This window comes from Emydura macquarii, unplaced genomic scaffold, assembly GCF_026122565.2.
Source record: "Emydura macquarii macquarii isolate MOO-44397 ecotype Brisbane River unplaced genomic scaffold, CSIRO-AGI_Emac_v2 contig_3295, whole genome shotgun sequence".
Classification (NCBI taxonomy): Eukaryota; Metazoa; Chordata; order Testudines; family Chelidae; genus Emydura; species Emydura macquarii.
In genome coordinates, this window is record NW_027133432.1 from 5,931,843 (window position 1) to 6,076,021 (window position 144,179).

Below are 144,179 nucleotides of genomic sequence, written 5' to 3' on the forward strand. Positions count from 1 at the left end.
TCAAAGAATGGAGAAATATTTTTGGAAAAAAAAAAATTGAAATTGCAAAGTTGGACCCATTTTCTGTTTTTCATGAAATTTTTCAAAGTATGTTTTACCAATATTTTTACCAAAAATTTTTTTTAAATGTTTTGTTTATCAGACCCCTGGTTTTCAGTAAGAAAATTCAGTTTTCATTAAACAAGAAAATTCGATACATGTTGACAAATTGTCATAAAAAGTTTCATATATGAAAAAGGCCATCTTCCAATGAAAAGCCATTTAGTGCCAAAAAATGTTTGATCAGCTCTAGTATGGGTAGATTTAAAGGAATCATGGATGGAGATTTCTTTGCAGTTAGGAAGAGAGGGAACTGTGCTGTGTTAGAGGCATGATTAAGAAAAAGACAAATCCTGATTCCCCATAGAACACAAAGCAGCTTGAAGAGAAAAGCACACCCACCAATTCTACTTCTAGTTTTTGATGCAAGGTTTTTATTAGCTGTTGCAGGGTGCATTCGTATAATGAAGTATTTCTGCAGTGCCTTCTAAAGAAGGTGGTTTCCACTAGGGATGTAAAATATCATTTAACAAAACACCCATTTAAATTGTATCATTTTAATCATTTAAACGGTTAACCGATATAATATTTTACATCCCTAGGGGATTGCGGTTTGTGCCCGGGGGCTGGATGGGGGACATCCCACTATGCCTTTGTGTCTCGGCCCTGCCATGGCATTGGGCCCTGGCCCCTACTCTCAAGTGGGCCCTCCAGAGCGGTGCGCTGCCACCCCTGGGGTCCGCCGCCCCCTAGCCAGCAGGAGGAGGCAATAAGGCACCTCCACACCCTGCCCATCTCCTGAGCTCACCTGCTCCCTGCTGTGCTCCTGGCCCTACCCCAAGACCACGGACACCCCCCATGTCCGCCTGACCTCCCAGACCTTCCCACTGGGCACACCTCAGCCGCTGCTGCCCGGCTCACTGCTGCTTATGTTAGTGCCACTGCTGGGGCCAAACCAAAGCTGCCAGGGTTCTCCCCTGTGCATGCACTCAGCTCCCGCATCATCCTTCCCTGTAACGCCACATCCCCACTCACTGCCCAAGTGCACAGCTTCCCCACCCCCCAATGCAGCAAATGGTTAATGCAATTTGTAAACAGTAAGACTAATACTTACCGGTTAACCGTTTGATATTTTATGTTCCTAGTTTCCACTGCCCACAAGAGGTAGTTTCTGTTCTTGAATGGGATATTCAGAAATCTCCCAACAATGCATCCTTCCACAACACTGGCAGGTTTTATCTTGAAACACCTACATAATTATTTCTGTAAAATATCCAAGGTTTAAATTATTGAAAGATGGAAAAACTTTACAGTGACTTGCAATTGGAAGAATACTTTAAAAAAAAAAAAACTTTTCCCCTTCTTTATAATGTATAAAGACAGATGAAAGGGTTTTTTGTTTTTTTTTTAAATCTGTTTATTTTTTATAATAGAAATTCAGGTGTTGTCTGCCCTGGAAGAATCTGTGCCTTGAGAACTAGTGAAGCTGGGATATCACAAAAGACAAAGGACTGAAACCTGAGAAATAGTGAGCAGAAGGAAGTTTTAGTAGGACTCTTTAAAACTTGATTTAATTTCTAATGCATGCCACTAAGCAACCTAAAGCATGTTCATAAGCAGTTCTGACGACTTAAAACATTACTTATAGACTCGCAGACTTTTAGGTCAGCAGGGACTATCATGTTCATCTAGTCTGACCTCCTGCACATTGCAGGCCACAGAACCACCCACCCTCTCCTGTAATAGATCCATAACCTCTGGCTGAGTTACTGAAGTCCTCAAAGCATGATTTAAAGACTTCAAGTTACAGAGAATCTGCCATTTATACTAGTTTAAACCTGCAAGTGACCCACGTCCCATGCTGCAGAGGAAGGGGAACTATGCCCCTCCCTCCTCCAGGGATTCTGCCAATCTCATGCGGGGGGGAATTACTTCCTAACTCCAAATATTAACCCCAAATAGACCTTGAGTATGTGATAAGACCCACCATCCAGACACCTGGGAAAGAATTCTCTGTAGGAACTCAGAACCCTCCCCAGCTTATGTCCCATGAATGGCGATTGGAGATATTTGCTGCTAGCAGTTGCAGATCGGCTACATGCCATTGCACGCAGTCCCATCAAACCAACCCCTCCATAAACTTATCAAGCTCAGTCTTGAAGCCAGTTAGAGTTTTGCCCCCATTGCTCTCCTTGGAAGGCTCTTGCAAAACTTCACTCCTCTGATAGTTAGAAACCTTTGTCTAATTTCAAGCCTAAACTTGTTGGTTGCTACTTTATATCCATTTGCTCTCTGTCCACATTGGTGCTTAATTAAAATAACTCCTCTCCCTTCCTGATATTTATCCGTCTTATGTATTTATAGAGGGCAATCATATTTTCCCTTAGCCTTCTTTTGGTTAGGCTAAACAAGCCAAGCTCTTTGAATCTCCTTTTGTAAGATAGGTTTTCCATTCCTCTGATCATCCTAGTAACCTTTCTCTGCACTTTTTCCAATTTGAATTAATCTTTCTTAAGCAGAGGAGACACAGTATTCCAGATGAGGTCTCACCAGTGCCTTGTATAATGGTACTAACACTTTCCTATCTCTCCTGGAAATACCATGCTTGATGCACCCTCAGACTGCATTAGCCTTTTTAACAGCCGCATCACATTGCCGGCTTGATCAACCAATACACCTAGGTCTTTCTCCTCCTCTGTCACTTCCAAATCATAAGTCCCCAGCTGATAGCAAAAATTCTTGTTGTTAGTTCCTAAGTGCATGACCTTGCACTTTGCACTATTAAATGTCATCCCATCTCTATTACTCCAGTTTATAAGGTCGTCCAGATCTTCTTGTATGATATCCTGGTCCTCCTCCGTATTGGCAATACTGCCTGATTTTTGTCATCAGTTTTGAGGTCTTAAAACATTATGGTCTGTGACATACCTGTGACTGATAGTCCAAAAGTGGCAAGCCACAGCCAGAGCCAGAAAGCTTTATATATCTGCTGTTGTTTTTAATTCTCCCTCCTCCAAAGTTATGTGTTTTGTATAACTAATTTATACTCATCTTCTCAAATACTTGAAATACAGATAGACATGCGCAGCATCCACAGCACACCCCAACTGTACATTACTGCTTCCTTAGCTCAGCCACATTTCCACCTGGTTAAGTCTTCTCCCACCTGGGGCTTCTTATTTCAGTTAATTCCGCTGAATTCTTACACTGCAGGCCAGGCAGGAAGGGCTTAAATTCAATGCAGCTCTTCATCCTTGCCTGCCATTTCTAAACTTGTGTGGTGTCCTTACCCTCCCATAGTCCATTAGCCAGGGAGAGTAGACATATTTGAGCTTATGATTAAAGGCTTGAAGCCCCTTCATTGCCAAAAAGCAGAAGCTCAGCAACAATTTACTTCTGTAACCCTCTTCAGAACCTAAAAGAGAATGATGCTAATGCAATACTCTGAACACAGTAGCACACAAATGCGCTAGGTGGAGCTTCAGCACCGACTGAGGTATTGAATAAAGTATCTTCTGAAGCTAGCTGCAGCATAACCTAGCATAGCCCTGCATTCTTACCTCCAGCTATGTACAACCACACAAAAGAGCCACTTACAGAGAAGTAGAAATGTAACTAGTTTTGTCTTTCGTACGAGCCATTTTGTTTCTTTTGACCCAATTAACATTTCTTTTGCTAGTTTATTTGTTGGATGTTTCCTTTTCATTTTATTTAATAAGACCAACTTTTTATTTGGGGCTACTTCCCCATAGGGAAGTTTCTCTTTTAAAACTATGTTTATTGCCACCGAACAGTACAGCATTAGAGAACACTTTCCAAAATAAAATTATAGGTTGAAGTTTTCAAAGCAGTGCAGAGATTTAGCCATTTTAATGGAAGAGATATGTCTAAATTCTCTAAGCTGCTTTGAAAATCTCAACTTTATATTTTAAATTATGTCCTAATCTGTATTAGTAAGTAACTCCATAGGCAAGAGTTCTGTACTGAATTCTGTGCCAGCAAATGTACTGTCTGTACTGAGTTCAGTCCAAGACCTGTCCTGCAGAATGGATTATAAGCTTTTTGGGGCAGGGACTCTCTTTATTCTGAGTGTGCAGTGCCTAACACAATGGGATCCACCAGTAGGAATCCTAGGCACTATTGCAATATAAATAAAACAATAAAAATAAATGAAAAATGTAAAGCCTACTTTATTTTCACCACTTCTGCTGCTAGTTTTTTGCTCCTGTACATCTATGGCATTAGCTACAAATATTAAATAACAATTTGCGATTGGACAGCGTGAAGCTAGATGGATTCCGTTTTGCATTCACCCAATGCTGGAGCAGGCTGAACTGTGACCAATAACACCGCAGGGAAACGCTTTAATTAAATATTTTCATTCACTTTTTTTAAAATATGGAAATGTTTCTAATATTAGGTTTTGTGAAACATTTTTAAATACAAAACCTATTTTTTTTACCCTAAAGTCCTTTTAACATTTTACTGATTAGCTCTAATTATTTGTTTATTTATAATATATTCTGTTAGGTTGTAAAGAAGCTTGTTATGATCCACTTACATTAATATTTATCACATATATCTGTCAAGATTAGCCAAAGTTACTCACACAGATGACACCAACTCTTAGCATTTCCTATATTTTATAAAAAGGATATTCTTCCTTCTGACAAAAAGGGAGAAAGTTTAAAGAATCAGTGGACCTGATATTGATCTCACAAAGGTATAGATCAAGAATAGTTCCACTGAAATCAGTGGATTTATATAGTTGTAAGAGAGATTAGGATCAGGCCCATTTAATGAACACCTTTAAAGCTTTCATTTTTTTTATTTCCATCTATAAAATGCATTGCCCTAAGACTTTTTATACAAGGACAAATATTTTACATGGGCAAATATTTTAAAAGGGTTTCATAAACAGCAGGTTTAAAACAAACACAATGAAATATTTCTTCATACAATGTACTGCCAACCTGTGGAACTCCTTGCCAGAGGATATTGTGAAGGCCACGACTATAACAGGGTTAAAAAAGAACTAAATAAATTCATGGAGGATAGGTCCATCAATGGGTATTAGCCAGGATGGGCAGGGACTGCTGTCTCCCAGAAGCTGGGAATGGGCAATGGGATGGATCACTTGATGTTAACTGTTCTGTTCATTCCCTCTGAAGCACCTGGCATGGGCCACTGTCAGAAGACAGATGGGTTAGATGGACCATTGATCTGACCAAGTATGGCCGTTCTTATGTTCTTAGGGTTACATGTACATTTCAGAATGGCTTATGTCCACATGGAATAAAAGATTGTCCCACCATAAAATAACTCTGTCACTCCTCCTTAAAACCAGAACACTGATGGCCTTTCTTCTGCCTTGCAGGTTAATACATTCATACTGTCAGTCCAAGAGGGGGAATAAATTTCATTGTGTCTAAAAATGCCCTGCAACCAGGTCCTTTCTCTTTAAATCTATTAACCACTCATCTGAATAATATATTGTCTAACATATATTGATTAGCAACTTAGTTATCCAATATCATATTAAATATATTTTGTTTTAACCACTAGAGCCCCATTCTGCAAATGTTCCACTGAGACAGAATGTTCCTTATACCCACCTCGAGCCCTACTAAAGTCATTGTAGTTTCTGCACAGGTACAGGGCCCTCCTGTGTGAATCAGAGCCTTGCAGAAAAGAATCTGGTTCTCACCTGCCTGATCCATCCTGTTTTTCTAAATCCTTTTTTCAGCTCCTATTTATCCCCTTAGGAAATAAAACATTCAAGTTAAAACATGTCCTAGAAAACAAAAATAACCCTTTGGTGAATGATCCAGAATTTAGTAGGTGATAATGGAACAACCGTAATAAACTTTTTCAGTGAGTACCAGTTAAAAGAACATTTTAAAAAGAATTCTTGTCAGGTGTTTTTCATATTTTAAAAATATATTTTTACTATGTTTAAAATAGTTTATTGGAAGCTACCAATGAATCTATTTCCTTTATTAATGTTTCCTCCTGTAATTTATATCACCTGTATAAAGTCTGAATAATTGTGTGTGCCACAGCCAGGGTGCAGGAATGGATTGTAACCCCGTGTCCCCGACTCTACCTGCAGCTCCTACTCTATATTTGTAGGCTTAAATAGAAGTCTCAGCTCCTCTTTGACAGCTCGGTGAGGTATCACGGCCACTGACTCTGTGTAATCTTGGAGCCTGTAAACCCTGACCCCTTCCTGGTTTCAACCTCTGTTCGGGCTAGCACGTAGACCACCTTTACAGATAGTCACACAGCCCATTTGTGTGAATGCTTTATCTACAACTCAGCATAGATGTAGATGAATAGGTACTGACTGAATTTCACTCCATATGCATGTATAGGCTTGGTGCTTGGATTGTAGGGTGATGAATGTGGTATGAATACCTCGACAGATAGAGGGGAAAAAGGCACTGATTTTTTTAAACAAGAAAACCCTATTTTTAAAAGTATTTATCTATCTTCTGGAAAAGGTTGGGCTGGGAGAGTTGGAGAGGTCCCTATAAAGCTCAGCATGCATATAACCCTTCTGTCAGTCGGAATCAGCAACAACGGGGGCCGGGTTTAATATCAATGGATTCCTTTCAACAACACAACACAAAACCGGCTCAAGCTCCCACCCAGTTACCTGGGACACTTACACACCATCCCTTTGGACACCTCTAGAGGCAATACTTCTTGCAAGCACAGAGACTGAGTGTAGAAAAGGGACTTTTAATAAAAAGGTGGAAAGTAACCTGGCATTAACTTGGGAAAACGCTGCAAGCAGGATTCATGCGCATAAAACCATGAACAAAACACCCACCCCAGAGTACATTGGGCAGTTTCCTTTTGCTTCAGGTTCTTAAGTCCAGCAACCAGAAGTTCCTTTAATGTGCCTCTCCCTTCACAGCACCCCACTCATAGGTGGTGTCCTTAGTCGGTGCTGACCCAGAGTCTAGAGGTGCAGCTGCAGAGTTCACCTCCCATCCTGGTTGTGGGAAGGGGAAAAGATGATCCCTTGCTCGCTCTGCCGTCCGGCTACCGTGCTGGCTGCTCTTTGCTTCACAGGCCGATCTGCCAGCTGCATACCAGCACCTTCTGTTACCACCTCCTTCTCTATTATGACCTCTGCGGGTTGGTCTCTTGAGAGTCCACCCAGCTTGCTGATTCTCAGCTCTCAGTGATTGTCAGCTCTTAGTGGGTGAACCTAAGGGCTAGTCCACAGTTAAAAAACTTACAGCCACACAGTTGTGCGGCTGTCAGAGTGCTTGTGTAGCTGCATTATGTTGACAGGCAAGAGCACTCCCGCCAACATTATAAAACCACCTAAACAAGAGGTGGTAGCATATCTCCCACCAACTTAGTGTTGTCCACACAAGAGCTTATGCCGACAAAACTTGTGTTGCTCAGGGTGGTGGTTTTTTTCACATCCCTGAGTGACAAAACTTTTGCTGGCAAAACTGTAGACAAGGCCTCACTGCTGAAGCTGGCCAGAAGCGCTGTCCCACCGTAGATGAAGTCAGCTCTAGTGAGCACTTAACAAAACAAGAGACTTCTAATAGAATCTTAATTAGCTCTACCTTTGAACAGTGGGAAGGGAAGGTTAAACCATGCCTGGAGCTATTAGGCAGAGTCCCCACTTCCAGGCAGGAATACCTATCCCCATCCCCTATTCCCTTCACAGGATGCTGCATCGGAACCTCTTGGTTAGTCAGTTCGGTTCAGATGATAATGATCCTTCAATCAGAACAGGCTAAGCACAGTTCTGCTGCCCTTTGCTTGTACAAGGAGGAGAACAAGATTTTGTTTCCCCTGCATTTAACACTGAACTGTGATTAGTAGCCCAACACCAGCCAAAGGGATCATTTGGGCAAATCAGTCCTATTAGGCTGAGCATCTAAGCAGGCTGGGTATGCTCATGCAAATACCAGCTCAGAGGAAAGAGTCCAGTCAGACCCTGCTTACAGGGATATTTAATAGACATTTTAAAATATTATATTGGCCAAAGTGTGCCAGAGGAGAAGAGGAGGGAAAGAATACGTTATTGCTGTAATTCATAACTTTTCTATTCCTTCTGTTTATAAAACATGATCACAGCCCTCAGATCAGCAGCTCTTAATAAAACTGCTCATGTTTCTAAACCATTAGATTTTAAAATTTCATAATATTCTCTTTTTTTGAAAGGAGACGTTTGTTTCCTATTTGAGAAAAGTTAGATCTGACATTATAGTTGGAGATCATGTGACCTGACCCTAAACAAAATGGCTGCCCACATACAGTAAACTGAACAGAGGTGTTCACTTTGTACAGTGTTTAAAATTAGTCTCATTACATAACTGGCTTACATTTCTAATCCAATATATCAGACTCTAAATATACCATTTCAAGCCATTTGCTTTCCACACAAATAATCACTGGAGGCTAAGAATGAGTAAAAATATAAATTAAGAAATATGTTTAATTAAATTACTGAAATGCCAGTTTGCTGGGATATTGTTCTGAAGTTACATAAATAGAAGCTACTTGCACCCAGGGTGAACCCCAAAAAGGAAAAAATAAACTCAGGAAATAAAATATTGGAATATATATTTACATAGAGGATTTTCTGAAAGCTGTCACTGACCCCCTACCTACTTTAGAGGCATTACTGTAAGTTTTCTGTCATTTTTTAGCATTATATTTCACTCATTAAGCACAGATGGAGTCACTGAATAATCCACAGGGTTTCTGAATCATTCCTAAAACTAAAACAAACTTGTGATGCTGGGTGGAATATGAAGGACCAGTCATAATATTATTTATATCAATATTGCAAAATTACAGTAATTCATATGAGATATGCCATGTCAGGTACCAATGGAAAGCTTATAATTTGCTAAGATTGATAAGCACATTTATATGTATGTATCAGTATTGTATTGAGTTCTAAATATGTAATATGTATGATATATCTGTATCTAAACATTTGCGCTATGTTTCTGAATGATAGACAGGATGACACCAGCACTAGGCCTGCTTAATGGCCCACCAAGGGAACTCAAAGATAGTGAGAGAACCTTATGAACCACCAGGGCATGTAAGAACATGTGTAGGGACAAGGGACTCGGAGGCTTTTACATGTCATGTGCTGTGCGGCTATGTTTGGGACAAGCCACATGACAAAGGAACATAAAAGGCAGCTGCACCATCCCCATCTTGTCTTCATTCCTACTTCTTACCTCTGGATCAACTCGTCTACAACTGAAGCTGTGAAAGAAAGGACTGATACCCATCCAGGTACTGGATGTGCACCAGAGGGATTGTACAAGCCTGTAAACTCCACAATTCTACCGAGAATCTGATATATATGGACTTTACAGTCATTTGTATGTATCTGATTGCTTTGACCATTCAACATTCCTCTTCTCATTGTTTCTTTCCTTTTATAATAAGCCTTTAGTTTTAGTTACTAAAGGATTGGCCGGCAGCATGTGTGGTAAAGTCAGGCCAGATGGCTACAAAAGGGTATGACTATTTGTGAGCTGGGAAGTGGGCAGGCGCGAGCTTGCCCACTGCTAAAGGCCCAGGGGGAGGAGTCACTGGACCCAGGACACAACCGATTGCGTGGGACAAAGAATGAAAAAAGGAGAGGGCATGGGGGTCACAGGTCAAACAGAGGGAAGTGGGCTGATGGTAGAGAGGGGCTTCCCCAGGGTGGAGAGAAGAGGCAGAAGGGCGGCATTGGGGAGGAAGGGTGGTACAGAAGTGAGGACCACCTGTATGGCCAGGTCCTCCAGGGGCTCCACGGGACGTGGATGCCCCCCACCATCAGGCCCGTCTCCACCACCTCCTGGGCGGTGGCCCCAGATGCCAGGAAGAAGACCACCTTTCCATACATACATAGGTTTCCACGTGGGGCGAGGCGGGCACCAGGAGGCAACGGACCCCGTGCTTCCTGGTGAGGGTGGGAAAGGGGCCACAGCCCCCAGGGATGGTGCTGCAGTCGGCAGTTGGGGCAGGTGACGAGGCGGTGAGTGGGGAGCCCGCAGCCACCTGAGTGTATGCCCTGGGAGCAGCGCTGTCCATAGAGCTGGTGGAAGGGACAGCGGGGGAGGGCAGATGGGGAGGGAGCCCTGCCGCGGGAGGCGTTGCCTTCCGTGCAGGGCCCTTGCTCTTCTTTTTCCCCCCCGGCCCCTCTTACCAGCTGAGGGCGCGCCCCCCGGAGCATGGGGGGCAGGAGCCATGGCAGCAGTTGAGTCTCTGGAGTCCCTACTCAAGTCGTCCACCGTCACACATCTATTATCATGCCGGGAATTTGGCCTTTGGTAACTGAAAGGTAACTGAAACGGTTCCTACTTATTTCCAGCTCTCTGCAACTTTTGTACTTTCAACATTTCCTTTAGATCTTTATGTATAAGCCTGGCCCATAATTATTGCTATTTTCTAAAGCAAAAGAATCCACTAACTGATTTTCTCATGGTTTATACTTCTCTTGATCAATTAATGGCTGAATAAGGTTATGATTCAATAAAGCTACATTTTGGATGTATTGATCTTATCATTTTAATTTCAGTCTGGATTTTGCATTTATTTCTCTTTTCTACACAACCGCTCATATCAATATTGAGTAACCATGTGATTTTTTTTTTCTTAACAGTAGTCCATCTTCACTCATTTCTCCCCCAAAAATACACATACCATCTTGCTACCCCCATTTGTCACAATATGTGCACATTTATATGATTAAACACTTTGAGAGGGAAATCATTTTCTTCTATCTACACTATATATAAAGCACTTAAGAAACTTTTGTAAAAATAATAAATAATGTAAAAATAATAAATAATGTAAGCTTCTCAGATTCCTTGGCATGAGCATTTTACAAAAGTTGCCAGTATTTATTCAGCTATGTTTCTTTTTCTGTATAAGATGACTCACTCGTTGTCCATATTATACATGTATTATTGCTGACTCACTTCTTATGTGACTCATGGAAGAAATTAGTCTTCTGTAGTGGCTTCACAGCAGAATTTGGACAGCATTCCAGAGACACGGGGAGGCATGGAAAAATGGACAAAGATGGCTGGGGAAGAAGCAGACATATGGATTATCAAGGCCTGCATCATTTGCAGAGTGGAAAGGGCTAGGGGAGATATGATTTAGTAAGAATAAATTTTAGTATGACTTCTGACAGGATGATGTGGTATCTTGAAACAAGATGTTAGTTCATCATTTAGATTTCACTGGGACTGTAAATGGGGGAATGATATTATTGTGATTCTCCACTGTTAACTTTACTCTTCATGCCTTCTCCAGTAACATTGGTTAGGAAGGGCTGCAAAAGTGAGGAGTTTCCACCAAAAAGAACCTGGTTTCTGCAGTTTTGCAGTAATCATCACAAATAACTTCAGTGCCAAAAAAGTGTCAAAGTGACATAAAAGTAGTGGCACTTCATGAGGGTAGAATCTGAATACTGAATTGCAAGGGCTAAATCAGCAGTTGCACTGGCAGCTGGGCATTTTGTGTAGTGTGCATCTGAAAATATAGAACCTACTGAATGCCTTACAAAAAAAGCACAAAAATAAGAGGGTAGGCTTTCAGGAGTAGCCATCTGTGTAAGTGCTGCAGTGAATTTTTAAACACAGGAGTGCAAATTGAACTCCTAAGCTTAAGCAGTATGTACATTTAAGGAATTATGAATAATTAAAAACACAATGTCTGATTCCTGCTATCTCGAGTTTCATTTGTTACAAATCAAATGCTAGGGATTTGTTAGACTGTGAACATATCTGGAAAATGTTTTAATTGTTGCCTCTTTTAAAAGTCTGTTGTATGAAGAGTTTACAGAGTGGGAAAAGAACCACAGACATCCACCACTAACCATGGCTTCAGCTAAAGGGCAGAATTTTTATATCAAGTGGTGGGTCCAGATAGACCAGTTCTCTTCCAGATTCTTTTAATTTCATGGTAAACACTGAATGTTATAATTACAGGAGGACTCTGAAGGGTGATCGCTATTGGGCATAAATAATACCAAGAGGGTTCACAGCAGCGGGCACAGAAACTGATGAAATTATGGACTGATAAAAACATTACATTTGGTACCAAAGTGAAAATTTACCAAAACGGTGTCCTAACAAATGTACTCTATGATCTGAAAGATGAAACAGACATCAGAATACTGGAGTCAGTAGAGATGAGAATTCTTCAAAAAATGGCAGAGGTAAGGTAGAATGATTTTAAGACAAACAAAGTAGTTAGAAGGAGAGTGGGATGTGAAATCAGAATATGGGATTGGCTACAATAAAAAAAGATTACAATGGTGAAGATGCTGCAGAAGACAGAGATGATAGGATGCCAAAGAAAATAATGCAACACAGCCAAGGTCAATCAGATCTGGAGGTTGACCACAGCCACTGGTTAGATGGCAAGACATCATATACAGGGACAAACCAGGCTAGTCTTAATGGAGGAAAAAGCCATGGACAGGAATGAATGGTGATGCTGCACTGCTCCCAGTGCCTGCAAAGATGTTTTGAGATGAAGAGAGAGAGAGAGAGAGAGAGAGAGATTTCTTCATTTCCCCTTGTCTACAGCATTGTCCTGTACAATCTTCTACCACAACTGAAATTGGCTTGTTAGAGGCTACACATCTGCACACACGCTTCTACCATCCTCTGTTTCCCAGCCATTTTTTTTTGTCTTCTTACATTTGTAGCAGCACAGTTTTGTTTTAATCTTCCATAATGTATTGGTATAACGATGAATTATTTTTACTGTGAAACCTTTTTTAAAAAACATCATAGCTTACATTTTCAGCTTGTCTCAGAATGCAAATGTTTCAAACTTCCCTGTAAACATGAAAAACTGCTCAGAAATCATTTGAACAATAATTTCTTTTATAGCAAGTTTCCTACATTTAACCAAATGTTTCTGCCATTTGGTTTCCAAATATCTAATGTTGTACAGTGCAATGAGAATGAGAGTCTGGCTATGGACCAGGATGGCTGCAAAAACTGACTTTAGGGGCTAGTACTGCAAAGTTTCTGCATCTATGATTTCTTAGTATAAAATTTCACATAGTATGGGCTGCTAGCTGGTTCTCTCTAGAGAGTTCATGGTTTGTCTATATTAAATCCATGCAAGCTGATCTACAAGATTATGTGTCTGTAATTTCTCAGTATAAAATTTCTTATATTTAACCATTGGAAGTTGAGTGTTCTTGGTTCCTTGCAGGATTGGATGTTTCGCATCCATGGACTATAAAGACTATAAAGAGAAATTAAAAAGCAATCTGTATTTCCAATAGTTTTCAACCTATGGCTTGTAAAATTTTATATTGAGAAATTACAGACATAAGACCTATGAGTGGGCCCAAGTTAGTAAAAATTGATTGCAAAAACTGAGAATGTGACAATAGAAACATATTGAGATGGGGGCATACTCTTGATCAGAGGAGACCAAAACATGGGAAAGATATTTCAGTGTGTATGTTACAAAACTTTTTGGACTAGCATTGCTGGTGGATAATTAAAGAGAGAATACTGTGGGATGAACTGGCAGGAATTGTTTTACCTCTTGTCAAAAGTATTTGTGGCAGAGCAGACATTTTGCTATCAATGTGCTTAGTAACATTGTAACCATTTTCCCTGTTTATTGCCTGCCTGAAATCAATTCTGATCACATCCCTTGCTTCTTTTCAATAGCTGCATCCGAGCCCCAAGAAAAATGTTATTTTTATTTGAAGTTATATATGAAACAAATTTATTTTTAGCTTTCTCCTATTTCTGTAGGCACACATCTAAGTATTGATTTTAAATGGAAGATAAAGGCAGCATTTGTTTAACATCAGAAGATGGGCCCAGACAACATTTCCATGTCAAACCCCCGTTTGAGCCCAACTCTATTTACAGTAAGACATTAAAAAACAACAAAAACTATGCAATTTGAATCAGCTCACAATACAATACTATGATTTATAATTAATATCCCTAAAAATAGAAAGAAAATGCTGCTTAGTGATTATACAAACTAAAAGAATGTCAGCAATAATCCAGATGCACTTTCAGAATCTCAAAGATACAGCATTTAAAAGGTTTTAAGAGCCTTAAAGTATTCAAGAGTATTTCATGTGGAAAGTCCTCTAACTTCTTAGTAATGTTGCCTGAGGCTACCTAAACAAATAGAACAAGCTCTTCTCTTCCCTTGGCTTTGCTGAGTTTATTGGAGCTCTGTACTGCAATGAAGCAACGTGAAGTCTTTGATTTATTTTAAAAGACAGACATGAAATTGGAGGAAAAAATTAATGGTTATGAGATATGTGGCTTTTGAATTAAGCAAAAAATAGAAGTAACCTTAATATGAGAAGCAATCTTACAGTATTGGTGCTGCCAGACATCAGTAGCATGTTAGCATCTTCAAATGTTCTATTTCCTTACTGTGTTCTTTCCTAATGTACTATAGTTTAATTGGATTCAATTCATAAGAACATAAGAACGGCCATACTGGGTCAGACCAATGGTCCATCTAGCCCCATATCCTGTCTTCCAACAGTGGACAATGTGAGGTACTTCAGAAGGAATGAATAGAACAGTCAATCATCAAGTGATCCATCCCATCAGCCATTTCCAATCTCTGGCACATAGCAATCCCTGCCTATCCTGGCTAATAGCCATGGATGGACCTATCTTCCATGAACTTACCTAGATCTTTTTTGAACCCCATTATAGTCTTGGCCTTCACAATATCATCTGGCAAGGAGTTCCACAGGTTGACTGTATGTTGTGTGTATGTTGTATGTGTTTTGTTTGTTTTAAACCTCCTGCCTATTAATTTCATTTAGTGACCCCTAGTTTTTGTGTAATGAGAAGGAGTAAATAACACTTCTTTATTTACTTTCTCCACACCAGTCATGATTTTATAGACCTCTATCATATCTCCCCTTAGTTGTCTCTTTTTCAAGCTGAAAAGTCTCAGTCTTATAAATCTTTCCCCATATGGAAGCTGTTCCATACCCCTAATTATTTTAGTTGCTCTTTTCTGTACCTTTTCCAATTCCAATGTAAACAGGGTCTGAATGTCTTGCCGAGCTGGCTGTTGGGAGGGGAACAGGCATTAGGGCCAGACTGTATTTGCATAAGCACACCCATCCTGCTTAGGTATTTAGTATGATGGGACTACTTTGCCCAAATGATCCCTTTGGCTGGTGTTGGCTTACAAATCACTTTAGTGTTTAATGCAGGGGTAACAAAATGTTGTTTTCTTTATTGTAAGAGCAAAGGGCAGCAGAACTGTGCTTAGCCTGTTCTGACTGAAGTGTCATTATCATCTGAACCAAACCGGCTAAACAAGGGGCTCAGATTCCAGAGCCCTGTGAAGGGAATAGGGGGTGGGGATAGGTATTCTTGCCTGGAAGTGGGGGCTCAGCCTAAGAGCCCCAGGCATGGTTTAACCTTCTCCTTCCACTGTTCAAAGGTAGAGCTAATTAAGTTTTCATTAGGAGTCTTTTGTTACATGCTCGCTAGAGCTGAAATCATCTACTGTGGGATAGCTTTGAGGGCTGCCCATTAAGAGTTGACAATCAGCGAGCTGGGTGGAATCTCCAGAGACCAACCCACAGAGGTCATGTGGGAGAAGCAGGTGGTAGCAGAAGGTGATGGTGTGCAGCAGAGTGACTAGTGGACTGGCCTGTGGACCAATGAGCAGCTGGCGGACTGGCCTGTGGAGCAATGAGCGGCCAGCAGGGCAGCTGGAACGTAGCAGCCAGATAGTGGAGCGAGCAAGGTGCCTTCTTTCCCACACCTCCTGACCAGGATGGGAGGTGAACTCTGCAGCTGCACCTCTAGATTCTGAGTCTGCCCTGACTAAGGACAACACCTATGAGTGGGCGCATTAAGGGAGGGCACATTAAAGGAACTTCTGGTTGCTGGACTTAAGAACATGAGGCAAAAGGAAACTGCCCAATGTACTCTGGGGTGGGTGTTTTGTTCATGGTTTTATGCGTGTGAATCCTGCTTGCAACTTTTTCCCAAGTTAATGCCAGGTTACTTTTCCCTTTTAATAAAAGTCTCTTTTCTACACTCAGTCTCTGTGTTTCTGAGAGGGCAAGAATTGCCTCTAGAGGCACCCAAAGGGTGGTGTGTAATTGTCCCAAGTTACTGGGTGGGGGCTCAAGCCAGTTTTGGGTTGTATTGTTGATATTGATATTGATATTGAACCCGGCCCTTGTTGCTGCTGACTCCGACAGAGTTACATCAATATATCTTTTTTGAGATGGGGTGACCAGATCTGCATGTGGTGTTCAAGATGTGGCCATACTATGGATTTATAAAGAGGCAATATGATATTTTCTGTCTTATTTTCTATCCCTTCCCTAATGATTCCCAACATTCTGTTAGCTTTTTTGACTGCTGCTGCACATTGAGTGGATGTTTGCAGAGAACCATCCACAATGACTCTAAGAACTCTTTCTTGAGTGCTAATGGTTAATTTAGACCCCATCATTTTATATGTATAGTTGGGATTATGTTTTCCAATGTACATTACTTTGCATTTATCAACAATGAATTTCATCTGCCATTTTGTTGCCTAGTCAACCAGTTTTGTGAGATTCCTTCTTAACTCTTTGCAGTCTACTTTGGACTTAACTATCTTGAGTGGTTTTGTATCATCTGCAAATTTTGCCACTTCACTGTTTACTCCTTTTTCCAGATCATTTATGAATATGTTGAACAGTACTGGTCCCCATACAGACCCCTGGGGGACACCACTATTTACTTCTCTCCATTCTGAAAACTGACCATTTATTCCCGCCCTTTGCTTCCTATCTTTTAACCAGTTACTGATCCAGGAGACGACCTGCCCTCTTACCCCATGACCGCTTACTTTGCTTACCGGCCTGTAATTGCTGGGATTGCCTCTGGAACCTTTATAAAAAATTGGCGTCACATTAGCTATCTTCCAGTCATCTGGTACAGAAGTTGTTTTAAATGATAGGTTACGTACCGTAGTTAGTTATTCTGTAATTTCACATTTGAGTTCCTTCAGAACTCTTGGGTGGATACCATCTGGTCCTGGTGATTTACTACTGTTTAATTTATCAATTTGTTCCAAAACCTCCTCTAATGACACCTCAGTCTGGGACAGTTCCTCAGATTTGTCACCTAAAAAGAATGGCTCAGGTTTGGGAATCTCCCTAACATCCTCAGCTGTGAAGACCAATGCAAAGAATTCATTTAGTTTCTCCGCAATAGCCTTATCTTCCTTGAGTGCTCCTTTAGCATCTCGATTGTCCAGTGGCCCCACTCGTTGTTTAGCTGGCTACCTGCTTCTGATGTACTTACTTTTTTTTTTTGCTTTTACTTTTTGAGTCTTTGGCTAGATGTTCTTCAAATTCCGTTTTTGGCCTTCCTACTTATATTTTTACACTTCACTTGCCAGAGTTTATGCTCCTTTCTATTTTCCTCAATAGGATTTAACTTTTAAAAGGATGCCTTTTTGCCTCTAACTGCTTCTTTTACTTTGTTGTTTAGCCACCATGGCACTTTTTTGGTCCTCTTACTATGTTTTTTAATTTGGGGTATACATTTAAATTGAGCCTCTATTATGGTGTTTTTAAAAAGTTTCCATGCAACTTGCAGGGATTTTACTTTTGGCACTGTACCTTTTAATTTCTGTTTAAAGTAACTTCCTCATTTTTGTGTAGTTCCCCTTTCTGAAATTAAATGCTACTGAGGTGGGCTGCTTTGGTGATTCCTCCTCTTCCCCGACAGGGATGTTACATTTTATTATGTTATGGTCACTATTACCAAGTGGTTCAGCTATAGTCACCTCTTGGACCAGATCCTGTGTTCCACTTAGGACTAAATCAAGAATTGCCTTTCCTTTTGTGGGTTACAAGACTAGCTGCTCCAAAAAGCAGTCATTTAAGGTGTCAAGAAACTTTATCTCTGCATCCCATCCTGGGGTGACATGTACCCAAACAATATGGGGATAGTTGAAATCCTCCATTATTATTGAGTTTTTAATTTTTATAGCTTCTCTAATCTCCCTGAGCATTTCACAGTCACTATCACCATCCTGGTCAAGTGGTTAGCAGTATGTCCCTACTGCTATATTCTTATTATTCAAGCATGGAATTACTATCGATAGAGATTCTATGGCACAGTTTAGTTCATTTAAGATTTTTACTTCATTTGACTCTATCCTTTCTTTCACATCTAGTGCCACTTCCCCACCAGTACGACCTATTCTGTCCTTCCGATATATTTTGTACCCTGGTATTACTGTGTCCCATTGATTATCCTCATTCCACCAAGTTTCTGTGATGCCTATTATATCAATACCATCATTTCATAAGAGGCACTCAAGTTCACCCATCTTAGTATTTAGAATTCTAGCATTTGTACCTAAAAAAAAATGGTCACTTTTTAGCTGTCTGCCATTATGTGATGTAATTGAATGGAACTCTTTTTCATTTGACTGTTTCTCATCAGATCCTACCCATATTTTATCCTTTACCATCCTCCCTCCTTAGTAGGATATAGAGAATCTCCATGAATAGATCCTCCCCTAAGGGATGGTTTCATTTTGGTTTAGGTGGAGCCCATCCTTCATTTATGAGCTCCCCCTTTCCCAAAAGTTTCCCAGTTCCTAGTAAATCTAAATCCCTCCTCCTTACAGCATCGTCTCAACACAGATTGAGACCCTGCAGTTCTGCCTGTCTAACTGGTCCTGCGCATGGAACTGGAAGCATTTCAGAAAATGCTACCATGGAGGTCCTGGACTTCAGTCTCTTACCTAGCAGCTTAAATTTGGCCTCCAGGATCTCTCCTATCCTTCTCTATGTCATAGATACCTACATAGATACCTACATAGATACACCACCGGCTCCTCCCCAGCACTATACATAAGTCTGTCTAGATTCATTGAGAGATCCGCAACCTTCACACCCGGCAGGCAATTCACCATGCAATTCTCCCAGTCATCACAAAGCGAGGTATCTATATTTCTAATGATCAAGTCCCCCATTATTATTACCTGTCTTTTCCTGGTTACTAGAGTTCCCTCCCTCAGAGAAGTATCCTTAGTGTGAGAGGATATCCTCAGTGTGACAGGTATTCCTGGCTATGTCATAAAGTTCCTGCATGATTGTGGGCACATATTAGGACTGTTCCTGAGTGGTGCTGAGTGATCTCAATTTCAGTTTACTCAAATCAGAGTTAAGAGCACTTAGCACCCCACAGAATCAGACTCTTAATCACTCTGTACCTCAGTTTCCCTATCTGTAAACTTAGATTAATAATACTTCTCTCCCCACAGGTGTGTTGGAAGGCTAGTCACTAATATTTGTAAAATGTGAGGAGAACTTCTAATGGAAGATGCTATAGTCAATGGGCCTGATTCAGCCTGGTGTACTTTGCCAATAAGTATTTAGTACAACCAGTCTAGATGTATCGGGATGAAATACTGAATAGAAAACAGTTAGGTGAGATATTAAGCAAAATAATTTCCCAAAATGAAATCTACTATATTGTGGAATGAGGTGGGAAGTCATAGAAACTTCACCCTTAAAACCAGACTGGAAAAGCACTGGGAGATAGAATGTAGGAAACAACCCTGCATTGAAAGGAGAGTGGACCAAGTTATGTAATGGGGAACGTCCATCAAATTCCTATGACCACCACCTGCCATCAAGGAATTTTTAACAATTTGTTCCTGGTTATATAACAACTAGTCATAATTAAAGTCTGTTCTCCTTTGGGCTCTCTGCTGGCTCTTCAGCAGCAGTTAACCAATGAACTGTTGTGAGGTGCTATTTTTTCCAGTGAGAGTAAGGACTGCAGCATTGAGCTCTAATAAAATAAACACAAAAAAATAAAGTGGATATTAAGGCTCTTAAAATACAAAGGAAAATATTTTTGCCAAATAATAAAAAAAGACAAAATTGGCAAGGAAACAAATATTATTTAAAAGATTCTAACATGGTATTAGAAAGAATGCAATAGATTTAGGCCCAGTCCTGCAAGTGTTAAGCTCATGCCTTACTTTACCCACATGAGCAATCCCATCGATTTCAATAAAGTGAGGCATAATTCTTAAATCTTTGCAGGAGATGAGCTGTATTATTAGTTTACTTTTGTAGGATTGTGCTTTAATATGCAGGATATTCAATGAAAGTCTTTCCAATGACTTTAGTGGATCACGCCCTAACTGGGCACTGAGTGTCATGATTTTTTATATCATTTTTATATTGAATCTTGCAGCCAAACAATGTCTCAGGATCTCAATGTGTATTATAAATGATAAAATATAAAGCTAGCTTTAAAAATGTGCTTGACATTCATAGTACTTTGGCTACAGCAAAGGAAAGTCCAAAGGTCACATTCTACCTCTCCTATGCTAGTGCAACTTTACAGAAATCAGTGGCATTACATGAGCGTAATGGAGGACAACACTAACCATTTCAGCAGCAGGGATAGAACATGGAGTGGGGAGAGGTTAATCAGAGGGGTAATTGGCCACTTGGCTGGGTCTGGGGACCTAACAGGATGAGGGTAACAATTACAAAACCATGTGACTAGCTACAGGCACAATCTGTAGCTTTTGAGAGTTATATTTTTAGAAATATAAAGAACATTAAGGATGGAGCAATCCCTATTGGCCACCTACAGTACAACTGGCTGGTAAATTAAGACATCTGTTTACCCTAATGAGCTCACAGGGAAAATCTCCACACACCTGCCAACATTTGGAAGCTATAAATATGGGACCCACTTTAACTCAGCTGAAATATATTGGCTTTGGATGGCTTTCTGAAAGGACAGGGGGTCTGATTCTCTACCACCTCAAAATGTTGTCATTTTCACTTGTGTGAAGCAAGTGCAACCCCCCCCCCCCCCAACCCCAATACCAACAATGCCAGAATGGTGGCATTTGACACCCACTTTGCACAGAGGCAGATGGGTGCACAGGGAGCCAGGCAGTGGAAAACAAAGCTGAGTGAGGGGAATGGTCAATACTTCACTGAAAAATAGGGTTTGTTGCTTCTAAACAGCAACACCTGGCATGCTCTGTGAAAGAACAGCCCTTATTATGAATGTAGTGTAATAACGCTGTGGATGAAAACAAGCTGTGAGTCACTGTGGTCCATATTTTCAAAAGTCCTTATTGTCTCTGTTACACTGTTGATTTGCGAGGGTGCCTAGATCCGTAGCCATAAATATTGGGGGAGGACCATGCTTGCCATGGGGTGGTACTGAGCACCCACCACTCAAACCCAAGTCACTAGGAGCTGCGGGAAATCTCTGGAAATCAGGCCCCTCCGCCCTATATCAGTGTCCCCTATGGGGCCATCAACATTTTTGAGACAACCCAAAGTAGCGGCTACTATTAAGTAGGTTGTTCCCCATAAACCCACTTGACTGTGAACTGATCTGAAGCCCCGGGGCGTGACCTGTCGCCCTTTCCCCAGCACACACAGCTAGGATGCATGTACGTTCAGGACGTGCATTTCTCCCCCCGTCCTCCTGGAAACATCCACCAGCTGGCAGAGCCGCCGCACTACAATTCCCAGCAATCACTGTGCAGGGCTCCCACCTTTCCCCCCCTCCCGCTAAGCTCGGGGACTGAGCTGCGGCTGCAGCTGGCGAGGCGAAGGACGGGGGATGTGCTGAAGCTAACACCGCGTAGCGTCGCTGCTAGTGCTATAGCGGCTGGGCTTCAACGGAGTGTGAGCAAGGCAGGCTCGCTCCTGCAAGCAAGCAACCCCCTAGCTAGCAGCAGCGGCGGCGGCTTTCAGCTGCAGGAGTGGAAGCTCCCTTAAAGCTTCCCCCGCCCACGCCTCCCCCTGGCTGGAGAGACGCGGCGAATGAAGTGAAGATGGTTATCCGGGTGTTCATCGCCTCCTCCTCTGGCTCGGTGGCGGTGAGTGAGCGGGGGCGTGGGAGGTGCACCTGGAGGTGCAGAGGGCGAGGTGCTGGCTCAGGCCACCTGGCTGCTTGGGAGCCCCAGCCACCCACGCTAAAGATGCTTCACCCCGCTGCAAACATTCCTTGCGGGAGAGAAACCGCTCATCAAGTGTTTGGAAATTACAGGGGGCCACTTGGTTTTGGGGGCTGCTAATGCCTTAGGGGACCTTACCTTTCAGCTAGTAGTGAGTGGTGAACGGGGGTTGCTAAGACTTGGCGGAGTGGAGTAATAAAAGAGTTCTCAAATGTGACCATAAATTCCTTGTTTATTTGTGAAACTACAGTATCTGAGCGGAACTGCCTCATCCCCATAATCAGTTTAAAAACAAGCAGAGCAGGAAATGCCTGCTTTTTTAAAATAAAGTATTTCCTAGCTTTATTATAAAAGTATGGCAGTGATATATATATTTATTCTTTCTTAATGTAAGTTCTCCTCATGGTACAGCCTAACATCAATTATTATTCCCTCATTTCCATGTCAAAATGTATTTAGAATAGCATGTATTGTTAGCTTTAACTGTAGCGTTGCTATCAACATTATTATACTTGGTTGTAGTCAGCACTGGCATACAAAACTTTATCCTGAGAGAAAATGTGTTTGTGCTGTCCCACTTGGGGTTTTGTTTTTTTTTTAAATCATCCTGTCTGCTTTAAAATAAAAAGTATTAATGTCTAGTGGGTGTGGGGCTGTGTGTGTGTTTGGAAAAAGACTAAAATGACTGAAGAAAGCATAACCAAATTGGTAAATTGACACATTATTTTTACTCAAGAAATTTCATCAATAACTTAAAGAAGACTTAAGTAGCCTACTTCTATTGCTAGTAGCCCATCTCATGGATAGAGAAGGGGACTCTAAAGCAATGGTGTTGCAAATCTGAAATAGATATTTTTCCTAAGAGCACTGTAACGAACAAAATGCAGTTTACTAGTAATTACAAATTATTGGCGTTTTTAAAAAAAAAACAAATACAAACCAACCTCAGAACAAAGGCATATCTGCAAATTAACAAGTATTTTGAAGAGTGGACAACTCTTTCTTCAAACTCAGTTTTGAAAGGCATCAAATGGTACATCCTTTGATTGATGATAGTTGAAGTCCTTATAGTTGTCTCTTGGTTAATTAATTATGCGTGTGACCTATAAATATCCATATTTCCATTTAAAGTGACAGCTAATATTTCCATGAAGACAATTGGAATGTAAATGCTCATCTGAATGTGTTTTTTAATGAGAAACATCAGAGAGCTTCACAAATAAATCCTATCCTTTATGCTTCAGCAGTGCTGTTATTGGCATTCTTCTTCTTTTTTTTGTAGAGAGACAGTGGACTTTGTTCCCATATGAAGGTTTGTGTATTCACTTCCTTGGGTCTTTCATTGTGCACTGTTTGTGTTCAGGTCAGTGGCATAGTGACAGGTTTGTGATCTGATACAGTTTGGCATAAAGTGTTTGAAATGCTTAGTAGTTGCATACTTCCAGCTAATAAAAACTAATTATCCATTTCTGTAGCCTACTGAGCAAATACAGAATCTCTTCAGAACTTTAATGGTACATGTTCATTGAGCGTTCATAATAGAAACTCTCCCATTAAGTGGCAATCAGTTCATATTGTAGCAGTGCAATATTAATATATTTAGGTTGTTTCATACTTATTTAAACAATAATGACCTGTGAGTTTTTTGGGGATTGGGGTAGGAGGAGTTTGGTCCAATAATCACAGGCTAGAATAGTTAATAATGGATGGGTTAGTCTAGCTAGTTATTACCTGACTGGCAAACCAGTTAATTTTTACACCAAGATCAGCAGCAGAGTAAGCTCCCTCCCATTATGCTGCCATTGGAATGTAGTTTAATTTTCATGTCAATTTATCTGTTGGCTTTTCTGTTGAGACTGCCAGTAGTAGGGCCAGTTGTGAAGGTGATTTATATGATGTAGACCATTAGTACTGGACTGAGACCACCAACTCACTTCATGTAGGCTATTGTACAGCCGTCTGATAGGAAAGACTTTCATTTGTTACTAACTGTGGCCAGAATAGAACAGGTGACCTAGTGGGGAAAGGCAGTGCAACCCATTTGCAGTTCCCTGTGCCTTCCATTCCCTGCATTAGTAATATTTTAAAACAAGGAAGTTTTAAAACTTATTTCTTGATATTTGTGGAAACCAGCACAGAATCAGGTGTTACAGAAGGGAAAGTCCATCCTCTTCCAACTGCATGGAAAGCCAACCTTGAGCACAACCAGTTGAGCTGCTTCTCAAAACTTGAATCTTAATGCTGTGTTGTGAATTGCATAGGATATCTCCCTGTTATGCAGCAGCAATAGACAGCAATGAAACAGCACACTTCCAGAACCCCACATCCACTCCTTACGACAGCTTACATTAAATATGACAAAAATAAAATCTTAGTTTTCATAATGCATATCTGAAACAAGAGAGTCAACAAAAGGAAATATGCAAGCATAAGACGTTACAAAGAAATATCTTTAGACATTGGGACTAAAATAACTGACTGACTTCCTTAGAAGTACCTTAGATTGAAATGTACTCTTTTCCTTGACTGGCACTCGATTTGGAGCAAAGAGGCTATATAAACTAATAAAACAAACATAATGTAATGTGGATGTCTTCATGCCTGTGTGTGTTTTACTGACTAGGGGATGGGCAGTCTGAGATTTAGAATGCAAAACATTATGACTAGTATGGTATTTGCAGATGTACAAATAAAATGTTTTCAGTGTTGCAAAATCCTGTCATTACGGTTACTTATCAGTATTTGGTACTTAAACAAATCACACTATCAGAATTCAGAAAGCTAGCCCTTGTATAAGAGATTTATACCTTTACTATCTGTTCCTTTTACAGTGCACTGCTTTGTACCAGAGGCAAGATTCTGAACTCTGTAAAACTGGAATAACTCCACTGATATCAAATAGATTAACATGACATCAGAATCTGGCCCAGTGTAACTATATTTATAACACTGAGATCAGTGTTCTACAGCAAGGTGTGTGGTGTTTTGTTTTTCATTTTGAAGCTCAGTACAGGTATTTGGTTAAATTATTAGTTATTTTTTGAAATTACGGACATATTTAGCTAGCCTTCAAACTGGGCTTGGTTTCCTTGTTATCTAGCCCACAGTGTGGTGCCAAAACTGTAACGGGAGGATTTAACAAACCCTCCTCTCTTTAGCCTCTGATAACTCTGGAGTGAATGTGCCCGCATGGAAGGCGGGGGTGAAGGACAGGGGAATCAATCTTATTTCCATTTAGACAAAACCACTGCATAATCACCAAGAGGAAAGATGACTGCTTGGCAAGCATAATCGTCCAAGTTTACCCCTGGTATAATTCCTCTGAAATCTCCAGAATTATACCCAAGTTGGTGCAAATGCATTTAGCTGAAAGTGTCCCTGAAAAATATGCTGACTGTTGCTAGCACAGAGTTCCCTTTGTTTAGGTGTGTACTCACTGGAATTTTTTTTCTTTTTAAATCCCTGACAGTGCAATCTAGCCTATGCCAGAAAACAGAGAAATTGTCCATTTGGAAATATATTTAGTAGTTCAAAGGATAAGATCTCTTGGTGAAGGATGGTAAAATGGTATCTAGTGTGAGGTTGAGCTCCAGAAACAGTGGAGAAAATAGGTCAACACTCCATTTTGGTGTTAGACTATCAAGACTTCTCAACACATCACTGTTTCTAGACCTGGATATAGTTGATGGTGAACTGTAATAGCACCATTGTCTTTATTTTGTTACAAAACCTGTACATGCATTAATTTAAAAATATCCAGTAAAACAGCTTTAGTTTGAATGTAAACATTCCTCTCCATGTTTGTAGCACACAGTCTCGTATCAGTGCTTGTGGGCACAATAGGAAAAACAAAGGCCTTACCCAGACTAAAATAAAAGTTTAAAATAATACTCTATTGTAGACAAGTTGTAGTTTAACATGTTAGATGGTGTAGTGGATAACCTCTGTAAAGACAGCCTGGCAGGTTTTTGCTGACCCTATCACCTTCTGCTTCTTCACCCTAAACTTCTGTCCCTTGAGGGGAAGATGTCCTGAACGCCATATGCTAATTTATAAGGCTGAGGCAGCAAGTTTTACCTTTGTGTGTATTTATCAATAGAAGAATAGCAGATCATTCTCTGTATTGAGGAAGCTGATGGTTGCTATTATAAAATAGTTTTTATTTTTCTCTAGCAGTGAGTCAGTGTCTGTATGCCAGGAAAGAAAATACCTGTTCTGACTTTTCGCCAAATAATTCCAGGTGACTAGAATTTTATCTTTGTTTGCTTTACCTTTATGAAGAACCTATATTTTTGTTCACATGTTATTTGTAGTGCAATGGAAATCAGTTGAAGATTTAAAGATGTAAATGGTCTAAGGCTCTTTATAATTTTTAGTTACCTTGGACCATTCAGAGACCTCGTACCATGAGCCCTCTGTCTCTGAGGTGCCAACTAGCGACATGCACAGAGGAGTTGCAAGATTGGGCCTCAGGTTGTGAGAAGGATTTTATTAAATGGATTCCAAAACATTGGAGAAAGCTTTAACAAATTTAGACCAAAGTAATTTTCTTCTGTAGTAAAAATTTATTGTTATGGAGCTATGTTCTCTGTCTACTTTTTAAATTAAGCAGAATATTTAATTGAAATTATTAAAATAATGAAATGGAAAGAGTTACTCTACTTGGTGAGAGATACAACATTTAAAAATAATTTCTCACATTGGAATTTTGTATGCTTTCATGAGTTGTGTAAACCATAGTGCTGAAAATGAATTGCATCTGCTAAAGTACAAGCTCCATTCAGCCACATGGGCAATGAACGCTAGGGAAAAAAAATGGAATGAAGCCAACATGAGAAAAGGATAGGCTTGATAACAGTGACTAGAAGCTAGACTTTGGTTTAAAAAAATCAATGTGTAATTAAGATAATTATGGATTTTATTACTAGGAAACCTGATAACACGATAGTAATTACAGTGTTACCACTGTGATGCTTCTATTGTAAAGAGTGGTTTGGGAAGATTGCTATCTCAGCTGTTAAGTTTCAGCTTGTTGCAGTTTTAAGTGCAGGTGAACTGGAATTTTTCCATTTTTCCTGAGTTGCATTTTTAACAAAGTGTAAAATACTAGAATGTTTAAATAATTAATTTGGAGCAAGTTTCGCCAGATTTCATTGGACAATATTATATATTATGAAGAGATACATAATCTCTCCATAGTTAAGATTGAAGTTAGCTTCTCATGATAAGCCTGGATTTTCATCTCTTCCCTAATTTCTCCAAAACATTGAATTTCTCATCACAGGATAGAGTTTTTCTTGATAGTTTGGGGGAAAAATACATATGATCTGAGAATTTTTGCTGTTTACTTTCCAGAGATATTCTGAATGCTTTTTTTGGCTCTTCATATCCTAGAAACAGAATAATCAAAATAAAAAATAATTTATTTTTTAGTGCTTGGTAAGATTGCATTGGTTACTGTTCAAGATATCTACAATTTATTACATGTTAATTACATAAGTACAATTGATCCTAAAAACAATTGTGATATATATATATATATATCAAGTACTACCTTGGAGAGAGTCCAGCGGAAGGAAACAAAAATGATTAGGGGTCTGGGTCACATGATTTATGAGGGGAGGTTGAGGGAGCTAGGCTTATTTAGTCTGCAGAAGAGAAGAGTGAGGGAGGATTTGATAGCAGCCTTCAACTACCTGAAGGGGCGTTCCAAAGAGGATGGAGCTAGACTGTTCTCAGTGGTGGCAGATGACAGAACAAGGAGCAATGGCCTCAAGTTGCAGTGGGGGAGGTCTAGGTTGGATATTAAGAAAAGCTTTTTCAGTGGGAGGATGGTGAAGCACTGGAACGGGTTACTTAGGGAGGTGGTGGAATCTCCATCCTTAGAGGATTTTAAGGCCCAGCTTGACAAAGTCCTGGCTGGGATGATTTAGTTGGGGTTGGCTCTGGTTTGAGCAGGGGTTTGGACTAGATGATCTCCTGAGGTTCCTTCGAACCCTAATCTTTTATGATTCTATCATCAAAGATAGATTAATTTGCCAAATTTCATAGCATTTGCAGCAATGGTATGGGCACTAACTAAGGCTGATATAAAAATTAGCCCTGGAGTGCCATAGGATTCTGGTGACCTCTGTTACATTGGTTGAAGAGAGAAATATTGTAAAATGTAATCTCTCCATTTAATTATTTTAGACAGTTTATATTTGTGTTATTTATAGAATGAAATGTAGAAGATCTTGGGATTTATGAAGAAATTAGCTAGATAACATACCTTTTGTGTTCTACAAACATATGATCAGTATGTCTTTAGAAATCTGAGTGCAAGTGAAACGTAAAGAGTTGACACTATGACTAGAAACCTATGCTGTCATGTTTTTCAGGCAGATCTAATGGCAACTGTTTCATCAGCTTGACCCAAGGGAGCTACCATCTTCAGGGAATCAGTCTCCACAATGAAATACCGTGCTCTTTAATTTTGCATGCACTATGAAAGTCTTCATGGAAATAGATATGTGAGAACTACTATTTTTGTGTTCCAATGGGTTAGAAAGTCTGTCTTGATAAAGATATTGTATGTTTGTCTCTAAAAGAAGGTGATCAGTTACAAATCCTTTCTTTATATAAGCTTTTTTCATCACTCTTCCAAAGTAAAATATGTCAGCAACATGTTGTGCATGTTGTGGGTATAAAACTGACTATTAAATCAGCATCTTCTGTTACCATGTTAGTGTTTAGACAAAGCGTTTTTATAAAAGATAGATACATGTTTTATAAATCTCTTAAATGTAATCAATTTACCTTTGAAGGAGTAAAAATAGATTTGGTTGCTGTGCGTTATAAACTGTGCTTGTTGTGATGATGGAAATGCTACTAAAATGATAACTTGTAAATTGTATCCAGCTGCTATTCAGTTCCCCTGGACCCATTAGATTCTTTTCTTAACCTTCTCTCCTAAGATTTCCATATTATTTAATCAGAACCAATGAGGTGGGCAGATATTTAAATTCATGAATTTTTGAACTATTCACTTGCATTGCTAAAAACAGACACTAGATTAACTTAAGTGGCACTCATGAGTAAGGTGAGCAGGATTTGGCCTGATACCTAGGGAGGAATCAAAGTGATTTGGTGAACTCTAGCTATTTCTGAACCTGGGGATGTCTAAAGGAGAACAGACAGTATGGACGCTTCATTTCATATAGCATCTGATCTTTGGTAGGGTGCTGTGGTTACAGGGCTCACTGCACCTCTTTTCCCTGGCTGGTCTTTGTGACACCTCCCGCCTCAGGTATTTTGCCCTTACTGGTCTCAGGGTGGAATCTCTCAATTCTTAGACTAGGACCCAGATATACTACCTTGTCATAAGTGGTTGGTATACACATTGTAGGCCTGATTTCAGGGGTGGGGGGGGTGCAACCTAGTTTAGCCAGTAGCCTGATAGTTAGGGCACTTGACTGAGATGCGGGAGACCCAGGATCAAGTCCCTTAAATTAGACAGAGCGGTCACTTGAACCTTGCTTTGTCTAACTCGAGGGACTTTATCCTAGGTCTCTCACATCCCATATGAGGCTAAAGAATTAGTCTCTGTCTGGTTCAATGAATATTTAATTATACAAAATGGAACAGCTCCAATAGGAGGGAGAGGAAGAGAGACTGTATGACCCAATGATTAGGGCACTCAACTAGGATGTGGGAAACCCAGGTTCAAGTCTGCCTTTTCCAAAAAAGGCAGAGCCGGGGTTTGAATCTGGGTGTCCACCATCCCAGGTGAGTGCCCTAACCATCTGGATTATCCCTCTTTCTCTCATATATTTCCCTTTGGAATGAAAACAAGTATCAACACAGAATTTTTTTGTGAAACAGAAATACTGTTTTCCAGCCAGTCCTTCCCTCCCCATGCAAGGGATTAGTTTCTTCCCCAGACAAGTGTAAGCATATTTATACCGATATTACTGAGCTCTCCTTAAGGGAGTTGTACTGCTTTAAACTATACTTGTAGTGTTAAAGTGGTACAATTTGTCTGTAGACTAAACATTTAAAAGTCAAGCATGTAAATCCCATTTTGGATACGCATCTGTATTCATTGCCTATTTAGACATTTATGGTCATTGTCACACAGGGTTGATAAAATTTCATATTAATAGAAATTATCTTGCAGACGTGCTCTACCTCATTCACAAGTGCAAATACTGCCTCCTCACCCATAGACAACTGCATAATGTCCCTAGCCAAGCACTACACTCACTTACATGAAGTAGTACTGTTAGGAAAGGGTTATTACTATCTGTCAGACAAGGTGGGTGAGTTAATATCTCTTATTGGGCCAACGTCTGTTGGGGAAGGAGACATGCTTTCAAACTCCACAGAGCTCCTCTTTGTGCAGCTTGAAAGCTTGTCTCCTTCAACAAAGAAGTTGGCCCAATAAGAGAGATTAACTCACTCACATTGTGTCTCTAATATTCTAGGACCAACACAGCTACAGCAAAACTGCAAACAATTATTACTAGCTGTAAGCCAGCAGTACACACAAGGTCCAATTAAAATTTGGGACTGAATTGTGCTAAGAACTCCCTGTGCCCCACTCTCCCCCAACAAAAAAAGCCTTTCACAGACCCAATGAATTTACAATTTAAGGGCCCAGTCCTGTATCACTGAGATCAATGAGTTTTGCCCTGGACTTTATAGGGAGCAAAATCAAGCTTTAATAGGTAAGACAGATGAAGGTGTGTGTGTGGGGAGAGATGCCAAATAAAGTGAAGGGGTCAGAGTGATGGGAAGTCAACATCATGTTGGTTCTGTGGGTTTTTGAACGATTTATGCACACATGTACGTAGTGCTGTCTTCCAGTGATACTGCACATGTAGCAGCTGAAAACAAAGAAGAGAAACTGCATTGTAGAAGCAGCAAACACTCACCAGACCACAGTTTGAGACCATTCTTCTACAGTGTGTATTTTTATATGCTCATTTCACATGCTGATAAGAAGTATTCCTGTTGGACTTCGGTTTTGTTTACTTTTACAGGAGACAGAATTTTATGACTTCCTTTTTATATGTAGAGTGTATGAATTCATAGATTAATAAAGCCAGAAGGGACCATTGTGCTCATTTAGTCTGACCTCCTGTATAACACAGGACATAGGACTTCCCTGAACTAATTCCTTCTTGAACTAGAGCATCTTTTTTTCAGAAAAACATTGTCTTGCTTTTTAAACATTTCTGGTGATGGAGCATCCACCACAACTCATGCTATTGGTTTCCCTTTGTTTCCCTGAGACTTTGACGTATGGCACTGTATGATAGTGGCTACTGCATACGCTATTAAATGTTTGTTATTATCAGGGACAATTTACTAGTAACATCACAAGTAAATTATAAATCAGGCTATAGATGATGGGAGGAGAAGGGCTCAGAGCCTTGAGGCAGGCATTAATGCTGCTCTGAAAACCCAGCAGCCTGCTAGGGAACAATGCTATATAGAAGGCCATTCAGGCTCCAGTATCCTCCTCAACTAGCCATTGCTTTGAAAATGTATGGAGCACCCGTCAGGCTTGGCTAGATCCTGGGCTGCACCACGTGAGAGACAAAGTACAGACGGGACAGAACTATGGGAAGGGATGGGGTGAAGGTGGTTTTATGCCATTTTGTGCCACCTGGATTCTGAGTTCGGGCTGATACGTGCAGGCAGGACTAACTTAACGTTTCCCAGGGATTGTTATTTATCAATATCTTCCTTCTGTGATAGTAGCTAGTATGTTCCTGCACCACTTGGTTTTGCTGCCTTAAATTACATGAGGGGGAAGACACATGACTTATCTTTTCAGCGCCAAGAAACCTATTCCCATGTCTCATTTGCAGTATATACTTGGGGGGAGGGGCAGAGGTGCTTTATTCAGAGCAAACATTCTGAGCTAAGCCTATGAGCTTTATCAGTCAAATGATTCTGTAGCAATGTTTTGCTGACACGCTTTCTGGCCATGAATTTTGTTAAGCGTGCGATGTCCTTGCAGTTTTACAGTGTAATTGATGAATAAATTCCAGGATTTGCAGCACATTCACTGTTTGTTTTGAGAGCATCAGTAATTGTTTTAATTTTTAAAAAATTGTAAAGACACTAGGAAGTAGCAGCTCTTTGCTTTCTAAAATCTGCTCCAGCTAGCTACAGGTAAGCAAACTCTGAGTAACCGTATTTGTGCAACTGACGCTTGTGCCCACAGCTTGAGAAAATTACAAAACAAAAACATAATTAATGCTGACTGCAAATTTAAACATAGTGGATCTGTATCCAATAGCACCTGGGTCAGCATGATCATCAGGCTGTCTTCAAACAGTTTATTTCTGCAGGGTAGAATTCCTGAGTGACTTCAAACATACCTGTCAATGCTGAATAGGCAGGGCTGTAGAGGGAGAAAAATAGGGATACATTTTAACCCCATTGAAATTCATGGAGACTAGCAGAGCTTTTTGAAGGTAAAGGAGTGGGAAGACTTAAATATCTTGCTATAAAAGAGGGACTGTCCTGTACCAAAAGGAAACATTTTTTCAAGCTATTGCCCTACACAATAAAGAATTTTATTGGATGATGATAAATGGAATTCCTGCCTCAGGAAAAGCTCTTCAGGCCCAATGCTAAGACCTTGACTCAGGCAAAGTTCCCATTGACCAAATGTAGGAGCTTTGTCTGAGTGAGGATTTCAGCAGGGCTGGTAAAGTGCTTGGTTTATTTGATAACGTCACATTGAAGGAAAAAACAAAATACAAATTTGCAAAAGATTCTACTCTTTAAAAACATCTAAATCATTTAACAGTGGTTTTGTCTTGCAGAACTCACGAGAGCAGTCCTATTGGTCTGAGCATAATCCTTCACATTAATGTAATGGCAGCACACCCCCAACTTAAACTGGAGCACAAGTGAGCCCTCACAAGGAGGAAGGGTTGCACCCATGTAATCCTGTAATGTTTTCAAGGAGGGTTCAGGGATCCGTCCTCTCAGTACACTGCAGGAGCAGGGATTTAGTTTTCAGTTCTCTAACTTTTGAAATATTCAGTTATCTTATTAGTCTGAGTCTTTGCTGGAGAAGAACTGTATTCCTTGAAGTGAAAACAACTTGCAAAATCAAAAGGATAATGCACATTAATAACCATTATGCAGCATGTACATCAGAGAACAAGTTACATTAATTAGGAGAAAAACCTTCCTGTCAATTAGGAGTAGCAGAATTAAGGGTAGTGGTTGTACAGCATATATACAAAATACATTTTGATGGGGAAGGTAGACTTTGCTGGATGAAATGAAGTCTGTCAGCCTGCAAAATACCTGTTAAAATATGACACTTTAACAAAGGAGAGTGGTATCCGAGGGAGTTAAATGTAGAGTACTAAATAAAGGACATAGGTTATCCTCTAACAAGCTTGAGAAATCTTGTACTGGAAAAATACAAGAAAATAACGTGCTTTTTAGCCATTTTCTTGAAAATTACTTAACCATCTGCTAGATTACATATCAACCATTAGTCTCCAACATTGCAAGCCTATGGACATGATTTAGCTGTCATCAGGGTTTGGAAACATACACATTTATTAATCCCTGGAGTTGCAAAATAGTATGTACATTTTTCCAGTGCTAGTTTAGCTAGGCAAATGACAGATGCTGAGCACAGAGATGCATTTACTCTCCTCAGCTGCTTTGATTTCTTAAATGAACTGTAGATTTGCCTCCATACTTTTATCTTCTTAGCCAGCTAGCTGTATGTGCAGATTTTGCTTCCAATGTGCTGACCTGGCTCTAATCAAGCGCCGCCTGCTGGATGCTCATCAGACTGCTGTGTTTGGAGCTGGGCACTGAGCCAGTGTGCTTTTAAGCTTCCCTTCATCTGGGTAGGCTCCAGCACTGGCTATGCCTGGGCACGGCATCTCTGTCTGAAGTGGGACTTCCAGCAGTGGGACTCCATAGCCAGCTGCCCTAGGTCCCAAGAACTAGTGGTGACTCCACGCCACACCCCAATAGCTCAAGCACATCCTTTCCCAGAGCTCCCTCCTGGTGTGCACTCTGGTTTATAGTTTAACTTTTCAGGTGATAGTTGAAGCAAATAGATACAGACTTTGCAAAAGTGTTTCTAAAATTCTTTTCTTTAGACAGCTCAAGAGACCTACATATTCAGCTAAAACCAGAAATGCCTATATGCCATTCCCTGCCTCCATCTCCTCACCGGAGTGGTTGCGTCAGTGTCCTTTTGTGATTCCAGGTCCCCTCTGCAGGACCGTGCTCCTCCAGCTCATGGCTTCTCCTCCGAATTGTGGCATCTGTCTCTGACCTCTGCAATCAGCTTCCTTCAGTGCTGGTTGGTCTGCAGTCAGCAGATCCTCCCTCCCTCCTGAAGCCTGACCCTTTTGTTCTTTTCTTGGAGTCCCTCTCTGTTTTTAAGGGCTGTATCAATACCTTAGTCTCTTTTTTCCATTTCTGGGGAAATCCCACTGTTTTTCTCCCTCCCTCAACCCCTCTTATCTGCATGGAGAATTGGTTCTCCTAATCTTTTAGCCACCCCACTGTCCTAAGGTGCTTCCATCTGAAAAGGAGCCAGGTTGGTTAATGAATTCCCATTGTCCCTGTTCTGAGAGAAATATACCTGCTCTGAGAGCAGATAGCAGATTCCACATACACTGAGGCACTCATAAAATCATCAAAATCAACCAGAATTTGTAAGTTGTACATAGATAGGTTCCCCAAACCATCATCTCTTCTTTCCTTATAGTACCTTCTACTGAAAGCAATTCAAACATAACCCAAGATGTTTTTTAACACCCCCCTTAAAACAAACAAACAAACAACAACAAAAAACAACCCTTAAAAAACCCCAAAAAACAAAACAAAAAACGTAGATGCTGGAGTGATAGGCACATTAGAAATCTTTAAGGAAGAGAACTAACTATGTGCACTATGCTATGGCAAACTGCCCGGCTAAGTGCCACCTCAGCAGCTTCCTGGGTGTCAAAAGCCTATTTAGTATGAAACTGGAGATAATGCTGCCCTGTGTTATGTGGGGACTTGTTTGGTTGCACCTCTGTATTAAAGGTGAAATAGGGGAACGTGGACCATCATATTTTTCCTTAAACCCTGAAATGTTCACAGTGTTTCAAACTATTTGGATGTCTGTTTTGAGAAGATTGCATCTCTTCTGTGGCATATGTAGTGCAGCCGTTGCTATGGCAAGTCGCCATTGGTTTAGCTGTGCAGTGAATGGTTATGTAATACTGCATTTTTATTTCTTAGCTTCTCAACTCTCTTTTTTCCCTAAGCTGAGCGTAGATGAGTGGTGTCGTCTAGCTCTTACGACAGGGCACAGGGAGTCAGTGCAACTGGCTTTGGTAAAATTACACCTCTGTCGCAGAAAAATCCCAGTGCGGGTATAGACATTGCCTTGAGTCAGGTATGCTTTTCTTTTTCTAAGAAATGCAGTAGAAGCAAAACTAGGCAGAATGCCTCTGTCACTGTAGGCTCCGGACACAACAAGAGCATCTGGAATTTGCACAGGTTTATGATGGACTCTGTGGTAGTTTATCTTCTGGGCTTATATCAAAACAGCACTACAGCAAAATAGGAGAAGAATGAATGCAAATGCCACTTAGAATGCTGAGTTAGGCACCTCTTGTCACTTTATAAATCTTAATGAAGGGTGAGATGAGTCTGCAGTTAATCACTATTATACTATAGGTATGTTCATCTGATTCTGTTCAGATATCTACCTTCATCATATCCCTGTTATAGCTCAGTATTTTCAAGTAAGAAGTAACCTGGAATGTGATTTAATTATCATCAATATGAGAAACAGAGATAATAATCCCTTGGAGTAATTAGTTGTTATGACTGTCTGTGGTACAACAGATTCCCTTTGCATTATTTTGCAAGACTAATGATGTCTCTGTTGTTTTTGATGTGCAAGGAGGAGGGGTGGGGAAGCATTTCAAAGAGATGCTGTCTACATGACTCAGATTCCAAATAGCTGGAGCTGTTCATTCTTCAGCTTTTTCATGAGCCATTTTCTCTCTGTCTGTCTCCCCCATCCCTCTCTCACACACACACATACCCTTTTTAAATTTCAAATGATCAAAAGCTAGCTTACAGCATGAGAAGTAACATTACAGGCCATCTCAAAACCAGAATGTCTTGTTTGATGCATGTGCACAGGTTGAATGTTTTTCCGTGTTATGAAGAAAACTGATTTGTTCTTGGAACTTTGGCTAAACAGGACGCCAGGTCAGGGTTGAGTGTATTTGAAGAATCGCTTTAAGTTCAAGGATGAGGAGGGTGAGTAAACTTTAGAGTCTTACAGTGCTCCTTCAGGGAAAAATTGCATTATTATTTGTCCCTGAGTCTAGTCACCTATAATATGGGGTTAATAATGCTGATCTACCACCAGAGAGTTGGCATGACACTAAATTAAATAACTTTGTGTGCAGTGTATTGAGGTCCTTGGATCAAAGATGGTGCAGAAGTATGAAGCATTATCACCATCATCCAGCTGTTGTGGGGTCACAAGGTAGGCTCATCAGGTCTGACAGTGGTCAGTACTACTCATTCTAGCACTCTGTACTGAGAGGTGTCCCAGGATGCCCCCACATGTATTCTCTGCTAACCCAGTTAGCTCTAGGGTGTCTCAATACCAGCCCGTATAAGCACCATCATACCAGGACCAGAGGAGACTTTCTGGAACAGGCCACCTGGTCCCCTAAAGGATGCTCAAACAGGATTTTGTGAGAAAGAAAACTCTCCTGAGGTGGGAACAGGCCATCCATTCCACTGAAGAAAATAGGAGCCAAGGCACTAGGCCATCTTTCCCCATACACACTTCAGTAAATGTAGGGTATGGCAAAGTAGAGGATAGACTGCACTTGCTGGAAATGACAAGATCCTTTGAAGAGGGGGTGACCTAGCCTGATTCTTGTTGTTGGGTTTTCCTGAATCCCTGGGTAAATCTGAGCATGTTCTGAGTTAACGAAACTTTCATGCAGACCTAAATGGCTTATCATAGAATATTAGAGTTGGAAGGGACCTCAGGAGGTCATCTAGTCCAACCCCCTGCTCAAAGCAGGACTAACCTCAGCTATATCATCCCTGCCAGGGCTTTGTCAAGCCTCAGCTTAAAAACCTCTAAAGATGGAGATTCCACCACCTCCCTAGGTAATCCATTCCAGTGCTTCACCACCCTCCTAGTGAAAAACTTTTTCCTAATGTCCAACCTAGACCTCCCCAACTACAACTTGAGACCGTTGCTCCTTGTTCTGTCATCTGCCACAACTGAGAACAGCCTAGCCCCATCCTCCCTGGAACCCCCTTTCAGGTAGTTAAAGGCTGCTATCAAATCCCCCCTCATTCTTCTTTTTTGTAGACTAAACAAACCTAGTTCCCTCAGCCTCTCCTCATAAGTCTTGTGGTCCAGCCCCCTAATCATTTTTGTTGTCCTCCGCTGGACTCTCTCCAACTTGTCCACATCCTTTTTGTAGTGGGGGGCCCAAAACTGGACACAATACTCCAAATGCGGCCTCACCAATACCAAATACAGGGGAATAATCACTTCCCTCGATCTGCTGACAATGCTCCTACTAATGCAGCCCAATATGCTATTAGCCTTCTTGGCAACCAGGGCACACTGCTGACTCATATCCAGCTTCTTATCCACTGTAACCCCCAGGTCCTTTTCTGCAGAACTGCTGCCTAGTTCGTCGGTCCCCAGTCTGTAGCTGTGCATGGGATTCTTCCATCCTAAGTGGAGGACTCTGCACTTATCTGATGAGGTTCAACAAGGACTTCTTTTGGCCCAATCCTCCAATTTATCTAGGTTACTCTGTACCCTATCCCTACCTTCCAGGGTATCTGCCACTCTCCCTAGCTTAGTGTCATCAGCAAACTTGCAGAGGGTGCAATCTGCCCCATCCTCCAGATCATTAATGAAGATGTTGAACAAAACTGGCCCCAGGACTGACCCCTGGGGCACTCTGCTTGTGATCGGCTGCCAGCTAGACATGGAGCCACTGATCACTACCCGTTGAGCCTGATGATCTGGCCAGTTTTCTATCCATTTTATAGTCCATTCATCCAACCCATACTTCTTTAACTTGCTGATAAGAATACTGTGGGAGACTGTACCAAAAGCTTTGCTAAAGTCAAGGTATATCATGTCCACCGCTTTCCCCACATCCACAGAGCCAGTCACCTCTTCATAGAAGGCAATCAGGTTGGTCAGGCATGACTTTCCCTTGGTGAATCCATGTTGACTGTTCCTGATCACCTTCCTCTCTTCCAAGTGCCTTAAAATGGATTCCTTGAGGACCTGCTCCATGATTTTTCCAGGGATTGAGGTGAGGCTGACCGATCTGTAGTTCCCTGGAGCCTCTTTCTTCCCTTTCTTGAAGATGGGCACTATGTTTGCCTTTTTCCAATCATCAGAGACCTCCCCTAATTGTCACGAGCTTTCAAAGATAATAGCCAATGGCTCTGAAATCACATCAGCGAACTCCCTCAGCACCCTAGGATTCATTGCATCTGGCCCCATGGACTTGTGCTTGTCCAATCTTTCTAAATAGTCCTGGACCTGTTCCTTCAGCACTGCGGGATGTTCACCTCATTCCCATTCTGTGCCGCCCAGTGCAGTAGTCTGGGAGCTGACCTCATCTGTGAAGACAGAGGCAAAAAAGGCATTGAGTACCTCAGCTTTCTCCACATCCTCTGTCACTAGGTTGCCTGCCCCATTCTGTAAGGGGCCCACACTTTCCCTAATCTTCCTCTTGTTGGTAACATATCTGTAGAAACCCTTCTTGTTCCCTTTCACGTCCCTTGCTAGCTGCAACTCCAATTGCGCTTTGACCTTCCTGATTTCATTCCTGTATGTTCGAGCAGCATTTTTATAATCCTCCTATGTCATCTGACCAAGCTTCCACTTCTTATAAGCTTCTTTTTTGTGTTTAAGCTCACCGAAGACTTCTTTGTTAAGCCAAGCTGGGTGCCTACCATATTTGCTATTCTTTCTGTACATCGGGATGGTTTGTTGCTGTGCCCTCAATAAGGTTTCTTTAAAATACAGCCAGCTGTCTTGGATTCCTTTCCCCCTCATATTAGCCACCCAGGGGATCCTGCCCATCAGCTCCCTGAGGGAGTCAAAGTCTGCTTCTCTGAAGTCCATGGTTCGTATCCTGCTGTTCTCCTTTCTTCCTTTTGTCAGGATCCTGAACTCTACCATCTCATGGTCACTGCTGCCTAGGTTGCCACCCACTTCTACTTCCCCTACCAAATCTTCCCTGTTTGCGAGCAGCAGGTCAAGAGGAGCACAGCCCCTTGTTGGTTGCTCCAGCACTTGCACCAGGAAGTTGTCCGCAACACTCCCCAAAAAATTCCTGGATTGTTTGTGCTCTGCTGTATTGCTCTTCCAGCAGATGTCAGGGTGATTGAAGACCCCCATAAGAACCAGGTCCTGTGAACTGGAAACTTTCCCCAGTTGGCTGAAGAAAGCTTCATCTGCCTTGTCCTCCTGGTCTGGTTGTCTACAACAGACACCCACCACAACATCACCCTTATTGTTCTTGCTTCTAAGCTTAACCCAGAGACTCTCAACTGGCTTATCTCCAGTTTCATACTAGAGCTCAGAGCAATCATAGTGCTCTCTTACATACAGTGCAACTCCTCCACTCTTTCGCCCCTGCGTGTCCTTCCTGAACAGTTCATACCCATCCATGACAGTGATCCAGTCATGTGAGTTACCCCACCAAGTCTCGGTTATTCCAATCATATCATAGTTTTTTGACTGTGCCAGGACTTCCATTTCCTCCAACTTGTTTCCCAGGCTTCTTGCGTTTTGTGTATAGGCACTTGAGATAACTGGCCAATTGCCCTACTTTCTCAGTGCAATTCAAGAGGTCTCCCCTGTTGCATCCTTCTCCTTCTGCTTCCTCTTGGTGTCCCACTTCCCCTCAAGCTTAGGTCCCCATCCCCCATCAAACCTAGTTTAAAGCCCTCCTCACTACATTAGCCAGCCTGTCTGCGAAGACACTCTTCCCTCTCTTCATTAGGTGAATCCGGTCTCTTCCTAGTAATCCTTCTTCCTGGAGCAACATCCCATGATTGAAGAATCCAAAGCTTTCTGTCCGACACCACCTGCATAACCATGCATTTACTTCCGCAATATGACGGTCCCTACCTGGGCCTTTTCCTTCAACAGGGAGGATGGACAAGAATCCCATTTGCGCCTCAAACTCCTTTATCCTTCTTCCCAGAGTCTGCAGTGATCTGCTCAAGGTCATTCTTGGCAGTGTCATTGGTGCTCTTGTGGAGAAGTAAGAAGGGGTAGCAGTCTGAGGGCTTCATGAGTCTCAGCAGTCTCTCCATCACATCCTGAATCCTACCTCCAGGCAAGCAGCACACTTATCTAGTTTCCTGGTCTGGACGGCAGATGGATGACTCCGTCCCCATTAGGATGGAGTCCCTGACCACCACCATCCTTCTCTTCCTCTTGGGAGTGATGGTCGTGGAACCCCCATCCCTAGGAAAATGCATCCCATGCCTTCTGATCAACAGGATCTCCTTCTGATCCATTCCCTCCAATGAGTCTTCCAAATCATTCTCCGCCGTAGTACCTGTGCAGAGAGCCTGAAAACAATTTCTTACCTCTATTTGCATGGTGAGCATATAGGTTCTCTTTCTTCGGAAGGTCACATGCTGCCAATTTTCTTCCCCGTTCTTCAGTCCCCCTTGCACTGTCTTTTCTGATTGTTCCTCATGCTGTGCCTGCAATAACAAATTATGTCTTTGATCGAGAAAGACTTCATTTTCTTTAATGCAATGCAGGGTTGATACTTGGGTCTCTATTCCATTAACCTGCTCTTCCTATATGGAAACCAGCCTGTACTTTGTACAGATTAAGTCGGCTCTATCCTATGGGAGAAAGACAAACTCATAGCACATCCAGTGCAAGTGACAGCAGAAGATTGCTCACTTTCCATATCTTTCCTCTGAGAGCCTCTTCAGATGATGCTGTATTTACTGCTCAGCTAAGTCTGAAAGGCAAAAACCCACTATGGGCTCTCCCTCAAGGTGAACTCCCAGGCAAACGCCTTCTGTTTGCTTGTATATGTCCATTTTGTTAGCCCCTCTTTGAAATATATTTTAGAAACAGTGTAACTGGTTTAGCAGTGAATGCCTTCTCATTTGCTGGAGTAAATAATACAAAATATGAACAAGAAAAAAAACCTGGACATTTTGGTTCCTCGTTGCAAAAACCCCATCTATCAGATAATCAATTTCACCGAGATGAGTGACAGATTACATAATTCCAGCAGTTCTTTGCATATTTTCACAGTCCTCTGTTCGTTGCTGTTTTTTAATCCTGATAGGGAGACCAGCTCCAAACATGATGTCTAGATCGGGTGTTTTCTGTTTTTCAGTTTTATTTTTGTGACTTGCAATGTGGATTAATGACAAAGTACATATGTTCTAAATTATCAGCATGTAGATAGAATACAGGAGTCAAACATGGAACTCTAAAGATTAATACCGAATTCAATTGTGATTACTTTCTTTACTATGTTAAAGACAGATAAGGATCATGCTGTATAAAGAGTAAAGGATTTTCACTTTGTATGATCGATATAGCAGTTGAGGATCTGATTAAATCTCAGTTGCTGTTGTCAGTGGGTGTGTCTTCAGTTTCAAAGACTAGTGGAAATCGATAGGCAGAGTGAACATTGTGGAATGGGAAGGAATTTTTTTTTTAAATATTTCTTTGCACATGCAAAATTTCCAAGGAAACCTCTCCAGCAATATCACCCTAGTCTGCACATCTTTACTTGAACATATATTTAATAAAATGGCACCTATTAAGTAAATCTTAATCTCCATTTCAGGTTGAAGTTGTCTCTCATCTTCTGTTGTAAAATATTGAGGATAAGGACTGTCTCTCTCACTTCTACATTCACAATATGATTCATTTATTATTTTAATGACATAGTACAACAATTTCAGCATTGAACTTTGATTAACAGAAAAATGGCAGTAATTTAGTAACTGAGCTACTACTGGTAATATTGTATTTTCTGCATACAGTTTTAGAAGGTAAATTTGGTATGAAAGTGATTGATCTTTCATAATGTGTATTGTCTGAAAAATCAGTACAGCATACATAAAAGAGGGACCCAACCAGTGAAATAAACACACATTTTTTGAATAAGTGGTTTTTAAGTTACAAGGAATACACATCTAGGAGCCAATCAATTTAATTCTGCAGCAGAGCACATAAATGTTCATACATTTTTGAACTACTTTGTTTTGCAGAAATTGAACCAAGCCCTCTCTGACATATCCATGGTCTTTGTTTCAAGGAGGAGATAATTATTTCACCACTGGATGTCATCTGAAAGGCACAATATGGATTTTCACTGTAATCGATAAGGATTTTCACTGGAGATTATTATTTTTGTGATCTGATGTATTGAATGGATCCAATAGGAAGAGCTGTGTGACAAATACAGCTAGTGCACACACTTTAAAAACCAATGTTTTTTAAATACTGCCCTGGGTCCTATGATACCTGAAGGCAATATTCATCCACACATCATTTAAGCCAGCCAGCAAGGATCTTGCTTCACAGAAATACTGTAAAATTCTTAAATATTAGTTTAAACAATACATCTGGGAAATATGTCTTGAGTAGTCTAACGGTATAGTGAACACAGAATAGCGCACTGCCCCTTTTAGATGGAATGTGCCATAATAGGATGATCTGGGAAGTTCTGTGAATAGAGTGTGAAACTGGTTGTAATGCAGAGCAGATCCTGGCTCAATTAGTAAACCTGATGCTTTCCCTCAATCTCAAAGACTCTATGGCTGTGTCTTCACTGTAAAAAAAGGTGGGTTTTTTTACATAGTTATCCCTTTTATACAAAATACTTATCTCAATGTGAAATCCTAGTGGAGAGAGGGCACAGATAGGTTTTTTACCCCAATGTAGCTAGTCAGAGTAAATCTAGGGGATGGGTATAGTGTTGACTTTGACTGGCTACATCAGGGTAAAAAAATGTGTGCTGTTTCTGCTAGGATTTTACATCAAGATAGCAATCTATATTAAAAGAACCCCAAACCCTCAAATCAAACCCTCATAACACATCTCCAACCCCCTTTATTTAGTGAGGACAAAGCTGGTGTGAGACAAGACCATCTGCACCTCCAAGTACATGTTCTGTATAAACCTTAGAAATGAAGAAACTATGTACAAAAAACCCACAGCCACATTTTAAAAGATATGGAGATGCTTTTTGAAAATCTCACTAGGTGCCTATGTAACACTGACAGACCCGGGTTGGCAGCACTGAACCCGTGAACTCTGGATCTAAATGTCTGAGCCTCTACTACAAGAGCTAAAAACCACATTCATATTAGCTAAGGCTGAAGCAGAGTGTTTCTCAACCTTTTTGATAATAGGGACTGGCTTCCTATACTGTGTCAGGGAGATCTCAGGGACTGGTGCCGGTTCATGGACTGGTCACTGTAGCAGACTCATCAATCTTGAGATGATCTAGGTGCCACTAGAGGGGGACAGAGCACCACACCAAGCAGGCATGGGTTACTCCTACCTGCGTCTTTAGGTGCCTAAATACCTTTAAAAATGTGGCCAGTAGTGAATGCTGAATCTGCAAACCAGTTACCCTTTTAATCTTTGACTTACTTGGAGTACCAGCCAGAGTGATCCTCTATCACAGGAGTCTTTTAAAAACAAACCAGAAATAACCCCCAAAAAACAAATAGCCAACTGCCTAGAAAATGAGGCAGAAATTTGTAGTCTTTTGTAACTTGTAAATAAAGAAACTGCAGTGTTAAGTCACACAAATTTAACTTAGAAATATTTGACTTTCTTATTGAAGTTTTTGAGCTTTGATTAAAAAATGGACGCGCACATTCAGACTTGTAAACATATCTTTAGCAATGATGGACGAGCAGTGATGTATCGCTTTTTCTCTCTCTCAGATAAAGAAGAGGCAGCAAGATGTGGTACGATTTCTGGAAGCGAACAGGATAGATTTTGAAGAGGTGGATATCACTATGTCAGAGGAACAAAGACAATGGATGTATAAAAATATTCCTGAGGAAAGACAGCCTGCCCAGGGCAATCCACTGCCACCCCAGATATTTAGTGATGATCAGTACTGTGGAGTAAGTAGCTTCGTGATCCAAATTGGTTACATTAAGTTACTATTGACCATTGAAAAGTCAGCATTTACTAATGTATACAACACAGTGGTATCTGAGACCTCTTATCATAAGAGACAACTGTATGAAGTTGGCAGATGTTGATGGTTTAATGGTGATCAATGAATATTTAATTCATTTTCCACTAACAGTCTTTCCTTCACAAACATTTCAAGAACTCTTATGTAGAATGATATACGGACACACTGGTGAAGCACAGCTTTGAAGATAGAGCAGTGGGTGAGATTATTAGAATCTAGAGATTCCTTGTTTTGCTGCTGGGTAGTTCAGTGGTTATTTTATTTTATTTATTTATTTAGGGTGCTAACATATGATTTTGAGGAAGGAATGATAAACACCCCAACTGAGAACACTGGAGCTATTGTCTCAACACTCACTCAAAGATACATTTGCCATCACTTTGAGACCCCTTTTTATGACTGTGTAAAGGGATTTAGTATAGATTAGAACTGTATTATTTAAGAATTTAGTTCCTGTCTTTCTTTAAGAGAAAACAAAATTAAGACTTACTTTCCTTCGCTGAAAAAGGGGAAGGTTTTTATTAAGCATGAGAAATGATCACTCCGACAACGGTTTGCAGGCCAGATCCTCTGCTATTGTAAACTGTCGTAGCTCTGTTTATTTCAGTAGAGTCTATGCCAGTGTACAGCAGCTGAGGATAAGGCCCAATCATTTTAATTTGAGGAGAGTGGTCTAATATGATTTTTTTTAACCATCTTTTTAATCAGTATTGCATGTTGCAGGCCTGATTCTCCCCAGACAGTGTTGCAGGTCAGGAGTAACTCTATTGAATATGAAGTCATCAGGGTTAAACTGGCACAAAATGAGGAGAGTTGGGGCTTGTATGCCCATGGCAGCCCTTCATCTCTTGGTTCTTTAACCCCTTGACCAGTGCATCCTTTGTGGGGTGGCGTGTGCATATTGACTGGTTGACAGATTAGTAGGTTTGACTGTTAGGTGACATGTCCCCATGGACATAGTTGGAGGCAGATGAGTAGTGTTTGTGGGTTGATGCAGCTGGAAGGTGAGATGGGTGGATGTGTTTTCATGATTGAAACGTCTAGGAGGTAGGTTATCATCTGGGAGATGATTCAACCTTCATTTAGGAGATAGGGTGGTGGAAAGGTTTGTTGCAGCTGATAGATGGGTGTGGGGGAAAAAGAGTAACAGCAGTTGCTTTTTAGCCATACTGTGTGTGGCACATTTGTTTGCAGTGGGTCGCTCTAATCCCAGGTATATGAGTTGTATCCAAGTAGTGCATTAAGCTAGAGGCCCATTTGAAGGGAAAGAACGTATTGGACATGAGATGCTTGTGGCCCTTTCACCTATGTACAGTGGAAGTTCCACAATTTCACAAATTTTGGTTCATTTGGGGAAGGGATGTGAAATTTTGATTGCCCTTTTTGCATCTTTTTTTTTGGGGGGGGGGGAGGGAGTTCCTTTTATAGTGCATTTAAGCATGTTTTTATAATAACTAGCTAATTCCAAAAACAAGTTATGTTTAACAAGGTGGAAAGTGTCTGGCAGGTGTCATGAAAATCTTGTTACTGTATCTGTACAGTTGATATCTATTTTTGGTTGCTATTTCTGTTACTGTTACTAGACTGCACAGTCTGTATGAACATCTTTAAAGAGTGGCTGTTCTTTGAAAAAAGACTTGGGCTATTTGTTCACTGACAAAAAAGGTCTTTGCACCAAAAGATAACTAAACACACATTAGCCATGCTGCTGTAAAAACATAATGGAGACAAACCACGTGAATTTTCCAGGTGGTAAACTAGGCAAGGTCAACCACAGGTGGGGGAGTGGAGCAGGGGTGGGGGAGGTATAGTGCTGACCTTGCCTAGCAACCTTCCAGTAAACACTGTAAGTGTCTTGTCTCACTTAGGATTTTACAGTGAGCTAACTGTTGTGTGCGCGTTATCTTGCTGTCAAAACACGCACACTTTCATGTCCGTGAAGACCAGACCTTAGTGAAAATGGGAGTGTAGGGGTCAATGCTTTTTGTGTCTCAGGGATTTCTAAATCCAACATGCTCATTTACAAAGGTCTGCTTGTTTTTCTAACTGCCAGTTCCGCAGACTCAACATGGCACCAGGAAGCTAACCTGTGTGTTTGGGTTTTTTTCTGGCTTATGCATTATCAGCAATAAAAACTACATAGGCCAGATCTGCTTGTGGTTACCTATGCAACCCTCTTATCTGATTCCTTGGATTCTCTTTTCTTCATGCATGTGGGTGAGAGGAAAACAGCTAATAAGATGCAGGGTTTTTTTAATTGCTTCACTAGGGTTGCACAGGTGGACATAGCCCTACAGTTGGAACCAATTGCTGATGTACAAGCCACTATAGACTCCAGGTCATTTGCATAGAAGTGTGGGCTCTATAGTGATAATTGGTAAGAAGTAATACAAGCTTTTTTCCCCTGAGTAAAAATCAGCACATATGATTATGAGTATGCACTGGAGCTAGACCTGCTGAGTAGGTAAGTGGCTTTTGAAGCAGTCACTTTTCCGAGTATAATTACTCTGTAAAGGGAATGTTTACTCAGTGTTTACATTAGATATCTGGGATATCAAAGTGGCTGAAACAGACCAATGAATCATCGGTTCTTGGTATCCTGTCTCTAAGAGTACCTCATGCTGAATTGTTTACAAATGCAAAACAAGCATAACACACCTAATTGTGCAGTACTGTACCACCACCTGCTGATCAGCTCCTGCCCTGAAGCGTGAACACTCAAAGCCTTTGTTGTTTTGTCTGAGCTAGCATAACTGTAAATGTCCTCACGGATCTGCCTACAGCTCTTTCAGTCTTTCTGAGCTCTCTGCCTCAAAATTGTTCAGTGGGGAGCTCCATTAATGGGATGTTGCAATAAAAATGGTGCCTGTGCTCTGAAAGTAAAATTCTCAGGCTGAAGGCAGCTATAAACCCACATAAACATGAGTCATTTAATTAACAATCCAATTTTGGTGCCAGTGCAAATTAATGTTGTAGTCGTTTGTATGTCATTGGAATGTGCTATCTCATTCCAGTGACATTATTATAGCATCATAAGTGCATGTGGCACTTCAGACAGAGAAGAGACAGGAGGACCAGCTCCACTCATTTACACTGGTTTAAATGTGTAGTTATTTAAGTGGAGTTACTCCAGTTTATACCATGTAAATGAGTGGAAAAGTTGGCACATGGTCCATGCCCCAAAGAGCTTACAATATGTTTGATCTTGCATAAAAATGGTAAAATAGAGACATCTGGGAGAAGAAAGAGGTGAATAGAGTACCAGGGTTGCAATAATATACAGCAATTTCCCCCAGATGGGATGCTTTGGATCAGTGGGAGAACTTCAGAGCTAGTAAGATAATTTTTAATTTCAGCTTAATGCTTGGGTGCATTAACAGATCCAGTTAACTGGAAATGAGCTACCCATTCTAAAGCCTTTTATGGTCAGGATTGCTAATTTCAGTCTGATGACGTAACACCAGAGTTCATGCTTCAAATGAGACCTTCACTGACCTGATTAGTTTATTTAAAAATGTTTCTTTTCAAAAAGGGAATTCCACCGTGTTCGGTTACAGAAAGAAGAGCAGGCATCTGTGAACTCTTCTCGCTCTCTTCCTCCCGCCCCCCAACCCCATTCAGGGGGTAATGTCAAGTAACCAAAAACATGTTTTAAAGCAATTCTATATACTTTTTAGCATTTCACAAAAATCAGTTACAGTGCCAAGTCTCTGAACTGGTCAATATAGAAGTTTTAGAACGAGGATTATAACACTTAAAATTTCGATGGTGCTTCTTATTTTAATCCCTGATTAAAACAGATCAGCATTGCTTTTATTTGAGCAATCAAACATGCCTGTTAAGTAGGCCATCCCTTAGTTGCCAGTGTTTTGGATCCTGAAATACTGATCTGTATAATTGTGTTATTCTTACCATTGGCTGTCAGCATGCTAGTTGACTGTCCTTGATTTATCAACACACACCTGTGCAACAGAAGATGTCACAACCACTTTTTCTGGCTGTCTGTTTCTGTCTGCTCAAGAAGTAGATGTTCTGATGATTCAAGTGAAGGCAACAGGATTCTGTAAATCTCCCTGTTCAGCATGTCCCACTTTAAGATTATGCCTGTAAAGTTTCCAAACATTACTGAGCTCCAGTGGAGTAAGAAGACACAGTACAGGAAGATGGTAAATCTACTGAAGAAAATACTGTCTTAACAATAAATAAATACATCAGAAAGCTGAATATAGTGATCATGAACTCCAAAACAAAATTAATTGATTATAGAAAATTTTCATGATTCTGTAATTCATTGTGTGTATGACTATTATACACGCACAATAGTGTGGTGTGGTAATATAAAAATGAAACTACTTTGTAGTTATGTAGGCCATCTCAAATGGCTGCTGATAAGCCTTTATGGTACACCACACTAATGCATATATAGCAGAAATATATGGTAGAAATTTAAATTTTATATACATATCCCACTTGCTGTACAATCTTCTGCCCCATTCCTTTGAACTCCATATGGGTGACGGGGTCTACCTAGGCAGAGCTCATTGTAGGATTGGAGCCTTAGTTACCATGAAACCAATTGTTCAGGACTCAGAGGGAGCCATGAAAAGAAATGACCAAAAATGACCTAAAATTACTCTTTTATACCTAAAAATGTCATGACTTTAAAATCAGACACCCTCTCAGGGCTAGGATTCTAGATTGTATAGAGAAGCTGGACATCTCCCCTTTCCAATGAAATAAAACTCCATTTTCTAACTCTGCAGGGCTGCAAATTAAGACTTTGTAGTGGCATTTTAATGTATAGAAAACCTGTCACTGGTGCAGGAATGAATCTTGCTTGTCTGACACCTCGAATGGCAGCATCGTTTTCTTTTTTCTGGGAGGAGTGGGAGTTGAGGAAAAAATATTTCTATGGCAGGTTGTTCCTAAAAAAAAAAAAAAAAAAAAAAAGTTGTTTCTTTGAAGCTGCTCTGGAGTTTTAACATGTTAGAGTAAGTCCTGGGGAAAAGATTACCGGGCAGAGAGCACTGGAGGCAGTCAAAAGTGCATGATAAAGATTTATAGAAATGTAGGGCTGGAAGGGACCTTGAAAGAGTCATCGGGTCCAGCCCCCTGTCTTGAGGCCAAGTAAACCTGGAGTCCTAGACCATCCCTGACCCCATGTTTGTTCAACCTGTTCTTAAAAACCGTCCACAAGATCCCTTGGAAGCCTATTCCAGAGCTTTCCTACCCTTATAGTTTAGTTTTTTCCTAATACCTAACCTAAATCTTTCTTGCTGCAGATTAAACCCATTACTACTTGTCATATCACTTGGCTCTGTAGTTTATCACATGACTATCAGCTAGACCTGGTCAGAAAATTTTACTCAAAATGTTTTTTCAACAAAATGCTGCTTTAATTGAAATTAGAAACATTTTGAAAAGTGTCAATTTTGGCTTATCTGCTGAAAATTTTTTCAGAATGAAAGATATTTCATCTTGGGAAGACTTCATTTTGGGGATTTTCAAAATTTTGTTATGAAATTTTAAATTATATATATATTTACATTATTTTATGATACTACTGAAACTGACATCATAGTTGAAATATTCTATTTTCATTTTAAAAATCATTAGGCCCAAAACCAAATTTCAAAATGGCCTAATTTCCCACAAACCAGAAATTCAGAGTTTTGACCAGCTCTCTAATCAGCTCCATCATGCTGTGTACATTTGTACAAGAGATAGAAATAAAATAGATCGTCTACAATATTTGTCAAAGGAGAAACCAATCAGGACACAGACTAATCTTTCTAGCTCATTATTAACCTGAAAATCTTATTTTGATTTGTTTGAATGAACTTGGAAAGGTTCATACATTTGACAGATTTGACAGATAAACAAAATGCTGACAGACTGAATTTTTCTTCCTTATTTAAAAGTATTTAATAACCAAATCAATAAACCCCCATTGGTGTAATTTGTCAGAGGTAGAAAGAGGACGTTAGAAAACTGCAAGGATCCACCTCAGAGTTTCTGCCCTTTGCTCTCAACAGGGGTTGAGAATAGTGGACTTGTGTAGGAGGCAGGGTGTGTGATCATCAAACCCTACAGAGCTAGAGGATCTGCAAGGAAAGCAAGCTCCATCCTTTAGAGCTCAGGGCATCCATGGAGAAGGGCTGTCTTTGCATGTATGTCTATGCACCTACTCACTTTTGCAGAGCCACTCTGCCTCAGGAGCTGGGGCGGGAGGATGTTCTAGCGGTTAGAGCACTAGCCCGGGACTTGGGAGGTCCAAGTTAACCACTCCACCCCAGACTTCCGATGTGACTTTGGGCTAAATTTACAAAGGAACTTGGGTGTGGTGATGATGAGCGTTGCCATGCCTAACTTTTAGGCGTCTAGAAAAATCACTGGGTTTCACAAAGCCTCTGCATTATCTTGCCTGGGATTTATGTCAGGCTGGCTGACAGGTCTATAATTATCCAGGTCATCCTGTTTACTTTTTTTCAGTATTGGCACAACATTAGCTTTCTGTATGGGATCAAAACCCGTAATGCTTTTCCTATTGTTGACTAAGGCTTTTTTGGGGGGATGGGGTGGGGGGTACTTTATTAGTAAATCTCTTATTGAAAATCTCCCTTATGGAAGTTGTGCCAGCAGCAGGCTGCCTTTCAGGCCAGACAAGGAGAGTTTTAATTATCACTGCGGTCTTTACAGTGTTCTAGAGAAGGAAGAGTTTTATTGTACAGCAGATGACCAGTGACTATCCTTGAACATGGCTTCTTTTAATAGCTTTATACAGTTATTTCAGGCTTTTTTCTTTCATGCTTAACCAGCTCATTTTGTCTGAGAGACCTAACCAGCTGCCATGTCTGTAGTTCTTCTGTTCTGCCACTTTTGAATTAAGGGTAAGCAAAAATGGTCTCCCATAACTCAAAAATAAATTTAGCAATTAGCTTTCAATAAGAACAGGCATAAACTGCTGGCCTGAGATTAAGCATAGGACACTTCGGATTGAAAGAATTAAAAAAAACCCAACCCCCGGGCATTATAATGGAGGTCTGAATTTTAACTAGTTTTTGCTAGTGTGAAAGGCACATGATACCCAATATCCTCAGACAGTATTCTAAATTTGCATTATTATAAAAGTCAGAAAATTTCAGTCCTTCCCTGTTAATGTAAGGAAGCATTGCCTCCAGGTAGCAACCCTTTCTTAAGGTTGCAAAATACCCAGAAAGCACCAGAACCACTTCCCCTCCCACTGTACTCAGCCCTCAAGGCTACAATAAATTTCATCCAAGACAGTAATTCTCTGTAAGTCTGGGAAAGAAAATAACTTGGAATGGCTAGGTAAGGATATAACTTGTTCTATTACCACACCTATTAATTGCCACGTTGAATCTAATGGCAGATGGGTTAACAGTATCCCAACTAGTATCAGGATAGTGCAGCTTCATGATTTGATTAAAGCTATTTAAATGGAAAGATACCAATATTTCAAAGGCAAAGTTCAATATCTTTGCATTACTGATTTTTTTAATTCAGGTCTAGATTCTTTGTATTCCAGACTCTACTGCAGTCAGTAGCATTACTTATGCAGGAAGATGCTACTCAGCACAAGTCAGAGCAGCAGAATCTGGCCCTTAATAAATCCCTTATAGTCACTAACACAATGCAGTGGTGAATCAAAAATCAAGGTTTTAATTCTCAGGCTCTCAGTGGAGAATTAATAAATTAAAGGGTGTCCACCTTTCAGACCAAAAAGAATAACTTAATTTGACTAAATGCTGCTAGTGAGAAAGGACAAACTGATGCCGTCATTACCTTGCAAAGAAAGGAATGGCTTAGTTTAATATAACTAGTAAAGCCAAAAAGAATTAGGCTACCACACATTCACTATTCACACATAGTTGAATAACGTCTATCAGAAATATATATATGCAATATAAAGCCAATACTGCTTCCTTGACAAGGTTGCTTTTCTATTCCTCCATACCCCTGCATCCCTGAATTTCATGGAGAGATGTACTTGACTCCCCTTTGCTCTAGATAGGCTTTTAGTAGTCATAAAACAAATCTAATTATGAAATCACCAGGACCACGTGAGTCTGAGATTTAGAAATAATTTATTACCGTCTATATTATATATATATATTACTGTCTAAATGAATCATTAAGAATCAAACGGCTCAGAAAAATGATTATTACGACAATCTGTAACTTACCACATCCCCTTTTTTGTCCTACGCCTAGAAAGGTGTTAATGGACCACTTCACCTTGAATGGTCTCTGAGAATATGGGAGAGACAAGGTGGGTGAGGTAATATATTTTATTGGACCAAAGACAAATTTTCAAGCTTACACAGAGCTCTTCTTCACGGAGCCCCACTTTAGAATATCCCAGAGCCCAGTGGCTAAGGCACTCACCTGAGAGGTGACTGCTCCCTGTTCAAATCCCTTCTCCCCCTCAGGTGGAGAGAGGTCTTGAACAAGGGTCTCCCACACCTTACACAAGTACCCTAAACAGTGGGCTAAAAGTTATGAGGCAGCTCTTTCTCCTACCTAGTATTTTGTGTAAGCTCATCTATAGGACCTGACCTGGTAGGAAAGCTCTGAGCTCACCCACCTGATTGGGCCCTGCAGGTGAGTTATGTGTGGAAATGCCTATCTTTTCCTGATTTGTGAATCCCTCTGAGGCTTAAGCATCTGGATGCCTGGCATGGGGCTGCATTCACAAATATAAGCACCTAGGGAACTTTTACTGCAAAAACTTAGGTGCCGAGCGAGGTTTAGGTGCCTTCAGAGTGAAGCAGTAGCTGAAGCGGGAGGTTTTGTGGATCCTAGTGGGGCCTGATTCTGGGATTTAGGCACCTAAATTGGCAGTCAGGTGCTTAAACCCTTTTCTGAATCTAGCCCATAGTCTTTCTGTGCCTCAGTTCCCCTTCTGTAAAATGAGGATATTAGCGCTGCCCTAACTCGCAGGGCTGATGCGAGGGTAAGTGCATTGAAGACTGTGAGGTGCAGAGACACTATGGAAATAAGGGCCAGGTAAATATCTTAGATCTGAACCCCTAGCCCTGGCCCATCACACAGTGTAGGGAATAAATGGCAAAGCAGAAATACAACTAGTGTTTGAAAGGCCTACATGTATGCTGCACAAAGCAGCTGCTACCCACCTCTGCCCCTTTTCCAGGCTGGTACAACACCATTGACCCCAAATCACCTGAAGCTTCAAAAATGGGTGTTAGTGCAGAGGGAGCAGGTGTGGACTCCACGGAGCTGTCACATTCCTTCTGTCTGCTGCTCCCTCAGCCCCTGAGTTGTCTTCAGAGACCTTAAGCCCCATGTTACCCCTTTCTGTCTCATGGAGAGAGTATGAGCCCTTAAGAGAACTATTTAACAACCAACATACCTAGTCTTAGAGTAGAGAGAATCTTTGAACAAATCAGTTAAACAGAAAAATGCTACAAATATAATCTGAGGATTTTTCCTTCTCTGGGGCACTTATTATTGACATCAGTGTTGTATTAATGTTGATGTTTACACAGGAAATACGTTCAATTTAATGCCAGTATTTATGAGGGGAGGGAGAAGGAGAGGGTTTTTTTTATAAGCAGTAATGTATCAGGTGGTTTGAAGAAGAAAATAGCATGTGCTTTACTCCATAGATTTCGCTATATTTTTTGCAATCTGGCTAAGTTTGCTATTGCTCATTTCTGTCATTTTCCCTCCTTCAGTAAAAGCACCAAATCAAGGAACGAGTCAGTTTCTCTTGCTTCTTAGCTTCTCATACTTGCTAAACAGGTGTCTTCTGGCAAAGAAATTGAGTCCCTACAGCAGTATGTTTAAATTCTGTTGAATTAAGAAATCAGAAGCAGGAGAAACTCTTGTGTATTAGCGAGAGTCCTGTGGTACCTTAAAGACTAACAAATTTATTTGGGCATAAGCTTTCGTTGGCAGGAAACCCACTTCATCTGCCCACGAAAGCCTATGCCCAAATACATTTGTTAGTCTTTAAGGTGCCACAGGACTCTCGGTGTGTTGCTAAAAACGGACTAACATGACTACCCCTCTGGAACTCATCATTTTGTATATTAGATTCTTAGATATCCTTATATATTTAGATGAGGGCACTGTGCTATGTGAAATAATTTAGGATATTTATATGAAAATATAGTTGCAAAAGATCATTTGAAGTAGTACATTTGAAAATTCATTTTACATAACTTTTTAGATTGTTAATCTATATTTTGTCTTGTCCAGATTCATCTTGATATTGATGTTTTTCTAACTCAAGTACATCATCTTAAGCACAGAAGTCCAGAACTGAAAATGGATATTTAACACCCAATTGCTAGCAGTTTACTTAAATTCTCCTTTCTTAGATGGAAAGTAAATTCTATGCAGTATCCCTAGAGCAGAGGTTCTGAAAGTGGTATGTGTATGTTTGATGTTCCATCAATGCACTTCACAGCAATTTTTTAAGAAGGTGGCACATAAATCAATACAGTTTGGGAATCGCTGCTTAAGAAAGAGCGTAAATCTTTTTAAAAAAATACTTGAAAGGGTATGACTACTTCAGTGGCATGGTATTCTCTTAGGGGAGTATAGCTAGAGGATGAGCCCATTGACTATATGACAATGTTAATTGAGAGCACTCAATACTGCACGAGATTTGGGCCTGATAGTGTACTTGTATAATACCTAGAGGAAATCATGGCAGTCACTGTCAGTTTCCATAAAACGCTGTCAGAATGATGGAATTATTAGAAGATGGAACACTATATGCCCTACATATTTCAATACATAACTCCATTTCTCTTTACTTTAATGTAAAGAAAAGAAGGCGGAAAGTCTTTTCTAAGGGTTATCATAGGCCAAAGAGATCTAATCTGTTTAAAAATTAAGAAGCAGTTAATACAGTTTTCGGTACTATTCCTCCTCCTCATTTCCATAACCAGTTTTTGTGGTTTTATAATCACTTTTTTCTAGTTCTTTAAATATTTTCCCTGTGACTATGTGAAAGACCCACACAAACAGAGGAGACATTATCCAGGGGAAACGGTGAAATTGCCTTTGTCAAAATAAAGTAAACAAACTGGGAGGGGAGGGGGGGTGGAATTTCCTTTTCCTTTTATAGTGATCTGAGTAACTTAGGTAAAATGTTCTAAGAAAAAGGTCTGGATTTTGTTGATGGTGGTGGGTTTTTTTTTAAAAAATTCAGCTGTTTTAAAATTACAGCTAGTCTATTCAAATTATATACTTTTAGGGAAATTGTCATCATTTCAAATGTGTGCAGACATGCTAGTACTATGGGTAACATCTTTAACAGCAGTCTTGGGTAAGAGGAAGGTTACCATAGTTCGTCATTCATCATCTATCTTTAAAACAAGACAACCTCCACCCCTCCAAAAGACACAGGCTTTAAATTTGTGTTGTAGTTTAATTCAGTAATAATCTTATCAAAACAAATTATCCTTAAAGTGGCAGCATGATGGATTGGAGAGCACACTGAGCTCGGAGTCAAGAGACCCACCTTATTCCTGGCACTTCCACTGATGCAGGACCCGATCCTGCAATAGGTTCTGCATCAGTAGACTCCTGTGCCCCACACTGAAGTCACTGGGGGCACTGTGCCAAATCCGTTGCAAGACTGGGGCCTTACTGTTTGATGTTGGGCAGCCTCTTTGTGCTTCAGATCCCCAGGTTACAGATGGGGAATAATGATACTTCCTCACCTGTCATGAAGTGCTGTGATATTTGAAGGCTGCTAGGTAACTTTTTGTTATTGCTGAATGTTATTGTTGGACATCAGTAGAGCCCTGCAAATCCACGGTTATCTGCATCTGGGGATGCGAATATCCGCTGACAATTTCTTGCGGATCGCTGGTCAGATGGTCAGGGAGGTCGGGTCCTTTGTGACTTCTGGGGCAGGCTGAAGCAGTTGCCAGACGGGTGCAGTGGACAGCTGATCAGCTGATAGGCTGCTGGCAGGGCTCAACATCTGTTGGGGATGGCAGGGGCTCAACAGCTGATGGAGGATACGGATGCAGATGCAGTTAAATCTAAAAGAGGGAGGGCATTTGCGGGTTGGGTAAAATTTTAATTTCAGTGGATTGGGATGGGATTCAGATCCACATATTTATATCCACGCAGGGCTTTACACATCAGTAAGGCCTGGTACACTACAGAGTTAGGTTGACAGAAGGCAGCTTATGTTGATCTAGCTCTGTAAGCATCTACACTAAAATGCCGCTCCAGCCAATGAATTTGCCCACTACGCTAACTTAATAACTCCACCTCCACGAGAGGCGTCGTGTCAATGTAGTTTGGTCAACACCGTGTCAGTGTAGACATTGTGTTGCTTACATCGACTGTTGCCTTTCAGAAGCTGTCCCATAATGCCCCACACTGGCAGTTAAATTGGTGCAAGCTCTCCTGTCGAGGACGTCCACCACCGGCACAAGGAGCATAGCATGGATGTGCAAAAGCAATTGAATTAATGTGGTGGCTGTTCGCCGCCGTAATTTAGGTCAACATAGTTTTGTAGTGTAGATATTCGCTAAGGTCTTTTCTATACCAGCACTTATGCCGGCAAAACTTTTGTCGCTCAGGGGTGTGAAAAGAAGTGCCCTGGAGTGACATAAGTTTTGTCAGCATAAGTACTTGTGTGGGCAGTGCTACGTATCTACCGCTGCTCATTTAGGTGATTTATGTTGGTAGGAGAGCTCTCTCCTGTCGACATCACGCGGCTACACAAGTGCTCTTACAGCGGCACAACTGTACACATATAGACTAGCCCTTAGTCTGTGTATATTATCTATTGTCCAAGTAGCAGAGTTATTTCTAATATCTATCCCCAAGCATTTAATAAAGGCTTTGTTTTTGAAAGCTTACCAATTTAGGAAGTTATTGAAAAAATCTAACAATTGTGAGAAAAGTAGACAGATTACTTGTTATATTATCTCTTAAGAATCCTAGCCTACAGGTCTTATCAGAATGTTGTTTTTAGACTGCCCTGCGTTGTACAGACATAATCTTTTTTTATATTAACTCAGTCTACTGAGAGAGCTGTGCTGAGTAAGAGCTTTCCATTGTAATCCTAATCAGATCAGTGTGTGAGTGTCATCTGTCCCACAGAACCAAATTGCTCTTTCAATCAGGATGCTGATGTCTCATTCTCAGTGACATACAGAATTAACTCAGTGAGACACAGACTGCTGATTCAGTTTATTTCAATTAAGAGATTTTTTTCCTCTGTTGCCTTGTCCCTTTCACTAGAGTTCTGATATGACAGTCATATTTAATGCAAATAAATGGTTGCCAGAGTGAAACTGTTTACTGAATAAGGCATGGAAATATGTTTCCCTTTTAAGTGCTCTCTTATAATTATGCTTAGACTTTTTTTTTAAGTCTCCCTATTATAACAAATGGAGGAAGCTAGATTTTTTAATTAACTTTTCTTGCATCCTGGTACATAAAGCTGACCTGATAACTGCTGCAGATTTGTTCATCAAATGGTAAGTGGGCTTCTTTTGTTTACTACAAAGAAAAAACAAACAAAATCCTTTTGGTTTTTAAAGAAACATATTGCAAGAAATTATTTACAGTTACAGTTTACAGCCTTTATAGTGCCCTTTATAATAAATGTATTGTTAATAAGCAGACATATTTAATTGTTATTCATAAATGGAACCTAGTGAAAATTTTTGCTTTGATCTGGTGCCCATGAACTGTGTGAATGGTATTCCATAACTTTTCTTCTGCTGCATAGCATTTATTTTTACACTGAACTGCAGTACTGCTTAGCTTTTATATTGAGAGAGAAATCAATTCTCTCAACAGAAATAGTATCTATTTAAATGCACTTCAGTGTACCCACTTTCAAAGACTTAATACAATGCTGAGCCAAATTAAGTATGGCATGTGTCCATAATCACATCACTTGTGATCCCATCTCTTGGCGCTAGGATCAGAGTTCAGAGCACGCATGCATGCATACCTCTCTTTGGATACTAGCCATGATGGTGTAGAAGGACAGAAAAAACCAGGTAAGTTGGCAGTTGATGTGGAGGGAGGGGGCATGGAACTAGGACTTTACAGAGGAGGCAAAGTCCCCCTTCAGCCTCTCAATTGCCAGCAGCTCTCATGTTGGAGTGGGTAAAGGTAGGATGTACACACACATACTGAAACTGGCATAGGAGGTCTGTGGTGTAGTCAAGAACAGAACCCACATTTCTCAAGTCCTAGTCTGGTACCATAACCACTAGAACACGCTTTCTCTCATTAGAACACTGTAGCAGTACCTTGCTGCTACAATTTCTGGATAATGTAAATATTAAGATAATGATCATGCCTTTGTTGCCTGATTTTTATTTTTATGAGGTGCATAGGAACTACAGCAGCCATTGGCTTCAGTGTGAACCACAAGTCCTCAGACCTCTGAAAATGAGGCTATTAATAGGTGTTAAAATCGTAAGTAAATGGATGGTAGCACTTGTCTGCTTATTACCTTGATACTTAGCTGTCAGTACACAGTGCATTGCATTTTACAAGCCAACAATTATTACAACCATGCAGGTGTATTTGAAGAACCGTGCATATGATGGATCTCTTTGGGTAGGGCCTGATTCTCTATTTTCTACAAGAGTAGACTGGGAAAGAGAGGGGGAAATATGGCTTTATGCTGCCTCTGTACTTCTCCTCTACTGAGGCCAACCAGGGTTCAAGTTGCTGCAGACTGAGAGCTGTTTTCATTCTTTATATTAATCTGTATCTCTCTCACTTTTTTTAAATTCATCTGATCCATTCCCCAACAGTTCCTACAGCATATTCTTCAATGCTCCATCTAGTCTAGTTTTAAATGATTAAGGGGTTGATCCTACACTCACTAAAGTCAGTGGCATAAAATCCAAGCCTAAGAAGGTTTATTCCACATTTAGGAAGTGTTACCCTTGCAACAATGAATTTGCTTTTTCCTTAGCTTACTTTCATCCCATTATTCTTTTATCCCCTTTAAACCATCCTAAACAATCACTCTCTTTCCTCCCTACTGACATCTTCTATTACTTGTAGACCGTTTTCCTAGCCTTCTCTAGATGTGTTCTCACCAATTTACATGCATTTTGTTGGTCTTTCTTTGTAAGTTAGTTTGCCCAATTCATTGATCATTCTTGTTGGTCTTCTGTAACTCACTAACTCAGTTTTATTGACATTTGTCTGCTAATGAAGTCTCCAGAATTTTATGCATTAACCATAAATAATTAATAACTGTGTAAAATTCTAATGAACGTAAATACAATTCACAATACAGTACAATTTAAGGGATGTTATCAATGCAATATTTACACATGCATGCAGTGTTATTCCCTCAGTATTATCTAAACCATCTCTGGTCTATGATGTATACCTGAGTTTTAGGCAGCCCAAAACTGTATTGATCTTCTCCCCTGATATTGATAGTGTCAATATTGTAGGGGGACACTTATAACATACCTTGTAGTATATTTTATTTTTATGTATATATGTGTGTGTGTGACATATTTAGGTAGGCCAAATTTTGTCAACCTTGAGAATATCCTTTTATATGTATTTATCCTCAGCAGTAATTTAGAAAGTTACTAGTTATATACTATTACATAGAAGACCTTTCAAAACTCAAAATTTGACACTTCAAAATGTCACTCATCCTGAATTAGAGTGAAAAATCTGATTTAAAACTTTCCTGCATTTTCCAACAAAGCTTTTCCTTTGGAAATTTTTTAACTAGCTCTATTATTAAGCAATGATGATTTCTTTAACTAAGTATAAAAGTGTCATAGCATCTTAATATGTCTTGTAACATAGTTATACAGTGAAAACCACGTCTCTGGATAATTATTTTTCATGGCTGTAAATGTTCTGCTCTGTGTTAGCTATGTAAGATGATTTTATTCTATTTCAAACATTTGCTAGTTTGATCTTGCCCATTGTTTTTAACCAGGAAAATACTTTTCAGAACCAAAATGGGTAATTCCAGATTCTTCTGCAGGGCAAGGGTTGGCAACATATTAAATCAGCCCTGGGTCATTTTATGATAATTAGCACTTAAAGAATGCTTTGATCTGTAGGTCTCAAAGCACTTTACAGAAGTTAAGTGGCTTTCCCAAGGTTACACAGCAAGTTAGTCAGAGCTGTGAGTAAACCCCTGTTTTGCTGAATTCCATTCCCATGCTCTGTCTCCTGGCCATGCTATGTTTTCCTGCTGAAGTAGGAGCAAAGCAAGACAAGTAATATAACACGATAATGGTCTCAATGGCAATGTTTTCTGCTGAAGTAACATGGTATTGGGAATAAGCCACCTTTTTCAAAAAAACAAACTACAGTTTCTCTTTAATACTGCCAACCTGAACCTATAGCAGATTTAACATTGTTTATGTTGATTTGCCAATCAAGCTCTCAGAACTCAATGGCTTAAATCCTTATGTGAGAATACTGTACAATTTCCTTTCCTTCTGGATGTTTGTCTAAAAATAATTATTAAGTAGAAAGAGGATTATCAGAAGCATTGACATGATTTCCTTAAGCACTCTTCTGCCATGTTCTACAGTGCCACATGTGTCTATTTTAGTTGGATATACCTGTTTGGCTATTGACTGTGAGTTTATACTAGATCCAAAACTAGATCATTTACTGGTTGGTTTGTTTAAAAAATAAGTTAAGTATAAATTGATTTTGATGAACCATTCAGTTGTAATACGTGCTTTCTTTCAAAAATAGGTAAAACTAGTCCTACCCCTAAAATTAATGAAATGAAGAACTGTAAATTGTAATTTTTGACCACACTATCATTTTAAAAACATAATTGTGACTGTGGGTGGTACCATAGATGTTTAAGCACCCCCTTTGCACATAAAAGTCCCTGGCAGTACCTTTATGGCACTATTTGAGGGAGAGCACATCTTCCTCTGCGCCAGAGACCAAGTGGCCAGCTGTTGATCTACTTTGCTGTGTTTTAGTACTTTAACTCCTCCTAAGTGTGAAAGCAAACAACTGTCCTAGATAACTTCACATTAGCCAAATGGAACGGGGTAAATGAAATAATTTATTAGAAATTTTACATCACAAATCAAGAAAAACATTGAATTGAGAGGGGGTAGAAATAAAGACGCATGCTTACATGGATCCTGAATAAATGGAAAGTGTCACTAAACATAAAGCTTAGTTATAGACTATTGAATTACTTCCCCTTACAGCATGGCAGAAAGCATTCTTCACCACAGTCCAACGTTTTCTGCCTATACCAGCTGTGTGTTCTAGTCTTATGTACCATAGAGCATCTGGGGGAAATTCTGCACTCGCACACAGTTGTGCAATGACCATTAACTTCAGTGGTGATGTGTTCTCTATACATAAACAGCAGCTACACATGTTCAGTCAGAATAATTTTTTATTTTAGGTGAAGGGAAAGAACAAATAAAAGATGACAGAAGCAAAGTCTCTGAGACAACACACTACATCTCATCTAAAATGTTTCCTCAAATCTACCTCACAAAATGGCAGCTGTGCTCTGAAGACAGCAGACTTCTAGACACATACAGAGGTGGTAGAAAACAAAATAGAAACAAGTCCTGTAGTGGTAGTAGCTGATCTATAATTCAAGGATGAAGTTAGCTTATTACTATGAACCCGATTTTAACCCCCATCTAAATTCATTGAAAAATAATTGCTCTCCTTGAATTTTGCATGCCCTTATCCCAGGGAAGTACATATGGGAAATTTTATAAAAATCAGAAATAGAGTTTTAATGTAATGGTGTCTCGAAAATTGACATGAAATTCTCTTTTGGAAAAAATGTCAAATACATATTGGCTCATAATGGCTGCAGTTCAGCAAAGTATTCAAGCACACACTTAACTCTAAGCACATGAGTAGGTATTTTGAAATCAGTGGGACTACTAACGTATTTAAAGCTAAGCATGTTTTTGAGTGCTTTGCTGCATCAGGGCCAATATCTCCAGATGACAACCTGATAACTCCAGATTAGTTTTCTTGGCCTTGCTGTGAAATTACTTAGGTTTTTTTTTTTGGGGGGGGAGGAGGGGCTTTGTTTTGTTTTGATACAATTAACAGCTACTATGGTGAAGCAAGGAAGGAGTTAACTGGGTGCTCATAAATACAGGATTATAAGGAGTCAGTGGGAAGAGTTCTGAAGAAGTCATTATTTTCAGCACTTAGCCAAACGGTCAGCTGTAGAAATCAGTTGCCATTTGGTCCATTCCTGTGCCACTGCAAGGGCTTGACGGGCTAAGAGTCCAATGTCAAAACAAACTTGATGCACCCACGTAATGGGGGTCTGCCTGTGGGCCGCCTCCACCCCTTGGTGGAATTTTGTCCCGGATGTTACCATCATTTGCCAGAACATCTAGTGGCATTCTGGTGACGTCCAATGGCCCCAGTAGTCTGTAGGCTGGAGTGACTGTAAACATCTGCGTTATTAATGAAGTCATTCCATTTTATGCCCAATATACGACATTGACATTTTGTGTGGAAAGCCTCTAGTTTTGCCCAATCTGAGTGGCATAATGTCCTTGTTTCACAACTGTACAGCATTACGGAGAGGATACATCTTGAATAGATCCTGAACTTGGTTATTATGCTGAGATTATGTTGATTTCCATATTAGTCATAAATGGCCCATGGCAGATGTTGCGATGCCAGTCCAGTGTGAAGAACTTCTATATGAGAGTTGGAGGAACTGGTGAGTATAGAACCCAAATAGCAAAAGCTGAAAAATGGTTCAACAGTTTCATTGTTCAGAGACTGGAGTCATGGGTGGACCTAATCCTACGTTTTTCAGCTTTGACTTTAACCATGAAACATGGAGGCCAACCTTGTCTGATTCCTCCTCCATTTGCTGGAGCGCCTCACAAAACATTTTGGGGTTCTGTACTAAAAGAAGAGTGTCATCAGCATAACCAAGGTCTGAGAGCGAAAGATCACCAATCTTCATGCGTATGGTCCTGACGGAATACTGCATTATGAAATCCATTGCCTGACAAAAGAGTGTAGGGTCCAAGACACAGCCCTGCCTGACACCAGATACTGATTTAAAAGGTGCCAACATCTGATTTCTGAGACTTACACAGGCAGCAGTTCCATTATGCAGCTCACTGATCAAGTCCAAGAGAGTGGTTGGGACATTATGCCCTGTAAAGCCTTCCATAGCGCAACTCTGTCAACTGAATCAAATGCAGCCTTAAGATCGACATCTGCTCGACATCAGTCTATGTACGGGGGCTTCTTGAACTTGTGGTGTATTTCTGACAACAAACAGAGGGCCAAAATGGAATAAGAAGAGGTTACCCAGATTATCCATGTCACAGAGTCAGGGAGCAAGGAGGAATTGGGAAATCGAAGTTTATAAGTATCTAGAAGGAGAGGTTTGTCACCTGCCATCAGGGGAAAACTTGAGGCCTAACTGCATGGAAGTGTTCTAAGGCCTGACTGGAGAAGGGGCTGAGGCAGCTGTTTTAGTAATGAAGATGTGATACTGAGAAATTATATTTTATGGGTCAGCAAAGAGAAATAATGAGTCTGGGGAGTGTAGGAGAGAGAAAAGTGATTAATTTAATGTTCAAGTGAGAGAATTGGGGCTGACTGTGTTGAGTGTCTGAGACATTTGTGTGGGTGTATGGAGACAGAGATGTGCATGTTAGCATTCAGTCTTAAATGTGGGCTGGTAAATTTTTTTTTTTTTTTTTAACCTGGGCGGATAAGTTTTTGGAGAATCCTTCAAAGCCGAGTTAAGTAAACAATGCAGTGTGTATTTGTGATCATTCAATATCCTAAAGGGATTTATCCCAGTGCCTACTGTATTTATACTTTTTGATTTTTGGAGTAACTGGTAGGTAAGAAATATGAGAATTAATAGTAAATTCTACTTAGCACATGCATTGTGCTTTACTTTTGAAATATGATGTATAGACATTCTTTGTGTCATACTCCTATGTATAGACATTCTATAGCTTTGTGTCATACTCCTAAGTAGTTAAATCTAGAAAATGGGAATACCAATGTTTATCTAAGTGGGAGGGAAGGAAGCAGTACAAGATATGAAGTTGATTACCCATGGACACACTGCAATGCTATAGCAGAGCCATGAATAGAACCTAGAACTTCCTGACTCCCAGTCTTGTGCTGAATCTATAGCTAGACCATCCTCAGCTTTTAAGATGAGGGAAAGAGCAATGTGGTGGCTAGACAAGAGTGGAGAGTTGTACGTTCACCAGGATCGAGAGACGTGCTAGGCCTTTCACATACTAAAGAATTAATTTAACTTAATAGGTTAAAGAGTTACACACTACATGTTGATTTCTCTCACACCACTAACTTGAATTTTCATAAATCTGAAGAACCATTTTAGATCAGCACAGTTTTCTTTGTAAGTCTGCTTTCAACTCTATAGGATTGCCAACATTGTATTTAAAAAATAAGGGACTGTTTTCTTAGCACCCTTGCCCCACTCCTTCTCTTGATATTATTATTATATTTATTATTAATAATAATGAATAAATACTCCTCTACATTCTCTAGGGGTATTTTGTGCTGATTTTTGCAGCACTCAGCAACTCCTGATATTGCTGTTCAGAGATGAAAAATAAAGGATGTCCCTTGTAATAAGGAAATGTTGGCAATCCTACGACTGCTGTTCTTCAGATCTGTCTTTGTTCTATTGCCTCTGTAGATATTTAACCTAACAAGATCAAAGGCGCCACAAGACAGCTTATGAATGGTTCCCCTCTAGAATCTAACTTGTACATAGTCAGGGAAAACCATAATGACCAACCTGCAGAACCTGATCCTAAAGAATAGACCTGTGCTGTAGTAGAAACTTGTTCACTGGTGAAGTTTGAAAGCATGATATCACTTAATCATCACTGGCTGATGATTGCTGGTTTCAAGGAGTAAAGTGTTTAGATATCTGTACCACGACAAAAGGATTGTTCAAGGAGTTGAGCTGATAAATATGAAACTCAGCAGTGGCCAATATTTAAAAGATATTTAGGTGCCTAAAGATGCAGATTGAAAATCCCATTAGAAACCTATATGGGTCTGTAGGTACTTATATATCTTTAAAAATCTGGACCCAAGAACCTTTCAGACATTTCTTGTATATACAAATTAATATTGATTTAAAAAGAAAACAAACAAAAGGAAGTACTTCTTCACACAATGCATCGTCTACCTGTGGAACGTATTGCCAGGGGATGTGAAGGCCAAAAGTATAAATGGGTTCAAAAAAGAATTAGATAAGTTCATGGAAGATAGGTCCATCCCTGGCTATTAGCCAGAATAGTCAGGCACTCAATCCCATGCTCCAAGGGTCCCTAAACCTCCAACTTCCAGAAGCTGGGACTGGACTACAGGGGATGGATCACTCGAAATTGTCCTGTACTGTTCATTCCTTCTGAAGCATCTGGCACTGGCCGCTGTCAGAGATAGGATACTGGGCTAGATGGACCATTCATCTGACCCCCAGTATGGCCATTCAGATGCTAAAGGCTTTACTTGATCTCTGAAGAAAATGGAAAATTACAGAGAACTTGAATGAGAAATTGAACTCTTTCTCTGTGTCTGGAACTCTCATTATGTTGAGAATAATTGTTAGGTTTATACAGCAGAACATGAGCTGGTATTTATGACTGTTTTCTCCGGCATAGTTATGTATCAACCAGAGCTGGGATAGCATACAGTATAAAAACATCAAGTGGAAAAATAGCTTTCAAAATGTTGATTTAATCTTTTGTCCTCTCTTTTCTCTAGGATTATGATTGCTTTTTTGAAGCGAAGGAAAGCAACACTGTCTTCTCCTTTCTAGGCCTGAAACCGAGGTTGGCATCAAAGGTGAATATTGCATTTTCATACCTTTATGACTCCTCTTGCAATCTTCAGCTTGAATTTGCTTTGAGAGAAGTAGTGAGAGCTCAGCATATTCATGCTGATGCTCCTCTCTAGATCTTTCCTTGCCAGTGCTATACTAATGAGCTATGTGAAATTGGAATAATAAGCACAAAAGTAAGTATCTTAGATCAAACAAAATTTTACCTGTTTTAATTTTGGATATAAAATAAAAGCTATAATTATCTTCTGTCATTTGCAAATTAAGAGCAAAACTCTGCTTTGTTACACCAATGAAAATCCAAAATGACTCAGTTGATTTCAGTGGGGCCAGTCAGGATTCATACAGGTGTATCAGCAGAATTTGGCCCTTAATCATTGACGTATGTGCAGCTAATGATGCAGAAACATCTTTGTCTTGCTTTAGAAATAGTAGTCTGGGAAAACAGCTAAAATTGATCAACGTTTGGTCAGTAAGTTTAAAAAAATCTCTAATAACTGATTCAGGATGTTGGTGAAGCCACTTGATTGTAGCAATTCCTTGTGGTGCAATTAAAACTTAGAGGAGGTATAGATGTAGTAGGAAATGCATAGTTTGCACAGCCAGGCACAATTAGTTTCTCTATTGAATAGACAGTATAGATCCTGATACATTACTATCTTATTCTCTCTCTGTATGAGGATCCTTTGTGTAATGGGCCAAAGAGCTGGGGGAAGATTTTTCCCCTGAGATCTTTTGAGTATATTGTTCTCCTGCAACATGTGCTATGTCAGGGTCAAATCCTGGCCCATGACTATCTATGGCTAAATAAATATCCATAAATTAGGATTCCTTTCTTCCAGAGACTTGTTATTCCTGAATTCTGGGCAGGGGATGGGAGAGTGCAGAAGGAGGTTCCTCTGGCAACCACCTCTTCAATTTTCCTTGCTCCCTAGCTTCAAGCCAGAGTTCCAGGAAAAACACTCCATCCTGGCCCCAAAGTCATAAACAGCAGCTGCTCTGTTGCTGTGTTACTGGAAAACATCCTGTTTCAGGCCTGGAGAGGAGGGTGTATGTGAATTCCCTCAGAACGGTATGTGAATGATCTAGTCTTAAAACATGAGACAAGAAGTACAGTTGGCCATCAACTAAATTTTGAAACTGACCATACATGCCGGCAAGCATACGAAACAACTGAACAGACGTGTTGTCTTGTTGCTAGGTTCTTGCAGTTATACAGTGATCTTGGGTGTTGTTTGTAATAAAAGTGGGTAACAATTTCAGTCAGAAGTGTGATCTTCCAGTTGATGGTGTCCCTTAGATCCTGCATGGGAATTCTCAGATACTTTATTTGGTGTGGAAAATTTCAGTTGTAATTGCAAATGTACAGTCCTCTAACTCTACATTTGGAAGGTATATTTGTTCATCCAGACATACTTGTATGAACAAATCTGAGTTCAAGCTGTAATAAGTATATCCATATCTAAAGAAGAATAAAGAACTACACAGTGTTAGTTGATTTTCCCCTCCCCCCCCTCTTTTAAACAGGAATCAGAACCCTAGAAAAATCCTCTGAAGATTCAACAAGCTCATCTCCTGGATGAATATCCTTGTTGTTCAGCACATGACTGCTTCCCTAATGGATCACTGTGATAAAAGCCAATGCGAATCATCAATATTTTGCTTGCCACGGAAGAAGTGCTTTCCAAAGATGTGAAATTAATGTGTACACAAAATGGGGTAAAGGGTGAGGTACTCCTCCTTTTAAAAAATGCCCACTGTTGATGTTTCACATTTGTCTTAGAATACAAGTGCAAGTTAGAATGTAATCCAATCTAGTAATCTATTTAATTCTGCAGGAGGGGTGGATGTTGAGGAATGGAAGTGTAAAATCTATATTGGCATGGAATCACATATTTGCCAGATCCCCTTCCTTTATAAGTCTTCACCTATTGCAGGCTGTACCTGTGGTTATGAAATTATCATGACAGTTACAGTTTTTATGATTAATAGAAAGTGGTGCTAGTTACAATACAGAAAGTGAAAAAAGCATGAAGAACTTGGTCTATGCCAAAAATTACAGATTTCTGCTCAGTATATTTACTGTGCTGTCTATGCTAGAACATGTTTATTGCAATAGATGTGGGCTACTAAGCTCTTTCATAAAAAACACCCTAAATGATTCACATAAAAAACTCACATCATGATTCGCTCTTAAAAAAATAGTAGTTGACAGGGAAAGGAGGGGAGAGAAATCAAACAGATGCTGTTTTCACATCCATGGCTTTTTCCCCCCAGCAGCAATAAAATTCTTCTGTTGATATATTTGAAAACAATTATTTTGTTGACAAGTACACTTTAACATGTGAAGTGTTAAACTTGTGGATATAGCAGTTGAAGAGACATACCAAACTATTACATAATATCTCTCTCTTTTGGGTTTGACTTTTCCTCCTCAAATCTTAGAGCTCTTCATTTGGTTGTTTTAAAAGATTGCCAAAGTTATAGATCCAATTCTGCTTCCCTTAATCGCTTTGAACAGAATTTAGTTCCACCATTAGTGAAATACACTAGAAATCGTCTTAGAAAAGCTCAGCTGCAGGCACCATTGACTACAATTATCTGCCATGAGCTTCCTTTCTGCGTTCAAGACCTTGTCAATTTCTGAGAAGGGTTGAACTTGGTAGCTGCAGCAGATGTCATCGGAATAGTTAAACTTATGCCAGAGTGTAGCTGGCAGGTCATTGATGTAGACATTGAATAGTATTGGTGAAAGAACTGAGCCTTGAGGGAGGCCGTTGAGGGAGGGACCTGATGTAACAGAGCAGAGTATGGCCCTGTATGACTTAACCATTTTTTAAAAATTGAAGTTGAGAGTAGACAGTTTAGCAAATCGATTGTCTGTAATTTAGTCTAATTGCATTTAGCAGTGTGAATCCCTTCACCCTATTCAATTAACAGCTATTGAACTTCGTAGTGTAGTTTCTGCTCAAGCATGGCAGCTTTCTTCCAAAGGAATTTGATGATTTTGCTATGCTGGTCTAGTAAGCATTCTGGCTTTGCTGGGCAAATGGCATATGGCCACTAAGTGTGGGGACAGCTTTTCTGCAGTCACCGGAATGTCCAGGTTATGTTTGGTGGAGGCCAAGATACCTGTGAGATGCCTGTGTGCTGGAAGATTGTTTTGCTTGTAAGCAAGCAAGTGCACACAAAGCTGACCCACTCTGCATATAGTGACCCTCTCTGTGTAACAATTTCCATATGCTACTCTAACAAGTATAGTAGTTTGTGAAGTTGGAAGACAGCTGACTCAGGTCAGGTGTGAATAAAGAGGCACAGGGATAATTCTGTAGGACTGACATCCATAGCTCTGCCAACCGTTACTGCTTTGTAAAGAGAGGTGATTTCCCTTTACTTAATTTGTATTGTCTCAATTTACACATACTCCACGCATAACTCTGCTGGCTGCATTTTTTATTAAAAAGAAATTAAAAATTTACATGAGGAATTCCTCTGTGAACCAAATTCTGCTTTTTATCTTCTCATGTTGCTCCTACTGAAGTAAAAGGAGCTGCACATACACTTAGCAGAATTTGACCCCATAGTTATATTTTCATCAACCCCCACTCTGGATTCTTCTCCTGGGGATGCTGTAGCCAAGGTTTTCAAATAGAAGCTATATTTTTAAAAATGCAATATATTGCCTATGATAAAAGTTGTGTTTATACTTTTATAATTGCATATTTTATGTGGTCTTAACTTCACTGTACAAATGGATTTGGCAAATAGGATCTGAGCCAGGGATCCATTTTGTTAAAGTTAACAATTTCTAGACAAATGTTCTTAATCTGGGTGCCAGAAAGTTTCACCCCTTGCAATGTTTAAGTAAATGTAATTTACATAGTTACATAGTAAACTAGAGAGAAGCCATCCTGGAATCAGCACATACTTGATATGTTGTACATTTAGAGAACTACCTAGGGTTCCAATTCTGAGTAAATTATGCATATGATTAATGTCACTGGGTGAAATCCCAGCCTCATTGAAGTCAATGGCTAAATTTGTATTTATTGCACTGAAGCCAGAATTTCGCCAATTGAGTTTAACTGAACTGCTCATGTGTTTAAATGCTCACAGGGTTTAGGTCTACAATTATAAATGAATAGTAAATTAGCCATTACTGTTAAGCAAAAGGGTTTCTTTTAAAAGATGTGTGTGGACACTATTTATCTGGAAAACAATAGCTCCAAAAACGTCCAGCTTGCTTGCACCGATTGGCATTATAAACCCATTTAGAGAAGTAATTTTCTTTTGAATTTTAAGTTTAATTTTTTTAAACCTGTAAGTTGCTTGAATTTGAGGGGTTTTTTTCATTGGGTTACAGCCTTATTTTTTAAATTATGATGTAGCCTTTTAGTTTGTTACAAAATTGACCTGGATTTCTTTTTAACCTCTTTTATAATTATGAAATTTGTTAAAACTAATTAGTTTTAACTGGAAAGCAAATGCAGTAGTTGAAACAAATGGCAAGTCATTAATTTTTTAAAATAACATAAATAGTTCTATCAAAGAAACAATGGGCTGGAATCTGACCCAATACCAGTAGTTACTCCAGTTTAAACACAGGCAGAAAATCAGGTCTAATGTGAATTAAACCTCATGTAGACAGCTAATGTTGCCATTAAAGAAATGGGAATTTGATTGTGCAAGAAATGTAGGCTCAAGCTTTTAAGTCAAATTCTATCCTCAGATGTTGGTGTGTGACTCCTGTACACTTCAGTGAGAGACCCTGTGTATGCACCAAGGCAAGAATTTGGCCCTTACAATGAACCGTTAGAGTTCCCTTTTGCTTTGGATACCTTGTAAAAACTCAGTGCCATCCACATCACTAGATATCACTTTACTGCAAGAACTGTAATCAAGAGAAAATGTTTGAATTGGGAGTGTGTGCACACATCCCCGTACCACTGATTTTTAAAAGATATGGTTGTTGTACAAAGTACTGGAGAGTGCCTTCGCTGAAGTAGGACTGTTACTACAGAGGCTTCTTAGATATATATTTATATATATAAATACACCATGAACTGAAAAGTATAACTTCTTCCTAAGTTTTTAATAATTTAATCAAAAATTGAGTTTTGATCTCAAGATCAAGAACATGCACACTCTTTTAGTAGGGTTAAATCAGTTTGACAAACTTCTTAACATGCCTTGTACTTTCTTTTAACTTACTCTTGATTTTGATTATTCACCAAGACACTGAAAAATAGCAGCTTTAAATTAAGCTCTTAAATCTACCTTTAATGTACAATAAATTATCTGATTCATTAGTGCCTCTGGGAGTTGCTAAGTATTTAGCAGTTCATAGAATCTGGTCATTTTGTTTAGGAGTCTAATTTACTGACATTATTTTCAAAAGTAGGGGCCTAAGATTTGTTAGTGTTGTTGGCAACAAAACTGCTTTAACTTTCAGCAGGTAGTGACAGAGATGGTTTGACTTAACAATAAAGAACCTTAAAGATTGTTGTTAGATGTTATGTTTCTGGGGTGCTGGTTTTTCTAATTTTATCCTTGATTTACTTAGCCAGGAAGTGCCAAATCCTGCTAGTCTTACTTGCTTGATTAGTCCCACTGGTTTCATTAGAACTATTTGCGTGAGCAATGCAAGGAGAATTTAGCCTTTGATTATTTTCTTGAGTCTCTAGAATAAAAATAGTAGGCATCAGAGAGAGAAAAAAGCCTAATAGATCATCTAGAGCATTCCTTGGCCCTGCCAATGCAAGATTTATCTCTGCTTTCTATTTTCTAGTGCTTTGTCCTGTCTCATGCAATAGGGATTCTATCGTTGCATAAAGTCTCTAGTTCAGACTGTTCTTGTAACATTCCTTGACATCACAAATGCAGAACTGATGTTCCCTTTGATAGCAAAAATGTTCTGCAAGAGTTTGGGGAGGGAGGAGAAAGCACATTCTAGACAGTTTAAAAATATGTTTTTAAAATGATATTAATTAAATTATATACTGCAACATCTCATAAATGATTGAAATCATCAGGACCCTGTCATAGAGTGGCAACGAAAACCGTGAAATAATACAGCTAATTGTCCTACAACCCTTTGACTGCAGCCTGCTAGTCTGTCTGAATCAGCCCATGATGGATAGGAGCATTGCAGTACTGTTATGTCTTCCAGGAGCTGGATGAACCCTGTCCCTAAAGGTAATGAGTGCCCTCTAGTCCCATTGCCTTCAGAAATAATCACAATGTCCTGAATACTGTCAGGATCAAGCCCTAGCCCCAAAGCGTTAAACGGGAGCAATTGATTAGTTTGTAGTGTTCATTTTAAGTACTGGATTAGCTAGTGAGAGTTCCAGGAAGTTTGGGGCAGATCTTCAGTTGGTGTCAATTGTTAGAACTTCATTGAAGACAATAGAACTATGACAGTTGATACCAACTGAAGATCTGCCTCCATGTTCTAAATTTTTGTGTGTGTTTTTTTTTTAACATACCTATATGTAATGTATAAAGCTAGGTTTATCTTAAATAAATGTAACCTGCTGTTTTGCCTGGGACACTTTCTGGAGCTCCTTGTAAGATATTAAGCTAAATGAGTCTAAATTGGTGTAATTTACACTGTAAGGGGCTGACAGAAGGTACAGGTTACATAATTTGCAGCTCCCTTAGAGCCATTTTCTAACATGAAATTTACACCCCCTTCCTCTCCTCCAAAATTGGCCCATAATCTTTGGCATAAATAGTGCCATGAAAATAAACAGTGCCATGAAAACTGGACCAATTTGTAGGTTCCTGTATCCGCTGTAGAGCAGTATTGTCATTGGATAAAATAAGGGAAATAAGACATCGCATGCACGCAGGGAAGTCAAACATGCGAAGGAAATGCTACCCATACAGTCAAATGAGCCAGTTGCTCAAGTGGTGTAAGCCAGAATAACAACTCTGAAGTAAATGGAACTTTATCGACGTATACCAGCTAAGGATTTGAACTGGAATAAGTATTTCTAAATAGTGGGAGGTTATGATTCAGTGAATCAGATTTGCTATATATACCACTGGGCAAAAGCAACCAGATTTTGCTGAAAGGGTGGAAATTAATCTAGGTTTGCAAAATAGCTTGACCAGATGTTCCCTCTTATTTCCATGTGAGGATCCTTGCTTCCATTTAACATATGCATGTTCTCAAATTGTAAACCTATTAAAATATAATTCTCAACACAGAGCTGCCATGCATTGATTTCATTTGACTTAATCACCGCATATGATTCTTCTCTGATTGCTTTCATATCCTCAATATCCTGAACATTGTGTGTGCTCTCCATGGCATGTGCACAGTGGCTGTCTATTATCTTTACATTCTGCCGTTAGAAAGCTTTTCTCAAAGACCGGGCTAACAGTTAGCCTCAGTGTTCTCAAAGTGACGACTCATTTAGTCTGTTTCAGTCATCAAAGATCACCATTGTATAAAAAATATTTTTCTTTTATCAGTTGAAATATATACGTGAAAATCTTTAAATAAAAGTATCAGATAGCAAAATATTCAATTCATCTCGAAGTTGTACTCATTTTTAACTGGCTTCCCCAGTTGCTGTCTTGGTGGTGAGAGATTTCTCCCAAACTGCAACTTTAGCTTTATTTTCTAAGATAAGTCAATGGAAGGACTCCTATTGTTGACTTCATGGACATTGGATTAAAATAGTGGTTAGATTTTCATTTACAGATGTTTGTCATATATGTATATTACAGTAAGAAACATCTGTGACTGATCTGGTATTGTGGCTATTAACTTTATTATAAGCCAGTTACTTTCATAAATTGCTACCAGAGTACATAATTCAAGTTTACAGTGAATTAACACTACACAGTTTAATAGAGCTGAAATCAACAGGGTTCTATAGACATTACTCTAAAGAGAATGTTATCCTTACTAGAATTGTTAAACCATCCTATTCAAAGTTATAGCTCTACTATTGATTCCTATTAAATGTGAGATTGTTCAAAAAACTTCTGTTACAGTCCACAGAACTTGTGTATTGCAGAAATACCATGTATTTGTGTACTTGTTTCACAAACACCTAGACTGCTCGCCAGAGAACTAAACCACTTAGATTCACATATGAAAAAGAGGCAGAAGAGATGTTCAGGAGAAAAACCCTGGGGGTATGCCTTCCGTCCCCTAACTGCTGGATTGTCACACAAGCTAGGCTGGGTGGTCCATCCTTCATATTAGCCTCCAATTACTTGGTGCCTGATAAGCATGAAGTCTCCATCTCCCAGAACGACATCAGTTCCCATTTGAATGTTATTTCTATAATGATAAGCGATAGAACCTTAATTGGGATGTCTTTTTGAAAAGAGAGCTTAAATTCTGCAGCATGACCCTCACAATTGTCATGGAAAGTTTCCTTCTCTCTGCTGCATATAGAAGTATATTTTTCATGCTCTGCTTCAAGGTCCTAAATAATACGCAGTGAAATATATGGCACGCTGACTCTAGAGCATAGGCCCTCGCTGGATCTTCTGCAATTCCAATTCGGACTATTTTAAATATTTATCATAAGTAGGTGAACAGCAGATGCCATCATTATATATCATTATATGTTTCTTAGATGTTCTTGTTACCTTCTCCAGTCTTGAGGAAGAGCTCTTTGAAGCTCTAAATCTTGTCCTTTCTTCCAACGGAAGTTGGTCCCATAAAAGATATTATCTCACGTACCTTGTCTTTATCATTAGACATTAATATACTGAGCCTGACGATCCTCTCGTTCACTGGTGTAGATCAGAAGTAACTCCATTGAAGTCAATAGACTTCCATCAGTATAAACTGGCATGAAAAGCGAATCAGTCAGTGATCTTTGTGTTCAAAGCAGCTTCCATAAACCCAAATGGGTTAACTTTGGGGAAAAAAAGGATTAAAAATTTAATCCAATTGATTGGAAGGTGCAACGGCTTTTATACAAAGGAACATGTTTTAGCAATTTCCTCTGTCACTTTGATGTTTTAGTAATCTGAAAAACAGAACTTGATTTGCTTTTAGACAAGTCATAGGAAACATTTGTGACTGAATGAAAAAGAGACAGAAGTTTTCTAAACCCCATCCTCTAAATACTACTTCATAAAGTAGTGTGGTCTAGCAGTGAGCTCTTTTACAGTAAATTCTCTGGTAGTTTGTTCGAAACAATCCTGATTATAAAAATCATGCTGTCATATATCAATTTAAGTTGTAGGATTCTATTTCAGGACGATGCCTTCTGTCACTTGTAAGAACAGTGCCATCTTACAGTTTCAAAACACTTTCAATTCAAAGGTAAAAATAGTAATTTTCAACATCAATCAAATTAAAGAATGACTTCAATCCTGCAGTGTTCTGTCTCCATTTATTTTATTTAGGATCAAGTTTTCAGAAAGGGCTCAGTTTAGTTTCTGATCTTGAATATAAAATTTTGCATGCAGCATGCCTTGAGTGTAATTCTGGACAAGTGATATTGTGCAAAAGCACATGTTAGGGCTTGAGTAAAATCATGGCCCAGTTGAAACCAATGGAAACTCCCACAATCTCAGTGGAGTCAGGATATAACCCCATGTTTTGAAAATCTGATCACTAGCTGACTCATCAGCTCCCTGTTGCCTGTCCCACTGCAGAGCAGAACAAGGAGAGAAGTCAGCCAACACTACTATTACCAGCGGCTCCATCTTACTAACACATGCAGCTGTAGGAGGTATTCAAGAAGAGACAGGCAGAGAGCCCAAAGCAGAGAAACTTGAGAGGAGAAAAGGTGCAGGCAATAACCCAATAGGCAGTGAGAAATAATCAGAGAGGGAGAATAGTGGGGAGGAAAATCAAGATCAGGATGGGGAGAGGTCAGCAAGAAGAGGGCACCAAATGAAGGTGGAAAATTAAACAAAAACAGGAAAGTGGGAAGGACGATGGGATGGATGGATGGAAAGATATTTGGAAGGTGGAAGAAGAAGTGCAGAAAAGTTCTGGAGGGAAAGCACTGGGAGACTGAAGAGTGAGGCATCGAAGGAAAGCAGAGAGAGAAGAGACCAAAGACTCAGCTAATTTATTCTATAGAAAGCTGGGTGCTAAATGTATTTGATTTTTTGTAGGTGGGGATTTGTTTCAGTGACGTGGGGGACTTAGGGCACCTAGTTGTGGATAACCAGTGGCCATTGAAGCCTGGTGTTTGTTGATGGGGTGCAAGATATAGTCTGGCAAGTGCAGATTAAGCTTCTCACAGCAAGGATACTGCCTTTTTTAACACTTTCATATGTTTGTATGGTATTTGGGGGTATGAGCCATTTATTATTTTTACACAATTATAATTTGCTGCATTGACAATTTATGCTAATCCAGAATTCCAGATATACACCAGAAAACATAGGGTCTGCATGTGCACATGTGCATTTGTTTTGAAGTGTCTTTAGCTTGTCCAATGCAAAAAGTTGTACTAAAGTCTTGAAGCGTTTCTAAGGGAAGCCAGCAATGCCTTCTCCCTTTCTTTGCCACCTGGCTACCAACCAGCAAATACCCTAAGATCAGGAAGACCAATATTCATCACATACCTACATCTTTCTTAAAGGATGCTTTCCTACAGAACTGTGGGCAAAAAGTATTTTGATATTTAGGACTGTCTGTATGACCCTAATCTACTGTTTTTATGGCTCTTTCCCACCTCTTTCCTAGGGCTGAGCTATCCACAGAACTACTTTAGTTATTGCACCTCAAGCCTGATATGTTCAGGTCTTTTATTGACAGCAGTATTAAAATTGAGGTCATAATTTACAGCTTCAGTGATTCAACAGGGGACCAAAGGAAAGAATTTCAAGTTGCACATTTCATAAGAACTGCTATACTGCATCAGACCAATGGCCCATCTAGCCCAGTGTTCTGTCTCATGGAGTGGTCTGTACCAGAGCTTTAGGCAGACCGTACAGAACAGGGCAGTTGGAATGATCCACCCATCTTCCCATCCTAGCACCTGGCAGTCAGAGGTTTAGGGTTGCTCCGAGTACGGGGTTGCATCTTGGCTAATAGCCATTAAGGGACCTATCCTTCATGAACTTACCTAGCTGTTTTTTAAACCCATTTATGCTTTTGGCCATTACAACATCTCATGGCAATGAGTTCCACAGGTTAATTGTGCATTGTGTGAAAAAGTACTTCCTTTTTAATTAAACCTGCTGTCTATTAATTTCACAGGTTTTTGTATTGTTGAAAAGGGTAAATAATACCTTTTTCCCCACACCATTCCTGATTATAGTAGTTCTTCAAGTGCTGGTCCATGTGTGGATTCCATTTATGGGTGCGCATGCACACCAGGTGCCGGAGCTGGAATTGTTTGAAGTAGTCTCTGTCGACCCACTTGTGTGTCGTGTGTCATCTAGGTGGTGCGGCCGAGGTCTTCTGAAACTGCGCAGGTCAACGCCCCCTCAGTTCCCTTTGTTCTGCCACAGGGCCAGAATCGGAACACCTTCCTCTTCGTTTTTTATCTGTGTAGCTAAAAAAAAAAGTGTTATTGTTGTAGATAGTTCATTAATAGTAAGTTATAGTTATTACATCTTAGTATAGTTGGTCTACTGCTGTTCTACCCCCAACTGGGGCATCCTACCCACTGTGGGGGACTATATCCCACCAAGCCGGGTTTAATAACTGCGCTTTGTGCCCATGATCCCTCTTGGTAAACCACAAGCACCAATGCTGTCTTTACTTTCTCGGTGAAACCCACGTTGTTGCCCATTGCTCCATCTGCCAAGCCTTCCCATCACGAACCCGTGAGGCCAGAGAACTTAGACTGCGTAAGCACCTCATGGAGGAGTCAACATGTCCACGTGCACACTCTGAGATGGCACTGATGGATCCACTGGAATGCCCACTGACAGTACCAACTGTATCGGCAAAAACCCATCGTGCTCATAGGAAGCCCAGCCATGGGCACAAGGGTGGATCCCCGAGAGAGACCGCCTCTAAGTGCAACGTTACCTTCTTGAGCCGGGTGAGAAGTCGGGTGCTGATCCAGCAGCACCACCTCTGAAGATATCTAAAGCAGAGCGGAAGACCAAACATCAACATGACCAACCAGAGTAATCTGCCACCTCGGCCACTAGAGTACCACCTGAACTCCCAGCTCTATCCACTCCGCCAGGTCCGTCTGGCCTTACACGCCTGGTACCATGTACACTCCCGGTACCATGCAGACCTGGCCGACTATCTCCCCTCACACCCACAGTAGAACTGCTTCTGCCTCATGAGGGCTCCTCGCTGCAGCACAGATTGCCTGGGTTTGTGCAGCTCCATCTCCGGCGGATGAAGCACTGCTGTTATATCAATCATTTACCCTACTGCCTGGAATGTTATCACAGGCCCTACCCACACTGCTGGCTCTGCCTGCTCTGATGGCGCCACCTTTCCCGGACTAGCCAGCAGGCTCCAAATGGTCCTCAGAACTGGGACCAACTTCTCACTGGCACAATCACATAGTCTGAGGCCACAGCACCTAATATATGCACCAACATATGTACCGCTCATGGAGCCGAGGTTCCAATACCCCTACAGACCACTGGCACAAACAGACCCATATACGTAGTCCTATTGGCACTGTTGGGCCCTGTCGTGGCCTCATAGCACCGCCACCTCCTCAGCACCGATCCTTGCCTAAGTACACTGCCCATCCCTCGGTCTACGAAGAACCATGAGGCACCAGCACATCCGCTGGCATCATTGGAACTGCCAGAACCCCTGATTCCAACTGGAGCATTGTCATCCCCAGATGAAGCGCTCTTCCCTCCCTCCCTTTCCCCACCCGATGATCAAAGTAAGAACCAGGACCTCCTGCGCCATATGGCGACAGCCCTCAAACTTTCAGCTGAGGATGTAAAAGACCCCCAGGACGAGTTCTTAGACATCCTACAACCAGCAGGTTCTACATGTATTGTGCTCGCTATCCACAACACACTCCTTCAACCAGCCCAAGCGATCAGGCATGTCCAAGCATCATGCACCCTGACACCTAAGTGTACTAAGAGATGCTACTTTGTCCCAGCCAGGGGCACTGACTTTCTTTTTATGCACTCACCACCCACTTCTGTCCCCGTGCAAGCAGCAATGCAACATGCCCAACAACAACATTTCAGGACCACTCCTCCAGATCAAGCAGCCAAGAAGCTTGACCTGATTGGGCAGAAAGTTTATTCTTCAGCAGGCCTGCAATTCCACATGGCCAGCTACCAGGGTATACTAGCTAAGTATGACTTTAGATCATACTCTAAACTGGCAGAGTTCCAAGCCGTACTTCCAGAGGAGAAACAAATAGAATTTAAGTCTCATATTGAGAAGGGTAAGTTAGTGGCCATAGTCTCCCTCCAAGCAGCAGTTGATGCTGTGGATATGGCATCATGCTCCTTGCCTCTGGAGTGGTGCTTCGAAGGGACTCATGGCTCCAATTTACTTAAGGAGGCCCAAACCACTATGGAGGAACTCCCTTTTGACAATCAAAAACTTTTTAGCGACAAGATCTATGAAAGCCTGCACTCACTCAAGGACTCTCATGCCACACTCTGGTCCTTGTCCTCTATATTCTGGCTCCTGCTCCCCACCGAAACCGGGCTTCTTTTCAACCTCGATACCCCACCCAGCCCACCTACCAACCCTACCCTCCACGCCAGCAAGACCAGCCCTGCTGCCACCAATGTTGTCAATGACCCAGGTTCTCTGCCACCTCCACCTCTTTCTCCTGCACTTTCCCTCAATGCCTCTCAAAACAACCCTTATGACTCTTCCCTCGAGAACTGTGAATGCTCCCCCACTTCCTCTGGTTTCCCTGATTGTCTTCGGGGGCTGTCTTGCTCTCTTTGCACACAATTGGAGCAAGATTACCACCAATCAATAGGTATTAGACATCATGCACCAGGGATACATTATAGATTGTATTCCCCCCTCGTCACCCTCCCCAGGGCAGTTATGCAGACCCATCACAACAAGATCTTCTACAGAAGAAGGCATACACCCTCATCCAAAAAGGTGCCATAGAATGGGTCCCACAGCACTATTAGAGCCATGGCTTCTATTCCCCCTATTTCCTTATACCAAAAAAAGCAGGGAGCATTCGTCCCACTCTGGATCTATGGGCATTGAACCAGTTTATCTGCAAATTCCATTTTCAAATGGTCATTCTTCCCCAAATCATCTCCTTCCTTCCCCCTGGGGCCTGTTTCGTGACTCTCGATATGAAGGATGTGTACTTCCACATGGTTATCCATCCTGCCCACTGCAAATTCCTTTGCTTTATGGTGGGATGTGCCCATTATCAATTCTGTGTCCTCCCTTATGGGATTGCCACCACCCCGTGCGTGTTCACAAATATCTTGGCAATAGTTGCGGACTTTATGCGAGGCCTGGGCCACTCCCAATTTCCATACCTTAACGACGATCCTAGTGACGTCATCTCGCAAATGCCTCCTCATTACCATCTGGACACTGCGAGACCAGGCTGGGCATCTGTATCAACGAGGAAAAGTCTATCCTCATACGTACCAGGAAATTCATCTTTATAGGAGTGCTCTTGGACTGTCTTGCAGGACAGGCCTTCCTTCCAAGGGACTGCTTTGCCACTCTCACCTCCTTCATTTCAAGGCTACAACATCCCTGCGCATGCCTCCATCACTGCCATTCACTCCTGGGACACATGAGATGTCACCCCATACGCCCGCCTTCACATGAGATGCCTTCAACTGTGGCTTTGCTTTGTGTACGACCCACCGAAGGGCCATCTCAACAAATGGGTCCTCCTTCCACCTTCAGTGGTAATTTCATGGTGGTGCGACCCGTCCAAGGTCATGGCAGGCACCCCCTTTAATCCTCCTACGCCCCACACCATTCTCACCATGGACACTTCACTCGTCGGCTGGAGTGCCCACATACCGGGTCACACGGCTCAAGGCCTCTGGTCCCCAAGAGAAGCAAGGATGCACATCAACATTCTAGAATTATGAGCGGTCCAGCACACCTGTCAAGCACCTCTTCCTCTCGTCTGCTCCAGACATGTGCAACTTCTCTCAGACAACATGACAGCAGTCATATACATAAGCAAACCAGGCAGAGCCAGATCTCCAACCCTTTGTCAAGAAGCAATCTGTCTGTGGAACTGGTACCTATGGCACAACGTCACATTTTATGCAACCCATGTACCGGGTACAGACAACAACCTGGCAGACACCCTCAGCTGCTCTTGCCATTGCAACCACAAGTGGGAACTTTATTACCTCATTCTTCATTCCATGTTCCATCAATGGGGCACACAATGATGGGACCTGTTCGCGACAGCCACAACCACAAGCTTCACCTCTTCAGCTCCAGAGGTGCTCTCGGGAAAGGCTCTCAAGGGGATACTCTTCTCCTCCCCTGGACACCAGAACTATGGTACACATTCCCACCCACACTGCTCCTCCTACAAGTACTCTGCAAACTGAGACACGACCGAGCAGTCATCATCCTCATAGCCCCTTCTGGCCACACCAATATTGGTTCACCAATCTTCACTTTTCAACCTGCCCTCTAATCCGTCTCCCTCCTCTCCCAAATCTCCTCACACAACAACAGGGCTGAATCCGCCACCCCTATCCGGACCCTCTTCACCGTATGGCCTGGTATTTTGATGGGGCTCACAGACAGACAATGCGTCCTCCACGCCGGTGCGGGATGTACTCACATATAGCCGATGCCCGGCTACTAGGACATGCTACCAAGCCAAATGGAGACGCTTCATGAAGTGGGCATCCAACAGCCATCACTCCATAGACACGATGTCCATTCTGACCATCCTCAACTATCTGCTTAACATTTGCCTTTCAGGCCTTGCCCACTCCTCCATTCGAGTTCATCTGGGGGCTCTCAGCACCTTCCTCCCACCTGTAGACGGCTTCTCTACCTTCAGCCACCCAACCACTGTTCGATTCCTCCACAGTCTCCTTAACACCTTCCCTTCAGTCAGGAAATCTACTCCTCCTTGGGACCTTAAACTCGTCCTTTCAGCCCCCACTAGACCACCCTTTGAGCACCTGGCCACTTGTTCCCTCACCCACCTATCCATGAAGGTGAACTTTTTAGTGGCCATCACCTCTGCCCAATAAGTCAGCGAACTGGCAGCATGATGGCAGACCCATCTTTACTGTGTTCCACAGGGACAATCTCCCTACAACTCCACCCCAAGTTTCTCCCCGAAGTGGCCTCACCATTCCACCTCAACCAAGTCATCCATCTCCCAACATTTTACCCTAAACTGCACACCTCCAACAGGAAGCGTACACTACATTCCCTCGACATCCATCGTGCACTGGCCTTTTATCTCCAACGCACCCGTGCTTTCTGAGCCTCAACTTGACTCTTTCTCACTATAGCAGAATGCTGCTGAGGCAGCGCCCTCTCTTCTCAATGCCTCCCTAAATGGATCTCTGGCTGCATCACAGAGTTACTCCCTTTCCTGAGTCTCTCCACCACCTGGCATCACTGCCCCACTCCACAAGAGCACGAGCCCTCATGTCCGCTCTCCTCGCAGACATCCCATGGCAAGACATTTGTAAAGCAGCATCGTGGTCCTCCATTCACACATTCACTGCTCATTACCCGATAGCCCACTCAGCAACAGCAGATGCGGCAGTCGGCTGCGCAGTCCTTTATATGCTTACTTCTGCTGAGCCCTTGCTCTCATCTCCAAACAGAATATTGCTCGCTATGCTACCCACATATGGAATCCACATAGGGACCAGCACTCAAAGAAGAAAGAAAGGTTACTTACTGTAACTGATCGTTTTTCAAGATGTCTGGTCCCTATTTGGATTCCAATCCCACCCCCCGTTCCTTCTGCTATGGGTTTGGTGCCTATTGGTAAGAGGGAACTAGGGGGGCATCGACCCGTGTGGGCTCATAAGACCCCAGATGCACCACATGGCCAACGCACAACTCACACGCGGGTCAATGGAGACTGTCATGCAGTTCCAGCGCATGGTGCACATGCACACCCATATATGGAAACCAGATAGGGACCACACATCTTGAAGAACCATCAGTTACAGTAAGTAACCTTCTTTCTCTATTTTATGCAACTTTAGAAAAGAGCAGACTAAGATGAATAGTCCTAATCTTAATAGTCTCTCCTTCCCTAGAAGCCATTCCATAGCCTTCCTCTTTATTGCCTTTCTCTGAACCTGTTCCAGTTCACTATACCTTTTTTTGAGATGGGGCGGCCAGAACTGGACACAGTATTCAAAATGTAAATGCAACAGGGATTTATATGGATTATGATACGTGGTCTTATTTTTTGTCGCTTTCTTAATAGTTCCTAACATACTGTTAGCCTTTTTGACCACTGCTGTTTATTGAGCTGAAGTTTTCAGAGGACTATCCACGATGACTCCAAGGTCTCTTTTTTCAATGGTAACAGCTAATTTAGAATCCATCATTATATGTGTAGTTGGGATTATTTTTTCCAGTGTTCATTACTTTATACTTATCAATATTAAATTTCATCTGCCATATTTTTGCCCAGTCACCCAGTTTTGTGAGATTCCTTTGTAACTTCTCAGTCAACTTTGAACTTACTATCTTGAATAACTGTGTATCATCTGTAAAATGTTACCACTTCACTGTTCACCCCCTATTCCAGATCATTAATAAATATGATGAATAGCACAGGTCTCAGTACAGATCCTTGGGGGATCCTGCCGTTTTCCCCTCTCCATTGTGAAAATGGACCATTTGTTCCTACCCTGTATTTCTTTGTAGTACCCTACCACATACAGAAATGACACGGCTACAACAACACTGCAAATATTATAGTGGCAATCTTTCTGGATCAGATCCTCAATTGGCGTAAGTCTGCATATCTCTTCTGAACTGAATTTACATCAATTTTTACCAACTAGAATCTAGTCCTCTTTCATTCACAGCTAGGTTTTGCAAACTCATTTCTAAACTGTAAAATGCCAGTGTCATGGATTACTAGGGCATCCAGTTTCAGGCATGTATACAACTGCCCAATAAATAGCAATGAGCTGCCTCCAACTGGATCCATGGAGAAGTGAGTCATTTCCCTGGCAAGCAGTTGTTGAAGGATTAAGCAACACAATAAGCAATATTTGAAATGTAAAGAACGGTTGCATTGTGATTAGATGGATGCAGACTGTCACGCTGATAACAAGTGAAACTGCAATAAATGACATTTGCTGACGGTAACTGTTTGTTCTATTGCCAGACTGATATTTCTTTTCAGCTTGTTTATGCATTAACTGTTTGCCACTTTCTTTGTTAATGGAATATTGATATTTCACATCTTTCTCATAGAAAGTGAGTAGGTAGCAGGTTTGATGACCAACGTGAACACTCCCTAGAAAATGGTGAAGGCTGCCAATTTCTTGTCTTCCTTTTCTAATGACTGTGCCAACTGTCCTCACAAAGTGAAGTTGTAATCATTTCCAGAAGGTATGTTTGTGGTAGATGCACGAACCATCCCACCAGGTGGGGCCCAAAGTCTGACAGCCCATGCAACCCACCCCTTCTCATTCACTGTTTTAAAATCTGTTCTGTGATGTAAACAGCCATGTGTACACTGTGATATTTACAGCTCTTCCTACTGATAGTGTACTGCTTTCATTATATGCCCCATTCCTGGCTGTGAAAGACCATTAGTTCACCCACGGTGCTTGGAGAAGTCCTTTTCCTTTTGGCTAGACTTAACTTCATATTTGTATTGATTAATTTTTAAAATAACCTGTATTCCTTCTGTATAAAAGGACAGTGATGTATTGTGTACCATAACTTTCCATAGTAGTCTCATCTGAAAAGATGATATATAATTGATAATTACACTTAAATGTGATACCAACTGTGTACTGATGTGTTCAAATATAAGTTATAATTAAATTGTGAATTGTCTAATTAAAGCTATGTCTGCAGAGGAGTCCAGTTCTTTTATTTGCCTCAAATTCCTTTGCAAATTTATGCTTTCTTTTATTGCTATTGACAAATGACAATCTCCGCTAAATGCAACTTTGCAAAGAATTCTTCTGGAGCAAGTCTCCTGTTTATTGTGCTGGCACTAACTCCTATCTGTCAGCTCAGGTTGTCTGAGAATGGCTTGCTAATTTAAATTTGTTTTTAGGTCTGATTCTTATATTAATATATGATCTTCTGCAAGGTAGATGCTTTTGAACTGACAAAAATATTCTTAAAAAAAAAAAAAAAAAAAGACACCACCCCTCCCCTCAACATTAAATATAAATTGGCAGAAGCTGACTTGAACAGTTTTCACAAAGCTATTTAAAATGAGTTGTTACAGATGAAGTGATCTTCAGAAGTATCTTCAGTATCCAGATGGTATGTGAAAGCTGCTCTGTGAAGCAAATATAGCCATGTGTGAGGAGAGTTGTTTACTTAGTAGCTATTCTGATGACAGGTCTTTCATTGTCTAATATTATATAACCCATCATTCACCTCCCTTTGCTTCAAAAGCTTTTGAGCTTTCAATATTTGTCTGTTCTGTGAGGTCCTCTCCTCTAATTCTCATTTAAACCCGGGCCCTGCCATGAGCTCCATGTGCCCGTGCAGGGCCTCCCTAACTTCAGTGATGCTTCCATGTAGAGGCAGAAGTCTGCCTGTAAAAAGCTTGTCGTGTGGTCAGGGCCTTGGAAGTCCTGGAATCTGGTCTCCACCCTATCCCATAATAACTCAAATTGCTCTTCCCAAGGACACTGTCAACCTTCAGGTGGAAATTTCTAAAAGCAACGGCATACCAGCAAAGCAAAATTCACAAAGCACATCCAGCAGCATGCAGCTAGGAGAGCAGTACAAGAGGAAGCAGTTGTGCTTTTGGAACAGGAGTATTTCAAATGTAGTTAATTTATGGTGAAGTCACCTACATCTTTCTTTAACAATATGGATAGTTGGGTTTTTTTTCATTACACATTTTGAAATGTTGCAGATTTCTTTTTAGTTAGACCAGGGATCCTCCTGTTTCTTATTCTTTGGATCCAATTCTGACCTCATGATTGATTTTCTGACTACTCTGCCCCAATCCAGGGAAGTTCTTAAGCATGTGCTTAATTTAAAGCATGAGGTCAGTCAATGGAAGTTAAGCACGTGAGCAATCCTGTTAAACTTAAGCCTGTTTTAGTGCCTTGATAGATTGGGCTCAAGTGCTCAGCAACCTGCAAAATCCAGCCCTGAGAGTGAATTCCTGACCCCACTGTAGTCAATGACAAAACTCTCATTTACCTTGGTGGGGTAAGATTCACACTGATCATTCACGCTGATCAGCATCAAACTGGCAATATTTGACACTGACATTACTGCTCTCTTATCTGTTGCAATGTTATTCATGAGGCTAAAACCTCTTTCACACTCAGCGGTGCTGCACGGAAAACTCTGCATGCATAGTATATGACGTTTCAAGTTCTCGGGCTCACTGTTACTGTCTTCTACATAGTCACTCATTCCACTGATATCTTGCTCAGTATTCACACTGAAGCATCAACAGTCTTTGCATTTGTTCTTCACTATGGTGAAAGCTTGGTTTTGATGGCCATTTCCTTGAATCTGAGATCTGTCAAGATGTCATCTCTGGTTGAAAGACGTTTTTCCATATTGTTATTAAGACCCTGAAGAAGCTGCCTAACATTATTACCATTCAGCTTTAGATTGGGCTTCATCATAATTGATCTGAATTCTTCCAAGTCTTTAGCTTTTAAAGCCCGCTCACATTTTTCCGCTGGTGAGTCCTTGAATAATTCACTCTGATACCATTTCATTAAATGTTTATCCCTAGGACTGGACATACAATGAGTCTGAAGCTCTTGAGACAAACTGGTCATCTTGTCAAGCACGTCATCCATCACTGCCAGGTCACAGAGGAATTCAGCACTTTCTATATGGGCTGCAAAGCCCCCATATGTTTGCCTTTCCTTGCCATTTCTTAGGGCATCAGAAAAGACGTTTTTTCAAAATGCTGATCAAGGGCCCCAAATGACACCCAGAGAGCTTATACAGTCCTAACACTATTCGCCAGGTAATGTACATGCACAGAATTTGGGACCTATCTCTGGTGATGCTTCATTGAGCTCTTGTTCATTTTTGTTTGACTGGCTGTAAATATTATTTAGTTTTCCATAAAGCCTTTGAAATGGTTTACAATGGTGATCTATTTCCACACTTCTGTTGCAATGTGATTCATGATACCTGTTGACTGATGGTTCTTGGCAATGTAATAAGCAATTCAAAATACATCCTCACTTACCTCATCTATAACTCCTGAAATTGCTTCCATGATTTTTTCTAATACATTTGCTTCCCTCTGCTCTTGGGCTATATGCATTATACCATGAGCTTTGGAATCCACTGAATTTTAATTCTGATCGATGCCAACTTAATATTTCTATTTCTATTGCCAGAGGCTTCAGCACAGTAGCTGCACCACTCATTATCAAGAGATGCATCTTCTTCTTTAAAAATTCCAGTTGGCTTGGCAGCACTGAAGTCCAGCCAGTCTGTAAGATAAATGGGGTGGGGGGTGTCACTTTAGAAAAGTTTTATATAAAATTTCCCAATACAGCAATAATACCACAGCCATGTAGTGTATTGAACATTACAGCAGTCAAAGAAAAAAGACGGGCACACTACAGGTTGACAGATGCACCAGTTAGGCATCCCTTTGATAATGTACTCCACACACAGAAAGAGTCAAAACTTTTTGCATTAGGAGATAGAAAATGTGAAACCATTCTTTGGATTTATAATAATACCGACACCATATGAAGGCAAGCTACAATGTGTATGGGACACTCATATGCGTACATATGACTTAGTCTGAGAACTATTTGAAGAACACGTTAACTTTAATTCATGTACTCAGTGCTATTTTATGAATTCACAGTATTAATTTGTACTCACCAAATTTTCTGTCCTTGCAGTCCAGACAGGGATACTTCTCCTTAAATTCCTTCCACTGGTTTTGGTTTCCAAATATCAGGCCAAAAGTTTAGGTCATAAGTCAATGACACAGGTGCCTGAAATTTCTGGTAGTTTCCAACAGCATTAGTCGACTCACAATTGCTTTCAGAATTTTCTACAGCTGGGAACTGTTTGGCTTCAGAAACTAAACTCAGACTTGTTGAGGAAACATTTGATTTCATTCCAAAAAATGAAAGAATTTTTGATTGCTGATGTTTGATTTTGTACAAAATAGAAGTAAATTTACATCAGGCTTTAAAAAACACCAATGTTGTATGCCTTTAAACTTCCAGTTTAATATGAATAGAACCTTGGCTGAGTGGCTATTTTTTTCTCCAAAGCAGAGAGGTATGTAATAAAATAGTTTGGGGTTTTTAAATAAAAAAAGGGGTTTGACTTTTTATATAGATACTGTATCTATTTTATAAGCAGGAGTACACTCCAGGGTTTGGGTGTTGTGTTGCAGCAATATATGGCTTTGTTGGTCTGAGTCACCCCCTGCTGCCCTGTCACACCTGCAGGGACCCTCAGGAATATTATTGCCATATTCCTAGCAGGGCATTGAGCTGGGCCTGATCCCCTCAGGTAGTCGTCCCCCCTCACAGGGAGAGCAGGGGACAAGGGGACAGTAGATTGGGCTCAGCTCTGGGGATGCACACATTCACCCCTCAGTCTCTGCTTCTTGTCCAGGACTGGCCTTTGCATCCCTTGCCACTGGCTCAGGTCAGGGTCCTCAGGCAGTGGGGGAGGGGAAGCCATCCCATAGCTGCAGCTGTGAGCTGAGGTGGGAGCAGCACAGCCACGAGTTTGAGGGGAGAGGGGAACTGGATCTGCCACCTGAATGATGGGGACTCATGCTGCATTAGAGCCCAGACATGGGGTGGAGGGAGAGCTCCCACATCCCACTTAGCCAGTGCTCCCAGTCTCCCCTACAGCCAAGGAGTGGGGCATCAGAGAAGGGAGCAGTGGCGCTGACTGCCCCACTGCCCCCTCAGGTTTGACTCCATTGCCTCTCTGTCATGATGGGAGGATGCTGGGGCCAAAACTGAGCAGCGCTGCAGTCCCTGTGCACCAGGTCGCACTGCCACTCACTTTATTTTGACACCACTGCCCCCCCACCCATCGTGACAAGGAGATGCTGGGTCCAAAGCTGAGCAGTGCTTTACCCCTGCCTGCACCATATCACACGGCCCCAGCACCAGCTGTAAGTGAGGAGTTAAACTCCCTGTTCCCCAAGTGGGTAGCCTTTGGGTTACCCTTGACTACATCACCGCTCTGGATTATTATCTTCCATATCACCCAGACTAAGAAAATGGACTTCTGCTCCAGAGACTGCCCCAGGCATAGCCCTGCATCCCCCCGGCAGGACAGGGACCCAGAGGGCATGTAAGGAAAAAAGAATCCGTTTATCAGTCACAGGTCTGGCCTTCGGGAAAATGGTGCTCTAGGCAAACTTGTATTTTGGTCCCCACTGCCTCCCTGGGCTCCTCCCCCCATTGCCCCTGGCTCCCACTGTCTCCCCCAGCTTCCCATCTAGTTCCCCCCGCTGCTCCCTGGGCTCCTCGCCCACCCTGTCCCCTGCTGCCACCCATGGACACTGTAAATACATTGCTGTATGAGACTGAAGTGGCATTGCAGGCCCACCATTAAAGTGGTTCTTAATGTGTCTCCAGTGGCTCTTTGCAGCACATATTAAAACACTGTGTGATATAATTATTAACCAATCTAAGTTATTAACCAATCAGGATGCTTTTCCTACATTATTAACCAATTGTAGTTGATAAAAATAATAACACTTGGTCAGTCATTTTGCTGTGAGACTAATATAAACTAAATATTTCCCTATCATACTGTTTAAATATTAATATGTAATGCTATAGTAAATGAACCAATGAAGTTACACTACTGTGGCTTTTTTGGGTAATGTAGCTAGCTAATTAGGCTCCTGACCCACTGAGGTCTGAGTATCACTGCTATAAAAGAACCTGCCCCAGGTGCCATAGATGGCAGTCTGGTGGAATGAAGCAATGCCTGTGTGAGCGGGTTGAGGTGTAAGACAAGGTGGTCACATAAAATTTTGGTAAGACTATCTCTGAAGAGGAAGCAACCACATCGAAAAACAGACTCATCTGTGCGTGTTCATGGATAACCTAGGAGGAACCCATAAAAATGTACTTGAAAAACAAATATCGTTAACTGATTTTTTTTTTTAAGAACCACCCCTTTACATATTGTTAGAGGACCAATTTTATCCTGGCTGTAATGGAGCCCACTGGAGTTTACACCAGGAATGACTTTGACCCATTAGGTTTAAGGATGTGTATTAAAAGCACTGACTGGATGAACTGTGTAATGTTAACATCTAGAGGGCTAAGCAGAAGATATGCTATAGCATGACCGAATGTTGTCTACCATTGTCTTTGTAATAAATTATGTGACAAATAGAAAGGTGTTCAATTGAAATGGCATAATGTACAAAGGTATGTTCATTTACCTGTTGTTAAACAGTTATTGTTCGTTTTTAAGCACCCAGAGATGCAGTAGGTGCCAGGCAGACCAAGTAAAACCATGGGCCCTGCCCCAAAGAGCAAATATGACACGTGTAAGAATGTGAGTAGAACAGGCATCATGTGTAGCCCTTGCTACATCTTTGAAAAATCTGTGGCCAGAGATGTTCCTAGAGCTACCATCTCAGAGCTTGCCACTGTGGAGCCATTGTCTTACTTACCCAAAAGGCCACCTCTAGGTCACTAGCACTACAGGCAGTACTCTCCTCCTTGCACTCTTCAGCATACGTAGCCAGATTACAGTGCTTCCTGCTGAGATAGGTTTCCAAAATGGAGATGGGGGCGGTGCCATGGCTGTGCCCAGTGTGTTCGTTAGCTTGCCTCTCACCTACAGGCATTTGTTCAGGGGCATGTTAACATTTGCAAATAAAAATCCAATTCGCTTTCCAAAAGGTGTGCTTTGCAGGTTTAAGACACTTCATTCAGCTCAGACATTGAAATCAGGCACTTCCTAGTTCCCCTACAGTAGGATAACAAAGGCGGGACTTGTTTAAAATAAAATAAATCCCATACCCTCTTTCTAGTCACATTGTTTTGTAAATCCCTCTTTTTTAAAAATAACTTGTGAGCCAAACACTGCAGACTTGATAGCATCCTCTCAAAGAGGAGTGTCTGCTTTGCTCCAGTAATTGCGTGACATGGTGGCAAAAGCTGAAGCATGCTGGGTGAAATTCACTGCCATACAGTGGGCCCTCACAAGCCCATGGGCACCACTTCAGCAGCATGGAGCCTACTTAAAACCTTAACATGAAGCCTGAGTAGAAACCCCTGAATGGGCCCCCGGTGAACAGGGGTGAATTTCACCCACGGACACACCCACACTCCAATGGGGAAAATGGGCATTATAAAATAACCACTCTTCAAGCTGGGCTGGCCGCACTTGGCTGTTCGCTTCATGTCTCACTCTGCAGTCAAGGCCTCAACCTCCACATCGTCCATTGTGTTACTACTTCAACTAGAGACTGCATTTTTTTCACCATTAAAAAACAAAACAAAAAAACACAGCCCAGATCAGTTGCACGTGCACAAATGCAAAGTAGGAGTCTGCTGCTTTCAGAGATCTGCAACCCAGCCTGCTACTTCATGTAGTGTTTGCTCACTTCATTTTAGGAACTTGTCCCATTACCTTTGATCTTTGTTATAGAATCAGAAGATGCTTCATTCAAGCCGTGGACATCAACAGCAAATGCCATTCCTTCTGCGTCAGTTACAGTATGGCTGTGACTGCTGAGTGGTAGCACACAAAATCAGTAGTTGATAACATTTAAAAGGTGATCACCAAAGGTTGGGTTAGATGCAGGAGACTGTCACTGTCATTAAAAGTAAAGCAGAGTCTTTCAGAGACTGACTTCAGGATGTAGCGTTGCACGTTTGCAATTTAGAAAATTCCTCCTCTGAAATTAACCCCAGGTTTCCCTGAGTTATTAAAAAAAAAAAAGCTAAGCATAACATCACAAGGTAGAAGGCTTGGCGCATAAGGGAAGGGTGAGCAAGTTGTTTAAAGCAAGGCTAGACAAACTTTTTTAAATGATCAGACAATTAACTTTTCCCATGCTTTTGTTTTAACTCAGGAATTTATAGCAATGAGGTTAACAAATGGAACTACCGGTAACTAGTTCTAACCTGTGTAGTTGTTTCTTTGAAGCTACATGCTTCGGCTAAGTAATAGTCTAATCAGAGAGAACGCTCTTCTGCACACTTCATAGTCTAAAATGAGCTTCATTAACAAGGGAACTTATTTTTAACATGACTAAGCTACAGTATTGTTAAATGAATAAAAATTGAATTTATTTTTACACCAGCTTTGTAAGTTTCTGCTTTTCCAAAGGAGAGACGGGAGCGTAACACCAGTTAAAAGAAAAGTGTCAGCTATCAGAATCAAAAGTAAGACAAGTGTCATTATTCTCTTCAAATATACATTTCTTATTTGTAAAATTAGAGGTACCTAAGGTTATCTGAAAGAACGCCACCAAGTTATTATGGGAGTCAGGTAGTATCACACCACAGTATCTGAGATGCAAAACTTTCACCTGATGTCATCTTAAAGGTATGAGTGATAGTGGCGATAGTACATATGTGAAAAAAAATAACTTGGCATCATTCACCCTGGGTGAAATCCCCACATTTTGAGTGCTTCAGTGATGAAGAGTCATTGTGCTTGCCTCTGAACAGGAATGAATATCATCTGATTGAAAATCTTGTTGCCTATAAGGTGTTGATATAAATATTGTATTCCTGGTACTTGGGAGCAGGCAAAAGAAGAACATCCTTGCAATGTTCTTGGGAAGAGGGCAGCAGCATTGTACAGAATTACTGGACATGAAACTCCTTCAAGCAGTTCCATTTCAATAAACATTAAATTGCATATTTTAATTTGACCTCAGGCATGTACATTTATTTGTCTGTTAAGTAAAAACTGTGGATAAACACTAGTGTATACAAGCATTCTACAAAGTCTGAAACAATTTAGTTGACATAGTCTTAAAGCAGATCTCTGACAGCCTTCAGCTATTCTAGTCTACTCATAATTAAATTCATAAACAGAGAAAGTAAACCTTATAAAGTCTGAGATTAAAAAACTTAAAAAGACAGCCTTAGGTTTCTTTTAAAATGTTTTTTAATTAATCCCTTTGCTTTATATGTAACTATAAATAGTGGCATTTTCCAATTCTTGTAGCTGCAGTAAATTACTAAACTAGAAATGACAAGGAATGACCCTCATTTTGATGGGATTACTACAGATGGAATTGCATTTTCATAGTTTATCTGCAGTAGCATCACAGCAGAGCAGGAAGAAGGGCCTCCTTACAAGAAATGAAACTGACACTATGAATGATCTCCTTTGAAAATATTATTCCATGTAGAAACAGCAACCAGGCAAGAGACAAACCTGATCTTTACTGTTACCAGATCATAAAAGCTCACTAAAGGCAAAGCTTGATAGAGCTTCTTATCTAAACACCATTGTCATTTTATCCAACGTAACCACATTAAAGCACTTTAAAAGAAAGATGGAACAACTAAAGCAAGCCTGAAAGAGATCAGCTACTCTCCTTCCCTGGTGGCCAAATCATAGAGAAAAAACACTTTAAAGTGTGTTGTGATACTCTTTATGAATGATGCTGTATAAAAATAATTTTATCTGGAAGTAAAGGAAATAAAGTAAAGCAAAACATTATTCATCTAGGCTAAGGAAATGGAAAGGTACAGCCATAACAGTAAACAGCACTTGTCCATTTTAAACAAAGCATAGGATTGTAGTATTTCATTTCCAACTTCCCAGCAACATTTTACTACAGCACTGAACACAATAGGCTGAATTCAAATATAGTATAACTATAGTATAGTATAGTATAACTAACTGTTGTGGAACTATAGCCAGGATACATTTCGCCTTGGTTACTTATTACACTGACAAGGATGACTTTACTATACAGGAAGATTAGGAAGTTGCCTAGGGCAGCAGATGTCCCAGAACTGGTCATGGGCATTGACCAGAGCTGGGCTCTAGCTGTGTGACCAGAACTGCCTCTCCCTTGCACTCCTTGAAATAGCACATTCCTACTAAACAGAACAATCTTGGTGAGCGCCAGAGGGGGCGTGTAGCCAGGTTGCCTAAGCAATGCCCCCCTTGTGACCTGTTAGGGCACAACTCCTGAGCTGCAGGTATGCACTGATATGTCTGTCTCTGGGAGGTTGGAGGTAGTGATGCTTTGGCCCTCCAGCCAATGCATACGTCAGTCCTACCCCTTCCAGGGTGTTACGGTTCAAAGGACATCAGGAACAAAACGCCACAATGCGAGACAGGGTTACCACATGAACCTCCAGTGGGACCTGACCCTTCGATTCAGGGCTTGTCTGCAAACAGTCCATGCTCCTGCTGATCCCCCATGGTCTGGTCGTCCCTTTTAGCAGGAGCTTATTCAGCTGGCAAGCCAGTAAATCAGTCTTTGAGCTGCAACCAGACTTCTTTCACATTAGGACAAGTGGAGCTATACTTTTCTTCCTGGTCAGCCCTGAACTGAGCTAATTTGCCTCCTTATAGCTCTCTGCTCCAAGCCTGCAGGTGTCATGGGCCAAATTCAGCCAGCTCCACAGGTTCTCCTTAACCCTCTCATTGCCAGTGGAAAGTCTGCCAGTCACTTTAACCCCTCATTGCCTGTTTGGGGCCTCTCTGGCCCATCACAGGGCGATGGCCATTAAGGTCCTGATCTTGCAAACATTTGTGTCTGTGAGCAAAGTCAAGGATGTGGGTAAGCATTCTCAGACTTGGGGTCCAAAACAGCAATAAATTATTCCCACTAAATTGTAGAAATTAGAACCAAGACGTTAGTTGTGTATTTGACAGCAGCTACAGAGCAAGTGGTTTGATATATTCTGCACAATTTGGAGTTCCCATGTTGCCTTCCTCTAGGTCCCCCAAGTAGAGTGAGTTACAGTATTCTAATCAGGAAATGATTTTTACTTAAAGGCTTTTATATGGCGCTCACTGTAGTATCGAAATACCTCACAATCATTAATGAATTTATCTTCTTATCACCCCTTCCTATCACTACAGTCTTAGCTGTCAAATCCTTCCTCAAGACCTATTTCTCACATGAGACTACAAGAAATCATCTACCTAATGATGCCAGGTTGAGTGGTCAATGGGGTTAGGTTGTACGATTTACTAAAAACCAATTATGTGAAAGGGCTTGAACTGCCAATCTGGGCTTCATACCCATGACTGTCACACTCACTTCAACTGGATTGTAAATTTTTCCAGGCAGGGATTATGTTTCCTGCGTGCTTGTACACCACCCAGCTCCATAGCACTCAAGTCCTGACTGTGCCTTTCACTGGTGCTGCAATACAAACAATAGTAACATCGTCCTCATTGTACAGACAGGAAGCTGAGCCAGAGAGATTAAGTGACTTGTCTAAGGTCACACTGGCAGTGTGTGGCAAAGCTAGAGTTAGAAGAACTCATATCTTTTGAATCATTCCCATCCACTGCCTAAACCACAAGACCAACATTCCCCCTTCAATCCAGTCAATCCATTACCCAACTAAACAGCTGTACTGTAGAAAGGAACTTCCATAAAAACACCTAAGTAAAGACATGCACTGAGAAGGGAAAGTGGTAATTAAAACAAATAGTAAACCTAAAGTTCTAACTACTACTGTACACATAAGTACACATAAGAGTAAACAGATTTAAGCATCCATTTGGAGGAGATGAGTGTGGTTCTGAAATATTGCTTCAGTGGAACACCTGACTCAAAATCCCTGAATTTTGGAGAAGCTCAAGATTCATATTCAAATGTCTCAGCTTTTGCTACTGTGTAGCAGTGATGATACTTAGAGCAACATTTAGAGACATGGACTTTGACGCAGACGTATGAAAAATAAATATTTCTCATAATTGAGATTAATTTACTTAGCCAATTGCAGGGTGGAAATGTAGCTTTCCCAGATGTTTCTAAAACAATGTCTGTAGCCTGAAAAACAAATTTGCATTGGCCCCAGCCGGTCCCAAATAGGGGGCCAAAATTGGATCATTTTTGCCCATTGTGTCAGAATAGATTTTACAGTCTCAGCTTGTTGACATGAAAGGAATGTCCAGCATGATGCTATTCTCTTCCTAGGAGTAACTGATGTAGCCACACATAGATCTGCTCATGTAAAAGCCTCAAAGTAGGAGAGATCTGAGGCCTCAAGATATTATGTATGTATCAGTCAGTAGCATCTTGCCTTCATTTTAGATCTGATGCTTTTCTTTTTATTTGCATCAATCCCGCTATTATCTTTACATGAGTCTGTTACATCAGTAAAGCTAGGCAGAATCCATTCAGAGGTCTAGTCCAATCCCCAGACAAGAAAGTCTTAAGTTTTCAATGTCAGCTGTTAGCAGTCCAGTGACATTTAAATCTTTCAACCCCACGTGTTAGCTGAGGTGTTTCAGGTGCAAGCGCTTATTTCTAGCCATCCCAGTTCAAGCACAGGCCCTCCGTAAGGATAGGTCTTCACTGCAGAGCTAACTTGGGTGATCAGCACCTAGGTCTGAGTATTCAGGTGAGGCCAGCCCAGCTGTGAGCAGCCACACTGCACAGCCATAGCCAAGTTACTGTGTCCTCACTGTGCTGCCCTCACCTGTGTGTCACTAAGCATTCTGGGGGCACATCCCCATGGTTTTCCATGCTGCTGAGCCACTCTGACTCTCTCTTTCCCAGTGAGCTGTGGGAGAGCGTCTGATCTTCTGCGCACGCCCGGTGGGAATTGTGGGAAACACTGAAGGACTATCAGCTCTCAGGTGATTTTAGCATGTGTCCTCATTGCAAAATGGGGGGTTACCAGCACAAGTGCAAGTGGCACCCAGCCTTTAGCCTACATCCCCAGCTGGGCCATCCAGCCTAGTTTTAGAGCTCTAACCTGGGGTGAGAGCGCATTGTGTGTGTGAACAGGAGGGGGTGTGGAGCAACACTTGAGTAACAGTCCAAGTTAATTCTGCAGTGCAGACATACCCTCAGTCCCCTGCCGCATGTCACCTCCATGCCCCTCCACCCCCCATGTTAACACCAAGCAGTTAAACTAAAGTATTTATTGACATGTGTATAGTTAACTCAGATATTTCTCTCTGGAATGAATGGGGATATGAAATACAGATGGTTTTGGAAACCAATGAATATGCAGTGTATAATTTATGAGCTGGCTGGTAACACAATCACATCATACTGTTCCCTATTTACCCTCTGTTCCTGTTGATAGTGATTCAGTGCCTAATACTGTCTTATCAACATGGCAAGGTATTTCTATAGCCCTGCATGTCAACATATTACTGGGAGTGGAAAAAAATGAAAAAGCTCTCATACAGTGAAACAATCAGAAGCACACAAACTTCACCTATAATCCACTTACTACTTAAATTGGCCAGGAATCATGCAACTGAATTCCTGCTGACCTCACCTGGAGTGTTAGTGTAATCAACAAAAATTACATAGGGCTACAGACTGCACACACATAATACACACAGTCATCGCAAAAAAACAAAAATCAATGAGAGACGTTGTACAAATGACGTTGAAAGGATTTACAAGCAATCTGTATGTGATATAACATTACATATCCAGTTATGTTAACTGACTCTGGAGATGTACATAGCGACCAGTGCAGGCCCAAGCTACGGTCTGACCGGGCAACAGCCCGGAGCGCCTGATTGTATGGGGTGCCAAAATGACTGATTAATATATCTATAAACAATAAGTTTTTATTTTCCTCTGTGGTGAGTCGCAGCTGGAGAAGGAGAAGGATCCAGACGGGTGCCATGATGCCCCGAAGACTGGGTCCATCTGTGGGGCCCCACCCCGGGGGCTCTATCTCCACGGCCCGAGGCAGAAGAGACTGAAATACACCCGGCCGTAGCTGTCTCCGGAGTGACTCGGGGCTCGGTGGCCGGCTTATCAGGGACGTGCAGCAGCAGCTGAGCCAGGGGAAAGGGGTGAGAGAGCTAGAGAAACAGGAGGGGGATGATCTACCCCAGAGGTGGTTGCATCTCAGCGCCGGGCGAGGGATCCCCGTATAACCAGCCGCCCTGCCCCAGAGGCGGCTGCACAGCAGGGCGGCAAAACAGCTCTCATGATCCCTCTCCGAAATGGGCGGAACGCAATTATAATGTCTGCCCGGGGCGCAAGAATGACTCAGGCCGGCCCCGATAGCGACTGCTGCTAGAATGAATCGGGGGCCAACATCTGATGCTTGAGAGCAAGGGAAGATCTCCAATAATACACCTTACCAATTATACTGTATATGGGGAGAAGCTGGGAATTTCTTTTCTGAATTGCCTACGCAAATGCCTTGAAGCACAAGACATTTTTATTTTGGTTTAGATAAATACAAGTGTTAATGGTCATAAAATTATCTGGGCCTGTTAGAAGATGGTGAGTGGTCATAGGAGACATAGCAGATTTGTTTTTTTTAACATGCTGTGTGATATTTTATATATACATACTTAAGTACTTCTAGGCACTGTTAACGTACCTGACTATTTTATCTACCCTCGTGTAATTGTTCATTTCCATATTTTAAATGCTTAGTTGCTGTCAAATGTAGTTGCAATAGGGTCAATTTACCTAGTCTAGTGTCAGGTCATTTGTGCCTCAGTTTCCCCTTGCTGTTCTGCTTTCTCTCTCTGCTAGTAGGGTAGTTGGGTGCTTTAGAGTGATCAGATGGCAAATAGCCTGCGACCAAATCAGAGCATCATTGACTTTTGAGATAAGGAAAGCAAGTTTTCAGCTCTCCATCGGGCCACAGCCCTCTACCAAGGTTCTGTCTAATCTTTAAATTCTTCCCTTAGGTTGCAGCACCGTCTTTACCCCCCATATCAGGGTCAAGCTGCCTTTTGTCCTCCTTGGGTCATTACATTAGTCCAAATCCTTCCCCTTGGTTATCTTCCACTTCTAGGTTGCAACCATTAGTCAGCTAAGTTGCTGGTGAGCGGAGACCACTGCCTATTATGCTGCCTGGTACTGTCTTGTTGTTTTCTTATAGTCTCCTGTCTGTGTCCATCTGATGTCTCTGGTTTTAGACTATTAGCTCTTTGGAGTAGGGACCATCTTTTTATTCTATGCCTGGCACAATGGGGTCCTGTTCCATGACTGGCTTCCCAGGCGCTACCTCATTGCAAATAACAGATTGCATCACTGAGCTCCCCTTCTACTCCAGGGTACAGCCTGGGGATCCTTTACTAAGACACAGCTATCCACACAAACTACTGCACTTCACAATTCCCAGGGCCACTTATGACTTGTTCCATCTCTTTCTCCTTCAGGCCTTCCTTCCCCAGGCTTCTTCAATCAAGTCCCCCAGAAACTCCATTCCTAGTTTGCTGTCTACAGCAAACCACTGCTGGTTTTGGGCATGACTCCTAGTCCCTGAAGAACTTCCACAGCCAACAGCAGCAGTGGTGGCAGCTCTTATAGTCTGCTTCTTCCTTACTAGCGGGCTTAACTAACTCTCAGTCATGTGCTTCCTTTGGGGGGAATTCAAGCCTCAGGATTCCCTGGGCCTGGGAGGAAGCTATGCGTAAATCAAAGCTGCGACTTGAAACCTGTGATATTAATGATCCTTGTATACACATAGTGACAATCTTAATTTAAAGTCTTTTGTCTGTTTACGGTAATATCTATTACTATCTCCCAAATTCAAAAACATCTGAAATTTCTCGCAGTCCTCCATTGTTTGCAGTGACCGATATTTGTGTCATTAGACAAACTTCACCAACTCCCTCTCCACTTTCCATTAAACATATCATTGTTATATGACACTGCTTCTAATAGTCTTTCCTGTGAGCCATCCATCCATTCAGCTAAGTTCAATATTATCTTATGTTTTCTCAATACTGGGAAGCAGCCATTTGCGACAACTCTGTTTTCGATCACCTACCCAGATTTCAGTTCACTCCATGATTTTGCCGCTTATTCAGTGGCTATAACAACCTCTGAAGAGAAAATTATTAAAACCTTTTCAACATCTAAGTGAACTAGTCCACCCTGCTGCTTTTGCAGGATTTTATTACCTTATTCAAAAGACGTAGCAAAATTTCCCCTAGGCAAGTGCTGCTTCTAAGACAGTATTGAGCTATACTTATCTCCAAGTGTGGTACTATTTTGTCCTTCATGATGTTCAGTTTCCTGGGCACTGAGGTGAAGCACAATGTCAACAATCCTTAGGTTCTTCTTTTTCAGAAATGCTAGTGACTTTCCACAGCTCAGGAACTTTATTTTAATGACATAAAGTGAAATTCACCCCTGTGCAGGGAGACCTGCACAAAAGCTATACATCACTTAAGTCCTCTTTCGAGGACACAAGTGGCACAAAAGTGATGCATTGGTTTTGTGTGGGCCCTAACACAGGGCTGAATTGCACCTGTATTGCTTATCCTTATAAGCACCTCTGCTATTTCACAGCATATTTCTTTCTTTCTTCCTTAAGTTTTGCTGCCCCTGGATTTCCTCATACTGCTCCATATCATTCCACTTAATGGCCTAAATTCTCTGCTAGTATACATTTCATCCAATTCCCCTAAAATATCCATTAAGGTCAGACTTTGATTTCCTATGAAAAACATATGTTGAGGTATATTTATTTTAATAGCTATGCATTTGCATCAAGTATATTTTATTTGTTTGTTAGATAAATCCTGTGCACTTGTTCAAGAGCAATTATTGCAGTTTTACATACTATTTCAAAGTGTTAATAGCCATATTCTGGTTATGAAATCATGATATAGTAAATGTATTTTCACAGGAGAAGAGTCGACATCTTTGGATGACATTTGGTAATGTTATTCATTGAAAACTGTAGAGAAGAAAAGCATCATCCATCTAGCAGATCTATTAAGTATTTTTCATGCTAACGGATCCATTTAAATAATGTATTGTTTCTGTTGCTAGACATGGCAATGCTAATGACCATTGGTATCCACTTATTATTCTGCTATCCCCGAAAAGCTTTATATTTTCACTTTTTCCTCAGCTATTGTAAGCCTATTTTATTGTATTTGTATTAAAGTATACTTCCAAACCTATTTTTTACTGATCTTTATATTCCTACATTTCAGTCCTCTGAGTTAACGAAGAAAATAGTCTTTAATATTTAAATTCATACTAGGAAGTAGATTTTCTTGTGTTATTTGCAATAAAGTGACTGTAAAATATAATAAATTAATAAAAATAATAAATTATTATGTTTCCATTGATGGGAGGTAAAGGCCTTGTACCTTTATATATATGTAAATCAGTTACTATAACGACACAAATTGCTGAGAGCATTCAGAAATGTAGAAATATATATTGATAATAGCTACAGTATTAAAAGAATTATACAGAACTGGAAAGTTTCTTCTAAGCTACACATCACTGCCTGAATATATTCTCTCTTCATGGATATACACATTTAAGAAGATTTATTGTTTCCTAACTAACCAGATGAACTCTTCTCAATATCATAAACAAGCTACTTTCATTAAAATGAACAAGAAGTCATTGACTATTTGGCAGATTACATACACATTTCGAATTGTTACACATTGCCAAATATGCAATACCATTTCCTGTTTCTCTTGCACATAAAGAAAAAGTATACATACAGACAAAAATACCTTATTTCCATTTTACTAAAAAGTTCTTAAACTAAAAAGCATTTTAAGAATATTTTCCTTAGCTATAATCTCATTTGGAAATACTGATTCTAAAATGTAACTATGGGTGCTTATATCCTGTGCTCTGTGTGTTCCATATGCTACATAATATATGTATATAAATAAATACATGGAACATATATTTAATATATGTTCCATAGTTTAAAATGAAAAACTGTGCAAAGGGCTGACCATAAATATTTCCATCTCAGCCCACAACCTCCTCATCAACCTTAGAGAAGGGAGAAAAAACCTGGGCTTTGCAATATGCCTAAATGTTACAAAATTTGGGTTCTGGTGGACCAAAGAGGGGACTGAATTTCAAAATGGAAGACCCCTCAAAGAATGCGCTGCTAACAGCTCCCTTTCATTTACATTGTGGAGGCACCACCTCTGTCCCTTCAAACCCTTTTTGTGGTGTCATGCAATCCTAGGGAAATAATTAAGGATCAGTCCCTGCACTCTAAATTCACAGAATGTAATTCTGTCAGGGTGTAATTGGGGGGGTGGTGGGGATTCATAACAAGGTGGGAGGAGTCCTATCACTTCTCCTTAATGAACCCACACATGCGAAAAATGCAGAATCTAGTCCAAAAATTAACTGGCACAACTTGATGTTGAAAATGTTTTGAGGGCTCAGTCAGCTCCAATGGAAGTCGATGGGGGATAAATCCACTAAGGGGCTTGGCTGTGAGACTCCAACATTTAGGCATTGAGATCCTCAAAACCTCTTCTCAGCTTCCACTTAACCCTGTAGGCACCTAAATTCCTGCTAGTATAGTTCCTGGGGGCCTAAGTTCTCACTTCTGGGCATGTGCAAAATTGGCCAAATCCTTACAGCACTGAGCTGTCCAGCATCCTAACCCCAGTGGGATTCTCAAACTAGGCATCTATCTTGCCTATGGGGTCCAATCTGGTAGGCATGCTTAAAGCATGCCTACCAGATCAAGCCTTGCAAAGACAGCTGAGAGCAACCAGAACAAGAATTTTCCCAGCAAGGGTGGCATGTGACAGAATACTCAATAGCTTGGTGGTTAGGGCACTCACATGGGAAGTAAGTTTTCAGCTCCACACTCTGCCTGATTTGAAGCAGGGACTTGAACTATGTTTCTCCACCTCCCAGGGGAGTGCCCTAGCCACCAGACTATTGGATATTCTAGGGTAGGTCTCTCAACATCTCTCCTGTTGAAGTTGTTCAACTTTGTTGAAATAATTAAATATTTATTGGACCAGAGAAAAAGAGAGATTGACTGGTGGTTAAGGAGATTGATCAGGGGAAATGTAAAATGAAATAGGGAGAAATAAACGAGAGAGATTTGTGGAAGGCACAGAGTTCTCATTTTTAAATGGTGGAATGATGTCAGGCAGAAATGAACTGACAGAAGAGGAAGACAACAGGAATAAAAGTGATGTAGGGTGAAGCAAGAAATACAAGAGCAGGAGGATGTATCATAGGTAGCTAGGGAAGTAACATGTGTAACCAATGAAAAATAATAAGGAAGATACAAGAGAGAGGTGAAGTGATACAGTAATTAGGAAAGGAGCCATACAGTTTTACAAGCAGTATTGCTTGAAGGTCTTTTGGCCTCTGCTGAGAGCTGCAGGGGAGAAACTCAATCACTGCAGCGGCATAGATTTTTAGAACACTTGTTGTTAAAACTCTTGCATTTTATGTACATCAGAAGCCTGCTAGTCTTGTTCTACTAAAAGGTGATTTTTAGCATGATTGTTCCTTTAATGGTTATTTGTTTCAGAGGGTTCTGCAGCTTTTGAATACATATATTTTGGCTTGATACCTGGAAGGTATATTCATTTAACACAATAATTATTTGACTATTTTCATTGCATTTTGCTTTTTCATGTGACAGAAGTCTGTACTTTTAGAAGCCTTATCCCCCTTCATCAGACACTTTTAAAAAGTGCTTCCCTGTATGTCTGCTGGATATTGTCTGTGTACAGAAATGTTACTTTAATAGGTCTGTTGCTTTAACTATTGTTTTTTACAGTGAGCTTCTCTGTAAGAAGTTTCCCTTTAACTGTATCTTGGTATAACAGATTTAACACAAGTTATAATCAGATACAATCAAGTCTTGTTGCTAAGGCGTCCTAAGGCCTTATTCTCTTCTCACTTATCAAAGTATGCTTACTGGAAATATATAGACTAGGATGAAATAGTCTGTGTCAACTAGGGATGTTAAAGGTTAACCATTTAAACAGTAATCAGCAGTTTAAACAGTTTAAACAGCTGTTTACCATTTAAACTGGGGGGGGTCGAGGGGAGTAGCAGCTGGGCTGGCTCCCCACGGGTGAGAGCAGCTGGGCAGCTCTCGCTGGTGGGGAAGCACGGAGCCCAGCGCTGGGGGAGGCAGGGTAGCTGCAGCTGGGCTGGCTCCCTATGAGTTGAGGCGGAGGTGCGGAGCCCAGCGCCGGGGTAGCCAAAGCTGGGTTGACTCCCTGTGAGCGGGGGCAGGTGCGGAGCTCAGCGCCAGGGGTGGGGGAGTGATAGCTGCAGCTGGGCTGGCTCCCTCTGAGGGGGTGGGAGGAGGTGTGGAGCCCAGCACCAGCAAGAACTGCCCAGTAAATGTTCTATTTTTAGAAACTTTAAATGGATTTTTGATTAAACTAATTTTTACATCCCTAGTGTCAACTCCTTTATATCCCTACATGGGAATTGCCTACTCCTAGGGTGATATCCTGAAGTCAGTGGGAGTTTTGCTATTTATTTCAATGGGTCTAGGATTTCACAGTTGGATTCTATCCTTCTCAATTTCTTAGGCCTGGTTTACAGTAGGAATTTACATCAGTATAACTACGTCTCTCAGAGATGTGAAAAATCCACACCCCAGAGAATTGTAACTATACCAACCTAACCTGCAGTGTAGACAGCACTATGGAATTCTTCCATCAACCTAGCTACTGCCTATCAGGTACGGGGATTACTAAGGTCTTGTCTACTCTAGCACCAATGCTGGCAAAACTTTTGTCACTCAGGGCTGTGAAAAAAACACCCCCTGAGCGAAATAAGTTTTGCCAGCAAAAGTCCTTGTGTGGACAACGCTATGTTGGTGGGAGATGCTCTCCTGCCGATATAGCTACTGCCGCTCATCTGGGTGGTTTTATTATATTTATTATTATCTTGTACAGAGGATTCATTTGCCAACAGTATTTTGTACTGAATCAGGCTCTACTCTTGTACATGATGAAATTAGTGAATGAGGTCAAAACCACATTGCACTGCCCAATACTAAACGGATTCTGGAATAATACATTACTCTTCCGATGAAAGTCCCTTGGGGATTCATCAGCTCCTCCACACACACAGTTTACACTGGATCCCTTTGTTTCACTCCTCAATATAATGAACATACCCAAAAAACTTATTTAAGCACTTCCATTCATCTCTCTCCTGCCATGTCCAAACCTTGATTTTATTATTTCAGGCTGTGAAGCAAAACTGACCTCACTTCATGTTTGGGTTTTTTTTAACCTTATATTTTCTCAGAGCCAGATCCAAAGATCACTGAAGTCATGGGGAGTCTTTCCACTAACCTCAATGGGTTTTGGATCAGGCCCTAAATATGGTTTGGATGATTGTACACAATTTGCAGATGATATATAAATCACTACTACTGCTTTAGGTAGGATGATAGCACAAATGACTTCCCTCGTAACAATAAATTAATGTATAAAGATAAATTGATACATGTGTGGTACGGTGTGTTGGCCACCAATGTTTATCAGTGTAGTATGCATGCGTGTGTCCCTGTGTAGATGCTGTCTCAGCTCTGCGCAGCTAACCAAGAAGGCTATCACGATTGAATGAATGGACACGACCACGGATTAGCTGAGCAACGAAGGCACCAGGCTAGGTTTATTGCGTGCAGCACAATAAGAAGTGACCTACAGAGTATCTCTGGGTCAGTTTCATATAGGCGGCGTTACAATGGCCATGGCCCAACGGCGGGACTTTCTGTTATCCCCTAGACCAGATGACATTATTCCCTTTGACACCCTCTTTTATACATTGTTTCATACAATTTCGTTCTGCCCCCTTTGACGTATGTAGTTGCCATCCTCTTGACGTAGTCTAATACCACCTTTTTCCGTTAATTGGCTGATCTGGGCAAAACAACTCCATTTATCACCTTCTAGGCATTTCTATTCATCAAAGTGTCATTTTAGGGAGTTAGGTCTCTTTGGTATCTTGTTGCCTCCTGCACCTACTACATAATTTACATTTTAATAATATTTTGGCAATATATATATATGTTTTGCAGTATCAGCACTTTCCTGTGCCAATTTCAGTTAGCTTGGTTTTTTTCGCTTATACTCCTGTTCACTTGGCTTTTTTTCTTCACTATTTTACAGGCCTTATCACAGGTCTTTTTTAGGCCTTAGCCTGTTTTACAGGCCTTATGACAGGTCTTATACTTACTACATTCCCCCGCTTTTTATCTTTTTATGGGGAGGATGTTTACCCATCGTCCTGGAAAAGCATAATGCATGGACTTAAAGGTAACCCAGTGGGCTAAACACTGTTATGTGGTCACCTCTTTTGCTACTATCCATACATTCATGCCCCATCTGGCCCTTATTCTGCACATTCCCTCATATGACTGATGGACAGATTTTATTCCCAATTGTTTTTGGTCCCTTATGGTGGCCCTGGGAATGTTAGGTCCGAGATCATTTTCATTTAGTGGGGTTCAGTAATTCACGCTGTTGTTATAGCGCTGATACTTTGTGTTATAAAAAATACCTCTAGTAAATATATTGAATACTATAATATATATGAATATATAAAATATATGATATATGTGATAATATATGATTATGAACCTTATTACATTTGATATGGTAGTGTTGTTATGGCAGTGTTGATAGCAAGTTCCATACCTCTTTCCACATGATTTTGGAGGGTGGCTCTTCTTGTTTGGTGTCGCATATAACAACACATGCCCATCAAAGCAATCACTGTTAATCCCTGTATTACCATCAACAATACACTGAGTGTTCTGACTATTGGGTGTAGGGTAATGTCTTTTGGGATTGTTCACCAAGGTGTCTGTAATGCGTTCTGTACACTATCTATCTCAGCCATCTGTTGTTGAATGAGATTGGCTATTGGTATTAGAGACTCCTTACTTCTTGCCACCAAATCATGTATATCTAATTTCAAATGTTCTATTGGAGGGAACATTTCAATTATAAGCTTTGGATATGTCCAGGAGGAGAAACAATTTCAGTGTTCATACTGCTGATGGATCAAAAAGCATGAGTTCCAATTTGGATAGTGCTGGTTATTGGCACACAGAATCCTGTCTCCTTTCCAGGGCACGAGTACCCATGTATAGTGAAATTGGAATACCCCAAAGCATATACCACATCATGTATTCACACTACTTCATTAACCAATTCCTTTTGTACCAATCAGGCCCAGCCTTTTTTGGTGTTATTGGTGTCAATTGTGGCATAATATTCACAGAGCCACCAGCCATTATGTTTGGTACAACAGGCCTGGTTAATTTCTATACCTGTGTCGGTTACCAATCTTACAGTAGGGTAATATTGTATATATGTATTGTTTATCAATGTTACCACACTGTTGGCGTAATATACCTTGACTGGGGCCTGCGTCCATCTTGGGATGGCCATCATGATGCTCAGGGTTTTCCTATCCTCATGATCTTGAGTTGGTACTCTATCAAATTTAGCAAACTGTAAAAATACTGGATTGATGTGGTCCACTCCTTGCTTCTGTATTTGTTTTAGAATGGTTGTGTGACTTAATAATCACGGCCATTCCTGCAATTTTAGTTGTAATAGACTTTGCTGAATTATTTTTAGCATGTGATTTCCATAAGCCACACAAGCTACAGCAAGGGATGCATCATTTTGTTCTATGCTATTAACTATTGTAAGTATAGTTGCATTAAGATGTTCAAACCCTTGGGCTATAAGATGCATATTATCAATAGTGATTGCATGTTGGTCCAGCAGTAGGCTACTGATACCTCCTCCTGTTTTAACTGCCTTTCCTATTCCACTCACAATACTATTTATTTTTAAATTAAGATTTTCAATATCTGCTGAATTCCATATGGACATGCCAAGACCTGAGCCTACCAGTATAGTTTCTACCATTCCTCTCTTTTCTCTCTTTTGCTGTTCCCATAAGGGATTTTGTGACCCTTTCCAAAATTGTATTTGCATTTCAAATTCTGAATTAAACCAATCTTTATACTGTGGAGGGCATTGTTTTGGCATGGTCATACCAGTAACATTTAACTTCAGGGGTACATATATTCAACTGACATTTTCTACCATATATTCTATAGTAGGATGCAAAAATATTCCTGATGTAGGCCAAGGCTGTAAATCTGGGCACTCCTTTGCAGGGAATGTTGTTGGCAGAGGGGTTGTAATTGATGGAGGGGCTGCAGTGGTGGTTGGGCATGTTTCCTCACATACCTGTACATGATATATGCATTTTCTAATATCTGGGGAGAGGATCCATGTTCCAGTATAGTACCCTTATCTTTTAACTGAATGTTCTTTATATAAATAGAGGCGCGCCATCTATCCTCAAGATTGATAAAGGTAACTCTATTTAACCACCCTCCATATGTTTTAGCCACTCCTTGAATGTAACTAATTACTGTTTCCCCTCCTTTAAACCAATCAATCCAAACTTCTATTTTTTCTTTAGGGTATGGGTGAATGTTACATTGTAGGGCCAAATTTTCTCCTTCTAATGCTATTATATGGTGTTCCATTACTTGTTGGGTATTGGACAGAACTTGTGGTCGGTCCAGTACCTGTTCTTGGTCCCTGATTATCCTGGTTTTATTCTCCACTGATACTACATTCTTGCTACTTGAACTGATGCTAGAAGGAACAATAAAAACAATAACTTGGTCACAATTAATAACCTCATCAACTTGCCAACAACAACCGTACTCCCCCTCTGTGTCTTTGGTTAATGTTAATGTCTTTTCAATTCTTTGTCCATTCGTCCCCACTTTCTCCACACGGACGTGTTCAGCCTGGCTTATTCCTGCAACAGTCCATCCCCATGCCATCTTTATGAGAAATGGTGAAACCCTGACGGTATGTCCTGTTTGTTGTCTTCCTTCTGTTTGGCATACCAGTTTTACAACAGTCCATCAGGATGACTTTGACTTCTTGCATTCAGAGTCTCAAGGGGATCACTGGAAATTTCGGTCCACAAACTTCTTACCACGATATGAGTTTGGTTTAAGTTTTTGATATCAGATAGCCCGATTACTCCTTGGATCAGAACCGCCACAAGCAGCAATCTCCATATCCAGGTCAGGTTTGGGTTCATAATCTATAAAAACAAAACATAACACTCGCTTCTCCTTTTTTTTTTTTTTTTAATGCTTCAGATTCCTAAGGGCAGTGCTTCCAGCAATTCACCCTTTCACTCCTGTCTGGGTCTTTTTCCACCCATCATTTCTTCCTGTTTATAATCTCTGTCCAATATTTCCAAAATCGTGGCCTAAGTTAAGGGTCCGGTAATTTGGAATCGGGCAAGCGGGGGAACACCGGGTTTCCAGTTAATCCAGCCAATTTTTGGCCCAATAACCCAGACTGGTTCCGTTCCTCCTTGCTCCAATTTCCATACTGAAGTATTTTTATCATTCCACCAAATGGTAATTTTATTACCTAATCCCCAGTCAAATTGTCCCCTTGCACTCAACTGTCTGACTGCATAGGGCTTGCAAACTTCAAACCTTTGTAGCTGTGTCCAAGCCACATGGATGAGGGTCAGGGGTGCAGATGTAGTACGGAGATCTAGAACCAATGAACCTCCATCCTTTAATTGGAATGTGACCAGCGAGGATATTTCCGTTAGTATACTTTTGATCATTTCCCTACGCTGCATTTCTGTAAGAAAAATTATAACCCCATATCTTTTATTTTGTATACTTTTTCAGCTGCATTGCATGTTTCCACTGAGGTTGTTTTTCTATTTCTACCAGATATATTGAGGGTCCCAATTTATCTATAATTGGCCAGGGGCTGTGCTATTCTCTTTTGGGAAATTTTTTCTTTGGCTGTGGTTCAATGTTTACCATTACTGCTTGTCCTATTTACCACTGTGTATGATCACTAGCCTCATCAAAGACTTGATCCATTTTCTGTTGCTCCAGAGCTTGCTGTGCTGCAGCGGCTCCTTGAACAGTTCCCAGCCAATACTTAAGGCTATTCATCCAGGTAGTTTTTGCTAATTCTTGTAATGTGTCCCACTCTGGCGGGCACATTAGATTTTCCCAACCTGGCATTGGTCTCCCAAACAAAATTTCAAAGGGGCTGAATTTCATCATACGATTTGGGTGACTTCGGATTCTCATAAGTACCCATGGGAGTATTACATCCCAATTTGTTCCCAATTCATTACATACCTTAGACAGTTCAACCTTTAGAGATTTATTCATTCTCTCCACTTGTCCCCCAGCTTGAGGGTGGTAGGGGATATGTAATGGTAATGGAATTCCTGCCCAAGTTCCCATTTCTTGGTACATCTTCCCAATAAAGGCGGATCCGTTATCTGAATCAATGCTAAGTGGGAGGCCCCATCTAGGGAATATGTCAGTCACAAGCGTTCTCGCAGCAGTGCGACTATCTTCTTTTTTGGTGGGGAAAGCCTCCACCCATTTACTAAAACTATCCACAATTACAAACAGAAATCGATTGTTTTTGGATGTAGTGAGTAATGGTCCTACAAAATCTACCTGCAATCATTGGAAGGGTCCCTTTAAACTCTGATGCATTAATTCACTCCTTCTCTTCCTTCGAGCAGGGTCCTGTCTGGCACAAGTGAGGCATTGGTGGATATGAATATCTAAATCCTCTCTCATTCCTGGCCACCAACCTATCTTTTTTAGTCTTGCCAATGCTTCTTCCAATTTTGGGTGCTCCCCCACAGCAGAGCCATGTATCCACCTGAACAGAAAATGTTTAAACTGCTGAGGTATTACTAATACCATTCACCATCAGGTTTGGCTACGATCAAGCCCTTTTCTTTTTTGAGAGGAACTCCTTGCCAAGAGGAAGGGCATTCCACAATCCACTGCTGGATTAACTCATCCTTTTCCTGTATCTCCTGTAACATTTGTAATTTTTCAGTTTTAACTTGTTCTTGTTTCATCTGTGCCCAGGTAGTTATTGCCACGGGCACAATTTCCCAAAGGGTGCCAGTTATTGCTGCCTCTTTAGCCAATTTATTGGCTTGTTCATTTCCCCGCGGCAATGGTCCTCTTCCCTTATGTGATTTTATTTTAACCATTCTGATTTTTTCAAATGTTGTTGCCAACTCCTCCATTTGTTGCCAGAGGACTTTGTGTTTGATTTCAGATCCATCTGTGCCCACAAAATGCATGGTAGCCCACCTTTATATACATAATCCGAATCAGTATCAATCACTATTTCAGATTGTTTGTTTTCCATTCTTTTTAATACCTCAACAACTGCTGATACTTCTGCCGCTTGAGTTCCTCCCTTTGTCAATTTATATTGGAAGGAGTCCACAGCTTGCATGCTCCCTGTCAAACAAACTCTGGCAAAGCCTGTGACCCATGTACCTTCTTCATAATATGAGCTTCCATCTACAAACCAAATTGTTTTTCCCAGCACTTGGTCTATTGGGGTTGCTTTAAAAATAGGGTGAGCTTTAGAGCTTGTTTGGGGTTCACAGATATGTTCCTGACCTGTTATAGTTAGACCCCAAACAGATATTTCAGGCTCTTTCAAGACAACTAATTGAACATTCTCTGTCATGAGAGCAAAAGCCCATTGAATAGCTTTGTCCACCCTTACATTGCCTTTAGACAAATTCTCCTGACACAATAGTTTTCCTAGGGCATGGTGGCTTTTAACAATCACCTTACTTGCCCCTGTGCTTTTTGCAGGGACCGGTATTCTGCAAGAACCATTTGTTTGCAAGCTCCCAACTTACTTTCTGGAGCTATCTGGGCTCGACTTTAATATGCCACCGGTCTTTCCCCCACTCCAGAATCCTGTGTGATCATGCTCACAATACAGAAATTTTTAACACTAGGGTACAGCATAAAGGGAAATTCATTATCGAGGGCGGCTAAGGTAGGAGACCCTATTAATCAATTTTTTAAACTTTCCCAAGCATTTGTTGCTTCCTCGGTCCAGGTCCATTGAGGTCTTTTAAGTACCTCATATAGAGGTCCTGCTTTTTCTGCATATCCTACCATAAACTTTCTGCAGAAGTTAGTAAGTCCCAAAAAGATTGCAAAGATTTAGTATCCGTTGGCATGGGTAGGCTAGTAACGCATTTAACCCTTTCGGCATCTACTGATCTTCCTCCCGCACTAAGCCTGATTCCTAGGTATTGCACCTCTCTCTGTTTGATCTGGGATTTAGAGGGGTTAAGTTTCAAGCTGTAGGTTTAGCATCAGAGCAGCACTTGCTTAATGAACTTCTCATGTTCCTCCTCAAAATATATCCACATATTGCACTATCTTCCCTGTTTACAATAATCCTTCCTTTTCTAGCATTTCTCGCACTGCAGTGTGAAATATCGTAGGTGCATCGCAATATCCCATAGGTAAGACACGCCAGCAATATTGGGTCCCTTGGAACACAAAAACTGTTCTATACTTAGATTCTGAGCTCAATGGCAAGCTCCAAAAGCCGTTTGCAATATCAAATACAGAAAACCATTTCATTTCCGGAGACACCACCTCCAGTAACTCTGGATACGCAGCTACCACGGGGGCTCCTCATTTCGCCATTTTATTTAACCCTCTGTAATCAATGGTCAATCTCCAGGTTCCATCTGGCTTTTTCACTGGCCAAATTGGTGCCACGTTAGGCGCTGCACACCTTCAGATTAATTGTCATTTTTCCAATTCCTCTATTACTTGCCTAAGTGAGTCTTTAGCTTCCTGTGGTATCGGGTATTGCTTAATGTAAGGGGGAATTTCTCCCTCCAATTTGACTTCCATTTCTATTTTTCCAGCATCTAAGGAATCTTTAGCCCATACATTTTTCAGTTTCAGCCACCAGGTCTCCCAACCCACGGGTGCCTTGGGTGGATCTTTGGACTTTATTGATTTAACAGTCTGCATGGCTAACTCCATAGGGACAAGAGTAATATTTTCTCTCCCTGTGGTTACAGTGCAGGTTTGCCAAATACATGTTTCGGAAATCTATAATTATTCCTAATTGCCCAATTGTAGTTGTTCCAATTAAATTTTCATTTCCACCAATTGCACATTTTTCCTGAATAGTGTGTGTCCCAAACTGAAGGAGTAGTTCTTTAACTTTGTAATTTTGAGAATTTCCCGATATTCCCTATATGCATGTTGTCTCTAAAACGGGATAATTTTGGTACATGTCTTTTACTATAGTAATCCCTGCCCCCATATCCCATAAAAAGTTAACAAGCCTGTCCCCGTCTTGGATGTCTAAATGGGGGTGCCCCCAGAAGTCTAACGTCATGGGTTGTTGAAAAATACATTCCGAGTCTTGGGGTGGGCTGGCCTATGCTATATATTCTATGTCCACTGGCTTATTTAATCCAGAGACGAACGCAACAGGTTTTCCTTGCTTCTTTTCCTTATCTCCTTGTCTGCTTTCATTACTGATTTTACATACTTGTAGCTGTGCCTGCAGTTTGTCAATTTCATCTTTTAACTCTCTGTTTTCCTGCACTAATTGTCCTGAGGATTTCCATTCCCCTTCTCTTCTTATTTCTCTATTTTTCTCTGTTCCTCGGCCTCTCCAACCATGGCCTCGACAACGGGGAAAATACCCTGGTCCTTCCGTTCTCCACTGCCCTAATTGCATTCATAATTCACTTACTGGAGTTCCCTCATATTGTCTAACAGCTGTTTCTATTTTTTCTAACCATTCTGGCATGGGTATGTGTGCCCCCTCCTCTTCGCACCAGGCTTTCATCCATTCAGCTACTCCTGTTGGGAGTGCCTGTAAGATGATTGCTTTTCAGCTTGCCTGATCTAATGTATCCTCAGTTAACTCAAAATATGCCTGAATTCTTTTGGCTAACAGTGCTGGGGCTTCTCCTGGTATTCTGCCTATTGCTCTCAGAGTTGCAAATTGTGATGGTAACTTAAAATGTTTTTGTACTACATGTTTAATCATTTGTTCAATTCCGTCATCAAATCCAACAGTGTGTGCATTCAAAAAGCCTAGCAGAGTTTTAAATAACAGTGGCTCTTCATTTAACGTTATTCCCACAGCTTGCACTAGCTGTGAGCATTTACTTAACCACCTCATGAAATGATTGAAGCTGTCTGTTGGCAAGGATCCCACAGCTCCTACCAGAGTGGTTAACTCATTAATTTTCAGTGCCCCTGTGTGAGGTGGCAGCCCACTCGGTCTAGGTCGACCCTCTCTGCTATTTATGACCCCAGAAGTTATTATATCTTAGAGTCCCATACCTACTCTTCTTGCTTTATCAAAATTTCCTGTTAAACGATGATGCATTGCATCTATCGCCCTTTCCAATTAAGCAGTCTGCTGATCCATCTGTCCATACACTTTTTGAAACGGAGTTGGTTCCAGTCTTGGACATTCTATTTCACTGTAACCCTCCCCGTTTTCACCGGTATAGTCACCTAGCTCTCCAGCTCTAACAGGGATGGTTCTAGGTTTTGGTGTAGGTATCACCGAAATCTGGTTCTCAACATAAGATGGTGGTTTCGGTGCAGTGGCCCCTCCATACGGTTCTTTGGGTGGCAGTTGGTCTGGGTCATTCCATATATCTCCATCCCAATCGTCCCAAGTTCCTTCTTTTAGTTTTGCTAAGGCCACTTTTTTCCATTACTGTCCCCTCATACTCTGCTGTTGTCCTCCAAAATTTATTATGGGGGACAGTACTTCTCTTTTTTGTAAATTTTCTACAGCTGTTTCTTGGTGTTGATTTTCCTGTTTTAATGCTTGAGCGTATCATGTGTCTGAACGGCTTGTTGCCCTGCTAGCAGAGCCTGAGTTTTCCAATGTTCAGCCGTTTGAGTCTTCTGATTTAACTCTTTCATTGTATTTGTTGCTAGCTCTGATACTTTAATAGCATGCTGCCTTAACCATCTCAGCGCCATGGCCATGATTTGGAGTACTCTGCACTTTTTACTCTTATTATTCTCTTTTAGGGCAACGCTCTCAGCCACTGACCTACATATTCCTGTCCATGTTTCCCTACTCTGTTTCTTAACGTACTACAACATGCAATAAATCTACTTTCTTGATCATTTCCTTTTAATGTAAGTACAGTCATTACCCTGCATCTTTAAACACACCTAAAGGAAGTGAGGACGTATCCTTTCAGAGGGGAGTGGGCAGCATGATGAATCTGCTAAGCGAGGAAAAAACTGCCATTCTTATCAGCCTCCTCCCCACTGACCTACAATTTTCCAGGGTGGGCACGCAAGCACATCTCCTTCCCCTGTGCTATGCATGATTTGATGCTCAGCATCACAGCTGCTACATATGCCACAGAAAATCAAGTTAAATATTTGAAGTGATTTACCATTATTTCAGTGCAATGACTAAGGAGAATAACCCAGTTAACCTAATCAAACACACTTACTCTTCAAATGGAAATCTGGGGCATAAACAAAGGCATGAAACTTACTGCATTGGTCCATTTCTTCCCTCAGTTATATGGTTCACCAATGAAATGAGAGAAGAGTTGGGCCCTATAGCCTTCTTTTGCCATTTCAAATTGTCTCAGAAAGCGTACAATAATTCAATATCCAAATAATAAAAGAAAATCCTACAGCGAAAATTGATTTTAATAAATTTCTTGTGCTGTTAATCTAATCAAAATATGGCTGTCCATAATTTTGTAGGCTATTATCAATCCTACACTGGCTACTCTTGCTTAGGGGACAGGAAATACAAAGGTGTTATTGATTCATACATTACAGGCCAGAAGGGACAAATGTTATAATGTAGTCTTACTTCCTGCATTACACAGGCCAGAGGATTTCGCTGAATTAATTCCTATTTTGACTTTTTCTAAAGATACGCTCAAACATCCAATCTTGATTTAAAAATGACCAGTGATGAAAAATCCACCATGACCCTTGGTAAATTGTTCCAATGGTTTGTGGTTATTGTGGGTACGTCTACACTGCAATTAAAAACCCATGGCTGGCCTATGCCAACTGACTTGGGTTTGCAGGGGTCGGGCTAAGGGGCTGTTTAATTGTGGTATAGATGTTCGACACTGGGCTGGAGCCTGGGCCCTAGGATCCTGAAAGGTAGGAGGGTCCCAGAATTTGGGCTGCAGCCCAAGTCGGAATGTCTACACTCAGTTAAACAGCCCCTTAGCCAGAGTTAGCTGGCATGGGCCAGCTGCAGGTGTCTAACTGCCATGTAGACTGTGACAGGGCCAGACCTGATGGCTACAGGAGAGTAGTGGAGGGTATATATATTAGCCCCAGGATCAACAAATCCTAGTTCCCTGGGTGATCCATCTGGGGTTACTCCAAGGCAATTAGGCCAATCAGGCCAGCTGAAGCCAATTGAGGAGCTTGCCCCATCAGTTAAAAGCCTCCCAGCCAGGCAGATGGGGGCAGCTGAAAGGGAGTTCGGAGAAGTGCAATGCAGTGTAGCTTAGCTCAGCTTGGAGTGATTGCTGTTTCTACCACAACCCAAAAGATACAGGAGTCAAGGGGAAGCCTGTCTGGGCATACCCAGGGATCATAGGCACAGAGGCCTGATGGAGGACCCTCGCCCTGGTTTCAGGAAGCAGACCATGAGCAGTGGGGCCAAGGACAGGTGACCCAGGGAAGGTAGTAGCTCACAGACTAAGCAGTTTGAGGCTACTCCTCCCAGGGTCAGGGCTGGGGTACAGGGTGGGACCAGGCTCTCCCCACCGTGCTCCCACCCAGCTACACCACCGGTGTAGCTGAAGAGAGCGCGAGACCTGCGGGGCCGAATAGGCTGTCCTTGCCACAAGACATATCCTTTAAGGCCTGTTCTGCAATCCTTTAATCAGTCTTGTGCTTGTTCCCTGAATATCCTTTTAGAATTGTGGACACTAGAACTGGACACAATAGTCTGGCAGCAATTGCACTAATGCCAAATATGGAGGCAACATAAACTTCCTACTCAAGACTCCCTTGTTTATACTTCCAAGGACTGCATCAACTTTTTTGGCCACTGCATCCCACTGATTATCAGGAGTTCCATACACACACTTCCATCAAGGTTTTAATTCTTTCCCCTAAGAATCTGGGGTTCACTTCTCAGAACCAGATGATTAGCAGAAGACCAGGCCACTAGATTAATTGATCGTAGTGGTCCCTTGTGACTTGGAATCTATTAATCTAGCTCCTGGTCCTACCCCATCTTACTCCATCAGCATGGCTAATGCAGGAGCTGTGCTGACAGGGCCTCCTTCACTGGCTACTGAACCCAGCTCACCTATTAGGTGAAAGAGTAAGCAAATTGCAGGACTCAGATTTGTTGAACTTCAGAGCACATTGCAAAGCCTCTTTAGTTCCCCAGAATTTTTGTAAGGATAGGAAGGGAAGAAATAAGCAGAGGAGAAGGAGGCTAATGTTAGTTTGGAGAGTTTTAGTATAAGCATTAGTAGTCATGCATGATTTGAGTGTATTTTGCAGTCTGCTGATTTTAGACAGGAGTATTTATAGAAACCAAAACATAAAATTAAATTGTCATCTATAAAAAGTAAATATGAGCAGTTGATTCATTAGGGAAAATTAAAAGCATCAATGTAAACCTTCACATTCAATATAAACTCTTATATTTAGAGAAGGGCTAAATTCCCATATGTAGATATGGATTTGTCGCTGACCATATAGTGCATCTGAGTAATCTCTTTAAACCAGATTTGCACCAAGCAATTTGGTCATCTTTAGACAAAGCTGAACATAGTTTAGCCTTGACCAGTTTAGTTACTCAATTAAGAAAATTGAGCTATTCATTCTACAACACAAAGTGTAACATTTTTCAAAAGTGCTTTAGGCTCCTAAATCTCACTTTGGAAGCAGTTTAGGTTCTTAAGTGCCTAAATTGCTTTAAAAATGGGATTTAGGGACCTAAGACACTAAGGCACTTTTGAAAGTTATACTCAGTATGATTTAGCACATTTGCTTAGTAATCAATAACCAGAGTAATCACAACATTGTCTACCTGGGGTAATGTTAAATTAAAATGAATGGTGAAATACTTTATTGGGGGAGGATTGGCTGAGGACAGGAATTTCAACAGTAAAGGTGATCTGAACTCTGATTTCCAGAGGATGTTTCTTAGAAAATTACAACAGAAACTTAAATTAGAGTGTGCAAAAGAGCAAACATAGCTAATGAGATTGCATTAAGCCTATTCCTGGGTCTCTTATAGTTCTCCTTTCTATTGTTTGAACTCCATAATCAGTCTAATCTAAGATCACAAATATATTCTGTTTAAATGGAATTTGGTTATAGCATTCATGCACTTCAAGCAATAACAGGTAAGTGGGAGAGAGAATTGAGAGTTCAGGTCTGCAATAGTCAGGGAGGATTGGGGGAAAGATGCATAACATTTGACCAAACATGCATCAAGATTCATGTCTAACAATAGTGTTGTTGAAAATTATTCACAAGGTATATTAGATAATATTACACCTTAAAGCACACAGGTTAAATGACTGCTTAAAGCTGGAAGTGTATTTTGACACATATTCCATGTCCCAGAATTAGCCAGTGTTACAGTAAACTAATAGAAAGGGCTTAATTTTTAATAGCATGCAGACTCCAGTTGATAATTTTCTATGATGAGTCTCTTGTTGTGAAAACAAGGTAGATTAAAGGTAAAGCTAAAAGGTCTAGATAATGCTTGGTCCTGTTCTAAATCCGTTCCAGTCCTATGATTATGGTTAACCCAGAGAATATGCACAAGAGAGAGAGGAACAGGGTATATTGTGCTTTATCGCCCCTCTCCCCTTAAGCACTGTGTGAAGTTAGCATCTCTTGCAAAGTGCAAAGCTAAGGACAGGGTTATTTCCCACACAGAGGCCAGTACAGATGATCATACTTGAGGAGTGGGGGAATGCATAATATTTCCTGCAAAAGGGCATGGTGTGCTCCTCTGGAGTCCCAGGAGCAACTCTGCTTGAATCGTCTAGAATTCCATTTGTGCTGCTGAGGCAACATAATGCTGTACTTTAAGTAGAAGTGTGAGTAGGTGCAGTTAACATGAAACAGGAGGGAAAAGAGGGCAGAAGTGAATGCAATCCACTGGATTTCCAAAATCTGTGGAAACTCTACAGAGCCTGGAAAATAGATTTGGTTCCCTCCTGACCTCTTTTCCATCCCGTTTTATGGTAACTGCACCTTCTGATGTTTTTATTTGAGTACAAGAACTTTTTAAAAACACTGATAGTGAAGAATACTGATAGTTCTTTATGTTGTATAAAAATAAAGAACTGTGTATGTGGAGAGGGGAGGTGTCTGATAGTTGACTATTTTAGCTGCACCTATGATGAAACATATGACCAATTGAATGGAGTGGGGTTTTTATTTGTTTTGTTTTTTAATGATGGAAAATCCTTTTGGTAAAGACTGGATTACTTTATGATTTGTGTGTTTTGTTTTTCCCAATGGCGTATGGATGTCATTATCACAATCTGCAAGAAAATACATTTCTATCATTCAGCTGTATTCATGCACTATAACTGACTACAGCACAATATATCTCCTTGAAATACCAACTCAAGGATAAAAGCTTCATTAGCATTTCTTTACATGCTTCCATATCTTTGGGTAAAGCTGAAAAGCGAATGAGTGTTCTATAATTATTTCTATAACAGCAACATAGGCCTCTGGTTAGGCCTCTGTTACAGAAACAGAAAACAATGATATTATTTAAGCTTAACAATAAATACCCTCTCCAAAAAGTATTTAGTATTTTTTTACCTTTTTTGCAATATCGTCTCTAAAAATTGAAAAATTAAATATTATGTTAAATTGATTCCGCAGTGTTTCTTTAACCAAAATGGTATCGGTTTTGTTCCACTGACACAGATAAAATATCATGAAAATAAACAAAATGGCTAACTTTAGTTCAGTCATAATGATCAACATGTTCCAAAGAAAAGCTGGATGTATCATGTTAGCATTTCTCTGAAACACATCCTTCTGTTAACATGCTTTGATTCTGTTGGGAAAGAGAACAGATTTACCAATTGCGGGACAGGTTCTGGGTGGGGTGACCCAACCAGAAGAGGATTGTGTGACCCCTCTGAGAACTTCTCCCATCGCCCTCTACCAATTGGAATGGGTTTTACCCCCCTTAGGCTGTCCCAGAACGGAAACGTGTACTAATCGGAATAAGTGTAGTGCGGGGGTCTAGGCCAGAACCCCCACCCAATCTGTGGAGCTCAACGGTTGGCTGGCCAGCAGCACTGCCCCTGGAAGTCCCATAGATTGAGAATGGGGTGTAATGGGCTTAGGAACTGCCTGGGTGTTTTAAAAAAATGGTAGGGGTCTTACAGATGGTTCTTTTCTGAAAATCTCTTGACAACTCGACAATGCCTTCCAGGTAATTCACCCCACCCTGGAACCTGCCTCCCAATTGTCCAATCTGCTTTTTGGGAGGTCCTACAGGAATGAAACCCACCCCAATTGGTGGATGGTGGTGGGAGGAGTTCTTAGAAGAGCCACGTGCCACTCCCTTGCTTCTGGTCAGGTGTCCCACTTGACCTGGAAGTAATAAACCAAGGGGTGGGTCTTAGGGTGACAGGTGGGTGAGATCTAGCAGGTTAGGGGCAGGACCAACATTTGATTGATGGTAAGCCCCTTGTATTACTGCAGAGGAAGGCAAAAAAACAAAACAAAACACTAAAAAACCCAGGATCTAACCTGCAATAGTATATAGCCAATCTGCAACTTAAGGTTTTTTGCCTCCCACTGCTTCCCTTGTAAGGCTGGTCCAGAACTTCACTTCTTTGATGGTTAAAGAGGACAACCAGATTTGAGCTACTTGTTATTTTCCATCCAGGATGGGTTAGAGGATTTGCAGTGGCTGAAATAGCAAAATTTTAACCATTAATCCTAAATTTAAAAATCACTATTTTGACACTGTGAAATGAAAATAGAGAATTTCCTCATTGTAAAGGGTCTATTGTATGTGCTGCTGTTTATGCTACCCTTAATCACTATCCTAGGGAGAAGCTCTTTGAAGATTGTGAGGGCTGTGTCATAGGCACACCAGGCCAACAGCACCATCGCTATGTGACTTGGACTTCAGAGGATATAAAATGCAAGCTCTAGGACCTGTGTGCTGAACTGTGTTTGGAAAGCTTATTAAACGCTGTTATTTCCATAGGTTATGCAATGCAATGTCTGTTCTTAACTCAAGAAAATTTAGCACAAGGGGTGACCTTGATAAGTGCTGTGCAAAGCACTCAAGACCCTCATAGTGTTTTTAAAGAAAATTACCAAACCAGAGGATGCCTGCTTAGCGCATTATATTCATCATCCGGTCTGCACAAAAAGCTATAGAACCCTGCTTAGGAAAAAGGCTATTTGTAAGAAATCTAAAAGGATTAAGTTAGAGAATGATGAGGGAACAAACATGCGATATAAAACTTTGTAAATAAAAATATCTATTGAAAAGGGCTGTGTGACTATCTGTGTTTCTGTTAGGTCTGTGTGCCCCTTAAATAAGATAAAAGTCTTGATGGAGCATCTTGGTTTGTCTTCAAGGGGCTGTATGTCTTTTAGATAAAAATAGTTTTATGAGAACCCAGCTCTTGTGTCTTTGTGTAAAGAGACCTATTTACAGCAAAAAGCTGAAATGTGTGTAGTAGAATCCTGTGGGGAAAAACAAAACCCAAACCCGAAAGTGTTCAAAATAAAGCAAAACATTTTTTAAAAAGTTCCTAGGTTCTGTATTAAAGAGGGATGTTTGAGACATGTGTTTGAGTACAATACAGCTGACTCACCCTGTTGAGCTGATGGTTTAACCACATCCCCACTGAAATACATGGGTGACTCTATTGCCTTAACAAGTCTGTAGGTCTAGATGTTTTCATCCACTCTTGTTTCCATCAGGGTTAAAGGTATTAGTGATCAGTAATTAGGTTTGATGGGCATTAATCCACAGTAAGGTAGGTGGGTGAGTGGGGATGTTGAGCTCTGATTAATATTAAATGAAATAAAACCTCAGGGGTTTGTAGAACATTATTGGACAGTTTATATAAAACCTCAGGAGTTTGATGAATGCTATGGGTCAGTCTTTCTAGCAACTCAAAGTCATGACAAATTTAAAATAATATATTTACAAAAATAAATAAGGGTCTAACCCAAAGCTGAAATGCTTCAAGGGCTCACAAACCTCCATCACACTTTTCTAAAATAAGCATTTGCTGTAAGAACAATCAAACATTTAAAAGCTAAGGGTGTTTGTAGGATATTTACTGTGGTTGTGCTACATCCATTTTTATTCACAACTTTAAACATGAAAGAAACATGTTTAAAATGAAGAAAAAAATCCTAAGACATTCATTGACGTCTGCAAGGTCCTGCAGTCAGGAGAGGGTACAGTAACATTAAGGATTATTGTGTATGGTGATTTACTGTTTAATACCTTAAAAAGGCCCTGCAGTGCTCTGTTTTTCGTTGAAACAGGAAAATGTATTTTAACTCAAAGAAAAAAAGTCAAAAGCATCCTAGTTCTGCAGATCACAAAAAGGAACGTTTCAGGAGGGGTATCTAAATTCCTTAAGTATCTATTAAGAGTTTTCATGATCAAAACAGCCTGCTAACTACACACTTTGAAGTTTGTTTGAAACAAAGAGTTAGGGAGTATAAAAACCGCAGCTTTTTTGGAGACTGTCCTCTTCTAACAGAAACTATCTTGAACAGCTGCTGGATTGCAAGACGAGGGTATGCTGCTTGTTTTTTAACTCTAAAAAATGTATATTTTATAATTCCAGAGGGGTAGCCGTGTTAGTCTGTATACAGCAAAAACAACGAGAGTCCTGTAGCACTTTAAAGACTAACAAATTTAATTTCTGCAGGCATAAGCTTTCGTGGACTGTAACCCACTTCATCATATGTAAGGAATAGAAATCAGAGAGGAGGTATATATATACATCTAAGGGTAAGTAACAACAATGGGGAAGTTAGGTATGAGCAAAGTTCATTCAGTTAGACTAGTTGAGGCCCATTCACAATCCTTGATTAGAGGGTGAGAATGTGTGAACAGTGACAATTACTTCTTGTAATGAGATAACCATTCCAAGTCCCTATTCAGACCCAGTTTAATTGTGTCGAGTTTTCATAAGAGTTCCAGTTCTGCAGTTTCTCTTTGAAGTCTGTTTTTGAAGTTTTTTTGGTTGAAGTATAGCAACTTTCAAGTTAGCTACAGAGAGTCCTGGGAGATTGAAGTGCTCTCCGACTGGTTTATAGTTGTTACCATTTTTATGTCTGAGTTGTGTCCATTTATTCTTTTACGTAATGACAGTCCGGTTTGGCCAATGTACATGGCAGAGGGGCATTGCTGGCACATGATGGCATATATTACATTAGTAGATGTGCAGGTGAAAGAACTCCTTATGGTGTGGCTGATGTGGTTAAGAACTGTGATGGTGTCACTAGAGTTGATGTATGGGCAGAGCTGGCAATGGGGTTTGTTGCAGGGTATGTTCCTGGGTTAGTGTTCTTCTTGTATGGTGTACAGTTGCTGGTGAATATCTGGGGAGGGGGGTTGTCTGTAAGCAAGTATACGTCTGCCTCCCACAGCTTGAGCGAGTGAGGGATCATCTGCTAGGATAGGTTGCAGATCCTTAATGATGTGTTGAAGAGATTTTAGTTGGGGGCTGTAGGTGATGGCCAGTGGTGTTCTGTTGTTTTCTTTGTTGGGTCTGTACTGTAGAAGGTCACATCTGGGTACCCGTCTGGCTCTGTCAATTTGTTTCTTCACTTCTCCAAGTGGGTATTGTAGTTTTAAGAATGTTTTATGGAGGTCCTGTAGGTGTTTGTCTCTGTCTGAGGGATTGGAGCAAATCCAGTTGTATCTTAAGGCTTGGCTGTAGACAATGGATCATGTAATGTGTCCAGGGTGGAAGCTGGAAGCATGAAAATATGTATTATGATCAGTTGGTTATTTGTATTGTAGTGTCCAGGAAGTGGATTTCTTGTCCAGACTGAGGTTGATGGTGGGGTGGAAATTATTGAAATCCTGGTGGAATTCTTGAAGGGACTCTTTCCCATGGGTCCAGATGATGAAAATGTCAGCAATGTAGCGTAGGTGAAGAAGAGGTGCTTGAGCACGAGTGTTGAAGAAGTGGTGTTCTAGGTCAGCCATAAAAATGTTGGCATACTGTGGGGCCATGCAGGTGCCCATAGCTGTGCCACTGACTTGAAGGTATAGATTGGCTCCAAATCTGAAGTAATTGCGGGTGAGGACAAAGTTCAGCTACCAGGTGTGACATATCATCATCAGGGCAAATGTTCCTGATGGTTTGTAATCCATCTTTGTGTGGAATGTTGGTGTAGAGAGCTTCTACATCCATATTGGCTAGGATTGTGTTTGCTGGGAGATCACCGATGGATTGTAGTTTTCTCAGGAAGTCAGTGGTATCACGAAGATAGCTAGGAGTGCTGATGGCATAGGGCCTGAGGAGAGAGTCCATGTAGCCTGACAATCCTGCTGTGAGAGTGCCAGTGCCTGAGATGATGGGCGTCCATGATTCCCAGGTTTGTGGATCTTGGGTAGCTGATAGAATAACCCTGGTCAGGGCTCAGGGGATGTGTCTGTGTAGATTTGTTCCTGTGTTTCTTTAGGGAGTTTCTTAAGTAGATGTTGTTGCTTCTTTTGGTATTTCTCAGTTGGATCGGACAGTAGTGGCTTGTAGAATGTGGTGTTGGAGAGTTGTCTGGTAGCCTCCTGTTCGTAATCAGATCTATTCATGATGACAACGGCACCTCCTTTGTCTGCCTCTTTGATTATAATGTCAGAGTTGTTATTGAGGCTCTGGATGGCGTTGCATTCTGCATGGCTGAGGTTATGAGGCAAGCGGTGTTGCTTGTTGACAATCTCAGCTTGTGAACATCGGCGGAAACACTCTATGTAAAAGTATAGTCTGTTGTTTCGACTGTCAGGAGGAGTCCATGCAGAATTCTTCTTCTTGTAGCGTTTGTAGGAAGGTATCTGTGGGTTAGTGTGTTGTTCAGTGGTGTGGTGGAAATATTCCTTGAGTCGGAGATGGTGAAAGTAGGACTCCAGGTCACCCCAGAATCATATCATGTATGTGGGGGTGGTAGGGCAGAAAGAGAGTCTCCGAGACTGACTGAAGACTGGTGACTGAAGACAAAATGGATGTGGTGCAGCTGCCTTTTATGTCCTTTGGCCTTTGCCATGATGCTTGCGGAAATTTATAGGAATAAGACAGAGTCCGGGGTCACATGAGTAAGTTCTGGTGACTCATCAGGTGTATCTCTGGCTTCTCCCCCTGGGCCCATTGTACCTCTGAATTTCCTTAATGGGCCATTAAGCAGGCTAGTGCTGCAGCCATCCTGTCTGGGGTGTTACCCAGACACAGCACAAGTTGAAGTACAAATATATCAAACATATCCATAACTTCCATCACACATATAACACATGAACATAAACATCATCTTACTTAGCACATTATAGCCTTTCTAACAGTACCTGACATGGCATATCTCATATGAATTATTATGATTTTGACATATTGATGTTAAATAACATAATAAATACCCCTCCCTCCCCATCCAGCCAGCGTCACAGTCATGTCCAACTGTGAACCTACAGATGCAGAATTATTAGATGGAGCAAGAAAGTTGCCTGAGAAACTGGGGTTGTCAGAGCAAAAAAAGATTATGCTCAGTGATGCAGCAGCATTTGAACAGCATTTACAAGTCAACATACAGGTGGTGCTTTATGTGGTGAAAGGAGGAGTGGTTTTTTTTAAAATGAGGGCCGAGTGTACCCCACGACTTTTTTCATTCTGCTGCATGATGAACATTAATACAGGGTTCTGGATGTGAAAAAGTTATGCAGTGCAAAAAATGATTGTGAGTTTTGCCATGCAATGTACAGCCATGACCACGCCTAGCATCATAGAATCATAGAGTTGGAAGGGACCTCAGGAGGTCATCTAGTCCAACCCCCTGCTCAAAGCAGGACTAACCTCAGCTAAATAATCCCAGTGAGGCTTTTGTCAAGCCGCAGCTTAAAAACCTCTAAAGATGGAGATTCCACCACTTCTCTCGGTAACCCATTCCAGTGCTTCACCACCCTCCTAGTGAAAAACTTTTTCCTAATGTCCAAATAGGTATTGTCCTGCCTCTGCTTGATTGTGACATGCTCTGACAGTATAGGCACACAGCTGAGGTGTCCTAGCTGCAGATTGTATTATTGATCCAAAGAGTGTTTAGACAGACATGTAGATGCTGCATCAAAAAACCCAAGTCAATTGCCTATCTAAAACTTTATGTGATAAGTGTCAGTCTTATGTGGACAAGGAGCACAGGTGCAAAGGGAGGCACTGTAAGCAGTATCAGGGTTTGATCACTGGTAATGTAGGCAGCCACCTGTGTTTTATGGGTCGCATTAGAAAGCCCAAATCATCAGAAAAGGATATTTTTACAAATTTGAATGCATGCAGGAAACGGGGTTGCATGTGTCCAATTACATGTTTGCTATGTCTCTAAAGCTAGAAATCCTGGGAATTTAAGTGTGGTGTCTTTCTACCTTTGTTAAGACCTTTATCGGCAAAAATTTCCAGGACTACACATTCATAGCACACAATTCCAAAGGTTACGATGTGTACTTCCTCATTAGACAGTTACTGAAGGAAAAGATGTGCATAAAACTGGTAACTCAGGATAGTAAACTAATGTGTCTGGAAGTTATGGCCCTGAGTGTTCATTTTATAGACTCTTAAACGTCTTGTCCATGAAGCTTAGCAAGCTCCCACAGGCAAGGGGCTTTGAAGGTTGCAAAGGGTATTTCCCACATTTTTTAACACGTTAGAAAACCAAAATTACATGGGGCCTATACCTGGAGTTAAGCACTATAGCGTCAATAGCATGATGACCGGGGAGAAAGCAGAATTTTTGGACTGGTATCAGGACAACCAAAATGAGATGTTTGACTTGCAGAATGAGCTTACATATTATTGTCAGCAAGATCTCAAAATTTTGAGAAGGGCCTGTATCCTGTACAGAGAAGAGATCATGAAAATGACAGAGATGGGAGATACTGCAGAGAGAGGCTGTGATAAATTCATAGAGGTAAAATTGAATATAGATCCTTTCCGGGACATAACTCTGGCATCTGTCTGCATGGCTATGTACAGATTTATGTTTTTGCAGTCTAAAACAGTAGCCCTTCTCCCTCTGAACAACTATCACAGGCAGAAAAAGAGATATTGGACTGTCTATTCGGTGGCTGTTGTATACCGCTCACAAAGAAAATATACAGAGACATCATACATTATGGGGTGGGGAGTTACAGGTAGGCTCCTACTTCCTAGACGGTTATGCCATCATCAACAGGGTATGCACAGCCTTTGAGTTTAATGGGTGTTTTTTCACAGCTGCATCACCTGTTATTGTGAAAAAGCATAGATCCCTATGATAGGGACAACTTTCAGGTTTCTTTATTACAAGACGCAATTCAAGATTGACTATGTGAAAAGAGTAGGGTGTGTAGTCAGGACTCTCTGGGAGCACGAGTGGGAGTTGATGATAGAAACAGATAGGGAGCTTGCAGATTTCTTAAACAAAGCCCAGTTGCCTCAGTCTCTGATGCCTAGAGATGCTTTTTTGGGGGGAAGGACTAATGCTATCTGTCTGTATTACAAACCTAACCCCAGTGAAAAAATTCACTCTTACGATTTTACCAGTCTGTACTGTTTCGTAAACAACTCCAAAGAATACTTATCAGACACCCCGATATGGTTCATGAAAATTTGGACCACTCACAAATTATTTCAGAATTGCAAAAGTTAGTGTACCCCCCATGAAGTCTCTTTTTCCCATTGTTATCTGTCAGAGTGGGTGGCAAACTTATGTTCCCACTATCCTGAACCTGTGCAGAAACTGAGTGGTTTTAAACTGTGGCCATCATCCTCGTCAGTCTTCCTCATGAGTGCTTGGGTTTCAGGGTCGGGAACCAGTGTATCCATCAATGTCTGGGCCAAAGGGCCCCCACAACTGCTCCCTCCCCCAACGATGTAGCACTTTCTCCACCGGTTGTCAAAGGCCCTCAGAGCTAAAACAAATTCTGAAGTTCTCAAGGGGGTGGTGAAGGTGTCCATGTTTCCTCTCAATGATTCCATGATTTCTGAAACACACGTTCTTGAAATGAGATGGACTCTTCCGTGCAGCACGGAGACTTCTGGAGTGGTGCTGCCATCCAGCCAACCATTGAGCTCCAGAGATTGGGTGGCAATTCCAGCCTAGACCCCTGTGCTACACCTATTCTGAATGGTACACATTTCCCTTCTGGGATGGCCTAAGAGGGGCTGAACCCTACTCTAATTGGTAGAGGTCAGTGGGAGAAATTCTCAGAGAGGTCACATGATCCTCGGAATCTGTCCCCCGGTTGGTCAATCTGCTCTTGGAGAGCTCTATCCTGATTGGTGCTGGGCAGCAGGAGGAGTTCTTAGAGGGGTCACTCATACTTACAGATTAGCAAACATAGTCCTGGTCCACACTAGGAAATAAGGTTGGTATAACTATGTGAAAAATCCACACCCCTGAGCAATGCAGTAAAACCAGAATAAGCACTGGTATAGACAGTACTAGGTTGATGGGAGAATTCTCCCATCCACTTAACTACCCCCTCTCAGGGAGGTGAATTACAAACATAGATGGGAGAACCCCACCCATCAGGATAGGTAGCGTCTTCACGGAAGTGCTACAGCAGCACAGCTGCAGCTGCACCCTGCAGCATTTTAAGTGTAGACAAGCCCTTGGTTTACCTAGCATCCAGAGTTCTCCTGTGTCTCAAGTTGGTAACTGCCTTCATGATGAAGACAACAGAATTGCAAACTATGGCAACTCTAAGAAATAATGTCTTATATCATGGTAATGTTAAAAAGGGCTGGGAAAAGATACTGTTTCCCTGTTCGCTCTCCCTGAGTATCCAAACACTAATGCAATATGGTCACAGTTCAGGGTGACTGCACCTGTATTGCCCCTCTGTGGTCCAGCAAAGGCACCCACTCTCAGGTTTCCAGCGCCCCAGCCATTGCCTCTTTTAGGTGGATACCTGCATCTCACTCCCTTCTTACCGGGGTATTTCCAGGTTGCACAGTCTCCTGACTTTCCTGTGATATCCCCAGCAAGAGACAGGCTGCCTAAGCAGGCTTCTTTTGCCTTCTCTTCAGAGACAGTACACAGTTTAAGTGCCACGGGAATAAGTTACCACACAGCTCTTTCTAAGCAAGCACAGTTTATTTTTAACATAAAACTATTACAGAGAAAATAAAAGAACCCACACACATGCTAATAAGCTTACCAGAGGTCACCCTTTCACTCCAACAAAGGTTCTGGTTGGTGGCTAGTCTTTCAAAGCCCACACAGGGTTTTTCCCTGTGGTCACCAGTTCATCACAGCTTCAGCTCAACAAGCACACTCATGACTCTGGAAGTCACTCATTTATCTCTTTTGGCCCTTGAAAGAGACAGCGGTTTTCTGATCAAGGTGAAGCTTCAAAAGGGAAGCGTGTCATTTGCATTTCCCTCCCCCCAAGACTTGCCTAGGAAATCCACTTCACACATGTTGTCCAAAAGAGTCCTTTGAAGTTCCTAATACTTCCCAGAGATTTCATTAGTCACATGTCCTAGAGAAGTTACGTGCAATTCCACAATAACCAACAAACAATAGCCCAAAGGTATTTACACTAATTCCATAAGGTTTGTCCAGCATTTTGCCACATCTATCACAAATACTACCTTCTTTAACTTGTTTTTCTCTCACAAAGCTTGGCACACAAGAAGACATATTGCTAATTGCCACTGAAGATTGCTAAAAATTATTCTCATTTTCATTTATGTCAATTATTTATCAGGGCAGAAAAGCGGGGCTATATTTCTTTGCCTGAATCTTATGTTCCCTCTACTAAAATTCCCACGTAGGCCCTTCATTTTCAGTGTAATTCCTGGTTAGGTTTAAATGGCTACGCAGAATGAACGTTTGTCCAAAATAAGCATGGAATCTCTGAAGGTTTTTTATGGCCTCCCTTACTAGAAGCCACAGCAGTCAGTTCAAACTCCAAAGCAGTCTGATGAGCCACATCTGTCAGCTCCTTTCATCAGCTCTGAAACCTAGGACAATTTGTACAGGCTAAGCTCCCAGCACCGAGAAGGAGCTTCACACTAGGTGAGTTTAATCAGAGATAGGCTACAGACACATTTTTTGTAATAGAAAATCAAATCCTGTTTACCCTTGGGATTTTTTGTTGTTTGTTTTTGACAGATTCAATGGCCTACTGGAGAACTAGCAGATTTATGAAAGACACACCAAGCAAGTAAAACCTGATTAATTGAGGGGAAAACTAATTTGTATTTGGATTATTTAAAACTGTCTTATTTACACCTATTTCACTCAATGCCTTTGAAATTCTTGGTAGAAGAGATGTTCCAGTTACATATTCAGCACCCTAATTCTTCAAAATCAGGGCCAGAGGAAGCTCACAAACCACATTGGTGATCTCCAAGGACTTCCCCATCAAAACCTGGGAAGATCAAACTTGACATTCCCAATATTGCTAAAGTTAAAAAAAGTGCAGATGCACCCCACCTTAAAAAGAGACCCTTCTTAAACTTTCCTGCTTCTCACCCCTTTTCAGTTTATTAAAGTATTTGTTCTGTAACAAAGCCAAACAGTCATGATCAAAGTGGAACCAATGTTTCAGGATTGATTCCACTGGTGGCTTCTCTTACAGGGTTGTACAGTATGATTTCCATATATTATGGACTATAATAAGGTTTTAGAAAATTCAAAATAGAGCAACTAGTTTTACTGGATTCCATTCCTCAATATGTAGAGGCTTGAAGAAGCCTTGAAATCAGATGTAATCACGTTTATTCTTTATTTTTCTAAAGACCCTAATCACTGCAAGTATAACTATATATTATTCATTAGCTTAACTTTCAGCACTTCATTATTCAGCCCAGAATATTTGTGTTTTAGATAAAAATGTTTTTATACAAAAGGAAAATTCTTGACATCTTTTTGACTACTACTAATCATCTCTATGTAAAGAAGCCTTTCATTTGTGGTTATCAAGAATATATTATGTGATTAGGCTATTTTAAAGCATGATGAATGGAAATTTTACCTCTGTTCTGCCAGTCAGGCAATTTTTAAATTCAAATTATATTTATGTTATAAATAGTACAAGCTGACTTCATTAATACTAATAAAATCATTTGTTGTTGCTTTCTCAGCATCTATGGAGTAGAGTCCCCACACAAGGTGATTTCATTAGATTTATATCCAGCTGTGGTGTTTACCTGACAGACAAAACACTTATGTGCTATTAGTGCAGATTTTCCCTTATGCCTCTGACTCTCTTTCAGCATTGCTTTTAGGTACCAAGAACTAGCCATATTTCTGTGTATGTGTTTCACCTTGAAACAAATTTATGTTCTTTCCTGGTTCAAATTAGGGTATTTGTCCCCCCCCCCCTTCTGAGCTACAATATGTTTACTACATTAATCTTTCTTATAATCTTTTCTCTATAGATACCTACATTTCACTTCCTAGGCCACTACACATTTAAATTTCCATTAAGGGTAAATCAGGACGGCTGCCACTCTGCAGTGAAGATACATCTTTTTCCTCATTTATTCATACCAATGTTATTTTTCTTCAGAGCAGTGTGTCAAGTCTAATAATATTTGAAAGCTAGATAAATGATGGTTGATAGTAGAATCATTAAGGATGCTGCAGTACACTTTGCTTACTATAAGCTCTATTTATCACAGAAAACCTATTTATACAACACATATTTTTGGTAGTTTTAGTTTGTGTGTAATTTCCCACAAAGCTCTCCCACCCACAGAGCGCTGGCCACACCGGTGTTTATGTTGGTGTAACTTATGTCACTCAAGGGGTGGAATATTCACACTTCTGAGTGACATAAATTTTGTCGAAATAAGTGTAGTGTAGACATAGCCTTAGAATTGTCAGGGTACCACACATGAAAAAACCAATTTTCCAAATCTAACGAACCAGGAATTCTGCATTTCTGTTAAAGGAGAGTACAAAGAACTCAGATATGAAGCTGTAAAAATGCTGCTTAATTCACTTCCAGTTGTTTCCGTGAGTCTGGGTTTTCAGCAATGATTTCTAAACTAAACACAGAGATTATTTAAACTAGGACGATGACTTATGTCTGGTGATATCAGTGATTCAACAAACGCTGCGTAACTATGCAGTTGAAAACAGACCTACATGTCTCACTAAAAACTCATGCTGTGTCTGAATGTGCCAAAATATCTGTATTTTCAAAGAACAATTAAAAAAACGCCAGATCATATAATGAATCAAGCATGCAGCTGAATAAAGTTACAAAACCACCCCAACTGTCATGTCCTTCCTGAATCTAGTATTCTTTAACTGATTAAATAAAACAGTATTTGTCTGTGAGGAGCCACCAAGTTTTAAAATATCGATAAAGGAGCGACAGTACTGAAAAGTTTTATGATATACAACCACACTGAATAAGTACCATTACCTATGTGTTTGTGCCAATATGAAATACTGGCATTTCAACTGTTATTAGTCTTCAGAACGAGCATCCCATTGAAACGAGGGGGGATATTTCCACCTGTCTCTTATAGCTAAGTTTCTTTAGCTCCTGTTGTTTCCAGGATTTACACATGTGGTTAACTTTAAACTGCCAAAGACAACAGTGTATCCATTTAGATCTTTATGGTTATACAGGCCAGAAAATTTTCAGATTAAAGCTTAAATTCTGGAAAACCTGATGGCTCCTTTGAAAGACATTCTGGAACTGGATTCCATCTCACTTCATCTCATTTTAAACACTGTTATTTTTAATTGTACTTGGGTTGGTTTTTGTTCAGTTGTCATTCGCTTTCTGGCCAGCTTTGTAAATTACCGATCATCTAAATAGCCCCACAGTTTGGACTCTGGGTGTATGGCTTGGCACACACACCAGAGTACTGCACTGTAATTGCCCTGTGTGGATGCTGCTGGCACAAACTAAAAGATACCTAATTAAAATTAACATAATCCTGTTTGAAGGGGACTATGTAATGTGAACTAGGCACCTTTTAGTTCCCGCTAGCAGTGGACAGACAGGGTAGTTACAAACCATCACTTCGGTGCGCACTGCAGTTCATGGCCCCATCATCCGTACTGTGGTGCAGCATATATTTTACTATGTGGGTTCTTTGTTTGTTTGTTTTTGATGTTTGATTGTATTGCTGAAAATATGGAATGATAACCTGGAGAATTGAGACAATATCCTACTAATATGGATGGACAAGTCAAATGCTATCTTTCTATTTTTAGATATTTTAAAAAATCAGATGTTTTTAAAAAAAATATAAATATAAAAAAAGAGCTGTACTTTAAATAATGGGCCAGCACAGCTTTTAGGCACAATGTTACAAGATACAGAGCAATTTCCACTGACTAATTATCTATTTTACTAAATAAATTTCCATGTTTTTGTAAATTGAATATGCTTCAGTTATCACTGGAAACATACTGCAAATAGAATATGGCATCTGCAAATCAGCAAACGTAAAATGTTCTATTACTGCTTTCAGAAAGAACTTGACATTCCCATTGGGAGCTAATCTTTCATTTGGATGTCTGCCACTACAATTCTTTTAATATTTTTTTTATGTGCCTGGATATTAAATTACAGCATTAGGCAGCATTATTTAGAAACTTAGTTTTTCCTCAGGAGAGCACATGCAGAACTGAAAAGTAGCTTTATACAGTAATTGGTATTTTTTGTCCATTCTTAAATTACAGAAATAGTAATTATTTTGTATCATCTTCCTGCTGTTTTATTTTGAGAAATTTCTGCTTGTTTTTTGTGGATCAGCTGCATATTCACATGCATTACTTTGTTAGGGTTAGAAGAATACAAATTCACTAGCACATAGTGTCCCATTTCACTTTTTCTGTCTTCCCTTAGGAAATTCACTACATTTACCAGCTGCAGGTAGAAACAATTGTACCTTCTGTCCCCTTGAACCATCATATTTAAAAGTTTCTACTTTACTGAAGGTTAGATAAGGTAAAGTATTTATATAGACAATATGAATTTCATTGATGAAAACCTTGACAACATGATTGTTTTAAGCTATGACAACCTTTTAATTGCCCTGACTGAATTAAGCTGTCCGTACTTACTATCTTCTATGGTTCTGTCACAAACCAGATTAATTCACATGCTAAAGTAAATTTAGAGGAGATTGTATTGTATCTCACTACTTATGTCTTGTTACATCTAATGAGACAACATTGTCTCAACTATAAATATCTTTTACTATTCTATCTTTATTCTCTGAATCACAATACTTTGTTGAGTTAAAGAATAATGTATGTAGATTATTACTCAGTAGCAGCTCAAGACATTACATTGTTTGAAGGTGGGAGGAAGAAAAGGAGTGAGGGGAATTACTTATGAACTGTAAGAGTTCAAACAAATAAAACTTTCCACAAAAAATCCACAAAGCTAGCGCATTATTCTCCTTCAGATCTCTCATCAAAACTCACCTCTGCTGTGGTGCCTCCAAAAAAAGGTAACAATATTTAGAACACATGGTGTTCTGTAACTGCTGCTTATTACACTGATCTACATTGTCTCTTTATTACCTTTCACTCCCCTTGTCTGTTTATTGTATTCCTCCCTCATTGTCTATAGTCCTAGTCTGGAAAGTCCCCTCACTCCTCCGCAACATGCTTGTACAGTGCCTAGGACAATGGGGCTGGGGCATCTAGGCCTTCCCATTGCACAAATAATTAAGTGCAGGTATGCTAGTAGACAGAGTTATTTAGAAAACAGCTGGAAGAGACTGAATGTGTATTTTTATAACTAACTCTTGTGGCTGTAGGTGGAATATTAATTGAGATGTGTGTTATGCCAAGATTCAAATTGCATTTCATAGGAATGCTCACTTGAGCATTTCTATGAAAATGTTTCAGCTCCAAGGTTCAGTGTTAACTTTACCACCGCCTAGTAAGCATAACAGATTTTAAAAGTTCCCCACTAAAATCACTTCACAAGATGATGTTTGCAGTTTAAATTAGACAGGTGTTGGTGTGCCTTGCGACTTAATCAGCTTCTTTTAAAGCGGATATTGCTTGTCTCCTTTCCCTGGAATAGTTATATACTATAGCTATGAATTGGACTTCTACACTGAACCAAGCTAATTCTTTAGGTGCATGTGTGTTAAAACTAAAGTATGTCAAAAGTAACATTAAAAAAATCTTGCTTTAATGATATCCTTCTCCCCAAAACCAGCTCCACCCCATAAGCCCAAGCATTTCCCCCCAAAAGCCTGGGAAAACAAATTAATCTTGCAGTGTTCCCTGAATATCACCAACTCCTGGTGGACCATGAGAAGTGAATTCAAAAGTAGAGGACTCTCCCTCTAAGAATGCCTTGTCACTAGACCCCTTCAGCTAAAGATACGGACTGGTAGCTTTGGGCTATGGAGTGGGGAGTTCTGCAGGGGCAGCATGGGGGGAGAGAAATCCTCTGTCAACACAAGCCATGAAGTGGCAACATAACTGCTCTGCAGCCACTACTGAAACTCCTGTGGCTTCTATGGCCCTCCATCCACCCGGGGTTGGTGGTTGGGAAATGCCCAGTGGTTCTATGTAGCTGTGGATCCAATGGCCCTACCCCTGCCCACATTCAAAGGCCCCATTCACCCGCTGCATGCTCCCCATCCCTCATATGCAGTTCCATGACAGAGTCATGAGCATGAGGATTTGCCCATCTCAGGGCCAAAAAAATAAATGACAGAATGTGGAGTTTGAAGGCTTACTGTTGAGCCAGGCAATTTAAAGTATTATGGCTTTCTATATCTATTGAACAGATTCCAATCCTATTCCAGAGTGATGAGTATTCTGAGTCTGATAAATCATCTGAGCTAATTACCTATGAGTTCTAAGGGTCCAGACAATCCACAAGCAAGGGTTTAATCAGATGACCCCAAGGCAGGTACATAGGCTCCTAAAGAAATCAGCTTCTCAAGTTTGCTTGATGTTGCTACCTTGCTGGGGATACTCCCAGCAGCCTGGTAGTTCTGACAGACTATGCCTGCACCTGCTCCAGCCACGGCTATGGCTGGTTACCCAGTTGTCTGGACATCCACACGCATAAATGTTCTTTAGATTAGTGCTGGTCTGTAGGCAGTGTTCCCCAAGAGGCCTTTCTGAAGCAAATGCAAATACAGTTTGAGATGCATTTTCAGTATCTTACCTCATATTTTAACAGGTTGAGTTAAAAAGTGTCAGTTGAGATAATAGCATGATGACCATTAAAAACTCTATTTGTCTCCTCTGATCCATGCCAGTGTTTTCCACTCTCCATTGCCTTTTTCTTGCAGGTCTCTTTTCAGTGTCATTCATTCAATTTTTTCATGAATGCCACTGAAAAGAGACCTGTAATAAATCAGAGAGGCGTTCCGCTACAGAAGTTCCTGAACTACTACCTCCTCCTCACTTTGATTCTCACTATAGCAGAGACGTGTAGCACAAGTGATGGAGAATGAAAGAGTTGTTTTCAGAGATTCATAAAGTCTGTAGGCAGCTCACTCAGCTGTTCAGTCTTGATTAGTGTTCTGTATTATGAACATTGTCTTGCAGCCCCTACTATACTTATTTACTTTGGCTAACAGAATACTGCACGATTGTAAAGTCTTATTGCTAAGTCTCAGTTCTGAACTCCTGTTCTTTCAAACTGTGTAAATATTTTAAATAATGGCAAATGTCAGCTGTCACTTACCATATAAGGTTCACAAATTTGAATTATAAGCTAAATTAAAAGATTTTTTTTTAAAATCAGAGTGTTTGAAGTAAAACTAGTAATAAAACAAACAATCACAACCCAGTTCTGCAGGAAAGGATTTACAATTAAAAAAAATTTATAACCCTAGTATAATCCAAGTATTTTTATACCTCTTCTGAATCATGATAATCTGGCTCTGGGAGTGACCTCAAGAGGTCATCTGGACCAGTTCCCTGCACAGAGACAGGACTAAGTCTACCTAGACTATCCATGACAGGTGTTTGTCTAACCTGTTCTTAAAAACCTCCAATGATGGAAATTACAAACCTTCATTTGGAAGCCTACTCCAGTCCTTAATTAGCCTTATAGTTAGAAAGTTTTTCCTAATAGTTAATCTAAATCTCCCTTGCTGAACATTAAGCCCATTACTTCTTGTCCTACCTCCAGTGGACATGGAGAACAATTGATCGCTGTCCAGTTAATAACAGCCCTTAACACATTTGAAGACTGTTCTCGGATTCCCAGTCAGGCTTCTTTTTTTCAGGACTAAAAACATACCCAAGTTTTTTAATCTTTCCTCCTAGGTCAGGTTTTCTAAGCCTTTTATTATTTTTGTTGCTCTCCTTTGGATGCTTTCCAGTTTGTCCATGTCTTTCTTAAAGTGTGGTGACCAGAACTGGACATTGTACTCTAGCTGAGGCCTCGCCAGTGCTGAGTAGAGTGGAACAATTACCTCCTGTGCTTTACATGACACTCCTGAATTATATTAGCTTTTTTCGCAACGGCATCACATTGTTGGCTCATACTTAATTTGTGATCCACTGTAACCTCCATATCCTTTTCAGCAGTGCTACTGCCTAGCCAGTTATTTTGTATGTGTGTATTTGATTTTTCCTTCCTAAGGGTAGTACTTTGCACTTGTCATTATTGAATTTCATCTTGTTGATTTCAGACCACTTCCCCAATTTATCAAGATTGTTTTGAATTTGAAATGAATCCATGTAGCTTAGTTTGCATGGTTCTCTTATTAATTATAGTATTGCCTTTGTTAATGACAAGGATAAAGGGATTTCAACACGTTTTTAACAAACACTCATTCTTTTTTATCTGGACTACTTGGGCTAAATTTGGCCCTTGGTTATACCCATGATATGCCTACTAAATTGAGTCCAGTGGGCTACAAATGAAGGCCATAATTAGCCCAAATAGTCCAAAAGGTAACTGATAAAGACTGGAAACATAACTGGGAGCTAAGCTAAATAGATCAATGGGGCCGTGGTATTTTAAACATGTTCAGTACCATGGAGAGCAGTTCGTGCTAATCTAATTTTAACAATGTAGGAAGGGCTCTGGATGAATGGGAGCCTATGGTAGGTGTACAGAAAACTTTAGCCAGCAAACTTGCTGACAGACAAAACTTCCCCCTTGTATTCCACTGTGAAATATCCAATTCAGATTGTAATTCTTTCAGGACCTGATAAAGGTATAGGTATCAATGCTCTGTGCCTAGCACTTAAGATCCTGGAGTCATGCGATTGTCAGAATCTCAACTAACTTGTTTGAATGAAAATTTCTAAGTGAAATGCCCCATTCATCTCCATGAGGCATTCTCTCCAAAACCCACTGCCCATCACAGAGAAGCAGGGCAACAAAGCTCAGTAGAGACCATGGATGGCAGAAGGAGAAGGCTGCATTGGTCTGGCCCAACCATCCAAGTAGATACACCCCAGCTGCCGGGGTAAGTAATGAGGATCCTCCTTTTGTCTTGTGAGACAGGTTGGCAGCAAGAAGAAGGGGGCCTTGGTGCTGCTCTGGTGAGGGGGGGAAAAGAGAGGGGGTCTCCTATTGTCACTTCTGCTGCTCCCAAAAGTAGGTGGGGCTTACTGTTGCCACTGCCCAGGGGAGATGGAGACCAGTTGATGCCACCCTTGCTTGTCTGTGGTGGGAGGGGCCTCCTACTACTGTATGGCCCAGATTGCCATAACCCAGCCCTAGATGCTTGGAATGCTTTTCTGGTGGACTAAGAATTATGATACAGCTACTTTAGAAATAAGCCAAGACTGAAAGGCGCTTTTCAATTTACTAAAGGGAAAAAAAGAGTTCAGCAGCAGCCAACCGATCACCTGCTGCTATTTCTAAAGGGATCATCTGTGTCTCTACAAGTCTGGTGGGCCTCTTTACCAATCACAGAGCTTCATACACAAGATATTAGATTAGATTTGTTAGGCTCCCAGTGAGGAAACCGAACTGATTTACTTTGCTTTTTAAATAGGACTCTACAAATGGTACAAACCTAATAGAATAGTTTGAAAGAGCATCCAGGTGCCAGCTTGCCAATCAGAGAAATCAGGTATTTAGGGGTAAGAGAACAGCCAGAATACCCATCCATGTTGTCCATACGTACCCCATACAGCAAAGTACTTAATCACCAACTAGTCCCGTCCCTCTTTAGCAAAGCATTTAAGCACTTGCTTAAGTCTCTGCCAACAGCAGTGCTATGACGTGAGTGGTTCTTAAGCATGTGCTTCAGAGCTTTGCTGAAAAGGGATCAGATTACTGATATGCATAGCCTTAAACACACAGTGAAGTACTTTGCGGCTCCACAGCTGATGCTCAGGCTGCTATTCCAAATGAAAACAGAAAAGATCCATTTCCAGAAAGTAGATGTCCCTTATTTAGACAGGAACTGCATTACTTTTTGAACAGGTGCCTTTTTAACATTGGTCTATAGTGTATAACATTAACTTTCATTGCATTATAAAAGTCAGCAATGGCTGCATCATAAAGTATCAGTTCAAACTGATGAAGGCAGCACTGCATTGATTCAGTTTAAAAAGAAAAATTCAAAAAGTCATGCGAAGGTGTGGAAATGAATGGACTGAAGCCAGGCTTCGTATCACGAGTGAGAGCTGTAGGTTTGCTCTCTTCCACACCCCGGGCTCTCCTCTGTTAACCCCTATCTCCAGGCCTGACACCTATTGCAAGTTTAGTAGCGTGCAGATGACTGAGCCCACAGTAGCGCATTAACTTTTTCCTGGCCAGTGAGGGGGCAGGAAGAGTTTCATATCCCATCACACGAAGACAAAACTTTTATAGTTCTCAGCCCAAGAGATCCTCCTGTGTGGAACACGTGTGTATATAGTAGATCTGTATTATTTAACAGAAATTGGTTTTGTGATAACATCATACAGCTGCATTCTCATACCAAAAGATGTGCAATGAAATGATGATCTTACCTACTATATGTAATCTGAAATGACACAATTCAGAGCCCAATCCTACAGTCCTTATTTCAATCAGAAATCCCTATAAAGACTTTAGGATCACACACATTGAGTTTAGAGGGTGTATGCATATGGGGTGGAGCAAAATTCATTTTTTATTAAGAGCCAACTTTATTTATCCAAAATGGAGCAGGCTTCAGAACCTTGAGACTCAGGGTATTCCATGTTTAATAGATTTTAAATTAACATAAATGAATAAAACATTCAGTTTTTTTTCTCTCCATTAATTTCCCCTTCCTGATGTTTATGTTGGTCTGAGGGTAGCTAATAAGCCGGATTTTATGTGCATGTTACATAGTTAAATTTTTTTGAACTTTCATTAACCAGGAACATTGCTCCTTCAGACCTGTCCATTTATAATGATTCATAATTCAGCAAAGAGTAGGTTTTGCTGGCTTCACATCACTGCTTTAATTCCTTATTTGTCAGCCTTTGCAGATCACAGGGATTTTCAGTGCCACAGAGACAGGCAACTGCTGCTTAAAATAACCCGTATCCTGCAGCTCGTCTCTCAAGAGTTTATACATGAACATTTTCTGTGTGAAGATTAATGAGACCGGGCTCTCCACACCTATTCATCTGATTGAAATATTTAAAGGAATACTAGACAAACTATGACTAAACCCTTTCTTCTCTCACTAATATGGCTATCTTTAGTCATGATAAGAGAGGTTTATATGAAATCTCAGTATATCAGAAGTCTGCCAGTGCCTAAATTAGGAATGTTTTTCTCTATTAAAAAAATAAATTTCAATGTACAACATAAAAGTCTCAGCAACTTCCCTCGAAGAAAACATTACTAACAAATATACAAAACAGGCAACCAAGTTATTTCATGGGGTAATTTAAGGCAGCATCTAGTACAATCATTCTATTTTCACAAGTGCATCTGCCAAAATACTTATATTTGAATATTACCATGCTTCCTGTATTGGGATAAGTCAAGCAATGTTCTTTTCATCTGCCTGCATACTAGATACTCTTTTTGACACTCCGCCCCGCCCCCAGCAAACAGAGGATTAATCCATTTAATCCTAAATGTGGTATAAAATCCATATTTGCAAGTAGTGTACTGGATCCAAAATTACCCTCTCGAGGGCTAATATTTAATAGTGAAAAAAGTTTGCTGTACATTGATAATTTAAGAGCCTTTATTTTCCCACATATGGTTTTATTTAATGATAGTAATTGCAGATTCAGCGAATCAATGGGAAAATTTGAGCACTAAAGTACTCAAACAAGTGCCATGTATCAACAAATGAGGTGGTCTTAGGAAATGGGCAGCAGAATCAGCTTCTGTATGTCCAAGTTACAAATTAGAATAGAATATAGTCAGTTTAAATAAGAGCAGTAACATTCTGTCGTAGGCCCTGCTCCGGCAAACACGTATACATGTGCTTTCTTTAGGTTAGCTTTAAGCATGTTCATAGTCTGTCTATACTAGTATCTGAGCACCTCAGTCTTCCATGTGTTTATCCTCACAGCACTCCTGTGGGGTAGGGAAGTGCTGTTATCTCCATTTTACAGATGCGCAACTGAGGCACAGAGAGGCTAAATTTGTTGCTGAAGGCCACACAGGAACGCTGTGACAGAGCATGGAACTGAACCCCAGTCTTGCAAGTCCTAGCCTACTGCTGTAGGCCATGGGCCTGGTTCTGTCCTGCAGCACCAACCACATTTTGTGGCCTGTATGCTGGCAGCCTTTTAACTACTGACCACCTACCTACTCATAAGCTGGCTGCCTTCATCAAAAGGAAAATGCAACCTTGAGTCTGAAAATCCCATGAGTAATATGAGAGCCAAGTAGTTTTAGCCTGAGAAAGAATGTTATGTTTTGTTTCTTCTTCTGATAATAGTTTAATTTTGATAGTATGAATGATGTAAGTAATAGTAAATAATTAAAGATTGGTGTGGATGAGATGAAGAACACTGGAAAAGTACGTGGAATGGCCATGAGGAACAGCCAGGCGATGCCGTCAGCTGCTATGTACCAGCCACAGTGGTTGTGTACAAATGGACTATAAAAATAATGCACTTGGGCTGTCAGCTGTGCATTCTGCTACCCGAATCCAGCAGGAATTCTGCCAGACTGGCCATCTGACAAAGATTCCTGAAGAACACTCCTGTGCCCAGCCTATTGGACTGATTTCTATGGGTTTTTCAAGTATAGCATTGTAATAGTGTAATATTAGTATTGTATTAGCTATAGTGAGCCTGTTCTCATTAAACTGCATTATCAATCTGCAATTCGGGTGTTACCGTGTCTCACTGGTAAATCGCCACTGATTGCTGATACCAGCCCTGTGCAACAAGTGCCCTAACCACCATTGGAACAATTCACCCTTGAAGTTAAGCACATAGATATATGTAGGGTGCTGCCTTAGGGTCCTCACTGTGGCATCAAAAATCGAGGGCAAAACTATTAGATTTGAGTGCCTAAGTCAGGCACCTAAATCCACATCTTAAATATCACTTAAATAGAAGTGTCCTGACTGTCAAAGGTTCTTAGCATCCCTGACTCCTCTTGAAAGCAGTAGAAGCTGCAAGTGCTCACCATCTCAGGAATGCCAGGATGATCACAGTCTGACAGTGGTTCAGTGACCTCTGCAAAATAATTACTCAGGCTAGCTTCTGGAGGCAAGCAGACATAGCACAGAAATTAGTACACCCATTGTCACTAACCAAAACCTTTGTTGTCAGTCGCAGCAGAAAAGCTGAGGTTCTATAGCCATGGAGACTGAGCTACTCTTTCACCCAGGGCCACTCTGAGCACCTCGTGTTCCCCACCTCCACAATGTAATGTAAGCCACAGAGAAAGTTCCCAGCACTGCTGGGTAACTTCACTTGCAGGTAGAAGAGGAAGCACTGCTGCCGGGCCCCCACAGAGATACACCGGGGAAGCCCACCACTGAGGCACCATTCACTGCAGGTGTGGGGCAAGGTTCCAGGAAGTTTCCCCTTGAGGACTCCAATGTTCATAAGGCAAACAGGGTCCTTTGCAATCCCCAGTTAGGTCACCATCCTTCCACCCCTTCCTCTTTCTGTCTCGCCAGGAGATGGTGTTCAGTGCTCTGCAGCTGGGGCCCACATCACATACTTGACAGGCTTAGTAGCTCACTCTGCCTCCTAATGTGTGAAGTGAGCAACTGATTGAGCATAACAGTGACTCCTTCCCTCCCTCTCTCTCTGTGGGTCAAGTCACAAGTCCAGGCCCCTTCTGGGGACAAGGTGTGCAGCCTGACCTGCTCTTAGCCTTAGAGATTGTAGGGTTGAGGTGTACTGGTTAAGCATTCTGGGTAACTGGACACTGCTGCTAGCTATATTGCTAGTCAGACAGGATTGCTATCTCGAGGCCTGTTAATCTGACATCTTTCAGAAACACTACGTTCATTTAAAGGGACACGGCCAGAATACACTTAGCCCTAAATTTAGGTTATATAAAAGGAAAAGTAACATCTTTTAGGTTGGTGTGAATATTATTTTAACTCTAATGGAAACAGTTTTATAAACAGTCCCCTGCAGTGTTTGCAAGCCAAACATTGCAGTATTGAGTGCATGAAAACTTGACAGTGAAATTGACTGAGTTTTTGGTCAACTCATTTCATTGACTAAGTTAAGAGAAATACAGAGTGTAAAACAAGCCATATAAATAATGAAAAATAAACTACGCCTTCTTTTAAAAAATAATAATAGGTACTGTTTGTAACTGGAGTAAGAATATTTCATGGAACTTTAAAAAGATGTTTAATATGACTGTCTCCCTTCAAATTATATTTGAAATACAACACGAGAGAGACAGATAGAGACAAGAGAAAAAATAAGCCCCCTGATAACAATGAGGTGTTCCAGGCCAGTGGTTTTCCTGGCATCCAGAAATATGGCACAGTTATTCAGTCACAATACAATTACTTAATCTCTCTGTCAAGAAAAAAACCATGATAAGACAATATTGATTTAGGAGGGGAAAGGGTAAGGCACTATTG

General features: G+C 40.8%; 1 protein-coding gene and 1 long non-coding RNA gene across 3 annotated transcripts; both read left to right on the plus strand.

Moving 5' to 3' along the window:
* Positions 1-21,416: 21,416 nt before the first annotated feature.
* Positions 21,417-69,766, plus strand: SH3BGRL2 (SH3 domain binding glutamate rich protein like 2). Of its 2 annotated transcripts, XM_067532616.1 has the most exons (5): positions 21,417-21,954; positions 44,038-44,223; positions 66,087-66,167; positions 67,098-67,234; positions 67,690-69,766. In XM_067532616.1, the coding sequence occupies exons 1-4, from the start codon at positions 21,910-21,912 to the stop codon at positions 67,218-67,220; spliced, it is 435 nt and encodes a 144-aa protein (XP_067388717.1). In that variant the 5' UTR covers positions 21,417-21,909; the 3' UTR covers positions 67,221-67,234; positions 67,690-69,766. The 2 variants fall into 2 exon arrangements, with proteins under 2 accessions (XP_067388717.1, XP_067388718.1); XM_067532617.1 differs by lacking the exon at positions 67,098-67,234.
* LOC137143033 (uncharacterized) lies at positions 24,877-28,975 on the plus strand. Its single transcript, XR_010917084.1, has 3 exons — positions 24,877-25,005; positions 26,206-26,272; positions 28,413-28,975. It is a non-coding gene; the product is annotated as an uncharacterized lncRNA (long non-coding RNA).
* Positions 69,767-144,179: the final 74,413 nt, after the last annotated feature.

What these genes read in the sequence shown, in the direction of transcription:
- SH3BGRL2 (XM_067532616.1), top strand. Translation starts at nt 21,910, where the DNA reads ATGGTTATCCGGGTGTTCATCGCCTCCTCCTCTGGCTCGGTGGCG. An exon ending in CCTCCTCTGGCTCGGTGGCG is followed by an intron (nt 21,955 to 44,037) that starts GTGAGTGAGCGG and finishes TCTCTCTCTCAG; the next exon opens with ATAAAGAAGAGGCAGCAAGA. An exon ending in AACCGAGGTTGGCATCAAAG is followed by an intron (nt 66,168 to 67,097) that starts GTGAATATTGCA and finishes CTTGCTCCCTAG; the next exon opens with CTTCAAGCCAGAGTTCCAGG.